Raw genomic sequence first — 144,179 nt, 5'->3', positions numbered from 1 at the left:
TGTGGACCAGGGAATCCCTCAAACTCCTTCCCTTTTTAAAAGAGAAAAGAGGTTTTTCCCATGTTTTGTTATTGCTGGTGATGATATTCCAGTTTTTGTTCACTGATTTTTTCATTGCATCTGATAGACTGCTATATGTGGTTACTCACATGAGTGGTGTGTCTTTTGGTTCTCTCATGTTGTCTTCAAGTAATGCTTCTTGTGGCTGGTTCCTTGCACGTTTGTTACCTTTGTCTAGGATGTGAGTTGAATATCCTCTTGCTTTGAGTCTCTGTGTGTGGTCAGTGGCTTGTGCCCTGTAGTCCTTGATGTCACTACAGTTTCTCCGGATCCTTAGATACTGGCCGTAGGGGAGATTCTCTCTGAGGGGTCTCGGGTGGAAGCTTGAAAATTCCAATAGATTGTTTTTCGCTGTTGGTTTGTAGTGGGTTCTAGTGATTAACCCTGAATTTTTTACTGTTATGACCACATCGAGGAATATCACTTCCTCCTTGCTGCTGCAGTACGTAAATTTCAGGTAGGGGTCTAAGGTGTTAATCCAGTTTAGGAAGTGTTCCAGGAGGGTCTCATCGCCCTTCCAGATGAGTAAAATATCATCTAAATATCTCCTCCATAGTCCTATGGATATGCTTATATTCAAAATCATGGACATGCAATCCCGCTACACTGGGAGCGAATGTACTGCCCATGGAAGTTACAGTGCTTTGAAGGTATAGTTTACCTTTGTGCTTGAAGTAATTTTCTTTTAACGCTCTAGTAGCGCTTTGGAGAATTAAATCTTTAGGTGTTGAGTAATCCCAAATGATGGAGTCTAGGGCTGTTCCCAGCACTCTGAGGGTATCATCCTGTGGGATGCTTGTATATAGACTTTCTATGTCTAGTGTGACAAGGATGATGGAGCCTTCCTCAAAGGTGACATTCTCTATCAATTGTAGTACATTTTTAGTGTCTTTCAAATAGGTTGAGGTGTTCTGTATAACACTGAGAGAGGTTCTAAGAGAGAACCAATACCAGACACGATTGGTCTGCCCGGGGGTGGAGTTACATTTTTATGTATTTACGGCAGTGTAGAAATATGGTACTATATTCTCACCTGCCGTTTAAAATGCTGCCTGATGCTTAGAGATGTGATCATTCTCTTCTGCTTCCCTGACAAGGTCATGAATGCGTGATTTTAGTTCTGATGTCGGATCTATTGTAAGAGGGATGTAGTTTGTCCTGTTGTTTAGAAGAGTTTGACATACTTTGTCATAATCAGATGTATTTTGAATGACAATGCCACCCCCCTTATCAGCCGGTTTAATAGTGATTTTTTTATTGTTCTGTAAATCTTGAAGGGCCTGGTATTCCTGGGCAGTAAAGTTCTTAAAAGGCGTCGGTGTCTTTAGAGATTCGATGTCATTGAAAACCGCCTGTTCAAAAGCTGTTATTTCAGCTGGGATTGTATGAGGAGGTGGTGTAAAGGTGGACTTCAGTCTTAAGTTAGTATCACCTCTGGAGGAATATGGTGTGGTTTTGTCTTTGGACTCAAAAAAAGATTTAAGTTTCAGCTTTCTAAAAAATTCAGAAAGCTCACAGTGGAGTTTGAATTTATCAGGTCTTTCTGTAGGGACAAAACCAAGGCCCTTCTTGTTGAAAATGGCAATGTATATGTACATAAGCGGCGTTCATTGTGTTCACTGTACCCCTTGTTGTGAGCAGAACGGATATCGCTAAACACTGACTGTGTAGACCCATGCACACACGTACACGACAGCCATTTTAGACCCCATGGCCTCTCTGCCCATTTGTTCCCGGCACCCCTCCCCGCGCGCACTGCTCATGCATCGGCCATAAAACCCTCACCCTCTGCGTGACCCTGCTCTAGAAGTAACCCTCCTGCTCAAACCACACACCCCCATTTCCTCCCAAGAACACCCTTCCCCTCAGCTGACGAGCCCCCCCCCCCAGCTGCACTTGGCCTTTCGACCCGGTCCCAAGTCTTAAGACCAAGCCTCGTGGATGTACACCCCCCCCCTTTTCCTGCCCAGCATAACAAAACCGTGATACACCAGCCGAAGTGCCCGATCTTATCGCCTGCCTAACCTTTGATCTGATCATCCCCTCCTGCCCTCGTGTCCTGTAGGAATGTCCGGCTGAGAGATCACAATCTCTTGTTACATTCAGGAGGGGAGGATGACATCTGAGCGACTGGTATGGGAATAGGCCTGAAGCTGGGATTCCAAGCATGCTTTTTCCTACTTCAAAGCGTCTTTATTGCAATAAGGAATGTTTGTGCATCATAAACATGTGTATAAAAGACGAAGCCTCAGAGAACCTTGTTAGAGCACCTCCTGAAGACACCATGCGAGTGTCCGAAATGACAGGCTCTCCTCATGAGAAATAAAACTCTGTTCTTGTTTTCCTGCTTCCAGCGCCCGTCTCTTTATTTGGTAATTGTTCAAGATGGGAACTAAGAGGCGTCCTGCGCCAGCAGCCTGGGCATCAGGTGCGTTATGTGCTGACTTTTCTACATTCTCGAGAACCCTGGTTTCTACAGGATTTAGTACTTTGCTTGATAGGTTGGTTATTAAACTCCCTGGGCACTTGTGCCTGCTGTTTGTGTTTTGCTGCGGGTGTGGTTCCCCACTGGGTCCTCCGTTTCCCATGTCACTTGGTTGTTGCCTTGTAGCAGGGATTCCGTTCTCCTACAGAACTGTGCATAGAGATTTGGAACCTCAGTGAATTAGGGTGACCCAAAACTCACCTCAGTACCCAAAATCCCCTTACCGAGCTAGCTACAGTGTCTCATTGGTCATAACAAACTCCCAATGTTTAGACAAACCAGAACATGAACTTAGAATACCTCAGGCATCGTGGAACACATGAGCACTCTTTCGTTATACAATCATTTCAAACCAGAACGTGGAGTAAATGAGGACATGTGCACATTTGAAATATTTATTTACTAATGCTGTTTTCTCAAACGCAGTATCTTAGATAATACAAGGAAACATATTATCAGAAGCAAAGTTATCAGCATAGTTACTAGTCCATAAAAGGCAAACGGTGACAACATACTAAAATGCTGAAATGAATAGGGTTAACAACACTTAATTCTCACCCTCCCTAACTCGCATATTATATTATTATCTAAGAAGGTCTCTTTGGGTTTTAGCAGGGCGGCCCCATACCTCAAGATCTCAGTGTCAGAGGATCACATCATCTTCCACCAGCTCTCTGCATGTGAACTGTATCAAGTGTGTCTCGTGTGCTCTAAGCAAAGCAATATAAAACGCGCCTAAAGCCAGATTTTGGCAGAAGCTGCACTTATGTTATGTCTAGGAAGGTGCGAAGATCAGACCTCACAACAATACTGTGTCGAGTTATCCTTGAGGCTTCAGCACTCACTGTACAGACATAGTTTACCAAGCAAGGCTGATATCAGAGCATTAACATATTATTCTCATGTAAATCACAACGCTCTTCTAGGCTGAAAGCTAAAACAACAATTATGTGTCGTGTGCAGAAGCAGCAAAAGGTAAAATGGCGTTTAAACATTTAATAAGCTCATGCTAACTTAACACGGTATATAGGTAAGCAGTAACTATATGACAGCCTCTTCTCCTCCCTCTTCTCCTCCCTCTTCCCCTCCTGCTGCCTCTCTCTAAAAAAGGCGTCTGGAATTGGTTCTGGTGAAAAGGGGGTGGTTGTGTGTATGGATTCCAACCCATCAGCGGGAAAGGTGGTTGTTGTTGAAAGAAGTGTGGGGGTGGGCCGTTACCCGGTGTTCCATACATTGGCTACTCTACTGATGACTCCAATGATTTTTCTACCTGTAAAATATCTTAAACTTTGTGTGTCAAGAAGGGGTGATGAATGAGCTGACTATTCCCAAAAGTAATAACTTTGGGTGAACTTATAGTTGAGGCCCTGCTTTGTTGTTCTATTTCAGTGGTGTGGACGTGCGCTTTGACTGTCTGTATGGCGGGTGTTTTTATAGGTTTGTCTATCTGAGGTACAAGTAAAGTTGGTTGAGATGCTCTGGGCGTTGCCATGCCTTGGTTCTCTAGGGATTTAAATAAAATCCATAATTTTAAGGATCCTGAATCTTATTTTTTTATAGGTTGAACGAGCAAGGCTCGTATGGCTGAATCTGATGTGCAAGAGTAGTCTCCATGGGATACTGTGCTGGCTGCTTGGATTTGCGCTTGGAATTCCTTTTCTTTACTGCTTTGACGGTTTCTCGGATCCTGCCCGAGCGTTGAGCGGGGCATGAGGTTGCTTGCCCCTGCTATACTTATATGTGGGGTTGGCTTGGGGGCAATGGGGAGATAAAGCAGTTGCGTCTAACTCCCTTTTCCACTTTGTGGAGTTCGCTGTTGTGAGCTTACTGTTGGGGAATGGCACAGAGGAGCGAAAATTCTGTAAGATTTTTTGATGAGTTGTAAGTTGGCTCTCCCTCTCTTTCTGTTGTTGATACGGCTCACTTCTTCTGGGGGCCTTGTCAGAATACTTAAAGGCTGCCTTAGTGACACTGGGATTGGCTTGAGCCCATCAGAAGATGGGAAAGGGCAGAGGGACAGGAGGGAATAGGAGCTGCCACTGATGTTTATCACCTCCACCCTCCTGTAACTTTCGCCGCTGAGCTGCCAGTAACCCAGGCGCAAAGAAGGCACCCGATTGTTGTGCTGTTGAAGGTTTTGGCCTGGAGCTTTCCCCTTGATAAAGCCCCTTAAATCAAGTGTTCACGCCACGGCGTTATCAATACGCCAGGTGTAGAGGAGGCACCTGTTTATTGCGCTGTTGTTGAGCTCTGTTAGACACAGTTTTTGGGCCACTGCAGTGAAAGGGGGGGCCTGGTCTCTGAGATGGGGCTAAGGATCAATGGGGTGAATCTCAACAGGGCTGCATCTGGGATTGCCGTCTTAATCCACAAACCTAAGGTTTCATCTACATCCCCCAGACTTGCCTCCATCGCACCTGATCAGGCCTCCAGTGTGGTGACTGCTGTCTTCAGTTGTGTGAGCTCTTTCCTCATTTCTGTGACCCGCGTCTCCATTTCTATTGATCGTTCAGCCACTTTGCAGAGGTCAGTGTGGAGCAAATCCACGTCAAACGCCATGGCCTCAATTTTTTCCTGTACTGCAATACCTAAAGCTTCAATGGCTGCCAGGATATGAGCTCCGAAAAGTTCCACAGCACCCCAGGCTGTTCAATCCTCCCAGAATGGTGGAGCTCTGCCCGTACTCTTAGCAGTAAACTGATCCATTTTGTTTGTTGCATGTCCCACACCTGTCTATCCTTGCCTGTCATGCACCAGGGAGTGGGCCCACTACAACACTGAAGGTACAAACCTCGCCCCACCACCACACACCTCCAGAGGAGACCCCCAAGCAGACCCAAAGGTACAGAAAATCTGCATAAGAGGCAATTATGAACCAGCAGCAGGTGAGTATGCACATTCTGAGATCTGAATTTTAATTGTCAATGTCCCAGGGGAGGCGAAGCAATGCAGACCAACCTTGTCAGGCTCCCGACCATTACTTATATCAAGGATATCCCCAACCTGCCTCTACTCCAATAGATTATGATCCAATAGCAGCCAAAAGTGCAATGATATAGCAGAGGGACCCAAAGTGTATAAGCCAGTTATCCTGTGGTGCAGATCTGCCCTCAACTGGGGGTGCAGGAGAATGTGTGGTCCTCTCTATGGGCCTGCAGCTATTTCTTTCAACCCCTATTTGGCACCTGCAATCCTCCCAATCAAAATGACAGTAGCCCTACAACTCTAGTGTGATCTGAGGCAATCCCGGTTCCCTGCCCACTCTATTTTTTATTGCAACCACAGCGGGGGGCAGTACCCTCTACGCTGCTCTCAGATACGCCACCAACGCTCTTCTCCCGGTCACCACTCTTAGTTTAGGGCCACTGTGCGACTAGGCCTCCAGCAGATGGGAGCAGGCGGCCCTCTTTGCGACAGAGCGTCTGCAATCTACCAACGATCATGCTGAAAGTCCCAAGGTACCCTACAGTCCCCCGCCTGCACCGCGCTAAGGCCACACTTTGTTTTTGGTGTTTTGGAGACTCTGGGGTGGCAGGATACTTCAGGATCACTTTTTGATATCATTCAACAAGCTTTCACATTTGGTTCCTTTGGGGGATACCAAATATAATGGCCCATACGGGCTATAATATTTAGTATGCCCTATGTTTCTCTGGTTAGATTTTAACAAGATTCAGTTTGATATGGTCTTATCTTGGCTGGGTGAACACAGTATTTTTCTGCCAATTGGCACCCTTCCTTCTGTTTGCCAATACCTTTTACTATGTGAATACCACATATTACGGCTGATGCATAGCTGTAATATCTTGTATCTCCTACTATTCAATGGTTACCTTTTAGCATTTGACCAATTGGAGTTGTCTTTTGGTTTGATACCAGATTGCAGTCTCTTTTTACATTTTTGATTTAATTCCACAATTTTTCCCATCCTTCCTTTCAGGGATACCAAATATAATGGCCCATACGGACTATAATATTTGGTATCCCCTAGGTTTCTAGGGTTATAACTTACCAGGATTAAATTGAACATGGGGTATGTTGCCTTGATGAGCACAGTATTTTTCTGCCAACTAGCACCCTTCTTTGAGTCTTCTAACATCTCTTACTTCGGGTGTGGTAAATAAATAAATAATACCTCTATTTTTGACTGGATATAACAATAACAGATAGCTCAATAAATAAGAGTCAAGATTCGAGGTAGTAGGAGTTTTGCAGGTTTAATAAAGCATAAGGGACAGGAACAGGACCACCTGCACGGGAATAGGATGGCAGCTGCCGGGGGCAGGGTCTGGAAAAAAGGATCGCTTTAATAACAGTGCACAACATATATATACTAAAACAATTACATTGCATTCAATACAGTAGGCGTAGCAGTAGGCGGAGTTTGTAGCAGTCGCGAAAGATAAGGCATAAAGTGGGTGTAACAAGAGGTGTGTACAGGGCGTATACATAGACACGTGATGCAAACGTAACAGAATATGTCATAAACGGGGCGGAAACATGGAGGGGGCTACCTGAGCAGCTGGGACCTCTAACCTAGTGGTGCGCGCAAGCTGGCAATGACGTGTTACTAAGGAGAAGCTGGGGGCTATGACTTCTGCGCTAGAAGGAGAGACTGAAGTCTGGAGAGTCAGAGTGACATGTACCTAAACACTATCTAGTATCTGATGTTTAGAGAACATGTTGATAGAATCCAAAAGTTATCAGGGCAAAGGCTAACAGATTCTAAGACTGGTGCATGAATTATTCTACATGTAGTGTGTGTTGAGGAATATTAAATGACCATTAATACAGTATTTCTCTTACATGGAGACGTAAAGGCTAGACTGTGACGGAAACTATTGATGCGATTCAGTAGCTTAGGAATGCAGAGAAGGAGGGTTGGACTGATAACTAGAATCATAACATACTCTTGGCAGACTGGTAGGCAGAGCCAGGCCGAGCCGGGCACTGTGAGGCAGGAAGTAAGTGAAGGGTCAGGGATACAGGTGGGGGCTGTATCGCTCCTCGGAGAGGGTTCAGGAGACAGGAGCTGAATCTGAGTCCGGGCCCTTTTGAGGCCTAGAAACGGGGACTTTACAACGAAATAACGTGCACACTGTGAGACGTGGCAACGTAGCTTTACATAGGCCTAATACTCGTAGCTTTCACGAGAGCTGGAAACTGGCATACTAGAGTTTGGACACAACTGTAATTGCGTCTTTAATCGATCATGGGGAATACATATGCATATTAATCATGCACACATAACATAAGATGGGGGACACGTAGGGACACAGAACATGGCAAAATTTACTTTTCCACACGGGGATAACAAATATTACAGCTTGTGCGTCTGCTGTAATATATTATTTCCCCTACTTTTCATTGGTTACCCTTTAGCCATTGCCCAATTAAATTTGCCTTTTATTTGATAGCATGTTATAGTATTTTGTTGTATTTTTTATAACATTCCACAAACTTTAACGTTCGATTTATTTGAGGGGGCCTGGCGGACACCACGCACGGCTCCAGCATTAAACCGTGGAAACCTGCAGCCCGAATCGGGCAGAGAGCCGGGAGCAATGATACACTGTCTAGAAGCTGCTGGAGCATCCATTTGGGGTTGATACCAATGTGGGCATGATGGTGAAGCCTAATTCTACTAAGAACATCACCCCAGGCACTGGGGATGCACCAGGCCCTTCCGCCCCTCCTGATAATAGAGTTGGCACTCTGGACCACTCCACAGTCACTATGTACAGTTTTAAAACATATTGTAGGAAGCCGGATCTGTATAGACTATACCAAAATGAGGTATAGTGTGCACATAGTCCAGTGGATCCCCAAAGGTAGCCAGAGGTAAAAGAAGATAATACCTTACTCCCTATTTGTGGTGGTTTGGGCGAGCAGTAAGGCTTTATCCTAGGGTAGTGTTAGGCATTTATTGTATAGATTCAAGCAAGAAATGATGTCACACGCTCAAAGACTGAACTCAGACCAATTTTGTTTGCACAAAAATATTATTTAGTTATTTTATTTCTAGAACCAAGCCAAGCCTGGTGCAAGTAAGTGAAATAACACTTTCACAGTATAAAAACTTGCAATAATAGTTGAACGTTGATTCAAATAAAGTTGGTTGAGTTACAGGTGAGTCAACAGTTTGAAATCACTTTTCAGTTACTTTACAGATTACTGTGCACGTTACTATTTAAATTACTTTTTAAGTTACTTTTGCTGACCACTGTGATATGCGGCACACTGGGGCATCTTGTAGACAAAAGGTAAGTAATACAGTTTTTGCATATTTGCAGTTTTTCAAGTTTTTATACAAACCAACTCCTCACTTAGAAGATTTTTCACAAGAAAGCAGTCAATGTAGTCCTATGGGAGAAAACAATGTTATCAACTTAACTGTACGTACTTTGGTATGGGAGTTGGTTTTCTGGGTTTAGCATCAGGGTTCCCTCAGGGTCAAGGATGCACTCTTCAAGGACCCTCAGCGGCAATAGGGCGGCTGGGTGCAGAGTATTGAAGCCCAATGCTATCCAAAGGGGGATAGGGGCCTCTGGTTGGTAGCTGCTCACGAGCAGGCCACAATGTTGTGGGAGCAAAGCTCCTGGTGTCAGGCTCAGGGCAAAGGTGGATCTGTGAGCACCCAAAGTGCACCCAAAGCCGCACAGGGGCAGCTGGGTACAGGGTGCTGTTTTGGTGTTGGGTACCCATTAATTTCAATAGAGATTCTTCGGTTGCAGCAAACACTGCAGGTGCGAGGACGAAGATCTTCAGGAGGCGACCACTGGTTGGAAAGGTAAGTTGACATGCTGGGACACCATCAGTAGGGCCACCCAAGGCTGTTGGACGTCGAGTGCAGGGGAGTCTTTAGGAGTCTGGGTTTTCTTACCAGCTCCAGTCGCGGTCGGGGGGTTCCTCCAGAAAGGAGCTGCAGGCATCGATTGGAGATTCGAGGCAGGTCAGAGATCACCAGATCTCAAGTCAGGATCGCTGGGGAGACCTGCTCGAGGTGTTGGGCCACTCAAACTCGGGCCATGGGCATCTGATGCAGAGTGATGCAGACTCACGGATTTGGCCTGAGAAAGAGTCTATGTTTAATTCCATGTGCTCACTGGAGACAACGTCTTGGTTTGGGAAGGCAGGGCAGGTCCTCCGGGTTTTTGGTGGCTGCTGGCTGCAGCACACACCGGGACTTCGCTGGAGCAGGTTTGAAGTGGGGCCAAGTCAGTGGGCGTCCTCCTCTTCTTAGTTGAGCATGGCTTCTTCTGTCCTTCTTCTTCTCTTGTTCTGGTCGGTTCTTTGAGGAGGCAAGGTTCAGGGTTGCCTCTAAAAACTAGATTTAGAGGCGTTACAGGTAGGTAAAGGTCAGGACCAATGGGTCTTTTCCTTTGGGTGGTACACCCCCTATTAAGCCACCCGGGGGCACATGCCTCTCTCTGGTTGGCTGGGTCACCCCATCTGCAAGATGGTGGGGACTGCGAGCTGTGCTTTACCTTGCCTCCCCACCTGAGGGGTGGGTTTAGCAAAGGTGGGCACACCTCTCTTCCTCACTTGGTTACCTGCCGATTCTCCCACTCAAAGTGGTGGTCGAACCGGTGGGGACCAGTTGCTGGAAGCTTCAAATGCGTGGAGTAGCTCACGAAGGCCACAAGCCTTTGAAGCGTCTCCTTCGTGAACCCTGCCCATCCTGGGGGAGGGAGGCTTGGCACCTTGTCCCAGGATGTGCATTGTTTTAGACCACCGAAGCAGCATGCTCTCGACCCAGGGGTCCAGAAACATGTCTGGTGGTGGTAGCTGGTGAGCAGCCACTCAGCCAGGAGGACACTAGAGTTAGGTCGTTTTTCAGGGGGCATCTCTAAGATGCCCTCTGAGTGCATTTTTCCTTAAATCCCACATTGGCATCAGTGTTGGTTTAATGTGCTGGGAACTTTGATACCAAACATCCCAGTTTTCAGTAAAGCCATTATGGTGCTGTGGAGTAATGACCAACTCGCTGCACCTAATACTCTTAATGGCATTACTGCACTTACAATGTCTAAGAATTGGTTTAGACACTGTAGCTGTACGTAGCTCATGCACATGTACACTCACCACTGAGAGAGTGCACCCAGCTAAAGGGATGGCTTACCTATGCCAGGGCAGTGGGGTGTAAGCATGGCACACAGGGAGGTGTGCCATGTCGACTCTTCACTTTGTTCTGCACCAAAACACGCAGCCTACAATAGCAGTCTCTGTTTTTATAGAGGTACAGGGCCTCTAAGGTTGGCACAATAAGTGCTGCAGTCCTTAGAGGCCTTTAATGGCCATAGTGCCCTTGGTACCTATGGTACCATTTACAAGGGACTTACAAGTGGCCAAAGATTGTCAATTGGATTTTGTATCAATGCAGTTTAGGGAAAGAACATAGGCTCTGGGCACCTGGTTGGCAGGAACCCAGGGCACACTCAGTCAAAGCACATCAACAGTTTGGCAAAAAGTGGGGGCAACCGTTCTAAAAGAGGGCACTTTCTTACAGATATTGCATGCAATTCTGGACATAAAAGCCACACTTTTGTCCAAGATTGATGCAGTCACCTTGGATTGAACCTGTTCTGGTCACATGAAACAGGTGGAAGGTGTGGAAGATGCTGAATCCACTTTAACCATGGTGTGACCAACATTGCAGGAACTCCAAACCCAACTGAAGGAAATGAGGGCAGATGTGACCTCGCTACATCGGAGGATGCGGAGGGCCGCTTAAGAAGTAATAATGTCCTCTTCTCTGGCTTTCTGGAGTGCTCATTAGGCCTGAGTATGGAACTCTTCCTCAAACAATGGTTGATGACCACAATGCTAGCAGGCAATGTACCCACATTCTTCTCTGTGGAGAGAGCACATTGTCTACCTTGGAGGCCACAGCCACTAGGGGCCCAGCCGAGTACTGTAATTGTGAAACTACTTAATTATAGTGACAGATATTTGATTCTGCAGTTGTTTTGGATGAAAGGTCCCTGTCACTGTGAGGACAGCAGCATCACAGCTTTCCCCGATTTTTACCGAGGTGCAGCATCTTCGCAACTTACATATGGTGGTCAAGCAATGCCTCCAGGAGCTAAGCCTGAAGTATGCTCTTTTCTAGAATGCTCAACTTAAGGTGATGGATGATCAGTGAACCCATTCTATCTTGACTCCTGCAGATGCATAAACCTGGTTACATGCCAAGGGAATTGCAAAGCCCATATCAGATGATCGGAATGGTAGTAAATGGCTGACATCATAACTGAGTGGTAGGAGGAGTGGGGGACCCATAGCTACCCCTTCACGGCACAGATCGACAGGGAGCGAGCACAGGTAGGGGAAGTGATGCTGCAATATGGCCAGAATCCTTTTGAAGCATTGTGCTCAGACCGGGTCTCTGACATAGCTGGATATTAATGGCTCCTAGGCCTCTGCTGGGGAGGACTCCCGGGAACCGAGGTTGACGCCATGGCTGGCAGATGATCTACTATGTAGGGTGGTTTTTTTCTTTGCTGTGTGATAAGTGGTGTAGACTGCTCACCCATGACTGTTGTAGACACCTTGGGGACTCATGAGCGAGGGTGGGACGCCTAGATCATTGGAGTGGGCCTGTGTATCCGTGAGCCCTGACCTCCCCAAACAGGACATGCATTTTATTACACATTTCACTTTGGTGGTTGTTCATTCATTAAATGGTATGGCTGGGTACTCAGAGGAGTCTTGGTCAGGGAAGGCGGGTTACAAACCATGTGTTTTCTTTTGATACACAGATGGAGACTCCTATATTTCCCTGTACCACACCAGTCTCTTGATCGTCAATGGTGCGTTTCAGGAGACACGCACACTGAAGTTGTTGGCAATGGGACTCGTGGAACGCAATGCTTCACTACTTACCACTAACACCCAATTGGCACACCTATGGGCCACACTACCCCACACTATAACTTGCTGACGTAGAAAGTGAGGGGCATGGGCACTTTCACAAAGAGGTACTGGGTTCATACATATTTTAAGTGCAGCTGCGTAAACATAGATTTTTTGCAAGAGATGCGTTTGACACAGGCAGAGTTACAAACATTACATGCAAAATGGAGGGGACAGGTTTAACTGCTAATGACCTTATGGACCAGGCACACACACCACCAACCGTGAGCGCACGCTTCCACCAGGCACACACACCACCAGCCGTCAGTGCATGCTTTCACCAGGCACACACACCACCAGCCATCAGTGCACGCTTCCACCAGGCACACACACCACCAGCCATCAGTACACGCTTTCACCAGGCACACACACCACCAGCCGTCAGTCCACGCTTTCACCAGGCACACACACCACCAGCCGTCACACACTACCAGCCGTCGGTGAAAGCTTCCACAAGGCAGACACCATCAGCCGTCAGTTCACGCTTTCACCAGGCACACGCACACCACCAGCCATCAGTGCACGCTTTCACCAGGCGCACACAACACCAGCCGTCAGTGCATGCTTTCACCAGGCACACACCCCACCAGCCCTCAGTAAACGCTTCCACCAGGAACAAACACCACCAGCTGTCAGTGCACGCTTTCACCGGACACGCACACCACCAGCCGTCAGTGCATGCTTCCATCAGGCAAACAAACCACAAGCCATCAGTGCACGCTTTCACCAGACACACACACCACCAGCCATCAGTGCACGCTTTCACCGGGCACACACACCACCAGCCGTCAGTGCATGCTTCCACCAGGCACACACCACCAGCCGTCAGTGCACGCTTCCACCAGGCATACACACAACCAGCCGTCAGTGCACGCTTCCACCAGGCACACACACCACCAGCCATCAGTACACGCTTTCACCAGGCACACACACCACCAGCCGTCAGTCCACGCTTCCACCAGGCACACACACCACCAGCCGTCAGTACATGCTTTCACCGGGCACACACACCACCAGCTGTCAGTGCACGCTTTCACCAGGCACACACACCACCAGCAATCTGTGCACACTTCCACCAGGCACACACACCACCAGCCATCAGTGAACGCTTCCACCAGGCACACACTCACTATGGGAGTGAAGCGATCCTCATGGACACATGCGCCCTAAGTAACCGCTTTCAGCCGTAAGATCGGACAACACGCATGTGCTGAGTGAGCTCTACAGATACCACTCTATCTAACATGCTCACATCGATGCGTGTCACTACGGGAATGTGGCGATCATTCTGATAGGCGCAAGGGCGGACTCTCCATATATGGACTTTGCCTCACATCCGATAATTAACGTATTAGAAAGCGATCAATCAGCGTTTCTAGGCCTATATATGACAGGGCCCCACACGCTAGCCATTATCAGCGGAGCAGCGCTGGGTGGTAGAAGGAGGCAATCTCTGGCGGATTTTGTGAGTATTGAGTAGATAGAACTGTCAGAGATCAACCAAGCACGACCATAACAGTGAGTAAAGGATACTGAAACCATCTCTTTACCCACATAGATTACGAATCCATCATCCCACCCTGACGTTCTGGAAATGCTCATGAAGCAGGATAAATCATTAACAATGAGTATGTTTCACAGAACCATCATTAACTAATGTGTGTCATTTGTGTAGTGTGTTATGTCTGTCCTTTTCCCTTACAGGTTCATTTAACCATTTGGGGCTCCAGGTGACTGCACCTGTTTGAGCCAGCCCTTTGTGGGGACCAAATTCACTTACTTTTTCTTTTTCTTTTTTAGGTCATGCAACTGCATGAACCGATAACGCTGTAGGCACACTATAGCCTTTTCCTTCACTGTAAATATTTTCACTTTTCTATAAAATTCCTAGACAAAAAGTCTTTTTTGTAAAAAAACGTGAGTAGGGTTGGGAAGTTGTGCCCACGTCCTGAAGAAGGAACACCAGTTCCGAAACATGTCGACGCACACCAGAGGTAACGTCCATAATAAAGACAACTAACCTCATTTTGCACATCTTTTAGCAGTACCAGCTTGAGGTCTTGAATAAAGTTTTTTAGAACCTACTAGCCAGGTATTTTTTAACTCTCACCACACCCTTCACTCACATCCTCCAATACCCCATCACTTACACCTTACACACACCACACATAGTCAACTTTGACAGTGCTTCCGCGTAGTCGCTGGTCGCAGCACGCCGCATCCCTCTAGTGGGATGCAAAGACCCCAATGATGAAGCATGACACCAAGGGGCCTGTTGGTGTGTGAGGGGTATTTTTCACAACACTGAGTGTCCCCCATCCCTGGGGTATGCACTCGGAGTAGGATTCTTTTTGTTTAATTATCAGTGCCCGTGGAGTGAGAATCCTATCTCTATACTCTACCTCCCCCCATTGTTACTATTAAACACACCACAAGCCATCAGTGCACGCTTTCACCAGACACACACACCACCAGCCATCAGTGCACGCTTTCACCGGGCACACACACCACCAGCCGTCAGTGCATGCTTCCACCAGGCACACACCACCAGCCGTCAGTGCACGCTTCCACCAGGCATACACACAACCAGCCGTCAGTGCACGCTTCCACCAGGCACACACACCACCAGCCATCAGTACACGCTTTCACCAGGCACAAACACCACCAGCTGTCAGTCCACGCTTCCACCAGGCACACACACCACCAGCCGTCAGTGCATGCTTTCACCGGGCACACACACCACCAGCTGTCAGTGCACGCTTTCACCAGGCACACACACCATCAGCAATCTGTGCACGCTTCCACCAGGCACACACACCACCAGCCATCAGTGAACGCTTCCACCAGGCACACACACCACCAGCCGTCAGTTCACACTTTCACCAGGCACACACACTACCAGCCATCACACACCACCAGCCGTCAGTGCACGCTTCCACCAGACAGACACCACAAGCCATCAGTTCATGCTTCCACCAGGCACACACACCACCAGCCGTCAGTGCACGCTTTCACCAGGCACACACACCACCAGCCGTCAGTCCACGCTTCCACCAGGCACACACAACACCAGCCGTCACACACTACCAGCCGTCGGTGCATGCTTTCACCAGGCACACACACCACCAGCCATCAGTGCACGCTTCCACCAGGCACACACACCACCAGCCATCAGTACACGCTTTCACCAGGCACACACACCACCAGCCGTCAGTCCACGCTTTCACCAGGCACACACACCACCAGCCGTCACACACTACCAGCCGTCGGTGAAAGCTTCCACAAGGCAGACACCATCAGCCGTCAGTTCACGCTTTCACCAGGCACACGCACACCACCAGCCATCAGTGCACGCTTTCACCAGGCGCACACAACACCAGCCGTCAGTGCATGCTTTCACCAGGCACACACCCCACCAGCCCTCAGTAAACGCTTCCACCAGGAACAAACACCACCAGCTGTCAGTGCACGCTTTCACCGGACACGCACACCACCAGCCGTCAGTGCATGCTTCCATCAGGCAAACAAACCACAAGCCATCAGTGCACGCTTTCACCAGACACACACACCCCAGCCATCAGTGCACGCTTTCACCGGGCACACACACCACCAGCCGTCAGTGCATGCTTCCACCAGGCACACACCACCAGCCGTCAGTGCACGCTTCCACCAGGCATACACACAACCAGCCGTCAGTGCACGCTTCCACCAGGCACACACACCACCAGCCATCAGTACACGCTTTCACCAGGCACACACACCACCAGCCGTCAGTCCACGCTTCCACCAGGCACACACACCACCAGCCGTCAGTACATGCTTTCACCAGGCACACACACCACCAGCTGTCAGTGCACGCTTTCACCAGGCACACACACCACCAGCAATCTGTGCACGCTTCCACCAGGCACACACACCACCAGCCATCAGTGAACGCTTCCACCAGGCACACACTCACTATGGGAGTGAAGCGATCCTCATGGACACATGCGCCCTAAGTAACCGCTTTCAGCCGTAAGATCGGACAACACGCATGTGCTGAGTGAGCTCTACAGATACCACTCTATCTAACATGCTCACATCGATGCGTGTCACTACGGGAATGTGGCGATCATTCTGATAGGCGCAAGGGCGGACTCTCCATATATGGACTTTGCCTCACATCCGATAATTAACGTATTAGAAAGCGATCAATCAGCGTTTCTAGGCCTATATATGACAGGGCCCCACACGCTAGCCATTATCAGCGGAGCAGCGCTGGGTGGTAGAAGGAGGCAATCTCTGGCGGATTTTGTGAGTATTGAGTAGATAGAACTGTCAAAGATCAACCAAGCACGACCATAACAGTGAGTAAAGGATACTGAAACCATCTCTTTACCCACATAGATTACGAATCCATCATCCCACCCTGACGTTCTGGAAATGCTCATGAAGCAGGATAAATCATTAACAATGAGTATGTTTCACAGAACCATCATTAACTAATGTGTGTCATTTGTGTAGTGTGTTATGTCTGTCCTTTTCCCTTACAGGTTCATTTAACTATTTGGGTCTCCAGGTGACTGCACCTGTTTGAGCCAGCCCTTTGTGGGGACCAAATTCACTTACTTTTTCTTTTTCTTTTTTAGGTCATGCAACTGCATGAACCGATACCGCTGTAGGCACACTATAGCCTTTTCCTTCACTGTAAATATTTTCACTTTTCTATAAAATTCCTAGACAAAAAGTCTTTTTTGTAAAAAAACGTGAGTAGGGTTGGGAAGTTGTGCCCACGTCCTGAAGAAGGAACACCAGTTCCGAAACATGTCGACGCACACCAGAGGTAACGTCCATAATAAAGACAACTAACCTCATTTTGCACATCTTTTAGCAGTACCAGCTTGAGGTCTTGAATAAAGTTTTTTAGAACCTACTAGCCAGGTATTTTTTAACTCTCACCACACCCTTCACTCACATCCTCCAATACCCCATCACTTACACCTTACACACACCACACATAGTCAACTTTGACAGTGCTTCCGCGTAGTCGCTGGTCGCAGCACGCCGCATCCCTCTAGTGGGATGCAAAGACCCCAATGATGAAGCATGACACCAAGGGGCCTGTTGGTGTGTGAGGGGTATTTTTCACAACACTGAGTGTCCCCTATCCCTGGGGTATGCACTCGGAGTAGGATTCTTTTTGTTTAATTATCAGTGCCCGTGGAGTGAGAATCCTATCTCTATACTCTACCTCCCCCCATTGTTACTATTAAAGACACCACAAGCCATCAGTGCACGCTTTCACCAGACACACACACCACCAGCCATCAGTGCACGCTTTCACCGGGCACACACACCACCAGCCGTCAGTGCATGCTTCCACCAGGCACACACCACCAGCCGTCAGTGCACGCTTCCACCAGGCATACACACAACCAGCCGTCAGTGCACGCTTCCACCAGGCACACACACCACCAGCCATCAGTACACGCTTTCACCAGGCACAAACACCACCAGCTGTCAGTCCACGCTTCCACCAGGCACACACACCACCAGCCGTCAGTGCATGCTTTCACCGGGCACACACACCACCAGCTGTCAGTGCACGCTTTCACCAGGCACACACACCACCAGCAATCTGTGCACGCTTCCACCAGGCACACACACCACCAGCCATCAGTGAACGCTTCCACCAGGCACACACACCACCAGCCGTCAGTGCACACTTTCACCAGGCACACACACTACCAGCCATCACACACCACCAGCCGTCGGTGCACGCTTCCACCAGACAGACACCACAAGCCATCAGTTCATGCTTCCACCAGGCACACACACCACCAGCCGTCAGTGCACGCTTTCACCAGGCACACACACCACCAGCCGTCAGTCCACGCTTCCACCAGGCACACACAACACCAGCCGTCACACACTACCAGCCGTCGGTGCATGCTTTCACCAGGCACACACACCACCAGCCATCAGTGCACGCTTCCACCAGGCACACACACCACCAGCCATCAGTACACGCTTTCACCAGGCACACACACCACCAGCCGTCAGTCCACGCTTTCACCAGGCACACACACCACCAGCCGTCACACACTACCAGCCGTCGGTGAAAGCTTCCACAAGTCAGACACCATCAGCCGTCAGTTCACGCTTTCACCAGGCACACGCACACCACCAGCCATCAGTGCACGCTTTCACCAGGCGCACACAACACCAGCCGTCAGTGCATGCTTTCACCAGGCACACACCCCACCAGCCCTCAGTAAACGCTTCCACCAGGAACAAACACCACCAGCTGTCAGTGCACGCTTTCACCGGACACACACACCACCAGCCGTCAGTGCATGCTTCCATCAGGCAAACAAACCACAAGCCATCAGTGCACGCTTTCACCAGACACACACACCACCAGCCATCAGTGCACGCTTTCACCGGGCACACACACCACCAGCCGTCAGTGCATGCTTCCACCAGGCACACACCACCAGCCGTCAGTGCACGCTTCCACCAGGCATACACATAACCAGCCGTCAGTGCACGCTTCCACCAGGCACACACACCACCAGCCATCAGTACACGCTTTCACCAGGCACACACACCACCTGCCGTCAGTCCACGCTTCCACCAGGCACACACACCACCAGCCGTCAGTACATGCTTTCACCGGGCACACACACCACCAGCTGTCAGTGCACGCTTTCACCAGGTACACACACCACCAGCAATCTGTGCACGCTTCCACCAGGCACACACACCACCAGCCATCAGTGAACGCTTCCACCAGGCACACACTCACTATGGGAGTGAAGCGATCCTCATGGACACATGCGCCCTAAGTAACCGCTTTCAGCCGTAAGATCGGACAACACGCATGTGCTGAGTGAGCTCTACAGATACCACTCTATCTAACATGCTCACATCGATGCGTGTCACTACGGGAATGTGGCGATCATTCTGATAGGCGCAAGGGCGGACTCTCCATATATGGACTTTGCCTCACATCCGATAATTAACGTATTAGAAAGCGATCAATCAGCGTTTCTAGGCCTATATATGACAGGGCCCCACACGCTAGCCATTATCAGCGGAGCAGCGCTGGGTGGTAGAAGGAGGCAATCTCTGGCCGATTTTGTGAGTATTGAGTAGATAGAACTGTCAGAGATCAACCAAGCACGACCATAACAGTGAGTAAAGGATACTGAAACCATCTCTTTACCCACATAGATTACGAATCCATCATCCCACCCTGACGTTCTGGAAATGCTCATGAAGCAGGATAAATCATTAACAATGAGTATGTTTCACAGAACCATCATTAACTAATGTGTGTCATTTGTGTAGTGTGTTATGTCTGTCCTTTTCCCTTACAGGTTCATTTAACCATTTGGGGCTCCAGGTGACTGCACCTGTTTGAGCCAGCCCTTTGTGGGGACCAAATTCACTTACTTTTTCTTTTTCTTTTTTAGGTCATGCAACTGCATGAACCGATACCGCTGTAGGCACACTATAGCCTTTTCCTTCACTGTAAATATTTTCACTTTTCTATAAAATTCCTAGACAAAAAGTATTTTTTGTAAAAAAATGTGAGTAGGGTTGGGAAGTTGTGCCCACGTCCTGAAGAAGGAACACCAGTTCCGAAACATGTCGACGCACACCAGAGGTAACGTCCATAATAAAGACAACTAACCTCATTTTGCACATCTTTTAGCAGTACCAGCTTGAGGTCTTGAATAAAGTTTTTTAGAACCTACTAGCCAGGTATGTTTTAACTCTCGCCACACCCTTCACTCACATCCTCCAATACCCCATCACTTACACCTTACACACACCACACATAGTCAACTTTGACAGTGCTCCCGCGTAGTCGCTGGTCGCAGCACGCCGCATCCCTCTAGTGGGATGCAAAGACCCCAATGATGAAGCATGACACCAAGGGGCCTGTTGGTGTGTGAGGGGTATTTTTCACAACACTGAGTGTCCCCCATCCCTGGGGTATGCACTCGGAGTAGGATTCTTTTTGTTTAATTATCAGTGCCCGTGGAGTGAGAATCCTATCTCTATACTCTACCTCCCCCCATTGTTACTATTAAACACACCACAAGCCATCAGTGCACGCTTTCACCAGACACACACACCACCAGCCATCAGTGCACGCTTTCACCGGGCACACACACCACCAGCCGTCAGTGCATGCTTCCACCAGGCACACACCACCAGCCGTCAGTGCACGCTTCCACCAGGCATACACACAACCAGCCGTCAGTGCACGCTTCCACCAGGCACACACACCACCAGCCATCAGTACACGCTTTCACCAGGCACAAACACCACCAGCTGTCAGTCCACGCTTCCACCAGGCACACACACCACCAGCCGTCAGTGCATGCTTTCACCGGGCACACACACCACCAGCTGTCAGTGCACGCTTTCACCAGGCACACACACCACCAGCAATCTGTGCACGCTTCCACCAGGCACACACACCACCAGCCATCAGTGAACGCTTCCACCAGGCACACACACCACCAGCCGTCAGTGCACACTTTCACCAGGCACACACACTACCAGCCATCACACACCACCAGCCGTCGGTGCACGCTTCCACCAGACAGACACCACAAGCCATCAGTTCATGCTTCCACCAGGCACACACACCACCAGCCGTCAGTGCACGCTTTCACCAGGCACACACACCACCAGCCGTCAGTCCACGCTTCCACCAGGCACACACAACACCAGCCGTCACACACTACCAGCCGTCGGTGAAAGCTTCCACCAGGCAGACACCATCAGCTGTCAGTTCACGCTTTCACCAGGCACACACACACAACCAGCCATCGGTGCACGCTTTCACTGGACACACGCACCACCAGCCATCAGTGCACGCTTTCACCAGGCACACACACCACCAGCCGTCAGTGCATGCTTTCACCAGGCATACACACCACCAGCCCTCAGTAAACGCTTCCACCAGGCACACACACCACCAACTATCAGTGCACGCTTTCACCGGGCACGCACACCACCAGCCGTCAGTGCATGTTTCCATCAGGCACACACACCACAAGCCGTCAGTGCACGCTTTCACCAGACACACATACTACCAGCCATCAGTGCACGCTTTCACAGGGCACACACACCACCAGCCGTCAGTGCATGCTTCCACCCGGCACACACCACCAGCCTTCAGTGCACGCTTCAACCAGGCATACACACAACCAGCAGTCAGTGCACGCTTCCACCAGGCACACACACCACCAGCCATCAGTGCACCCTTCCACCAGGCACGCACACCACCAGCCATCAGTGCACGCTTTAGCCAGGCACACACCACCAGCCGTCAGTGCACGCTTCCACAGGCACACACACCACCATCTGTCAGTGCACTCTTCCACCAGGCACACACACCACCAGCCATCAGTGCACGCTTCCACCAGGCACACACACAACCAGCTGTCAGTGAACACTTTCACCAGGCACACACACCACCAGCCATCACACACCACCAGCCGTCGGTGCACGCTTCCACCAGGCAGACACCTCAGGCAACAGTTCACGCTTTCACCAGGCAAACACACACACCACCAGCCATCGGTGCATGCTTTCACCGGACACACGCACCACCAGCTGTCAGTGCACGCTTTCACCAGGCACACACACCACCAGCCGTCAGTGCATGCTTTCACCAGGCATACACACCACCAGCCCTCAGTAAACGCTTCCACCAGGCACACACACCACCAACTATCAGTGCATGCTTTCACCGGGCACGCACACCACCAGCCGTCAGTGCATGTTTCCATCAGGCACACACACCACAAGCCATCAGTGCACGCTTTCACCGGGCACACACACCACCAGCCGTCAGTGCATGCTTCCACCCGGCACACACCACCAGCCTTCAGTGCACGCTTCAACCAGGCATACACACAACCAGCCGTCAGTGCACGCTTCCACCAGGCACACACACCACCAGCCATCAGTGCACCCTTCCACCAGGCACGCACACCACCAGCCATCAGTGCACGCTTTAACCAGGCACACACACCACCAGCCGTCAGTGCACGCTTCCACAGGCACACACACCACCATCTGTCAGTGCACTCTTCCACCAGGCACACACACCACCAGCCATCAGTGCACGCTTCCACCAGGCACACACACAACCAGCTGTCAGTGAACACTTTCACCAGGCACACACACCACCAGCCATCACACACCACCAGCCGTCGGTGCACGCTTCCACCAGGCAGACACCTCAAGCCGTCAGTTCACGCTTTCACCAGGCAAACACACACACCACCAGCCATCGGTGCATGCTTTCACCGGACACACGCACCACCAGCTGTCAGTGCACGCTTTCACCAGGCACACACACCACCAGCCGTCAGTGCACGCTTCCACCAGGCACACACACCACCAGCTGTCAGTGCACGCTTCCACCAGTCTAACACACCATCAGCCGTCAGTGAATGCTTCCACCAGGCACACACACCACCAGCCATCAGTGCACACTTTCACCAGGCACACGCACTACCAGCCATCACACACCACCAGCCGTCGGTGCACGCTTCCACCAGGCAGAAAGCACAAGCCGTCAGTTAACACTTCCACCAGGCACACACACCACCAGCTGTCAGTGCACGCTTTCACCAGGCACACACACCACCAGCCGTCAGTCCACGCTTCCACCAGGCACACACAACACGAGCCGTCACACACTACCAGCTGTCGGTGAAAGCTTCCACCAGGCAGACACCATCAGCTGTCAGTTCACGCTTTCACCAGACACACACACACAACCAGCCATCGGTGCACGCTTTCACTGGACACACGCACCACCAGCCATCAGTGCACGCTTTCACCAGGCACACACACCACCAGCCGTCAGTAAACGCTTCCACCAGGCACACACACCACCAACTGTCAGTGCACGCTTTCACCGGGCATGCACACCACCAGCCGTCAGTGCATGTTTCCATCAGGCACACACACCACAAGCCGTCAGTGCACGCTTTCACCAGACACACACACCACCACCCGTCAGTGCATGCTTCCATCTGGCACACACCACCAGCCTTCAGTGCACGCTTCAACCAGGCATACACACAACCAGCCATCAGTGCACGCTTCCACCAGGCACACACACCACCAGCCATCAGCGCACCCTTCTACCAGGCACGCACACCACCAGCCGTCAGTGCACACTTTAACCAGGCACACACATTACCAGCCATCAGTGCATCCTCCCACCAGGTACACACACCATCATTTGTCAGTGCACTCTTCCACCAGGCACACACACCACCAGCCATCAGTGCATGCTTCCACCAGGCACCCATACAACCAGCTGTCAGTGAACGCTTTCACTAGGCACACACACCACCAGCCATCAAACACCACCAGCCGTCGGTGCACGCTTCCACCAGGCAGACACCTCAAGCCGTCAGTTCACGCTTTCACCAGGCACACACACACACCACCAGCCATCGGTGCATGCTTTCACCGGACCCACGCACCACCAGCTGTCAGTGCATGCTTTCACCAGGCACACACACCACCACCCGTCAGTGCACGCTTCCACCAGGCACACACTCCACCAGCTGTCAGTGCACGCTTCCACCAGTCTAACACACCACAAGCCGTCAGTGAATGCTTCCACCAGGCACACACACCACCAGCCGTCAGTGCACACTTTCACCAGGCACACACACTACCAGCCATCACACACCACCAGCCATCGGTGCACGCTTCCACCAGGCAGACACCACAAGCCGTCAGTTAACGCTTTCACCAGGCACACACACACCACCAGCTGTCGGTGCATGCTTTCACCGGACACACAGACCACCAGCTGTCAGTGCACGCTTTCACCAGGCTCACACACCACCAGCCGTCAGTGCACACTTTCACCAGGCACACACCACCAGCCATCAGTGCACGCTTCCACTAGGCATACGCACCACCAGCCGTCAGTGCACGCTCCCACCAAGCATACACACCACCAGCCATCAGTGCACGCTTCCACCATATGCACACCACCAGCCGTCAGTGCACGCTGCCACCAGGCACCCACACCACCAGCCGTCACTGCACGCTTCCACCAGGCACATACACCACCAGCCCTCAGTACACACTTCCACAATGCACACACACCACCAGCCATCAGTGCATGCTTTCACCAGTCACTCACACCACCAGCCGTCAGTGCACACTTCCACCAGGCACACACACCATCAGCCATCAGTGCACACTTCCACCAGGCACACACACCACCAGCCGTCAGTGCACGCTTTCACCGGCCACACACATCACCAGCCGTCAGTGCAGCAGGCAAGCTCTTCTCAGAGTTTCTTGGTAAATATGTGTTCGATGCCTGGGAGGGAGTGGGTCGAGTTTCCTTAAACCATGCTGAGTATGCAGGTGCAGTGCATGAACGCCTGTGTGAGTGAGTCAAGCTGCCTGGGCCTGGCTCACTCCACACTTGTGTAAATTGCGCCTGCACCAGGCTTTTTCTCATTTGCAAAGTTCGGCGCATGCGCACAGCAAGGCAGCCCCCACAACCCCGGGAATGACTGTTTCCTACAACCAGCCGTCGGTGCACGCTTCCACCAGGCAGAAAGCACAAGCCGTCAGTTAACACTTCCACCAGGCACACACACCACCAGCTGTCAGTGCACGCTTTCACCAGGCACACACACCACCAGCCGTCAGTCCACGCTTCCACCAGGCACACACAACACGAGCCGTCACACACTACCAGCCGTCGGTGAAAGCTTCCACCAGGCAGACACCATCAGCTGTCAGTTCACGCTTTCACCAGACACACACACACAACCAGCCATCGGTGCACGCTTTCACTGGACACACGCACCACCAGCCATCAGTGCACGCTTTCACCAGGCACACACACCACCAGCCGTCAGTAAACGCTTCCACCAGGCACACACACCACCAACTGTCAGTGCACGCTTTCACCGGGCATGCACACCACCAGCCGTCAGTGCATGTTTCCATCAGGCACACACACCACAAGCCGTCAGTGCACGCTTTCACCAGACACACACACCACCACCCGTCAGTGCATGCTTCCATCAGGCACACACCACCAGCCTTCAGTGCACGCTTCAACCAGGCATACACACAACCAGCCATCAGTGCACGCTTCCACCAGGCACACACACCACCAGCCATCAGTGCACCCTTCTACCAGGCACGCACACCACCAGCCGTCAGTGCACACTTTAACCAGGCACACACACCACCAGCCATCAGTGCATCCTCCCACCAGGTACACACACCATCATCTGTCAGTGCACTCTTCCACCAGGCACACACACCACCAGCCATCAGTGCATGCTTCCACCAGGCACACATACAACCAGCTGTCAGTGAACGCTTTCACTAGGCACACACACCACCAGCCATCAAACACCACCAGCCGTCGGTGCACGCTTCTACCAGGCAGACACCTCAAGCCGTCAGTTCACGCTTTCACCAGGCACACACACACACCACCAGCCATCGGTGCATGCTTTCACCGGACCCAAGCACCACCAGCTGTCAGTGCATGCTTTCACCAGGCACACACACCACCACCCGTCAGTGCACGCTTCCACCAGGCACACACTCCACCAGCTGTCAGTGCACGCTTCCACCAGTCTAACACACCACAAGCCGTCAGTGAATGCTTCCACCAGGCACACACACCACCAGCCGTCAGTGCACACTTTCACCAGGCACACACACTACCAGCCATCACACACCACCAGCCATCGGTGCACGCTTCCACCAGGCAGACACCACAAGCCATCAGTTAACGCTTTCACCAGGCACACACACACCACCAGCTGTCGGTGCATGCTTTCACCGGACACACAGACCACCAGCTGTCAGTGCACGCTTTCACCAGGCTCACACACCACCAGCCGTCAGTGCACACTTTCACCAGGCACACACCACCAGCCATCAGTGCACGCTTCCACCAGGCATACGCACCACCAGCCGTCAGTGCACGCTCCCACCAAGCATACACACCACCAGCCATCAGTGCACGCTTCCACCATATGCACACCACCAGCCGTCAGTGCACGCTGCCACCAGGCACCCACACCACCAGCCGTCACTGCACGCTTCCACCAGGCACATACACCACCAGCCCTCAGTACACACTTCCACAATGCACACACACCACCAGCCATCAGTGCATGCTTTCACCAGTCACTCACACCACCAGCCGTCAGTGCACACTTCCACCAGGCACACACACCACCAGCCATCAGTGCACACTTCCACCAGGCACACACACCACCAGCCGTCAGTGCACGCTTTCACCGGCCACACACATCGCCAGCCGTCAGTGCAGCAGGCAAGCTCTTCTCAGAGTTTCTTGGTAAATATGTGTTCGATGCCTGGGAGGGAGTGGGTCGAGTTTCCTTAAACCATGCTGAGTATGTAGGTGCAGTGCATGAACGCCTGTGTGAGTGAGTCAAGCTGCCTGGGCCTGGCTCACTCCACACTTGTGTAAATTGCGCCTGCATCAGGCTTTTTCTCATTTGCAAAGTTCGGCGCATGCGCACAGCAAGGCAGCCCCCACAACCCCGGGAATGACTGTTTCCTACAACCAGAATGGAAACAACATTCAGAGCTATGAAAACAAGTTCATTTGATGAAAAGAACAGTTAGCAAAAACCATGTCCAGCTATTGTAGATCTGGTAACTTACACAAAACAGCAACAAAAAACAAACAAGCATTGGCATAGTCAATAGGTCTCGCTTTTTGGACCCTATAAGTATTTAGTTATCCAGCAGAATATCCTTGGTGCAACAACACCAACTGTTGCATGGCTAAACACTTATAAGGTCCCAATTGCGAGACCTATTGGCTATGCCAATGCTAGTTATTACCATGACACAGGTGTGTGATAGGCGCCAAGGGTTGCAAAAGTAGCCAAAAAACAGTGCTGGACAGAAAGAGAAAGTATGTAAAAGGTAAAAAAAAATTCTGAGCAAATAAAGTGAGAGAGTGCGAATGAAGGAAGGAGAATACAGTGCAAATAAGAAGAGAAAGATGGAAAGTAATAAGAGAGCAGAATGGAAAAAGGCTCAAAAGAAGAAAGATGGAAATAAATTAAAAAAAGGACGAAGGAAGACTATGGAAGGAACAAATAAAACGAAAAATGGAAGGAGAAAGAGAAATAAGGAGAGCTGGAAAATAGAATGAAATAATGGAAAGAAGAAATGGGAGACAGAAGTAAGGGCAAAGAAAGGGAAAAATAGGAAGTATTAAATTGAAGCAATTCAAAAAAAGGATAGCAGAAAAAGGGAAGGAAGGATAAGAGGATGAAAAGAAGAACAAAAGGAACAAGAAAATAATGATTTACAAAAAGGATGGAAGAAAGAAAGTAAATGACATTTAATATAAATAAGGTCTGAAAGATAACTACAATTAGAGATGGAAGGAAAGAAGTATGGACAGACAAAAAGAAAGATGAAAGCGGAATGGAAGAAGAATGCAAAAAACATAAATAAATGTTAATAGAAAGCATTAAAGATGGATGGAAAGGAGGACAGGATAAAAGAAAAAAAGAAAGAAAAAAAGAAATACAAGTAAAATGCATTTTTTTTAACCAAATTCCTTTAGGTTGATGTTTATAAAATACAACATTTTACACATTTTCCTTTAGTGAACAACATTCACTGGCTTTTTTTTTTAGCAAAGTTTGAGATCGTTCACTTTGATCCATTTTATTTTCCTGGCTACACCCTTGGCCTCAGAGCACACGCTAAGGTGCCCCTCTGCAGAGCACAAGCTCTAGGTAGGCGCCTCTCCTGTAGTCTCTTTCCTAAATTTATCACGCTTGGCTACTGACAGACTTTAATTCACAAAACTGCCGAATGATTCCTTTACGAGGCATCCTCGTGTTGTGTTGCAATGAAGACACAAAGTAGTAGGTTGATGTAGATTTATTCCAAGGAGCAGGTACACGACTGACCAGGTAATCAGTCAACGTCAACTGAATCAAACTGAACACAAAGGTGGAAATGGAACACAGTATACTCCGTTCTAAGGAGTGTAGAACGTGCAGAGTTAAAGCAACATTACATACTGCACAACATAACACATCCCCCTTTGAAATACAAAAACTAAAAAGGTTATAGCAGGTAACATCCCTTCCCCTTGAACAAAAAAAAGAGAAAAAAAAAACAAAAACAAAAAAAAAACTCATAAAGGAAAACTTTCAGAAATGTAATCAGCCAACCAAACAGGAGGTCTTTTCTCAAGTCTGGAAATTCTGCAAATGTTGGAAGTTTCAAAATCAACACATCCAGGAACAGGAAGACTGCGAACAGACAAGCTAGTCAAAGCATCTTGATCGGCTAAACCCGATACGCTAGGAACAGCCAAACTAGAGCAAGGAGCAACCTCACAGGAGGTATCTACATTAGATGACTCAGTTGGAGTTGAGGACATCAAATCCTCCAAGTCAAACAAATTGGAAGAGTGCAAGGAAACAGAACCAGAACAATTGTCTTTGCCAAAAGAATCAGAAAAATTGTTTTTGTTAGAAGAAACCAGAGGATCACAACATTTAGCAATTCTCTTAAGATTCCATACACGTCCATCTGTAAGACGAACAGCATTATTTAGTACTTCCACAACTTGCATAGGTTCATAAAAACAACTTTCCACCTTCGGAGTTTTGCCAGGTTTTTTGACTCTTACCCACTGACCTACGACAATGTCCACATTTTTAACATTGTGCTTAGAATCATACAAAAGTTTACTCTTTAGGTGTGAAGACTGACTTTTTTCTTTTACAAAATCTTCAGACCAATTAACTACGTTAGATTTGAACAACCACCTAGGAGTGAATTTTGTTCGTGGATTTCTACCACGCATTAGAACAAAAGGAGGAAATCCTGTTGCATCACAAATAGAGGTTCTATAAGACCAAACCATTTTTAATACCTGAGTTTCCCAATCCTTGTTACCAGCAGTCATCTGAATGGTGTTTTTGATAACCCTGTTGAAGCGCTCAACCATGCCATTGCTGTTAGGGTTATACAAGGCAGTGGTTTTGTGCTTGATACCTTATCTATCAAAGTACTCTTTGGCTTTGTTGGACATAAACTGAACACCATTGTCGCTCAATAAGACCGAAGGAATGCCTTCTAAGGTGAAAGAATTATCTAAAAACTGTAAAACAGTATCAGTATCAGCTCTACTAACGATCTTTACAAAAGGCCATCTAGAAAAAAGATCCATTAACACTATGATGTACTTTTGGTCAATCCCAATGGGACCCATGATATCAATAGCTGTGTGCTCCCACGGTGAACTACGTTCCACCATAGTACCCATAGGAGGCTTGCACAAAACCAAAGATTTGTCAGCAGCCTGACATGATTGACAATTCCTCACAAATTTATCAATATCTGCATCCATTCCAGGCCACCAAAATGAAGTTTTCACAGTGCGTTTAGAACGGACAATGCCAAAATGTCCTTCATGGCATAAAGCCATGATAGACGAACGTAATGTTTTGGGAGGAACGACCCTTTCACCAAACCAAATATTACCATCCCTGATACTAAGATCAAATCTGACCTCCCAAAAGGACTTTAAAGGATGTTTACTATCCACCTTTTTTGGCCAGGAACCGGCTAGATGTGATCTGACCGATTTTAATTCATCATCATTAAGATATTCTTCATCCCATTTCTTTTTCACTATACCAGTACCCTCCAGGTCTTGCACATACGCAACTTGAAACGAGTTCCACAATTCATCTTCTCATTCCTCAAGCTGTTTGGGCATTCTAGATAAAAAATCAGCAATACAATTCTCTTTCCCAGGTACAAATTCCATCTTATAACAAAAATCTTGCAACTTGATGGCAAGTCTGGCTACTCTCGCAGAAGTATTTATGGTTCCTTCGGTGGTTAAAACTCTGAGTAACGGCTTATGATCACAACGTAAAATGAATTTTGTCCCCCACACAAAAGCTCTAAAATGGTTTACAGCCCATACACATGCCAGGGTTTCTTTTTCAATAGTTGAATACTTTTCCTCAGTAGGCGATAAAGACCTAGACGCATAAGCCACTATTTGCTCTTTCCCATTCACTCCAACTTGAGACAACACTGAACCCAAACCCTTGATGCTGGCATCCGTAGTAATAATGGTTTGTGCTTCAGGATTAAAACTTTTTAAAGAGGCAATGTTTGTAATGCAACTTTTTATATCTTCAAAATCCTGTTCACATTCCACAGACCATACAAACTTAGTTTTATTCTTTAAGAGTTGTCTGATGTTATACGTTCTGGTTGCAAAATTAGGAATGTACTTGGAGCAGAATTCAGCTAAGCCAATAAAAGATCTAACATCATCTTTCCCTTTAGGAGAAGGAGCGCATTTGATTGCATCGATGAGGTTAGGCTTAGGTTTAATCCCCTCGGAGTCAATAACATGGCCTAGGTAGGTAACATGGTCCCTGGCAAATGTACATTTAGAAAATTCAACAGTTAGACCCTTTTCTTCTAAAATACTTATTACTTTTTCCAGAGTTTTGTCATGCTCCTCCTTGTGTTTCCCACAAATAAGAATATCATCTTGAAAAAATGTTGTGTTTTTTACAGTGGAGAATAACCTGTGCATTAAACGCTGGAAAACAGCAGCAGCTGAAGCTAAGCCGAAAGGCATTCTCTTGAACTGATAACAACCTTGCGGGGTTATAAAAGCAGTGTATTGCTTGCTATCTTTGAATAGAGGAATCTGGTGGTATGCGGCAGATAAATCAATTGTGGTGAACCATTTAGCACCATCAAGTAAAGCTAACATCTCATTTATTTTTGGTAAAGGAAACTGATCCACCACAATATTATCATTCAAATGGCGCAAATCGACACAGAGTCTCAATTTTCCATTTGCACGTTTTACCACAACCAAAGGAGAAATCCAAGCAGATGCCTCAATAGGCTCAATGATACCAGAAGAGACTAATCTATCTAGCTCTGATGCAACATCTTGTCTTAAAGCAATAGGGACGCTTCTAACTTTGTGTATTTTGGAAGCTGCATCATCCTTTAAGATTATCTTATGTTCAAAATCTTTAAGTTTGCCAATTGTTTTCTGAAAGACAGAAGGAAATTTCTTTAGTAGTACATCGCCAGTCTTGGTCCCTTCATCCATTACCAGAACCTTTTCAACAGAATTGGGATCAAGAATTATGTGTAAATCACCCTGATCCTTCCATCCTAAAACCGATGGTCCTTTTTTTGAGATATATAACTTACCATAAGATTTGCGATTCTTGAATTCAAATTTCAACCAACGGAAACCAATGATATCAATCTTTCCCCCATTATAACCTTCAGGGTCAATATCAGGAGAAGATAATTTTGAACCAATTCGGTCAACGAAATTCCTACGCCAAACATCTTCATTTACAATTGTGTAAGGCGAGCCAGAATCCGCATAAACTTTAACATGCACACCTCCAATGTACATCCAACATTCAGGTTTATTGTCGACCAATAAACATCCATCCCGTATATTGAGAAGGAGTTTCTTTTTTAAGACTACTGCACATTCAGAGGCTTGATCATCACTGCTGGAAGAGTTATTATCAGAATCAACGTCCTCTTGAATGCATTTTACTGTCTTGGTCCTCCTTCTACATGCTTTGGTGTAATGACCATACAGACCACAAGCACCACATTTACTCTTCTTAGCCGGACACGACTTAGCAAAAGCTAAATGCTCAGAACTCCCACATCTGTAACATTTGGGATTCTCGCCACTCACTTTAGGTTTTGACCAGGTTTCATTCCATTGTTTGAAATTATTAATTTTTTTGTAATTGGAGTTAACTTTAGCAATTATATCCTTTGTAGTGCTATCAGATTTCAAGGCACTAGCACACCTGCTAGAGGTTTCAGCTTTACGAACTAAGGCTAAGATGTCATCTAGGCAGGCGTCGCCATTCATCCATAAACGTTCCTGAATAGCAGGATTATTTGCATGCATGACCACCTGATCCCGAATTAAATCATCTAGTAACCCACCAAACGCACAATCATTCCCCATCTTTTTTAACTCACCCACATAGTCATCAACACTTTCATTCTTGGATTGCTTCCTCTGAAAAAATTTATATCGAGTAATGCCTATGCAAACCTTGGGGGCAAAATACTTATCTAAATTAGATAGAGCGATATTAAAAACATTAGCGTCCCCAGACCCAACAATAGGTTTGTTCATCTGATTATAGCATTTAAGACCTTGTGGACCTAAAGAGTGCAAAAGGATTAGTTTCTTTTGTTCAGCAGACATTTTGCCATCAGAATCCACAGTCTCCATGTAATTCAGAAAATAGTCTTTCCACTCTAGCCATTTCAGATCTGGTGAAGAACCTTTAGACCAAAAGTCTTGAGGATTACTCAAAGAGAAAGTTTGTTGACTCATTTCAAACAGAAAAATTAACAAGCAATGTAGTGAATTCAGGTGGAATTGTTCAGTGAAATTTGAAGTTAACCAATGTTTACTTGAAAAACAGGAATGGTAAAATAGTTCTGTCCACTGTCCTTTCTTCACCACCAGTGAATTAAAAAAAATTGCAGGAAATGTAGCAGTTCATGAAAGCAAAAAGCAGGAAACAAAATTGCCATAAGCCAAAGGTATAATTTCTTAAATAGTATAAGAAACAATAGTAAATACCTTAAAAACGCTTGAAACAGCCACTTTCTTGTGTGACTGAATGAGTTCAACTCACTCGAGTAAATAGGAAGGTTTCCCGACTACGAATAGGCTAGACCAATCCAAAATGGCCGCCGCGTATGACGCACACGTTCACGTTAACTCTGAACGTCTGCCGTAGGAGTGCAAGGTGCTGGAGGAAGTCAGCGAGCTTGGGAGCGTGATGAAGATTAAGACATCAGAGGTAGCCACGCGCGGAGATTCCACTCGGCATTATTTCAAATGTAAACGGTAAGAGCTTCGAGTGAAATGCGCGTAGGTTTTAAAGGTAATAATATGTCTCAAAATAAAGTTGTCAAAACTTCCCGAAACACGAGAAGCATGCTCACCGCTCAGGAGCTGAAAATCCTTTCTTTTTTTTTTTTTCAAATACGTTGTTCAGCACTCCGTAACGTCGTCTCTGCTCAACCAGAAATAAAGTTTTTTTTAATTGTAGAGTATCCCGATCGTCGCCAGTTGTTGTGTTGCAATGAAGACACAAAGTAGTAGGTTGATGTAGATTTATTCCAAGGAGCAGGTACACGACTGACCAGGTAATCAGTCAACGTCAACTGAATCAAACTGAACACAAAGGTGGAAATGGAACACAGTATACTCCGTTCTAAGGAGTGTAGAACGTGCAGAGTTAAAGCAACATTACATACTGCACAACATAACACCTCGGCTCGGAGCGCTACTGTTTCTGTCTGCCCATGCCGAGCCAGGCCTGATATGCCATTCCAATCTCCTTGAGGGGGCGTGGCTACAGAACAGCAGTCCGAGCTGGCCAATCGGGCAGAGCTCCGAAGGGAGCCGAAGAGCAGGGGATACCGGATCACGAGGGGATACCTGATATTACACAACACCGGCTACGGCCAGTCCGGACCTGCCTGTAACACCAACTTTTCCATTCTCATGATCAGACCATCCTTAACTATCAGCTCAGCAGAGATCTTTACAGAAGACTGCAAAACAACTTCTACATTATTTTCTCACAGAAAACTATGATCAGAAATCCTGAGTAGGAAGCAATGACCACGCAGATGCTGTCATTGTAGGGTGGTTTGTTACTCTGCTGCTTACCAAATTTTTAATGTAGTAAAACACAACAAGAGATGCCAGAAACCTTTGAAAGGTTATTTATTATGTCAAATAGCAGAGACAAACCACCCTGATGCGTGCAGGCTGGGGTTAGCTAGCCACCTTTAGGGGGCCTACTTCCACCTTAATCCAATAGGAGACTTTAGGACCCCCTATTCATATTGAACTGTACTACAGCGCTAAATTAATTTGAAACTATAACATTCCATAGAACTCCAACCCAGCTGAGAAAGCAAGACGTAATCTCTTGTCTGAGCCAGATGCTACAAAGTGACCATAACATAAAAGAGAAAAAAACGCATTAACAACCAGATCCTAGGAAACTTTCTGGTTAAGAATTTCTCTTACATCTTCTATTAACATTATTCCAAGTTTTCTGCTACATAGGAATTTGGGGCCATATGTATCATTGAAATTCCCATTCGCAAAATCCGAAATTCGCAGAATTTCAGCCTTTGCGAATGCGAATTCCCAATATGGTATGTATTAAGCAAATGTGGTTTAAAATAAGGAATCGCACAATTTGCAATTCCCTATTTTGCGATTGCATTTAAGGAATCGCAAAATTTGCAATTCCTTAAATGCAATGTATGATGCAAAAAAATATTGCTAATTGTCCCTAAGGAATCGCAAATTACCACCAACTTCAAGTTGGTGGTAAGTTGCAAATTCCTTTAAAAAAGCATTTTTTTTAAAAACAAAAGGTGCCATGTGACGCTCATACATGCCCTTAGGGCATGTATGTGCGCCATATGCGCACACATGTCATTTTCAGGGGTGCAGCAGGGTGTCCTTTGGACACCCCTGCACCCTTGAAAATATTCTCAATTTGCGATTAGCTAATTGCTAATCGCACATTTCCCCTTCATTCCTACGGGCCTCCTGGCCCATAGAATTGAATGGGAAATTATTCCTTAACCCCTTCGACGCTGATGACGAGCTGGGCTCGTCATGAGGTTGCCTCCTGCTACGCTGATGACGAGCCCAGCTCATCACGTAAAGTGCGCTTTGAAAAATCTCAGCGTACGAGCGGAATTCCGCCCGCACGCATGCGGTTAATTGCGATTAGCAATTTGCTGATCGCAATTAAGGATTATTAAGAAATAGCTAAAAAGAAGCTGATTTCTACATACATACCATTTTGCGATTTCTAAATAGCGATTCCTTAAAAATCGCTATTAAGAAATCGCAAAAGGGTATGTTGATACATATGGCCCTTAATTTCTTCATCAGTTGTATTAAGTTGTCCAGAAAAAAATTAGAACACGATCTGAATTAAACACATTTTATGCTCTTAATATGGCATAATATTTCACGTGTTCGACTAAATACCTGAAATAACATACACTCTACCAGTCCACGAACAATCTTCAAAAAACTATCATTTATATGTGTAATCTTAGTAAAAATGAGAGTCTGAGAATGTAATGATGTTCTTCATTAAAATGAGAAAGTCCTCTGCATCTAACTAGCTTACTGTTCTCCTGCAGAACAGAACAGACTAAAATAGACAGAAAAGCAAAATTGCTCTTACTCTAATGTCAAATTCGAAAATAATTCATCATCCCTCATTTACTGCAAAGCAAAACATACTAACCGTGATATCACTTCTGTAATAAATAAGCCCCAGAAATATTCATTACTCTAAAATACATTCGCACCCCAAATTCAAAATAAATAATCAGAAAGCCGTTACTGCATCAAAAATGTACAAGCTCAATAAAAAATTGTGAGCGCGCGGGAACAATGTAATTACAATTACAGAGTAAAGAATGTATCATAAGCGAGAATGCAGCAGCGTCTCTAGGGTTCTGCAACAAACATTCTTCGGGCGCCTTAAAAGAAAAATAAGCTGGGGATTGAACAGCTAAAAAGGTGGAGGAAAGTCGAGCAAGGAATCGTTCGCTCAAACTGTTCACTTATTTTAACGACCGCTCATCAGTACCACCTCGGAAATTAATAACTCTTACCATACTGCAGAAGAGAAGCCGGAGGCAGAACCTCTAGACTTCAATGCGCCCAAAGTGGATTGTTTCAAACCTGTAGCTCCAAAGGAGCTTGACTTGAGACAATTGAATAAATGGTATGACAAAAAAACGTTGGTATCAAAAGATGTCATCAATTATGTTGTTAATGATCATCAGTGAAGTAATGTGTGATGGTATCAGTGTTGACATTGAACGCCCCGTAAGGATGTCTTGTATGAGAACGTAAGCAGTGCATGACAGGGGCAGAAGATTTTTATTTGTTTACATAAATCTATAACAATAGATCTACAGTTTGTTTCTAGATTTTGTGACCATAACTTCACTTTACCTGTGTTAGTCTCTGTTAGAAATGTGGGTCTTAGTAGGCAGTGGTATGCAGCCTATCCTTCTTTTCAGGGTAAAGGCGTCACACACCCAAGATTACCCCTGCTCAGCCCCTTTGCAGCTTAGCACAAGCACTCAGGCTTATCTCAGAGGCAATGTGTAAAGTATTTGTACATCAAACAAACACAGTAACACATGAGACAACAATACAAATGGAAACCATGCCTGTTTACACAAATAAACACTCTTAACCCCTTCGCTGCTAGCCACCTCCCACCCCCGTGCTAAGCCTTTTTTTTTGGCTATTTGGGGTAGTTCGCGCTTAGGCCCCTGTAACTTTTTTGACCACATAAGGTATCCACGCCAAATTTGCGTCCTTTACTTCCAACATCCTGGGGATTCTAAAGGTACCCAGGGTTTGTGGATTCCCCTGGAAGGGACCCAGAAATTAGCCAAAATACAGCTACATTTTGGGTTTTTTGGGGGGGAAAATGGGAAAAAAGTGCTCCAAATGAAAGCGTCTGGGGTTTTCACTGCGAATGGTATCAAAAAAGGGTTTGTGGGGCTGAAATCACCATTTTCCCAGCTTTTAGGGAATGGCAGACTTTTGTCTGAAAACCAAAATGTTTTACACAGTTTGGGCATTTTTCTGGGACATAGCCTATTTTTGCAATTTTTTGTGCTTTCAACCTCCTTTCAGTTAATGGTAGAAATGGGAATGAAAGCTTTAATGGAGTCTGCAAAGCTATACATTTTAGAAAAGTAGACAACATTCTGAATTCAGCAAGGGGTCATTTGTGTAGATCCATCAAATTTGCTTTATAGAAACTAACAGTTAAATATAGGAAAAATTGAAAAATAGTTGAAAAAAACAGCCTTTTGTGTCAACGTTTTCACCTGTAACTTCTTCTAATTATGACTAGGCCAGGGTGGTAAATTCCATTCAGCTCGCAAAATTTGCATTCCGCAGAGAACGCGAAATTGCCCAAAATGCTGTTTTCCGCGATTTTGCGAAATTCAGCGTGTTCACAGAATTTTTGTGTGTTCACGGAGATTTTTTACCGTTTCGCAGAGATTTGCGTAATGCGATTTCGCAAATTCCACCCACCCCTAATTATGACAGCTCTTTGAAAGCAATATACCGTTACAACCGCTAGACATTACTGGTTGTGGGGATATAGGAGTTGTAGATTCACCAAGAATCCGATGAACCCAGATCCAGCAAATGGCAATGTTTTTTTATTATGTACCGGGTATATAGCAATTATTCTTGGAAAATGTATACATTGGAAAAATCAGTATGAAAGACATCCATGTATTTCTGAAATGGGAACCAAATATAGAGTTTAGAAACAGTAGATATTTGCATATTTCCAAATTTTGATGTCGCTTCAATTGGTTTTGGGCCCTTGCCTGTCGCTGGTCCTTGTCTCACCCACGCAAGTGAGGTACCATTTTTATCGTGAGACCTGGGGGAATGCTGAGTGGGAGAAAATTTGAGGATCGACGCAGATTTCAGAACTTTCCCACACAGAAATTTGAGAAAAAAAGTGGGGGTTTTCAGCAAAATTTGAGGTTTGCTGGGTATTCTGGATTGGAGAATGACCCACGCAAGCATACCTCGCTGGTCTCCCTGGGTGTCTAGTTTCCAGAAATGTGTGGGTTTGGTAGATTTCCCTAGATGGCTGCCGGGCTAAAGACTCATGAGACCACCCCTTGCAAAACCAGGTTGTTTTGTGATAGGTAATTTTGATGTTGCCTCAATAGGTTTTGGGCCCTTGCCTGTCGCGGGTCCTTGACCCACTCACGCGAGTGAGGTACCATTTCTTTCGGGAGACCTGAGGGAACGCTGAGTGGGAGGAAATTCGTGGATCCACGCAGATTCCAGAACTTTCCCACATAGACATTTCAGAAAAAGTGATTCTTTTGTGAAATTTGAGGTTTGCAGGGGATTCTGGGTAGGAGAATTTTGCGGGACCCACGCAAGCCATACCTCCCTGGACACCCCGGGTATCTAGTTTCCAGAAATGTGTGGGTTTGGTAGGTTTCCCAAGATGCCCGCCTAGCCCCGGGCCAAAAACTCATGGGGCGCCCCTTCTATTGGGATACTTGGAGAAATGCAGGGGGTTTGGAAATTTGTTGTTATGTTCTGCTGCATGAAAATTTGAGCACAATAATGCAAGGAAAATGTCACAGTCACATTTTGAGGTTTGCAGGACCTTGTGGGTAAGATAACTTGTTAGAATCCACAAGAGAAACATCACCATGTACTCCCATGGGTGTTTAGTTTACGACAAAATCTACAGTTGGTAGGTTATTCTTAGATGAAATGTACGCCTTGGCAGAGAGACAAAAAAGACAAAGATTACTACACAGCCATCTATTTCTCAAGCACACACACACATAATGGTTGGATTTGGCATGAGGGCGAGTGATGGTTTAGTATATAAAATTTTATTAACAAGAGATTTCACAAAAATGAAATGCTCTGTCGATAATTGAAAGGACAAAAAACGGAACCAGTGACTCACAGCTCATGAGCTATAAAGCTATAAAGTCACGTCAGGGCACCAACCGCTTTACAGGCCATTCACACACCTTTCATACATGATACACACAAGACCATTCACACCACCTGGCACAAAACCAACACATTACAACATATACAAAAAGGGACAAGGTACACCCTGCTTGACAAAAACAGAAAAGACACATTTTTCTGCATAGAGGCCAGGCAGTTCATGCTAATGGAGCTACTTTAGGGGTGCCGTATATGTAATGCAAGGGAAGGTCTGGGCCTGGCAAATGTGTGCACTTGCCAGGTCGACAGTGCACTTTATAACTGCACCTACAGATTCTGAGGTGGCAGGCCTGGGTCATTTACAAGGCTACTCGTGTGGGTGGCACAATCAGTGCCACCCACAGTAGCATTTGATTGAGCACACGTTCATCAAAGGGTATCTTGGTGCTGAATAACATATTGGTATTGTTACCCAACACAATGGAGCTAAATATTTTGACCTTAGAAGGATGAAAGGTGGTGTGAACCTGCTGGGACCTGAACCTGTGACCTTAAGGTTGAAGGTAGTCTTCTAAAGGGGATGCATTAGTCCACTAAGCCACCAGACCCAGCCTTAGTCAATGGAACCAAAGTTCTCTGATTGACTAGAATTTAAAACCTGTGGCAAGTTGTGCAGGCCCCGTGACAATCACTCATGGCCGATGGCATTTGGCCATGCTTAGCCGAGTTTGACACACAGCGGAGTATGTATGGGACTGAACTGTAGGTTAGCTTCTGTAGATAGCCCCTGTGTGCATTGCCTTTGGCCATGTGCAAGCCATGCAGGTCAGTCCTGGATCCCACAACAATCCCCACTGCTCATTGCCAAAGTAATGCACAGAAGAGATTAGAAGCCTGCCTCACGTTGGCGGCCAAGTGAGGTTGTGTGCATAGCCTGCAGTGGGCCTGGCCCAGAGCTCAAACTCTATGAAGCATAGCCAAAGACATTGTGCATCTGGAACTGGCAGCGCATGCAGGTTTGGCATTGAGCCCTGCCTGTGAAATGATGTGAATTGTAATAATAATATCCCTGAAAGCCATTGGAAAATGTAAGTGTAAACAAAAGTTGCTTACAAGGCCTTAACCTTAACAGAAGTTCACTGAAAACAACATAGAGTGAAGATATTGCTACAAAACAACATCTAAAAAACACAGAAATTTACCTGCTATAAGTTATCCATAATGTACACCTCCATCATGCACTTCTTAAGACACCCACACCTATGACAGCACTCATAACATGGTAGCTGAAATAACATGTTAAGTTAGATTATTGATGGTACCTATCATATCACCCCCAACCTGGGAGCTCCACTGGATCCCCTTGCTGGTCCTCACCATCTCTAAAACGTGGCTTTTACCTTGGAGCATGATGAATGAGATTCATGTATGCATAACAAAATAACATATACAGAGAAACATACATACATAAATAACTGATGCATTGATCAATGGCAATTTAGCCAATATTTGCAGTGTTGGGTGACTAGTTATGATGGGTTAGTTACAGGCCAGCCACTATGGCCAATATCTGCTGCAAACGGCCGATAGGGATTGGTAATTACGTGTGTGAAATTCCCCAACAATACATAGTAAAAAACAGTTTTGCTGTACTCCTGACTCAAGGGTTGAAAACCAATGAATTTCAACAGCAATCGCTTGCAGCGCACACAATAAATACCTTCCATGCACCCCAAAATTCAAAATTAGGCCGGGGCAGAATTTATACTGGGATAATTTGTGTAATTTTGAGAATTTCACATTTTGCTAGTTAAGCGAAATTCTCAAAATTATACAATCACTCCCCTTCACATAATTGTGTGGCAATCACAGTAAATGTTTGCTGCAATGATGCAATTCAGTGTAGAAATTTATAGTGAATACACAGGAACAACTGAAAGCGAGCAGCTGTTGTTAACAGTGCACTTGCTAAAATGCTTTTTGTGCCAAAAATTGCCACAAGTGTGCATTTTGTGCTACAAAATAGTATGCAGTGAGGTGTGTACATTTGATGTAATTACGTGTAATTTTGCTGAAATTTCACATATTACGCCAAATCACACGATGTCACCAAAACAAGAAAAGGGCTATTTAGTAATAATAACTTTACTTTAGCTGCTTTTTGCTGTGCTTTTTGGCATGTCTTGATATATATTATTGGCTTGTGTGCAAAAGTAGGCTTAACTTTACTTCTCTACTAATGTGTAGTAACTAGTTATAGTTAAGGACCTAAATTAAATAGGTTGTGGAGTTTTTATTTCGCTAACAACTTTGGTGCCATTTTTTTGCATTGCTATTATAATCCTATTATATTTCCCCTTTCCTTTTAAGTCACTTGTATACTTATAAATATGGAACATGCCATTCAGTTTGCCTTGATTCCAGATAGAATTAGAATCTACTTCATTCTGTAACTGGATCTGCTCTTAGCAGTACTGTGCCTGAAGCATTCAACCTTTTTACTCTTCTACAATCAGTTTCCTGCATTTTTACATGGGAATCTTACACTGGCAACGAGGGAAAACTGTACCTGCTACTTTCCAAGGCACAGGAGCGGTACAACAACAATTATTATTAATTACTTTTACTTGGACTTTACTTTGCAACTTCATCTGTTTCCAGCTAAAAAGATGTTTCCTGACATTTGGTGATCTACAAGCATCTTTTTCACGTTTTCACATCTCTTTCTGGAGTCTATACGAGAAATGTCAAAGTTTTGTTGGAATTTACCTCCTGCATTTTTCAAGCTACTACCATTGGATTTCGTGATCTGCTGACGTTCCTCACGCGTCATTCACAACCTTCAGCGCATTTAAAGGAACTAGCGGAGAGACCAAAGAATCTGTTGCCTAGCTGCATCTGCTGCATCTTTGCATCCTTTAGAGTCTCCAACATGCCACTGTGTTGCAACAACATCACGCGTAGACGTAACGTCGAGGTTCTACGCATTGCGTCATCTCGTTACGCAAAGTTATGTGACGTACGTGACGCCATTTTGAATTGGGATTTACAACAATTGGAATACAACGACTGCGCATCCCATATCAAGTCATTATTACGTGATTGTATTCACCGTTATTTTTGGCAATATAACAAATTTCAAGGAAATTGTTTTCATCACGCCGATGCACACGGCTCAAAAGGTACTTTTTTGCGCATCATTTTTTCATTCAAACGATACACACAACTAACTGTTTTGATGAATTAGACTATATTTGCATTTTATTGTATCTAGTACATCATATTAGTGGATTGTTTAATGCATTTTAAGTGTGTGGAGTTCATGCAGTTCTGCAAAATCTTTTTATAAGTACTATTGTCATATTATTGTCAGCCATACAATTTGAACCCCCCGCAAAGTTTCTACAAATTAAGGGAGAACCACCCATCCCTTGGTCAAGGTGGAGAGAAGAGCTTTTAACCTATATGAAAGCTATAGATGGTGAGAGAATGGGAAATGAAAGGAAAAATAATATTTTTCTACATTGTTTGGGTTCAGAGGGACAAGCTGTGTTCAGAACTTTGCCAATAGTTCAAGGAGAATTAAGTACTTTTAATGAGGCACTTTTACGTATGGAAACAAGATTTAACCAACCACCAGCTTAGCCCTCAACAGGTATACATTTTATACATGTACACAAAGGGAGTCAGAGTCATTTGACGATTTCTTAACAGCTCTCTGCTCTCTTGTTGTTTCGTGTAATTTTGGTACTACGGCAGATGAAGTGATTATGGACCAGATAATAGTGAATGTTAGAAACAAAAAAACACAAGAACCATTGTGGGTTTTAGGTAATCCAAATTTACATGACAGCATAGCTATTGCAAAAGCATTTGAACAATCTGAAAAGTGGATGAAAACTATTGAGGACGTAAATGCTAACAATGACTAGAGTAATAAATGTAATGATGAAGTGTGTGCCAGGAGCAATTCTACTAAAGTTCCCAGTATAGGCAAAAGTGCTGAGAGGAATGTAGTATGCCATGTACCGGTATTTATAGAGCGCACAGTTTCTTCCCAGAGGCGCTCTCCGTATACCGCTTAGGAACCCTTCCTGGTTTTCCCTGTGAGTGTCCACTCCTGGGCACCCCCAGGCAGAAACCAGGCATCCCAGTGCTTTTGGGGCCTTTGTGGAGATTAAGCAAGCTATTGCCCAGAGTGGGACCCATGATTAGAATAGGCACCGAGGCGAGAATTATCAGGTCTGAGGAAATTGAGCCCAAGACCTGCCGAGGCAGGTATTGAACACTGGTCCTGGGCCAGACCTCTGCATCATGATCTGCCGCTCTAACCATTTGAGCCACACTTCTCCACAAAGTATATAGAAGCTATAGACGTGGTAGTTTCAATCATGTAGCTTCTTTCAAATTTTGTCCAGCCTTAGGTAAAGAATGAATGAATGAAATGGCTTTTATAACGCGCAACTATGCCCAATGGGCGTCAAGGCGCCTAACTCAAACAATGCATTAAGTATCGAAGAATAGGACACTTTGCTAAAGCAGGTAGAGATGATAGGAAGAAAACTTTCATCAAGGGAAAAGTTTCCAGTAAAAATCATGAAGTCTCTTATGTGCGGTGCACTCATTTTTCTGCTATAGAATATTCTGATGAGAAAGGTGTTGTTGTTTCTGTTATAAATCTTTGTGCCCTAGAAGGTGAAACATTGAATTCACCTAAATGTGTTGTTCATTTTATGAACAAAGACTTAGATCTTATGGCGGATTCGGGATCCCCGTTGTCAATAGTCACAGAGATTTATTTTAATGAAAAATTCTGTGATAAGATTTCTATCAAAGATCTGTGTCCTCCTGACATTACAGCCCAAGGTTTTGACGTCTCTACCATAGACTTTATAGGTTATGTTGCTTCTGAAGTTAAATGCAAAGAGAGGTCTGCTTTCATCTAACTATATGTTGCCAAAAAAGGTGTGACTGTATTGGGGTGAAGAGACCAGTGGAGACTGGGTATCATATTGAATCCCCACGACAAGGAACCTGGCATGGTAGTTGAGGACATAGAACAAGTTAGCTTCAAAGAAAATGAGTTTACATATGTATTTTCTGATAGTTTAGGGAAACTTAAAGGTTTTACTCATTTGATAAAGCTCAAACACAGTGCGTCTCCTGTTAAAGAGAAACTTAGGAATGTTCCCATCAATGTGAGGGAGGAATTAGGTAAAGTTTTGCAAGAAATGTTAGATGGAGGAGTGATAGAGGAGGTGGAGTCATCAGAATGGGTTTCTCCGATTGTTTTGGCGCGCAAAGCTGATAAATCTTTGAGGTTATGTATTGACCTTAGAGCTCTTAATGCAAACATATTAGTAAATTGACATCCATTACCTAAAATTAACGAAGTAGTAAGCATGCTAGGAGGTGCTACAATGTTCTCCACTCTTGATTTTCGATCTGCATACCATCAGATTGAGCTTGCCAAAGAATCATGCCACATGACAGCATTTACTACAACCCAGGGTTTGTACCAATTTAAAAGGATGGCTTTTTGATTGGCATCGGCGGCTTCTGTTTTCCAGAGGTCCATGTGTCATCTTTTTAGAGATACGCAAGTGTTTTCAAGATGACATTCTTATATTTTCTTCGGACAAGAAGACATACGCAGAACATCTTAGGAAGGTATGTGGTGTTCTAAAAGAGCATGGACTGACTCTTAAAAAAAATAAGTGCAAATTATTTCAAGATTCTGTGGAGTATCTGGGACATACCTTGTCCAAGGATGGTGTTGTACTAAAAAGTATCTTGTTGACGCAATTTTAAAAGCATCGGCACCTGACTACAAAGACACGCTTCTTTCCTTTTCGGGTTTATGCGAATATTACAGCAAATTTATTATGAACTTTGCTTCTAAGATGGAAACCCTAAGAAAACTGATAAGGAAAAATACTGAATTTGTTTGGGGAGAAAGACAACAAAAAGCTTTTGACAACATCAAAACAGAAATGATAGCTGCTCCCACTTTAAAACCTTTTTGTATGAACAAGACTTGTATTCTCACAGTTGATGCAAACCTTTATGGTTTAGGTTGTGTTTTATCCCAACATGCAGGTAAACAAGAGTGGAATGTAGCATTTGCATCCTGCACGCTTAATGACACAGAAAGACGTTATGCTGTCATTGAAAGAGAGTTGCTAGCATGTGTATGGGGTGTTGAGAAGTTCCGTTATTACATATTAAAGTCCCGGTTACAAGAATATAGTTTTCCAGTAGAATATGTGCCAGGAAAAATCAATGTGACTGCGTATTGTCTTTCTAGAATTTCCTGTGATGTTAGTGAGGAGTGTGAAGTCGAAGAAATTGTTACTAATATTAGTGAAATTCTTTCGGGAAGTTTCAGTTCAATATCAAAAGAGATGTGGAAAAAAGCTATGAATGATGATGTGATATTTTCTAATGTCACTAATTATACTAGGGTAGGATGATCACCTAGGACAGAGATTTCAGCAGAACTATTTCCTTATTGGAATAATTATGATGAGCTTGTCATTGAAGGAGATCTGATTTTCAGACAAGGTAAATGTATTCCTTCAGTGTCTCTATGTGATCATGTTTTATCTGTAAGTCACGAAACCCATTTGGGAATGTCTTCCATGAAAAGATTGATCAGGAATGTATTTTGGTGCCTGGGTTGGACAGGTTTGTAGACAGAATTGTGAGAGAATGTTCTGAATGTGTGAGTAGCGAAAAGATGCTTAGGTGTAACTATTCCCCCCTCATACCTATTCGGTGGCCAGAATTTCCTTGGCAATACTTAGGTTTTAATATTGCTGGTCCATACAATTTTTTACCCCAGGATTGTAGATTTTCCTTGGTTATGGTTGATTTCCACTCCAAACAGCTGGAGGTAAAGTTAGTACCACATGCCAATTCTGAAACTGTCATTTTATTTTCCAAGGAGGTGTTTGGTCGTGAAGGTTATCCTTAGGTTCTCATCACTGACAATGGTGTGCAAATGAAATCATGCAAAATGACAGATTTTACTAAATTTCTCAATATTCAGCACATGACTACTGCTTTGTATGAACCACAAGGGAACAGTCAAGTAGAGAGGTACAATTGAGTTCTTAAACAAGACATCTTGTGGGCGCGTAATTTTGGATCTCATTGGAAAAATAAGTTGAGGGAGAAATTATGGTTGTACCATATAACTCCGCAATCTACTACTGAGGTTTCCCCTTTCCATTTACTTAAATGAAGGGAGCCCGTTTCAAAGCTGTGCCCTTGGTGGTTTAAAAATAGCTGTGAAGAACTAAGGCTCTGTGGTCAACAAAGAAGATATAGAACAAAGAGTAGAAGAGAAACAACAAAAAAAGTAAATTTTGTCATGATCTTTGTATGAAAGTGAAAGAACCTAATTTTGTAGTTGGTGAGTGGGTCAGAATAGGCAAACCCGGTATTTTACTTAAAGGTGAAGCGAATTTTGGCAGACCAGGCAAAATTGTAAGAATTAATCGCAACAGCATTGTTACACAAGATGGTGAAGTGTAGAATGCCAATCGTGTAGCTAAATGTGTTAACGTGTAATATTCTTGTAAATTTGTGATCTTATAGAGTTTGTTCTTTTTTTTATTTTCCTAAGGGAAGGAATGTGTTGCATTGCTATTTCTATTCCTAGTATATTTTCCCTTTCCCTTTAAGTCACTTGTATACTTATGCTTATGATTATGGCACATGCCATTCAGTTTGCCTTGATTCCAGATAGAATTAGAATCTACTTCATTCTGTAACAGGATCTGCTCTTAGCAGTACTGTGCCTGAAGGAGTAAACCTTTTTACTATTCTACAATCTGTTTCCTGCATTATTATATGGGAATCTTGCACATGTGTTTCACCTAAGCATCTTTCTCGAAAGTTTTGGGGTGATCCTTCAGGCGGCTCTAGAAAAGAGGGGGGGTCCCAAAATGCAATTTCCACACGCAATTTACATTGGAATTATTGATCAGTGCTACAGCCCAAATAGCTGCACTGAATTATACCATATTTGGCAGAAAGATAGCTTTTTACCCAGAAGGGGTGCTTTTTGTGATTTGCTGTAAATCTGTTCTGTAGTCCTTGATACACTTGTATGGACCGTAGTGATGAAATAAAAAAATGTAAATCGTCTGATTGACTGAGAGAGCTTTTTATGAACGAACACTCTGATTGGCAGGCTGCAACTTTAAAATTCCAGGACTTGGGGACCTTGTCCACTGTCCTGTGAATATTTTGAAAATGACGTAAGACCTCCCTAGCTCCTGTGGGGGTGTCTAGAGGGACCCCCACAATTCCAACATTTTTATTTTTAAAATTGTGGTGCATCCCAGCAGGAGTCTAATACGTTTGCCTTGTATGTTGATACGGTCACCCCTTGACAAAGCCAATAGTTTTGCTTTTATTTAATGATGTATTGAGCAACGTGACACAGGTTCTCATCATCAGCCGACTGGACTATGGCAACACCCACAAAGTAGGAATCACCGTACAGCTCCGACAGAGACACCAGACCATACAGCCATGCCACAGCCAGACTTATCTTTGGCCTTCCCCGACAAACCCACATCACACTTCACCTCAGGCAACTTGACTTGTTCCTCATACAGAAGAAATTCAAGCTGCTGTCACGCACACAAGGCTCTACACAACCAAGGGCCTGTATATATCAAGTACCGCCTGAACTTTCTCCAACCACCGAGAAGACTATGGTCTGCTCTGCCTCCCTTCCACTTGCTCATACTCCCCATATCTAGCGAAGCAGAAGTGGAGGACGCTCCGTCACCCGTATTGCAAGAAGTACCTGGAACACCCGACCCATGCACATCCGGACCATCAACTCCTTCAAGTATTCCGAATGGCTCTCAACACCTGGCTGTTCGGCTGTGACTTGCAAGCGCCTAGATACCTTATCGGGTAACAAGACATGTTTTGTGAATGCTGACTGATTGATTGATTGATTGGTCGAGCCCTTGAAGCCTATAGGCTTATTTTGACAAAGCCAATAGGGCCTTCTTTTATATATCAAAGTGGTTTCCTCTTGACAAAAAAACAGTTGAGTTGTATTATTTAAAATGACACCCCTTTATATTGTGATGAATGCTCACATTGGCTGTGCACAGAGTGCTTGACCCTCCAAACCCATCCTCCTGTGGGGTTGGGTGCGGGACTTGTCTGCCATAGGCCAATGATGTTATAGTTAGGTATGGTAGTACTTTGCTTGGAAAAACCCTACAAATTAATGGGAAAAAAAGATGAAAGTTACATTATAGTAAGGTACAGCAATAATATGTTACTTTATGTTAAAAAAAAAACCTTATTGTTAGCATGTTAGTTTAATATATCACTAGCAATAATTATATGACAAAAACCTTCATTTTGTTCATTTACTTCAGTATCTTCTGAAGGAAATTCGTTATAGTTTTACAGATTGATTCCACAGTGTTGGTATTCAAGTGTGCCACACATTTCTCATGACTACAGAATGTTAGTGCTGCAATTAATCACTAGGGAGTTAACTGACAGACTGCGGTGTGTGTTGAAAGTCTATATGTAAGCCTGTGTGCACAAAACTTTACTGAATTAGGTAAGAAAGAAATTTAAGAACTCACGGAAAACTTGTTCTCATTTTAGATTTCTATATCATTAATGATTGTTTGTATGAGAGAAAGAAACCCCAGTTTATCTATTTGCTTCAGTATCCTCAGTGGGAAATAATTTCAGTTGTCTGTGTTAGTGCTCTAGTTGTTCATTAGAACGCTGTGTTGAAGATGCCTTAGAACAGTAAAGATGCACTGATGAATCAACTGACAGGCTGCTGGTGGAAGTGCCTTGTTGTACTCAAAATATCAGCCTTGGTTCTCATGTGATTGACAAAGATAGTTTAAACTCAGAAAATATGCTCTTATTTTAGCTTCTGGAGCACGTTTGATAACCTTTATAAACAAAATCATGCAAGAGAACAGTTTTCTTTCAAATATGGTTAATCAAATCCCTCAGAGGGTTGGCATTTTCCGCAGGGTAAAGTAATCTGAGAACTCATCACAATTCCTGAAATGAATATAACACCACCAATAATTGATAAGTACAGTGACTAAAATGTGTTATCCCACTTCATATGTGCTCCTTTTTACGACACTCAAAACCTGGCATTCAGCACAGGACATTATAATATGGGCTAGTCCTGAGTCCTGTTATGGGTACCACAAAATGTTGTCCCAATGGCCAGCCAATCAAAGTGAGTCCCTTTGGGTCCTTCCCTAGTTGCCCCTGGGAGTCGCAGTATCCTTAGCCTTCCCCCTTATAAGTATTGTGTATTCATTTTCAGTATGCAGTGTAATGTTCTTACATCACTCCAAATGTTATGACGTTAGTGATGGAATGTTCAGCTGTGCCAAGATTTGGATTGTATGGCAGTTGTTGTGATGGTTATTACACAAAAGACTGCCCTGGGGAGTTTGACTAATAAACTATATGTGTTATGGACATTTTTTGTTTGTGCATTACTTCTATAACTAAAACAGTGCAGACCTTGTCTTTGAGTTCTATAATGGCTGCCACAACATGTTGTTAATTTCATGGCCAGCCAATCAGGATTAATTTGTTCTTTTAAATAGCCAATTAAAATGTATCTGGACACAAACGATCCAGATATAGCTAACATTTTAACCTCTTTTGGGCGTGCCAGATTTAAATTTATATTATAGAGCGGCGCAAAGTGCTCAAGTTTACTCTTGATGCACGGATTGCCAGACGTTCCATATCTCCACATGGAAACAATTATTGCTTAATTCGCTTCCACTGCCAGCCATGATATTTGAGTTCACAGACCGTATAACAGGGATATTAGATTCCATTCATTCGACCCGACACGCTTAGCACCACTTACTTCAATTACAAGCGAGAGCTTTTCTGTACTCCCCGGCCATGCCCATTGAATGGACTCGTTGCTGCCCCGTGCGGAGACAGAGGGGTGATCAGCGCGTTAAAATCATTGAATATCCAGACTACTGGGGATCTATTTCACAACGATGTAGTTAAAAAATGGGGATGATCTGGAGAACTTGGGTGCCAGTAACACTCTGCTACAGCAGTTCCAGTTTCAGAGAACTCACCACACGCTGTATGACATACTGGGAGAAAACCTCCAAGAAACTCCTGAGTTGATGAAATTGACCCACACCATCAAAGCTAAGAACTCCCGCAAGATAGTCTCTAATATATACAAGATGTCCATATCCAACAGGGCAAACAATTATACCAAAGCCAGGCTAGCCTGGCAGCGGGACTTAAAAAAAGTTATAGACGATCCTATGTGGTCCTATTGCTGCACCAGCACTCAACAAATTTCTACGGCAGCCATAGGCTAATTCATTTCAGATATTCGACTAGGGTGTACTATACCCCAGAAAGGTTACAAAGGTATGGGCTGAGGTATAGCCCGGCCTGTGAAAGGTGTCATGCAGAGTTTGCAGACTTCTTACATCTCGCCTGGTCTTGCCCGGGGGTGTATAAAGTTTGGGAATTGGTCTACAGTGAATTGGGGAAAATAACTGACTCGACATTGCCTCCTGACCCCGCACCGGCCCTTTTGGGCTATTCCAAGCAGACGCACAAGGCCATTCGTAGAGTGGTAGACATGGGACCTCTTGTGGGAAAGCGCAGGGTAGCGATTAGCTGGTCTAGAGGCCCTACACCCACTATGGCACAGTGGTCACATGACATGCTTTACTGTAGCATGCAGATGGAGAACTTTAGCGAACTTCTTCCTCCCTGGAGTCGGCCCAAGAACTTGTGGGGGCTTTACATGAAATAATTGGCCATTAGAGCGACAGACTCGAATGTTATTGGTAACACCACGCAAAATAGCAACAAATCTACTCCTATAAATTAACTCGCCTCTTCCTATTCATCCCCTGCTGCGTAATCTTCTACACCATGCCGCCTATGATCCTTAGTTTCCAACGCAGCACGCCTGTGCAAAGGGGAGGTACTGGGTTTCTTGAATATGTTCAATTTACATTTATTCACAGATGATCAATACTGATTTTGTATTTCTGTAATCACCTGATCGCCTTATGTTTTATATGCTCTTGTTATGATGCTACACCGTGCAACAAGATTGTTTTAAAAAAGAAATAAATAAAAAAACATTTTATCCTCTTCATACCCAAACTGAGACTCTCTTTAAACGTAGATTTTTCAAAAAGCACTGAACAAATTTACCCCAAATCAAAAAAAGTACTCTTTCTAAGTATATTTTTTGCAAAATTTTAAGTAATTTTGTTGAGTGTTTTTTTCGGTGTGACAGCAAAGTGGGAATTACCATGGGAAATTGAACTTTTGGGACCAAATGTTTTTCTTCGTGCCTGTTTGATGGATCAGCGTGAAACTTTTTACGGGAAGTTTTGTGTAGATTTGTGAAAAGGAATCAAAGGTATTAGTGAGATAAAAAACACTCTTCCTATGGAAGCTGTAACCTAACTATCTATCACATAATTCAAGACTGTAAGTTGACCTGTAGCAGTATATGGAGAGATCCGCCTCACGCCATGACTGTGTAGTTATTGTTAGGCCAAAATTTCCATAGGAAACTATATATATAAGTTAAATGTTAAACGTTTATTTCATTCCTTCCCTCCCCTCTCTTCATTTCCAAATATATATGTTTCTACTGTCTTGAAGTCGCTGCAACTTTAAAGACACAGAATCGGTGAGAAACATCTTGCCCGCTAAAGAAGAAAGTATACCATAATTATAATAGGATCCCCTTTTTTACAAGACTGGGACACTTCATAGTAAGTTCCCTACAATTATGGTAGTCCCTGACATGGTTAGCTATTTATAATGTTTCCCCACTTGCCTTTAGAAAGATTAATATCTATTCTCTTTTCAGTGATTTTTATATGTACCATCTAGGTTGACATATTGGTAACCTAGTGACATATTTCAATCATGGAATAGAGCACCTTGGAGATCTTATCAATATAGATGGATCCATTGACCTCACTTCAATTCTCCACATTTTTCTTTAAAAGGTATAGAAGCATGCTTTTTCATCATACATGAACTGATCATTACAACAATATTCTGGACTTTATAATTGATTAGGGCATATGCAATATTATGTTTTAGGCCTGAGTGATCCCTTCGACTGAATATTAAGAAATACTAAAACGCAGATTTCTTAACAACCTAATGACTATAAAAGAAATACGTAATTATGGTATATGTGTAAATGTATAACTTTTTTAAATTAATAAAATAAACCAATATGCACATATTAGCATGTATAAAAACACCCTTTTCACTTAGCTTGCTCTTTTCTTGAACATGTTTTATTTAATTGAAGCAAATTACTCTGGGGCCAAGTCTGATCCTGGAAAAACGCTGTACAAATCGTGGTATGGAGCGTTTTCCCCATTCAACTCGTACTTGTAAGGAGGCCCCTACAACCTAGGAAGTACGATCCGTACAAATAGACGCACTCCATACAAATTGTAAAAAAGACCATACAACTCGTATATACAAGCGATTCCGATTCGGTTTGTTCTGTATGCGCCGTTCCCATGTACTCTCAGCAGCAGTTTACAACCCGGCAAGTACGATTCGTACAAACGGCACTCCACTCTTTTTTTACAAGAGCCAAAAAGTGCCGGAAAAAACCTTGTATGCCCCGAAAACAGTACGAGACAAACTCCCCTCATGTACGTGTCGTACACCCCATGAATACAGGGGTACGGTGCGTATGTACAGTGCGTACGGATGACACGGAAAGTGGGGTACGGTGCGTACATACGCGATGAAGGGCACTGGACGTGCACGCACCATACAAGCACTGTACCCCAAAATCGCATATGTACACACCGTACCCCAAAATCGTGTATGTACGCACCGTACCCCAAAATCACGTATGTACGGTGCATACATGCGCAATGTTGGGGTACGTACCATACACACGCCTCGCATGTGTGGGGACCCCTGTATGCCTTATACCCCTATAAGACCCGTACCCCGGTATGAGTCATACCCCCAGAAGCAGTCATACCAGGGTACGAGGCATAAAGGGGTTCGCTTCGTTGCCCGGTACGAGTCATTCCCCGTATACAGGCCATTTTCCATACAAATCGTATGCTGACAACCTGGTACGAATCGTACTTGACGTGTTGGACAGCCTTTTTACAAATTGTATGGTCTTTTTTACAAGTCCGTGTCGTACAGCTTTTCCCGATCCGATTTGTAAGGATCGGGCCGATCTGTATGTATTTTTCCCGTACGAATCATACTACATGGGTTGGAAGGGACTTTTACAATTTGTATGGAAAAAAATACAAATCCTATTTGTATGGAAAATAAACATCCAGGATCAGAATCGGCCACTCTGTGTATCTATATCTAGATCGAAATAGATACTAGCACTGGGTGGTGTCCAATCTCACAATTTGTCTGACACATTCTCTTCCTTCTATCAGCATATTCTAGCTTTAGATTATGGTTTTAATTGCACTGATTTTTCAGGTTTTATCCTGAGTTGATGCTCTTAAACACACTGCACTCTGCTATTTAAAATGAATTATACTTATATGTTCTTAACCTAACAATGATATTCTTTCAGGACATAAAAAAGTACCATATGTGCCTATAAATGTTAAGACCATCCCATTACTTGTTCAATGCAGAGAAAGTTGAGACGGTTACCTGACGAAGGCAACTGCCGAAACACATGTAGTCTCCATCTACCCCCGACCCTCCGTTGTGTCCATCGACCATCTGGACCTCGTTTTTAGTCATATGACAAGTGGTGTACTGCATATAAGATTGTATTATATTGCATGACCTTTTTCAACAACATGATCATGTTTCAAATTGTTTCAAATTGTTTGATGCATTTAAGTTTTTAATGATATATACATAATTTTGATATCTTTACACAACCAAAACAATGTTCTGTGATTGATTATAAGTTGTCCTGTTAGATAATTGTTTGTGAATATAGTACACTTGCATTTAGCCTTTTTTTCCCCAACCTGTTGTTTTCCCTAGAGCTAGCAAGTTTCATTGTTGTATGTAGGGGTCCCCTCGTTTTCCAATTCAAAATGAGGTTACTGACTGTTAAAAATTGAGTTTTAGGTTGACTACAAAGTGAGCCCTAGTCAACCAGCAACCACAATTCTAGTCAAAGTAAAAGGTAGGCAAACCCTAAATTAGCCAGAGCTCACCCTCTGATAGATTGGCACAGAGCTGTCAGGCTGAACTTAAAGGCAATACGTAAAGTATTTGTGTAACACTTCACACAGTAAAACAGTGAAAAAATAACACAAAAAGATTCCACATCAGGCTTGAAACATATAACTTAATTTGATTAATAAAAACAAAACCAAAATGACAAAAATCCAATCAGCATAACTTTTAAAGAAACAACGGTAAAAAAGCACTTAGAAGCAATTATAACTAACTTGGGAATCTGGTCGCGCCAGACTGGGACAAAGTCAAAAGTTAATGAGACAATGATGGAACGCGGGCTGGATGCAGGGACCCAATGAGGCAAAATGAACAAAAGTAACTTAATCCTTGCGGTGTAAACTTTGAAGATGTGGGGTCGATTCTTGCAGTGGTGGTGATGCGCCTATCCGGGTCCATGCAGCCATGGTGATTTGTTGGCTTTGATGAGCGAAGAGCTGCAATGCAGTGATCATCTTTAAGGATGCCACTGAAGGGGATTCAAAGTCTTTGATCCAAGCAGACTGTTGTGCAGTGATGGATCCAAAGGTGATGCATCGGGCCGATCCACGCTGAAGAGTTGATGCACCGGTTTCAGTCCAGGCAACAGGAGCGACGTGCCGGGCAATGGCAGCGATGCGTCAGTTCAGCAGAGGGTGTGTGGGTTTTGCTGGAGCAGCACCTCATGTCCACTTCCATGGGTCCAGTACTGGGTGGCAACTTGACAGGGCAAATTCACAGTTGGCAGAGTCCAGGTGCTTAAGAGGGATGGTTGGAAGTCCTTTTCACTCACTCAGGGGAACAGTAGGCAGCAGCAAAGCATAGCAAGCAAGGAGTCCATTAAAGCAGCTGTCCAACAGCGTGGCAGTTCTTCAGCCACAGAGCAGTATCTCTTCCAGACAGTCTTCACAGGTCAAGAAGTGTACTGTAGTCGGGGTGTCATGGCTTCAGTACCTATACCCGTTTGGGCCTCTAATGTGAAGAAGCTTCAAAGACAGGTCTTTGAAGTGCACAGAGATCCTACCCTACTGCCCAACCTCAAGTCTCACTACAGCGAGGTATGCAGTCCTTTGGGTGGGACAGGACGCAGTCTTTTCAGATGTAAGTAAGGCTGGGTCAAGTTCCTCCCTTTCATCCTCCGAGAATGACCTATCAAGTCACACCTAAGCTCCCATTGTATGTGGCTGTCTAGCGGGAATACACACAACCCAGCTATCACCCACACCAAACATGTGATCAGAGACAGGCAATAGCCACCAAATGGCTAAAGTGAGAAAATGCCACTTTCTAAAAGTGGCATTTTCAGAATTGCAATTTAAAATCCGACTTCATTATAAGAAGGGCTCCTGGTTTTATGGTATTTTTTTTTTACATTTCCATCAGTATTGATCCATATTTTTTTATGTCAAATTAATCTGTATGTATCCATATTTATTATGGGTTTTGTGAAAAACAAATAAAGCTGAAACTGGAATATTTCCACATTTATTCGCCCAATACATATGTAGTCATGCTTGAATGCCTGTCAGGTTTCAATTATATGAACCCCTGCAGAAGATACATTAATGCACTTAAATACAAATATACACATTTCAGTAGCAGCCTTGTGCATATCTACTGCTGCTTAAGCCTCTTTACCAAAATTCCTTTTTTAACCCCCTTACCTATTAATCTACAGGTATTTGGCTGTCAGTATGGCATTTAGAATCACTCAAAAAGCACACAATTTTGGTTTTTATCCACATTTAAAAATAAATGCAGACAGGAAAACAATTTTTTTCTGTCTGTATTTATCTGTAAAAATGGAAAACAAGGAGCCTCAATTATAAGTTAGGATATTAAATTAATATTCCAGAGACAGCAGACTTGGGAGTCTTATCAATTCCCAATCGAAAATTACCCTTGTGAAATGTAATGTGGCATAATGTCAGCCATCCCCTTAATTTTAAAACAAATATTAGTTGCCACAACAAACAACACACACAAAAAGCAGGCATTACACAACACACAACACACAAATCCTCATATGCCTTACAATAGGCATTGTCCAAGATATTATTTCGCCATAGTATACAAATGTTTTTAGGTCCTTAGGCCACGAGTCATAATTATTTTTAAAAATGCAATAGTAATTAAAATGTACCCATTTGTGTTTTGAAAACTGCGAGTCCCAGAATCCCCTTGGAAAACAGCATTTCAATAGCTCCACTGATGCATTGACCTTATAATTAGTGCAGCCATTACTCACATAAATTGAATGGTGACAAAAACTACCGCAAAAACATGCATGATACTACACACAAATCCTCACATACCAACAATAGACATTGTCCAAGCTATCCATTCAGCATAGAATACAACATTTATAAGGCCCTCAGTTCAGTAGTCATAATTATGCAACTGCATTTTTCTCAACAATGCACTTGCAATAGAAATCTATCCATTTGTGTTTTGAAAACTACAAGTCTCAGAATTCCCTTAGAAAACAGCATTTCAATAGCTCCACTTATGCATAGACCTTATAATTATTGCAGCCCTTATTCATACAAAGTGAAAGGCGACAAACAACACATGATGGTAGATCTCTCTCATCACTCATCATACTTCAGGAAAAGTAATGTAGTTCATGCGCTTACCAGCTCTCTGCTGCTCAAAAACCTCCAGTTGAGGCTGGAGGGTCGGGCAGGCTGTCTTCAGGTCCCTCTTGTACAGTGGGGTCATGCATGGCCATTGTGAATGGGGCTGAGAAAACATGCCCATGATGTCCTGGACCTTAATGTGGGCCTAGTGCCTCTGGTCCTGCCAGAACTTGCGACATGTCTTGCCCCACCACTAGTACACACCCAATGCACTGCAGGACACAGCGATATCACAGTAGATTTACATATGCTCTGCATTGCTCAACTGGCTATCAGGGCCCCTCTTAATGCTGAGGGTACTTATCAAACACCCTTCAGTAAGTACATTCAATTCTGACATAGTAAAGGAGGTGCTTTGTCATCAAGTCCCTCAGCCATGTTGGGGGCAGGCTAGGTGTACAGAGCAGCAGGATGGTAGACGATGTTACTCTGAGGTGAGGATGGCCCAAAATAATACAAAAGGGCTGCCTTCGGCTTTCTGTATGAAATGTCCTATATGTCACATCCTGTGTCTTTTCATCGGTTTTTGGCCCAATAGTGGAGTCTGCACCCCAAGTGTAGACCTACACCCGTATGTGGAGAAAAATCTCCGCACACGGTGAGGAGACTCTCCAATCGGGCCAGAAGGCATTGAAAAAAGACACAAAGTGACATACAGGACATTATGTACAGGATGTGTTAGTTTACCTTTTATATCTCAATCAATGCCATTCGCTCCTTGCGTATTATCTATCTTTCATGCTACCTGTAAGTATCTATGAGATGGTTTTATATAATACTTCATTAGTACATGTGATACTTTCAGCATCACACAAACGAAACAAAACGATCTTCTATTTTTTAGTTGGGTGCATGAAGGATTCCCTTTCTGAACAAAGACAATACAGGTCATTACCCAGGTACACTAGCACCATGGTGTATGTATGACAGACAAATAGCTGCACTGCCACATGAGTAGCGTACGCATAAATAAAATATATATTTCCCTACCTGTACATTTATGTGTTTAATGTTTCGAATCCTAAACACAACTCCACATATATACTTATCATTATGCAGACAGTATTGTCTGAGTCCATCACATATGCAACATGGAGATAGAAAGAGTGTGTAGCATGTCACCAAAGCGGCATGCCAGCCATCATGATACAATGTGGATAAACCGTATATCATGGCCACTATATTTTTAACATTCCCAGCGTCACTATGTTAGCAACGCAACTACTGTTTCTCCAACACTGACATTAAGTTCCTATTAGAATTAGCAGTATATCATTATTTACATTTTGATTATTAGTTGGCCCTAAATTATACAGTGAGAGTACCAACAGGTTTACATCACTGCCCAAAGTACAGTGTGCCACACATCAAACGACATATAAATCATGGTGGAGGCATGAATGTTTGTAGAATGGGTTAACCAAAATTCTGAATACAACATCTATTTATAATCTAAACTGTTTCACAAATACCTCTAGGTTTCCATCTTGAACACAATAGTAATCCTCATTCACCCGTATGCATAGATATGATGCATTGTTGGTGCAGACACATTTTTAGATGTCAACTGTCTCACACATGCAGTGGCATTTACCCCCCAATGGCCATGCAGTGCTTTGAGATATTGTCTATACTAAATACTAACATATGCAAGAAAAGTGTTACATGGCCTATCTTTTGACTGTTGAGAACAGCTGTTGTTTACAAACATTTCGTATGGCTTACAGAGAAGCCTCAGGATGGACTGTATGGGCAGAGTTAAATGTCCACCAATCATCACTGACAAACACTGTAAAACACGTAAAGACCATAGCACAACTAGTGGATCCAGAGAAAAAAGTGTCAACCAGCTGGCCAAACACCTGCATACAGGCTCCTATTATCTTGCACACAACTTCAGAGGAGTACATCAGCAGACCCTTTACTGTTAAGTCGTCTGAATCTTGGCTTTAGGAGACCAAAAGAGTGCTCTATGATGGCTCATGTAAGTATGTGTGCCATACTGTACCTACGCTGAGGAACAGCGGTTACACATCTGTATGGTGTGAGGAGTTGAAGGCAGAGTGTATATGCAGCATCAGCTGAGAAGGAAAATGAGGAAATATTTGTGCATGTTCCTCTTGCGTCGGTAGAGTTCATAATGTATGAAATGGTGCATGCAATGTCAGTTGGGTTCAAGCATGTATCTTGAGAATTAGTAATGTGTAATCATTGTGTATATTAAAACAACATTTATACACATCAGACATGTGAGGAACTTGAGTACTTACCCAGAAGTCAAATGCTGCCAAAATCTCCTGCTACCAGCTGCTGGGTAAGAGGTGCTCTGTGGAACGTGTAGTTGTGATGTGTAGTGACAGGGAACACTATATACACATCGTTAAAGGAGCCACTGGCATCACACAATCAATCAATCAATTAATCAAGGATTTATAAAGTGTGGCATCTCACCTGTGAGGGTCGCAAGGCAATGGACCGGTTAAATAAGGAGGGGGTAATGAAAACAAGGGGAATACAAGGAGAAGGCACTCAAAAAAGGGGGAAAAGGAAGGAGAAAGCAGTGAAATTTGTGAAAAGCAAGTAGTGTAGCAGGGATTCTGCTCCTACACAGAACTGTGCATAGAGACTTGGAACCTCAGTGAATTAGGGTGTACCAAAACTCACGTTAATATCCAAAATCCCCTACCAGACTAGCAATCAGTGTCTCATTGGTTCTTCTATACCCCAATGATTAGACAACCCAGAACATGGAACTTAGAATACCTCAGGCAATGTGCAACACATGAACACTCTTTCGGTATACTCTCATACCAGTCCAAAACGGGGAGTAAATGAAGACACGTACAAGTTTGAAATATTTATTTCTAATGCCGTGTTCTCAGGCGCAGTATCTTAGCTAATACAAGCAGACATATTATAAGCAACAAGATTATCAACATAGTTACTATTCCATAAAATACAAAGGGTGAAAGCATGGTAAAATGCTAAATGAAAAAGCTTAGATTACACCTAGATCTCACCCTCCCTTGCTAGTAGGTTATTTTATATCTACAGAAGGTCTCTTGAGTTTACAAGGGCGGCCCCATACCTCTGGTCCTAACAGAAATGGATCACATCACTTTCTGAACCAGCTCTCTGCCTGTGAATGTTCTCCAAGTGTGTTTGAGCATGCTTGTGCAGTGCATTATTAAACGCGCCAAAATCAGAGGTGGCCACAGCTGCATATATGATATGTCTAGAACGTGCGCTAATCAGTCCGAACAACAACCACTGTGTTGAAATAATCTTGAAGGCCTCGGCACTCACTGTTCAGACAAAGCTTACCAAGCAAGGCTGCTACTATAGGAAAACATATTATTCTCGTGTGAAGTAAAACAGTCTGGTAGACTCTAAACATTTATAATAATGTGTGTCGTGTGCAAAGGCAGCAGAAAGGAAAAATGGCTTTTAAAATTCTAATAAGCTCATGCTAACTTAACACAGTGTAAAGGCAAGGCCCATCTCCATTACAGTAGAAGGCAAAAGGGAAAGAGGGAAAAGCATGGAGAGGCACTCAAAAAGCAATGAACAAGAGTTATATATCAGCACTGGGAGAGCTGGGCTTGGACCTGTTTAATGGGGTACCGGTGCAGCCTCCATTAGTACGCCCAGGGAGGAGAGAGAGGCAGTGGGCAGGGCTAGGCAGAGGCGTGAATAAGGTGGCAGGCAGGAGCAGCAATGAGGGAAAAACAAGGAAAACATAGTGAAAACGAGGGTAAAGCAAGGAGAAGGCACTCAAAAAATGTGGTAAAAGCAAGGCGAAAGCTGAGAAACTGAATCGAAAGCAAGGAGAAAGCACTCAAAAACCAGGGTACAAAACATGTAAAAAGCAGTAAAAATGAGGGGAAAACAAGGATAAGGCACTAAAAAACAGGGGAAAAAGACAGGAAAGAGGAGCAGGAGCGATGCAGTAGCAAGGGGGGCTGGGCCTGGGGCACTCTGCAAGTTGATGGAGTGCCAGCTTTGTCTTTTTCGGAAGTTGTGTGCATTGTGGTGAAGTGATTGAAGTGCTATATGAGTGAGATCAATTCCACTTACCACACGTGGAAAGTGGGAAAAGAGGTAGTAATCCCTAGCAACCCTTTGCCTTCCTGCCAGTGTTCGTGACAAACCAGTAGGAAATTACTCATACCTAAACCTCAGTAAGGAATAAGTCAAAACATAACACAGTAGTTAAAACCTGATAATCATAAAATCACATATAGAAGCATAAATCAGGGTGCGTAAATCATACTACATACATTACATATCCTAGCACCCTATAATCACATAAGGGCCTGGCGCCCAACAAACCTAATAGTCCCCATGGCAAACTGGTCACCTCTAAGGGGCTCAAATGCCCTCTGTCCAATAGTCAGGGTGCACCGCCAATGCAGCAGGAGTCAAGGGGTGCGCAACTGTGCAAACCTAAACATTGCAGGTGGCACAAAGTGCTGTACAGCTGTGAAAGGATGGGGGCGAAGGAGTGTGTCCCACTCCTAACTTCAACATGTCCCCTTAAAGAAAAGAAAGACCTAAACGGTGCAGCTGCTCACTACTTGCTGGGCAGCTGAGAAAGTTAAAATGAGGCATGGGCTCTCAATGGCCCTTAAAACAAATGTGCCCCCTTCGTTGGAGCCACACGGGGCTCTGAAATCAAATAATGCCACAACTGGAGCAACCACGGGCCCCTCTGGCTCTTGAAACAAATATGCCCCCTTTGTTGGAGCCACCAAGGCTCTAAGAATAATGAGGCCAAGCGGTGGAGCCACACGGGGCTCTGTAAATAAATTAAACAACTATGACCTCCAAAACGTGGAGCGCACTGGTGCTTGCAATAAACATGCCCACGATGGAGCCACGCACAGGCTCTTACAATGACACATGCCTGCCTCATTGGAGCGGCCCGCTACAGTGGGTCAGCTCGGGAAATAATACGGGGTAGAACTGGGCCTCGAGTAGGCATACCCAGGGAAGCACTACGGAGCCCTACTCTCCGGCTCCCACTTTGTGCTGCTCCGGTCTCCTCCCTCAACTGCGGCGGGGGCAGGCACCGACAATGTGCCTCGCCCCCCTCAGCGGAAATCATGCTGCCGGGAAATTAGGGCTCTATCCATTGATGGGATCCCAGTGTCACCAGGTGCAAAGCTTCACACGGTCCCCTGTCTCGGGACCAGGAATTTAGTATGGAGCCAGCGAGGCTCCAGGCCGCCTCCTTCTCGTGGCTTCCTGTTTGATGGCAGGACCCACCCCTGTCCTGACAGGGTTTGCTGACTTCCGGTTGAGTCGATCGGGCAGCAGCGGTTATTTCTTTACTCCAGGCACAATGAGGGGTAGGCTCCCTCTGCACTAATAATAGAAAGCAGGGTGGGCACCTGCTCAATCAATAAAGGCAAAGTTGCGAGAATGAAAGCGAAGATGCCGAGTGGGCACCTCCTCAATTAAATTAAAATAAGCGGGGTGGGCACCCGTGCAGCTGGCGTCACAGGGGAATCCCCATGGTAGAGATTCCCCCCAAAGGGGGCAGCTGCTCAGCACTGTGCAGCCCCCAGGCTCTCCCTCTCCTGGGGAAAAGAAAAGAAATATAGCACCGTGCTCCGAGGGCGCAAAAGTGCTGCCAAAGTCTTGAAGATCCTGGGGGACAATAGGGAAGCAAAAGGGTCACAAGAAGGTCTTCTAGGTCCAGGGTCAAGGCAGGGCCCAGGGAGGAAAGCCCTCATGGTAAACCCCCCTCCCATGGGCCCCAGCAGCAGCATGCCTCGTGCAGGAAAAGCACACCAAGAACTGAACATTTTCGTGCGGTCACATTCCCTATATTTATTCTACATTTCCCTTTGTCTAAAAGGGTAGGGCATGGGAAAACCAGATCCAACTGGTTCAGGGGAGCATTGGAGCACTTTGTTTTGCTCAGCTCCTCTCTCCTTCGTCAGGTGGAGGCTCAGGTATCAGACGCACCACAGGGGTCGGAGCTGGCATTGTGGAGGGAAGGCACAGTCCTATTCATGTCCCAGGTGCAACTCCTCCCTCCCATCTACATGCAGATCTCCCTATTCACCACTGAGCAGACTCATCCTGGCTCCTGGAGCCATCCACATCATCCAGCACCTGTCATTCACAAGCCAGACATGCAATTCACATCATGTTCGACACACACTCAGCAACAGAAATGCCAACTTCTAAAAGTGACATTTCTAAAATAACCACAATAAATCTGCGCACACTATTGTGCAGCATTTATTCTCACGAGTTCGCACATACTAAACTCAACCCTGCACTCCCATAATACCAGGAATTACCATGGACACACATATCCCCCATGCATTCCTATGGGAGGGCAGGCCAATCTCATCACACACTCTCAGAGAGCGCACGCAATTTACACTGGGCCACAATGCTAAAGTGCACAGAGGCCTAAAATCACTACCACCACATCAGAGCTTAAGGCAACAAATTCAGGGGTGAACCTGCCAAAAACGGCCAAGTCCAACACAGCCAGGTTGTTGAGCTAACACCACTAAAAGCTTGTCTCAATGCAGCGGCTAGACTCATCACCGGATCAAAGAAATTTGATCACATATCTCCTCACCTGAAAGCACTAAACTGGCTACCTTACGAGGACAGAATTCAAATGAAGATGGCATGTATTACCCATAAAGCGGTTCACTTCAACACGCCAAGATACCTAGCCAAGAAAATTAAGCTATCGGGAGGTAACAGACCAACCAGAAGCGCCAAGGAGCTGCTATTGCGACCAGCCTTTTTCCGAAAGAAAAAGACCTATGACCGAGCGTTCTCTGGAGCCGCCCCCAGAGTCTGGAACTCACTCCCTCCAAGCATTAGGAAGATTCAAAATACTGTAACATTCAAACGGGAACTGAAGAGCCACATGATGAGTAAATACCCTGCATAGGGAAACCTATGGATCGCTGGTATGAACATTTACGCCAGAAGAATGATGGTCCTCGTCATGAATATTTTAAAGAACAATAACTGAGAAATGAGTGACTCCATGTACAAGCCTCGGCTGTACTCTTATAACTACCTCATGTCTATGTGATCTTATAACTGTATCTCACAGCCAAAACTATATAACCACTACCTCACCTTTGTTTGTCTGTATGGTCCATGATATAAGCTAAGCCTTATTCACCTCGTAATGCTAATTGCACATGCGTTAGGAATATATATATCTAATCACCCCCTAACAGCCATATCTCCCTCTACCTCATATCTGTTTGTTTTTATAATTGCTATTATATTGTCAATCTGTAAGATACCCTTGATGTTAAGCGCTCTGATACCCACGGGTCTTGTTCGCGCTATACAAAACACTATAAATAAATAAATAAATAAATAAATAAATAAATACATAAACATTCTGCTGGAGCTGGGTGAAGTTATGGCAAGCACTGACAAAGGTGTGTGTAGTGTTTGGGAGGAACTTGGATTTCGTAGGTTTGATTACAGCTTTTAACTTCCCCTTTGAACTGATTGTGGAAGACATTATATGACACATAACAAATTGTGTTGAATGTGCAACTGTATAAGAGATGTAACAAATATACTTGTGATGCTATTGTTGCCACTTGAAGGGTCATATAATAGGTTTATGGTATTCTTTCTTAATTAATATATCTACAATGTTGTAGAAGTGTGTGTTTACAACATCATAGCACTCCAATGCACTCAGGCCCATATTTAGGAGGCCCTTGCACCACTGTTGTGTCACTGTGTGTGACGCAATGGTAGCGGAAACCACTAAATCTATTTATGAAGCCATGCAAAGCCACTTTGCATGGCTTTGAATGGCCTCATAAATATGGAGTAAGGCAAGTCTGCGCAAATTGTTGTGTTGCTATACTCTGCGCTAAGAAGGCATGTCATGGGCATTACGATGGGTGTTCCCAGCCAACACCCATGGATTTTGACCCATCTTGAGATTTACAAGTTTGATATCCAAATCTGTTTTCTTGAAAAATTAGCCCAGTACATATCCACAATAGAATCATAATTTGAGTGTCTCAACGCAACTATAAGTAACTTAATCACAAGTGCTCAAAAACATCTAACTAGCCCACGCTCAACAAAAATTAATGCATATGTGCTATCCTCATGGAAACACTGTTCACTCTACCATAAAGAGTGAGTGACTCCCAGGAAGTAAAAATGGTTGGCAAGGCACAGTCCTCAAGTACTAACCCCCCCAGCTCAAGGTCACCACTGGCCCAGTCAGACAGATCTGCACAACAGCCCCAACCCTAGCCTTAACAGAGTCTGACAAAACCTTGAAAAACCCTTAGTATCTCAGAGCCCTCTATGAGAAAGGAAGCTTGACCTCTTCTTAAACGGAAGGAACTTTGCCAAATGAACTTCCCCTACTCCAGGTTGTAGCAACCTTAAACCCCTTATCTCTTGCAGTCCTTTGAACCCACGTGCAACAGAAATAACCTGGTAGGACAGGTTACATGTACTACAATTTGGCAATATTTTCAATGGTTCCAAGCCCAATGCATTAGGACAAAGGGTCCCACGTACGACCATTTAATTTTGCGGCTCGCAAATTGCAATTTTTTGCCATTCGCAATTAGCGCAAAATAAAATGTACAGCAGTGCTCAGACAATGTTTGCAATTCTCAAATGGGTCACAAGGGACTTGCCTCATTAATATTCATGAGGCAGGCTGTACTTTGTGAACCATGGGCACTCACGTGGGGTAAACAACTCAACCATTACAACGCAAACTTTTACAACGCATTGCTCTGGGGGGCGCTCTAGGATAGGGAATAGGTTAATTTACTATCCAATAACCTTCCCTAGTGTCCACGGGGACTGGAGTTGGAATAGTAAATTAAACTATTCACTATCCAGCACCCCAAAGCACTATGTGTTGTAATGGACTGCATTGTAATACTTGCGTTGTAAAGGCATGAGATGTAAAAGCATGCGTTGTAATGTCATACATCCCTCACGTGGATGGTGGCCTGCTGGGGTAAGCAGAACACCATTTCTGTGACTGCTTTTTCAATCAGAAAATATTTGGGGGGAAATGCAGTCCGTTTTCCTTAAAAAAGAAAAATGAAACGTTTCTGTTTCATTTTTTTAAGAATAGACAGTGGTCCGTGGCACCACTGAGGATCTTGAAATCTTTTTCACTGCTGTTCACAAAGGGGAAGGGGTACCTTTTGGACCCCTTCCTGTTTGAGACTTTGCTCACCACTTATTTGAAGTAGGTGGTAAACTGTAACTGTTTTCCAACCACATTTCGGGCGCAAAACAATAGTACCTCCCCTGCAACCTGCTATTAGGAAGGGATACCCTTGGCATGTCTTTCCTAATAGTGTCTAGCAAACCCTATTTTGAGAGTCAGTAATAGGTTACCAACTCTAGAAGAAATAGCTGGATACAGACCTCTAGCGTATTGGAGATGGCTCTGGTCACCCCAGAATTGTCACACTATGCAAATGCTCTATTAGATGTAAGAGGGGTGGATTCATCATGCAAAATCCCCCTGTTACAAAAAAAAAGTGTAGACTGGTTAACATGGGGAAGAGACATTTATTGGAAGATCCGATAGGCAGTCTGTTTCCCTACAAGAAAATCTTTAAGGAGACATACTGGAATATGGTTAAAATTAATTGTCTGAAATCCATCAGCGACATCTTCCTGTGAGGCATTTTTTGGGACACAAGCAAGATACGCTGTATGAGAAGTACAGGGTTTTAATAACTAAACCTTGTGACAGAAAGCTATTCCATCAATTCAGGGTGGGTTCACTTCCCGTTAAATCGTTTACTCATAAATGGAATAGCTCATTGAACAACAAATGTGTTTTTGTCCTGAGCAGGTTGAGTCAATCCCTCACATCTTATTTGTGTGTCCAGCATATAACCTACCGAGGGAGAAATGGTTAAAACCAATATGTTCCAATCTGGGTACCAGATCTAGTGTCACAGCCCTTCGTATTTTAAAGACCAACACGCAGGAGCCCATTGTGATAGACATGGCCACATGTTTGAGCTGGATGTTGAGTATAGGAGCCAGTGAGATATTGCCCAGAGTCACATAATGCTGAGCTGAGCTGCCACCAGTGCCAGGGATAGAACTGTGAGTCCATCGCTCCTGAGTCAGCCTCTCTGGCCACTGCACCATGGTGTGTCAGTAATGAAGGGAGAAATTGGTACAGGTGTTGCCAATGGTAAAATAAAGCGCACAGTGATAAATACATTTCATAATATTCTATCAGCTGTGAATATTATATAGTTATACTTAGAACACAGGCTTCACCCAGGATCTCCCATTAATTCTAAATGCGTACATAAATGTGATTGGACAGAACCAACTCAACACAAATGTGTGTTTAATACCAATGATTAAATAATATTCACATGTCTGTGCAATTCTTTATTCTACATTGTTAGAAATGTGATTATTGGTTGAGATGGTGAAAACCCCACTCAATCAAGAGCCACAATCCTTGTCAGGGTGGACCACAAAGGTAACTTAATTAACCAGTGCTTAACCCTGTCGTAGCTTGCCATAAACGTAGTTAGGTTTAACATAGAGGCAATGTGTAAAGAATGTATGCAGCCAACCAGTAATGAAGTGAAAACCCACACAAGGAAAATCCCAAAACAATTTAGAAAATTTCAATAAATAAAATGATACCAGAACAAAAAATATACAATCGGTGGAACAGGAGATATGTCATTTAAACATTTTAGGTAAGTATAGAGCATAAAAGCACAAAGTGTCACTCAATGACATCTGGCCATGCTAGACCAGGGGTAAAATTGTAAGTTTAAGCTAACCACGATGGAGCACAGGCTGAATACAGCTGAAAAATGAACCTTCTCAAAGTGCGGTATGAAGAGTCTAGTTAGTGGTGAAGGAGGCCACAAGTCACAGGGAGAGGATGGCAGATAGTCATCCCTGTAGTACCAAGAGGAGACCTGGCATTGTGGACAGTCGCTGTTGTAGCATGAAGATCTGGTCTGGCATAGCAAGCGGTCATTGTTGGAGCTTCCCGTTGGTGGTAACGGCAGGCTGTCATTGCTGTAACAAGAAGTGTAGATCTTCGGTTGCCAGTGTCAACTGACTACCAAAGATCACTCTAGATGAATAATTGATTTCACTAAATCAGCAGAGTATCAGCACGAAAAGGCCATTTTCACTCCAGAAAATCCCAAACCTACAGGATTTCACTCTTGTCTACATAGTAGTACACTCTGATGACAGCCAAGGGCCAAGGACCTGGGGACGTGTATCTTAAGAGTCAGGAACTCTCTAGCAGAGGCTAGCGGGGGTAAGGCAGGTGTAGTTGTAGGTCTGATAAACTGAGCAGATGTAGGATGACGGTCTGGAGCTTTTTATGTGTCTGTAACTCACACAGGAGTCCAGCCTGCCAGTCGCTAGAGTCACTCTGGTGGTCTTGGGTTCAGGGAGCAGGTCCAGACTTCCTTCCTTAGGGCAATCTTTCCAACAGAAGGCCAAAAGACAGTCCTTGCAGCAGCAGGGCAGCAGACAGTCTTTCGTCTGAGTCTTCCACAGGTCCAGAAGTGATCTGATGAGGTGCTCTGATGGTCCACTGTTTACACCTAGTGCTACCCTTTGAAGTGGGGGTTCCCTAAGCTAAAAGCACATCTGGTTCTGGAAAGTTATCCCCTCCCCATGTCAAAGATCCAACTAGTCTGGGGTTACAAATGACTGGTATCAGGTCCCTTTGTGTGTCTACTGCAGCCAGCCCTTTGAAATGTAAGTGGCGCAGGTAACAGATCCACCCAACTATCCTGTCAGGATGGCCCATCCTGCCAACAGCTGGTGTCCCTTTGTCTCACTATCTGGGGGAATACTCAAAGTCCAACTGCCAAGCTATTTACAGTTAGGCAGTAGGCTCTGAATGGTTAGTACAAGAAAATATCAACCTTCTAAAAGTCACAGAACATCACAAGTGCCAATACTGATATCATTCCAAACGCTCATTCAAATCCATGATAACACAACTCAATTATAATGATCACCATTTATTTACTCATTTTTATCAAATACCACCTTTTTGGTATGACATTTTCATATTTAGAAAAACATAGGCGTTTGAATATTTTTCAATACACAGAGCAAACTTAATCCACTCATGCACAATCGGTTTTTAAGGGGGGTGAACATTTTCCTATGGACACTTATAACACAATATTTATAAAAAAGAGGGTGAAATGTTCGCGCTTTACAAATATGGATTGTTTTTACTTTGCCTTGTTCAGTCACCTTTATGTGCCCCATTTCCTCTGGGATGCTTACCCACTCTTCCCAGTATCCTTTATCCAGGGTTAGGCCCTCTGCTTGGGCCTTGTGTCCCAGTTTCATGCATTTGTCATATCCTTGGTGTTATTCTGAGATCTTGCTTGAAATCTAGCGAGCTTTTGAGTGGATTATGTGACTGGTATCCATTTTGGAAGCAGCGGGTATAAATACCATGCCTCGTCCTCAAGGTCATTGCTTGACTTACTGTGATGACAAAGTAAGATTCTCTTTTCCCATTTACCTTACTTACCTGTCGGTGTTTAGTGTCCAGCACATCAACCGTGTGATCCTAAAACCTCGAAAATCAGCAGCACTCCGAGCCAGCAACTCTCATCAGAACCGGTTGAAAAAACAAGGACAACAGTAGTATAAGGCCCAGGTTAGTGCACTACCTTTTGAGCCTTGCTGCAGGCATCATTGTTATTTTGATACCAACAAAGACTTGAGTTATTTGTAGGAGTGCTTTGTGCAATACGACTTGTGTTGCAATTCAGAGGAGCACTCATAAGACAAAGACTTGAATAATTACTAAGGAGCACTTATAAAATAAAGACTTACTAACCCGTTGAAAAAAGTACCTATTCTACTTGGATACCTTTCAGGTATTTCTCAAGATAAAGACTTACATTTATCCAGAGAAGCTATGTTGTGAATTGAGCCGCACTTGGTTGGCATTTGACTTTGCTTGCCTTAAGAGACTTAAATTTTGAGTTTAACAATTCCTAAACTAAGACAATAGGACTTAAAGGACTCAGCTACCTCTTCCTGCTACGTACTGCCCTACGCACACAGTTCCGGGTGGGGCAGGGCGCTGTTTCCCACTGCATACACCTATTTAGGTGAGATGCCTAAGAGGATGCGCAGCGGACACTCGCAGCGGGCGTGCTGCTAGCACACAGAAGGCAAGCCCTTCTGTACCCGTCCGCACTCGTGCGGGGCTCAGAGCTATAACCTCTGTTCGTTTGCTAAGGTGTGGTGCCTCCGGTCGCCCATACTCCAGGCATTGCTGTCGCTCAATAGGGAAGGTAATAGGGCACATATTAAGGCTAAGTGTGCGCTGCTTGACTTGCAGAGTGAACCTATACACCGTAAACAGTGCAAGCTTACCTTCAGCTTTGACAAAATAAAAAAATTGGCGGCTAAAAGAGGGGAGAAACAGCCTCAATCAAGAGACACAAAGCTGATTTCGGCCATGCTCATTAATGCAAGGTCCCTGGTCAAACATAATTTGGAATTCACAGAGATGGTAGGGTCCCACAAACTGGATCTAGCATTTGTTACCAAAATGTGGGTGGACAAATCCACAAATGTGGACATTAGGCAGGCCATCCCGGCGGGATACGTTATTCTTAAAGCCGACAGGGCCGAAAAAAGAGATGGGGGCCTAGTAATTATATACAGAGAGCATTTTGAGGTCTCAGGCTCTGTAGTAGGAAGCACAATAGATTGTAAAGATCTAACCTTTCAGATCACACTCAGCCCAGCCTATACATTCAAGGGCTTACTGTCTTATAGACCACCGGGGGGTAGAGCTACTTTTATAGATGTTATCAGTCCATTCATTCAATCAAGCTATGCTGCAGCGGATTTCTCCGTGCTGGGAGATTTTAATTATCATTTAGAAAAACAGGAGGAAAGGGATACAGCCCTCCTGGTGGATGCCCTGGCTGGCTTTTCTCTCAGACATATTGTTGAACAAGCCATACACAAGGAAGGACACACATTAGATGGTATATTTACAAATACCCACATTTTAAAGGTGTCAGAAATACTACCTGTCCCATGGTCAAATCGTAAGGTCATAATGGTCTCGATAAGTAACAATCATCACACCTCAATATCATGCAGCTCAGGGGCTGCTACCAAAGGGCATGACTGGAATAGTATTGACACCTCCTCTGTACATGATTCCCTAGTTAGATCCCAACCAGACCTGGCCACAGACGTGAATATGGCAGTGCACACATTTTCCACCTGGATTAAAAATGCTGTGAATCCGTTGGCCCCGTCAAGATCTTCTCCAACAGGTGGAACAAGACGTCTGAACCTTGGTTCTCAGAGAAATTAAGAAATCAAAAACAGATCTGTAGAAGGAAGGAAAGGAGGTGGAGACTGAAGTATGACTCAGCTGACAAAACACTTTATAAGCAATCATTGATGAAGTATAAAAAATTTGTACGGGCTGAGAAAAGCAAATATTTTACTTCAAAAATACAGCAGGCAAATAACTCAATTAAGGAATTGTTTCAATCAGTGAAAATCCTAAACAAACTCCCAGAGCCTCCGAAGATGGCTGGCAGTAAGGAATTCAACAATATATTGGCTGAATTTTTTTAGGGACGAAGTGGAGGCAGTGTATAAAGAGCTTAGTGGATATGGTAATACATTGATTGACATGCGCCCAGTTGGCTTGCCAGCCTCCCCTGCCCATCTTCTGCCCTATTTCTCTCCACATCCCATAGAGCAGATTATCCAAGTGGTTAAGACATCTAAATCTCGGGATCTGCAAGATTCCTGTCCCCCGAAAATATTGCATTTGGTCCCAGAAGTGGTTAGTGAGCAACTTTGGATTCTGTTTAAAAGGATGATTGGGTCAGGTATTTTTCCTGCTGCATGGAAAAATGCTTCAGAAAAGGGGGTGGTGATGAACAGAGTGTCTGAATTAAGCAGACCACTCTTACCCAGTCCAAAGATCAGGGCTTGATCCATCACCGTTTTTTAGCTCACTGCACCATCCCAGCTCGGAACCTGGCTATATGCAAATTAGTCTGTTCCTGTACCAGTGCATGATGGGAACAGGGCAAACCAATTTTCCAAGCCAATTCTTATACTGGGAAGGAAACAAGCTTCCGGGGACCGGTTTCTGGCATTTCAGCCGTCGTCGGCCCGGCTTGCTTGAATCCTGATGGTGCAATGAGCAAGGGACTCACATCTGAGTATACCCTTCCACGCTTATGGTGGACAAAATGATTCAGAAAAAGGGGGTGGTGATGAACAGAGTGTCTGAATTAAGCAGACCACTCTTACCCAGTCCAAAGATCAGGGCTTGATCCATCACCGTTTTTTAGCTCACTGCACCATCCCAGCTCGGAACCTGGCTATATGCAAATTAGTCTGTTCCTGTCCCAGTGCATGATGGGAACAGGGCAAACCAAACTACCAAGCCAATTCTTATACTGGGAAGGAAACAAGCTTCCGGGGACCGGTTTCTGGCATTTCAGCCGTCGTCGGCCCGGCTTGCTTGAATCCTGATGGTGCAATGAGCAAGGGACTCACATCTGAGTGTACCCTTCCACGCTTATGGTGGACAAAATGATTCAGAAAAAATGCATCAATTTTACAACTTCTGAAGAAATCTGAGCTGGACCCAATGGTGCCGAGCAACTGTAGACCCATTTTAAGACTACCCTTCCCTGCAAAAACATTTGAGAAAATACTTAATTTGCAACTCTCATCCTTTATCTCCAAAGAGAACCTCTTGAATCCATCGCAATATGGATTCTGGGAGGGGTATAGTACAGAAACAGCCTTAATTATGACCGAAGAGGAACTGAGATCTATGTTGGATGATGGGGGAGGGCTGCATTGATATTATTAGATCTATCAGTGGCCTTCGATACCGTGAACCAAACTAATATAATCAACAGACTCTCATAACTGGGTATTAGAGGACCAGCCCTTAAATTGTTGACCTCCTTCCTCTATGATAGAGTCCAATCAGTTGGAGCGGGGTCTTTGCTTAAGAACAGTTCTCGCTCCCGTGAGGGGTGCCACAGGGCTCTGTCCTCAGCCCCACGTTGTTCAATTTGTATTGCACTTCCGGGAGACAGCCGCTGATCGTGTAGGTACACGGAGGGGAGCCGCGTGCGTTAAAAGAAACGCCGCGTGAGGACATCCCACGCTGTCTTTTCTGTAGGGGCGTAATCATGTCCCTTTTGAAGTCTTTCAATACATCCCTACCAAGTGTGTAGTGTGGTGCTGTCACTGTATATATTTTTCACATTTAGAGCCTCTCGGGAGGGTGCGCCTTAGCACGCGCATACCACCGGAGGACTTTTTTGTATAGGTCCTGAAGAAAGCTAAGCGATACGCCAAAAACAGCTGAAACATGTCGACCAATTTATGCCTTTGATCTAGGATTCCGGTTCCTTTACTAAGAACCTGGGGAGTCCGCTCACTCTGTTTTTAATCAATGCGGGCTGGCCATTGTTAAAAAAAATTCTAAAGGCACAACCCTTGCATTTTTTAACTTTTTGACACATTTGCACAATCACAGTTAGTCACCTCTTAATTTGGGCACTGTTGCACTCACCACATCCTGCTCCACTGTAACCAGGCGTCGTAGCACGCTGGGGAGACATTCGGTCACCCCAGCGGGGACCCGATGATGAAGCAGGTCACCAACTATTGGTGAGTGAGGGTCCTTCAAAGAAGTAGGGTTCTTTCCCCCCACCCATGATTGGGTAACCAGCAAGCCCCTAGACCTTCCTCGATTTGAGGATAATCTTCTGGGCTTAATCAGGGACTTAAAGACTACCCCGCTGTGTACACTGCACGCGTGTGAGCATTGATCACGCGTGCGGCGCACAGCAGAGTTTATCTCTCACTAATCTTTTAACTACCACATTTATTTCTTTGTATCACAGTCACTCCTTTGTTGTTTACTATACATTGAATCGGGGTACAGGAGTGTCTATGCCCTACCTCTCTTGTTGATATTAAACAATGTGTATGTCTCCCCTCTGGCCAAGATCATCAGTGTGCGTTCTCAGTGCTCTTGGACGCTGATGACACCCAATTGGTGGTGTCAGTTTGCAGCAATATGGAAGAGACAGCAGATCGTTTCAAACTTTCTATGTCTCGAGTACATCAATGGATAAGTTTGAACTGCCTGAAACTTAATGGCGGGAAGACAGAGGCCCTCTTATTGGGCTCTGACATGTCATTCTCGACACCCAGATGGTGGCCAATGTGCCTAGATGACATCCACACCAGTAAATAAGGCCAAAAATGTAGGCATTGTCATTGATGACAAACAGACCTTCAAATATCAGATCACCGCCCTGTCTTCCTCTATTTTTTTCATCCTGAATTCAGTAGAAAATTCTGGTGACAGCACTGGCATTGTCCAAATTGGACGATGGATATGTGCTTAATGTATGGATGCAAAAGCAGCATCTTCAAAAGCTACAACGGCTCCAGAATGCAGCAACCGGATTGCTTCTGGATATTCCAAAATTCCAGCCGGTCTCACAGAAGTTAAAAAGCCTACATTGGCTCCCGGTGGAGAAGAGAGTTATATTTAAAGCACAATGTCGAACTTTTAAGGCACTCCATGGGGCAGGCCCTGACTTCTTCAAAAAGCAATTGAAATGGTACACACTAACCAGAAATTTGAGGTCGCTCATTGCAAATTCCTTCAAATGCCCAGAATTAAAAGAGCTTTTTGGGGCGGAAGAAGTTTTATTTTAGGAACCGTTAAAACCTGGAACGTGCTTCCCAGTGAGACAAAGAATTGGACAACTATCCTGGCCTTCAGAAAAGCTTTAAAAACATGGCTGTTTGTAAATTAAGTTTGTTAGACCTGGCATCTTTGGCGTGGTTCCCCCTATCTTTTTGCCTCTACCTCCTGTATTTATGATGCTGTGCTGGATTTAGTTTTTGCTGGTTTAGATGCTTTGGGCACTTTGCCACTGCTGTTCAGTGTCAAAGTGCAAGTACTCCCTGTGTACATTGTTATTAGGATTGGTTATCCATGATTGGCATATTTGTGTCACCAAGAAGTCCCTGATAAAGTGCACTAAGTGTGCCAGGGCAGGCGATGACAAATGCTACTAGTGGGCCTGCAGCACTGATTGTGCCACCCACATGAGTAGCCCTAAAATGGTGTCTCAGGCCTGCCACCGCAGTGTCTGTATGCAGTCTGTGGACTGCCAAGTCCATTGGTCAGTGTCCCCACTGGCCAGGCCTAACCCTTCCCTTTCTGTACACAAAGGTTACCCCTATGGAAGGCCCAAGGTACCCCCTTGGGCAGGGTGCAATGTATGTGAAAAGTAGGGCATGTACCTGTGCAGGTGACATGCTCTGGTAGTGAATTACAGCCATTTTTGTTTTTCACTATTGTAAGACTATCTTGCCCCATAGGCTATGATGGGGGATGCAGGCTACAGTGCTAACAGCATATCTTCCCATAGGAGCAAGATAGGACATAAAAGTCTGGTGTCCCAGAACTCAGAATTTAATAACACATCTTTTAGTAAAGGTTGTTTTTAAATCCTGTGTTTGAGAACAGCACATTTACAAAGCTGCTGTTCTCTTGTTTGACCTTTCTGTGTGCCTTGGCCTGTTTGTGAAACGACTGTCTGGTTTGTGAGTGGCAGGGGCTGGGTGTCTCCCAGAGTCTGAGTGGGCCATCCCTGGGCTGAATAGCTCCATCTGCATCTAGAGTGGTGGGAGGGCACCTGGGCCTGAATACGGCTGTGCCTGCCTTCCACAATGCTGGCTCCACCTCCTGCTAGGCGGCTGACGACCCTGCCCCTCTCCCTGAAAGGAAAGGAGAGGCCAGGAAAACAAAGTGCTCAAGGAACACCCAGAACTGGTTCAGACCGGGCTCAGAGCCCTTCTGCACAAAGGGAAGAAAGACTTTTAAGGGTATAAGTACAGGACCCCTAACTACAGAAAATTAGATCATCCTGGAATCAAGAAGGAACCTCTGCCAAGGAGAAAGCTGAAACTGAAGAAGAAAGACTGTCCTGCTGTTGCTCTCCTGGACTTACCTGCTGTTGCTTTGATGCCAAGGAGAGGGGAAGGACTTTGCTTTGTGCTGTGTCCCCTTGCTTGAAGGAATCTCCAAGGGCCTGAGAAGTGCTGTCTCCCTGTTTTTGAAGTCCCAAGAACAAAATGACTTCACCCCCAGCTTCCCTAAACTCTGTTGAGAGAGGCCTGTCCTTCCTAGAGTGCTTGGGCCAGTTGTGGTGCCTCTTGAAGTGGTACCAGTGTTGGGAAGCTGGAAACTAAGCTTTTAAAGACTTTCTGAAAGTTTGTCGCATCGGTCGCTTGCGGAGCGCATCCCTGACAGTCCGAGGAAAGTCCCGCAGCTATGAAGGCCGAGATCGTCGCAGCGCCTGTTGCCGCTGCCAAGTCGTCGCATCCTTTATTTGTGGGACGCACCAGACCGGTGCGGGACGATTACCATTGCTGCGAGTGTCGTCGCAGAGCCTGTCGTCGCTGTGTGAGATTGTCGCACCGCTTGCTTGCTGACCCCCTCACGTCGCTGCGAGTGTCGTCGCAGAGCCATCGCATCGAGGAGCTACGAGAGGAAGATCACCGCTGGTCTGCCCATCATCGCCCCGGAGATCAACTCAGCACCTACAGATCATTGCATCGTGCCTTTGCGAGAGAAAACTTCCTACGGAACCTACGCACCGGAATCCATACAAGTCATCGACTTCCTCCCATACAGACTGGATTCGTCGTCACACACCTGCTGCTGCAGCGGGGTTGTCGCATCGCCTCCCCAGGGTCTCAGGAGCAATGCATCGCTTGTTTTCCACCGCACCAGCTTCTGCTTTGGAGCTTTGTCGCATTTAAAAGGTACTGTTGGCAAAACGTTACGCAACTGTGAACTTTTCACGCAACTGTGGATTATTTTATCGCAACCTTAAGAACTCTTTTGCAACCATATTCTCAAACTGTGTATGTTTGATCTTTGTCGTTTTGGTCTTGTGTAGTTTAGATTAAATACCTTTATTTTCCTAAACTGTTGTGGAGTCAGTTTGTGGTGTTTTCACTGTGTTACTGCGAGTGTTGGTACAAGTACTTTACACACTGTCTTTGGTAAGCCTGACTGATTGTGCCAAGCTACCAAAGGGGTGAGCAGAGGTTATCTAAAGAGTGTTTCCTCCTTACCCTGACTAGAAGCAAGGGTCCCTATTTGGACAGTGGTACCTACCTCTGCCAACTAGAGACCCCCAGTTCTAACATTGGTGGCAGTGGTGGGATTTCAACTTGTATTTGTACTAGACCCACAGTGATTGGTGTACATCACTAGGGAGTGCAGACCACTACGCCACCGCATACTACATTTTTGATTTTTGGTTCTATTTTTGAGTAACTCCCCTAGGCATCATTTCTATGAATGGGAAGGCAGCCAGTGTGGAAGCAGAATTGGAATTAGAATTTGTCATTGAGGATTTGTATTCATACAAAGGTGAGCATCTTAAGAAATTCTGCTGCGAGTGCCCATAAAGTGCAAAGGCCAGGAAAGATGAGTTGCAGAGTATCTTGAAGACCCGTTGGGAGGAACAGAAGGGAAATGATGCAAGTACAGGGAATGGTTTTCAAATCACAGATCTGCCTGTGAGCAGAGTAGGCTGAAGGGCTGGCAGAAACCATTCCAGTAGGGGTTTCACTCAAGAAGAGTTAGAGGAGAACCAAAGAGTGAGAGAATATAACTTGGAAGTCCTGAAGTTAAAAATTAAGCAATTGGAAATGGAAAAGGAGAGAGAAAAGGCGGCGGAGGAGAGCAAATGTGCCCGTGCCTTGGAGGAGGAGAAATTGCTTCTGGCTCATGAGTTAAACATGAGAGAACTGGATCTTAAAGCCAAGGAGGTGGATGCCAGTTCAAATAGTGACAGTGCACAGCCAGTGCAGGGGGGTAAAGTATATATTCCCAAGGATCTGGTACAGAATTACCATAGGAGTGAGGATATTTATGCCTGGTTTACTTCTTATGAGATTGCATTGAGAATGAATGGTGTGCCTGAACAGCATTGGGGGGCGGGCCTGTGGAAACATTTTGAGGGTTCTGGGAGAAGTGCTCTAGAGCCCTTAGAAATAGCAGGTGTCATGACCTACCCCAATATGAAGGAGGCCTTATGCTTCAGGTATGGACTTACTTCAGACCAGTACAGACTGCAGTTTAGGAACTCTAAGAAGAGACTTGGATGGAGTGTGTGAATTTGTACTCACGTACACTGGAAGGTTGGATGAAGGACAGCAAAGTAACTGATTACAAGGGGTTGTTGCATTTAATTAGTTGGGAGCACTTGAGTAGTCTTTGTGTTCAAGAGCTGCAACAGCATCTTTTAGACAGCAAGCTGACAGACCCCATTGAGCTTGCTAAGGAGGCGGACCGCTGGACCAGTACAAGTGTCCACAGAGGAATTGTGGCTACCACAGCCAAAGGTGGGCAGGGTCCCCAGCAGAAGAGTGGGGGGGGACAAGGGTAACCAAAAGGAATTCTCGCAAGGGCCCCAAAATAGTTCCCAGGGAAAGGAATCCCAACCCCCAGACCTAGACAGCCATGGCCCTCTAGGGGCAAGCGGGACAATAGAGATAACAGAGACAACAGGGCTCCGCCTGCCTGTGATCCAGCGGGCTATAGAAAATATATCATAAACTACGCTACCCAATTTCATAACCTATAAACAAAATTCTAAACTATACATGGACCCATTTATGAACCTGATATATTTTTGGGCCTACTGAATCAGGTGGTCAAATAAATCTATATACACATTATTTACAAACTATAAACATTTTATACATTTGCAGAAAGAATATTGTCATTAGAATAAAACCCAATCATTTAAATGACCACTATAGGCGACGTGATCTAGCTAAAGGTAACCTATACTTCTAAATAACCAAGACCAGCTTGTTTGTCAAAAGTAAGATTTTATTTTCTAGATTATGGTATATATGTTGTAAGTTTTATAAATGAAATTTATTAGCAATAAAGCAAGCATGATAGTAAGAAATATGAGAAAATTACAATTTAAGCAATTGAATCAAATTTAAAGAAATAATATAAAGTTTAGCATTTCTAAAACCTATTTCCCTAACTGAGCTAAATAGACAGAAATTAAAGTAAAGTTCTTTGAGGATTCTTACGTGCTCCACGCAAAGTCCAGCAGCACATCACCCTCATCGGAAAGTCAGAAAGCAGCAGCCAGCCCAACCCTAAGGGCATGACTTTTTATACCTTTCTACGCTAACTAAACTAGCAAAGGAAAGTTTTCAGAAATACTCGACGTCCCATTGGCTGAGAGTGACAAGTGACATGTCACCCGATTCTTAAAAAGTTCCACAAAATCATGTCTTACAAAGACCATTGTCTCTTCCACGTGAAGCCAGAGGCTTCCTGCGATTGCAACTTTGTTTTAAGTCATCCTCGCAGCTTCCATAGTCTTATAGTGCAACTTCCGCGGATGCCAAGTTAAGGACTGACAAAAAGTTCACTTTCGACCTTGGCCATGTCCGACAGAATGATGTCAGCTCATCAGTTTTTGCTTTGTGAATGCAGCTTCAATAAACGTTTTAATTCAGAATGGGCGTCTCGTGACTTTCTGCAGAAATATGGATTAGCTCTTTTTGTGCGGCTCAAATAGTTAGGCCTCAAAAGCAGGCAACTTATGATTTCTAGTATAAAACAAACACAAGAAAAGTATTAATGTAAGAAATAAAGTATATTCTGTATCCACCCCATGGTTTACTAAATAATTAACCCACCCGATTAATCAAAATGTTACCTAGCCATTGCAAACAAATAAAGCAGCGTTTATATTTACCAGTCTCCGTTTTTCTATGAGACCCATATGCACCTAGAATAGTAGAAATGACATTACGCAGACTAGGAAAAGCAAAACAAGCACATGCTTATTTAAGTTTGCAGCAGTTAGTAATGACAAAAACGAAAACAATAAATTATTTTATTATTTTGCACGAACAAAAAGATGCAACATTTATGCACGTTTATGAGCACACATGTTAGTCCCCCCACGTGTAAAGTTTAATCTAGGTTGTATTAGCACGACATATCACAAATCATTAATAATTTTATTCATGTTATGGAAATGTGACTTTGCGAGTTTAAACAAAATTTTGTTTTCTATCTCGCTCCATCAACTCCCTCATCTGGTGATTAACAAATCACCACACCAGCACTCAAAATTTTGGTAAATTTATTTATAAGAAATCGATTCAAATTCATTGTATTAGTAAACCTAAAAGTCTGTTTCAGCATAATCTTTACAATTAACATGACGCTCTCTATGTAACTCCTGCAACTCAATCTCCCTTTCCTCTTCTTTTCTGAGTTTATAAATTCTCTTCTTTTCTCTTAAATGCTTCTTTCTTTTATGCAACAGACAACCTACTTTAGTCAAAATAAAAATGAATATAATTATAATCAAAGGTGCCAGAATCTTGCCAAGAATTGAACTTCCGATATTATGAAACCAGTTTTTAATTGCTCGAAACCTATTTGAAAGTTTCCCAGTAAAATCTTCTTCTTCTAAAGGAATTATTTCAGAATGCATTTGTGTAATATTCTTAATATACATTTCAATATTTTTACTTTCATCCGGTATATATGTACAGCAATGTTGGACATGTAAAATGCCACAGACTCCTCCCTCTTTTGCTAAGAGTATGTCTAAAGCAAGACGGTCTTGAATTACCATGGATCTAATTGCAATAACTTCAACATTCACTAATTGAAATCCATCAGCAGTTTCAGTTGATAATCTATCAACTATAGTGGACAATTTTCTGATTCTCCCTGCATTTAGGGTTATACCAACAAAAGGTATTACAGCTTGAAAAATATCTCCCAGAACTTCAGTAAAAGTTTCTCTTTTAGCTCTATTTACATAATTATGGATTTTAAATAATCCTTCTGAATCTCTGTCAACATGAAACACTTTAGGAAAAACAATTCCCACATAACAAGTTCCATACCAATGGTCTGGAAGGTTGTAGTAGGCTTTGTCACCACAAACAAAATAAATTCCAGGAAAGATAGGATCTTTTCCACCTTTAAATCCCCAACCTCCCATAATTTGATAAGTATCTTCACAGTTGCTTGCACCTACAAAATAATTATCAAAAAGTGTGTTATCTCTTCTAATGCAAAGCTTTCCACTAACAGGTTTGTCTATGTGAATTGCAATATTTTCAATCATTTTGCCATTTAGTTTCTCATCCTCTTTTTGCCAGAATGATGACTTAGTCTGCTTGACTAATTCATTTCTCTTATAAATTGCTCTTCTCTCCTCAACCATATTCAGAAATTTCTTCCCTTCAGCACTTAATTTACATGTTAGATTATTCTTATAAGCATACTCATAAGTGAGTTCGTTAGTAACAAGGAAATATTCTCTTAATTGTTTAGCTTTCTTATGCTTATTTAAAGCATTATCAATCTTGACATTAGCAAAAATCTCATCATAATTTGAATAGTAATATTCTAAACGACCAGTTTGATAAAATAAACTAGTTAATACACTACATGTAACAGCATAAGTGAGAGGAAGCATATTATATGTTACTCCCTCAGAAACAGAAGCGGGTAACTTAACGCACACATAACAATCCTTTGCATCCATTACCTTTACATATTCACTCAAAAGCTTTGTGAATGTATTGCTTGAAAAATCACCTATTGATTTATCTTGATGAATGTTAGGTTGATGATCAATTACTTTAGCAGATGCACTATGTTTAGTTTGGCTAACTAGAGCTTTGCTTGTTAAGTTAACTTTGTGTAATTCTCTATTCATTTCTAAAGGTATAATCACAGCTAGTACCAACCAGAGCAGAACTAAAATGAGCAGACACACCAGAGTCATTTTACAGCATCTTTTAAAAACAGAGCATTTTGAAGTGCTCTCCTTAATGTAAGGCATTTTTAGGTTAGTTTTAGCCTCAAAAATAAAATAAAAAAAATAAATTTTAAAATTTATATACACCCCCCTTTTAAAATATTTTTCTTTTTTATAACCCTAAACAAGATTTCTTCGACCTTATGTCATACATAAGTTTTTCTTCTACTAGACAGTTTTTCTTCGACCTTGTGTCAACTAACAGGATTTCTTCAGCCTTATGCCAATTTAATAAATTTGTACTTCAGTCATTGTCACTAATTTCTTGGATTTCGTTTTCTTCTTCACTACTATCATATATGTCTATAACAGGTGGAATTACTAAGTAAGTCCACTCAGGAGACTTGTATTTCTGGTTTGGTCTAATTATTCTCTTCCCTTTTCTCGATATCACCTCTATTTTTCTTCCAACTCCAATTTCTTTTCCTGGACTCTTTTGACTACTGATTTCTTCAACTTGTTCTATTGGCTTTTTAATCAATCTGACTCTCAATCTTCCACCAGGCCAGTAGTCTGCTTTTCTCACGTACTTTTTCTTTGGTTCAGAATTATTCGATTCAGATTTCCAAGTCCTTTTCTTTCTGCTTTCACTTCCACCTTCCACGTCACTTTCCTCAGTTTCGTAGTCTGAAATTTCAATTGATTCAGGAACTTCTCTATTCGGCAATTTCACTCCTTCAGGAACTTCACTTTGTCTTCCATCACTGGTACTCGGTAATTCGTTCTCCTCCTCTTCCTCAATTACCTCTAGCTTCCCAGATTTCGGATTTTTGTTCCTTACTTCAGAGCTTGTTCTCTGCCTTTCGATACTCTCCTGGTCTGAAACTTCCTTTGGTTCAGCTTCTCTGTCTTCAATATAGACAACCGAATCCTCAGTTATCTTTCCTTTTAACAGATTCTCTTCACCTTCAGAATCTATTTCAATTATTTCTAAGTCTTTTCTTGTCAGATTTCCATTCACTGGCACAGTTTCCAGATGTCGACTTTCTTGTCGATCTTCAGAATCTGGAATTACTTCACCTTCTGTTCTGTCTTCTGCTTCAGAATCAGAGTCATCTGTGGTATCACTTTCAACATCAGAACTCTCAGGAGTTGGTATTGGAATAGTATGACTTGGATGAATCCAGCGCTTCAATCCTCTGCACTTTACAGCATTAGTAGTGATCAAGATTACCTGCCTAGGTTTCTGCCATCTAGGAGATAGACAATTCCTCCTCCGATGTACTTTCGTTCTGACCCAGTCTCCAGGTCTCAGATCATGTGTCAAAACTTTGTCATTTGATTGTGCTTCAGTTCCCACCTGATTAGACACAGAAGTTACCATATCAGATAACCTTTTACAGTAATCCAAAATTGCACTGTCATTTATGCTCAACAGTTTACCTACAGGTACAAAAGCTTGCCTCATAACTCTTCCCATCAAAATTTCATGAGGACTCAAACCTGTCTTTTTATCTGGTGTACTTCTTATTGACATCAAAACAAGTGGAAGAGCATCAGTCCACTTAACTCCTGTCTCTAGACACATTTTTCCAATTCTGTTTTTGATAGTTCCATTTATTTGTTCAACTACACCTGATGCCTCTGGTCTGTATGCACAGTGTATTTTCTGCTCAATACTCATAGCTTCGCAAATTAATTTCAACAGTTTGTTATCAAAATGACTTCCTCCATCACTCTCAATAGTGACTGGAAAACCGTACCTTGGGATGATTTCTCTGAGCATTAGTTTTGCTACTGTAATTGAATCACAATGTCTTGTAGGAAAAGCCTCTACCCACCTTGAGAATAAGCATACAATTACAAGTACATATTTCAAACAGTTGTGTAAGGGCATTTCAATGAAATCTATTTGCAACCTGGTAAAGGGACCACCTTCTCGACCAATTATTCCTGTCCCCACCACTGATTTTCTGTTTGGATTCATTTGTTGGCATGACAAACACCTTTGACAAAAAGATTCTGCAATGGTTCTAAATTTGGTATTGAACCATGTTTCTTTAAAAAGTCTGACCATTGAATCTCTTCCTAAATGTGCAGGACCATGATATAATCTGGCCATGTCAGAAATCATGCAATTTGGTAAAACTACTCTCCCATCTTTGTAAACCCACACTCCATCTTCATCACGTTGTCTACAATCTGATCTTAACCACTGGTCTTTTTCTTCATCATCTGCTTCGTTTTGTAAATCTCTAATCTCATTCCATGTTTCTACAATAGTTGTTAGCATTAATGAATTTGAATCAGTTTCTGTACTTCTATTCCGATTGTAAGAATAATTTTTCCTTGCGCAGTACTTTGCTGTTTCATCTGCGAAGGCATTTCCTTTGGAAATATAATCAGTCCCTCTAGTGTGTGCTGCACACTTGACTATGGCAATTTCTTTTGGCAATTGTATTGCTTCAATTAATCTTCTAATGAAAACTGCATTTTTAATTGGTGACCCTGTTGATGTCATGTATCCTCTCTGTGACCAGAGTTGTCCATAATCATGCACAACTCCGTACCCATATTGACTATCAGTAATGATGGTAACTCTTATATCTTTTGATATTTCACATGCACGAATTAAAGCAATCAATTCAGCTACTTGAGCTGAACGAACTCCTTCAAGACATGATGCTTCTTTAATATTTTCGACTGTACAAACTGAGTATGAAGCTTTCAAGACACCACCTTCGGATCTTAAGCATGAGCCATCTACAAAGTAGACAAAATCCGATTCAGGCAAAGGTCTGTCTTTGATGTCTTTTCTTGGTTTTGTGCAGAATTCCATGACATCTAAACATTCATGTTCTGTCTCAATGTCATCAACAATTTCAGAATCAGGCAGTAATGTAGAAGGATTCAGATTCAAACATCTTGAAATCGAAACATTATCTGCTCCTAGTATGATTTTCTCATACTTTGTCAATCTGCTACTTGTTAAATGTTGAGTCTTACCTCTTGTCAGTAATATTTCAACTGAATGAGGCACAAAAACTTTCACAGGAAATCCCATAATGATTCCTTCACTTTGTTCAAGACTGATACTAGTAGCTGCAACTGCTTTCAAACAACCTGGTAATGCTTTTGCAATTGGATCAAGAACTGCAGAGAAATATGCAATAGGTTTCTTTAGGTTTCCATGTCTCTGAATTAACACAGATAATGCACATCCTTCTCTCTCACTGCAATACAGTTCAAAATCTTTCTCATAATTTGGCATACCCAAAGCAGGAGCTTGGCATAAGCTCTTTTTCAAGTTTTCAAAAGATTCCATCTCAACATCACTGAGAATAATTGGATCTTTTACATCTGATTTGGTCAGTCTTTGTAGTGGTTTCGCAATTACTGAAAATCCACTTATCCATTGTCGACAGTAACCTACCATTCCCAGGAACATTCTGACCTGTCTTTGTGTTCTTGGCGGTAACATTGCTTGAATCATTTTTATTCTCTCTATTGTTACTTGTCTTTTTCCCTTTGCAATTCTGTGACCAAGATATTTCACTTCCTGTTTGCAAAACTGTAGTTTTGCTGGGGACACTTTATGTCCTTCTTCTGCAAGGCGATTTAACAGAATTATTGTGTCTGTTACACAATTTTCTCTTGTCTTAGCAGCTATTAACAAATCATCAATATACTGCACCAACGTTGACCTACCTGGTAAGTCTAAATCTTCTAATGATCTTTTTAACAGTTCGTTAAAGATTGAAGGACTTTCTGTATAGCCCTGAGGGATTCTTGTCCATCCAAGGGTCTTACCTTGGAATCTGAAAGCAAAAATTTCATAACTGTCTGGGTGTAGAGGAACAGTAAAGAATGCATTGCAAAGGTCAATGACTGTGTACCATTCAGCATCATATGGAATCTGAAATAGAATTACTGCTGGATTTGGAACCACAGGACAACATGGAATAACAATTTGATTAACCTTTCTCAGATCTTGTACGATCCTAAATGTTCCGTTAGCCTTTTTAACTCCCATAATTGGTGAATTACAAGAGCTACTCTTCATTTCTTTCAATACACCTTGCTTGATTAATTTTTCAATTACAGGTGTAATACCTTCAATTGTCTCAGTTTTCATTTTATATTGTGGAGTGTTTGGAAATTCTATTCCCTGCTTCAATGCAATTTTAACAGGATCTACGTTTTTCATCAGACCCATCTCATTCCCAGTAAAATCCCATATTTCAGATTTCACTGTCTCTTTTAGCTCTTCAGGTAAATCTTTTTCTTCAAATGCAGGAAACAATTTTGTTTCTTCTGCTTCCATCATCATCATTGTCATTCTGTACAAACCATCTTCCTCCATTGTTTGTAATTCAACTCCTTCAGGAGAACAATATATTCTGCAATTCATTTTACATAGTATGTCTCTACCTAATAGATTTACTGGACTACTATTACAAACCACAAATCTGTGTTTGTCTCTGTAATTTCCAATTTCAACTGGTACTGGATCAGTTAAGTCTGTTTTAATTTGCTGATTACTTACTCCGACAACTTGGATGGTATCCCCAGAGAGAGGTAGGTTTTCAATTTCCACTGATCTAACAGTAGAACGAGTAGCACCAGTGTCCACTAGAAAAGTGATGTCTACATCATTAACTTTCCCGTTTACATAAGGACCAGACTGGTCAACCTCAAGAGTGGCTCCAACAACACACTCTTCCTCCTCTCTCGGGCACCGTCAGCAATAATCATCAGAATCACTGTCTTGGCTTTCTGTTAATAAAAATTGTTGTGAAGCATTTTGCATTTGAACCCTTTGCTGCTTTTGCTGTTTTTGTGGTTTTATTACCTGTTCACATCCCTGAAATCCCACGTTTGGATTATATTTTTGAACTCCCCCACAATTCGGAAAAGGTGGTTGTGGCAACTGGTCCTGACGATTATTCACCTGTTGTTGTTGCTGTTGTTGTAATTGTCGCTGAATATTAAATTCATTTAACCCCTGTTGCATCTGTAGCTGTTGCTGCACGTTAACACCATTCTGCATCTGTGGATTTAATAAGGGATTCTTTAAGTTTCTAGGAGGATGAGGACACTCGTCCCTCCAATGTCCAATTTCGCCACAATTAAAACAAGGTAATCTTTGTTTCAGCTCTTCTATCTTTGGGCTAAATTTCTTTTGGAAATTATTACCTTTAAACTTTCCTTGTATCTGGTTCGTATTTCCAGTTTGAACAAAATTAGTGTTCTTATTTCCCATGCTGGCAATCTGTTGCTCAGCCACTTTTACCTGTGCCCACATGGCTTTCTCCTTCAGCTTCTTCTGTTTTACTTCTAATTCATCGCTACAATATTTTGCTTTTCTCAGAATATCATCAATAGATAGTGCTTGCCATCCGACAATACTAGTTCTGATCATTTCTCCAATTTCAGGTTTTAGTCCATAAACAAATCTATAGATAAAATGACTCATGTCTTTCTCATCTAATTTTTCATAACCACTGTATTGTTTAAAGATTAACAGTAGCCTTTCATAAAAAGAATGAACTGATTCTTTTGTTTCCTGCTCTGTTCTTTCTATTTTAACCCAATCAACTTCTTTGGGTGGAATTTTGTTTTTCATCCAAACAATTACTTTCTCATAAAAATCCATTACAAGTGGATTTGGGGCACCTGTTTCTTTAATTCGCTCAGGTTCTGTTTTTGGCCAACTAATAGAAATTTTACATTCTGTCCAAAGATCAGATGGAACAACAATGTCAAAAAATCCATCCAAATCAATCCACAGAACTTTTGACACTTTGATAAATCTATCGACTTGCCTGTACCACTCAACAGGTTTCTCTCTTAATTTTGGAAAGTCATTTGTGAATAACAGAATGTCCTGTCTTGACCATGGGACATGAACATATCCTCCACCTGCAACTTCTCTCATTGGAAATTGTTTTGACATTCTTTCTAATCTTTCATCTTCCTTCCTTTTGGTCCATTTCACTCTCCATTTGTTCAGTTCTCCTAGCTTTTTGATATAGACAATCAAATCTTTAATGTGAACTATTCTTCCCATTGAGTTCAAACTCTCAATGTCGCTTTCTGAGAAATCTAATCTGTAATGTTTTGCAAAATTCTTTTGTTTACTCACATCGATTTCAAGTTCTGCAGCTAGATCCTCTAATTGATCATATTTATTTTTCGTTTTCCACTGAATACTTTTGCAAATGAATAGTAGTTCATCATCCCGATAGTAATTTAAACTATCTGGGCCAATTGTTCCAATTATTAATTCTTCTATATTTGCTTTTAATTTGGCCACATCAAGCTTTGGTGTGGTTACCCTGACTTCAGGACTTCCTACATCTGACATAGCACCCATTGGTGTTTTTGGAGATAAATCCTCATTAAAGGTTAAATCAGGCATTCTCGATCTAGAAGTGTTTAATTCAGTCAAGTCTGAATAAAATTTTTCAGCAGGCTTTTGAATTTCTGTATTTAAAGGAATAGTTAATCCAGTTTTGTTTGTATTTCTTTGATCAAATACAGGTTGAACAGGACCTATTGTTACTGGAACTGTAACAGCTTCCATGCCTTTTGTCATTCTTTTAATTAATTCTTCTTTAGACCTTAAGTATTCATTATAATCATCATCCTCAACATTTCTTGTCTCTCTTGTATATTCTTTTGGAGGTTCCCTTGCTCTTGGAGTCATTGAAAAATGTCTACCCTCATTTCGAGCATTCTCAAATTCTGGTCTTCTAGGAGTTTCAGTGATTTCACAATTATTTGGATAAAGTTTAGGAGCTTCATTAATTGGAGGTGCACTCGGTGAAGTTTCAGTAGAAACCACCGGAGTAGACCATGATCTAGGAGGTCTCAAAGGCTGATTAGGCTGTTTATTTTTAGCAGTTGTATATATTTCTTCCATAATTGCATCCTCAGATTCACTTTCCATAGATTTTCCTGTAGGAGAACCCATTACCATTTCATGAATTAAATACAATCCTTCACTCATGTTTCCCTGTCTCCACATTCGTAATCTATCTTCATGAGTTTCTCTTTTCCATGATGGATTTTTAGAAGGTCTTTTAATTCCACTAGCTTCTCTTTGTAACTGATACATCTCATCTTCCCACTCAACTAAAGCTTCAAATTGAGTTGGTCTCGGTTTTGGAACAAGAGCATTCATTTTTTCTCGTAAGTTTCTTAAAACTCTTACATTAAATGAACCATCATCAGGCCAAGCCAAAACACCATCGTTTTTAGTATAACGTTTCCAACTGTCGAACCATAAGACAGTATGATATCCGTATTCACCTTCCATGTACGCTGCAGGTGTTTTATACTTATGAAGTAGTTTACCACCTCGCGTTTCGATTTTCTTGTCAGGTGAAAATAAATTCTTAAATTTCTGAAATAATGTCGTCTTTTTCTCAACATGTTTAAAATGATAACTCATTTTTAAAAGTTAAATTCAATTCACAAAATCGTTCGTAAAATATTTCCGGGATGTTCCGCAAAACAACCAATCCGTGCGCGAAACACACCAACAAGCCAATGGCAGTTGAGCTACGTCAGTTTCCTGCTCAACCAATAATTTTGGAGATTTTCCTAAGGACCAATCAGCTCACAGGCCGTCAGAGACTCAGGAGCCAATCAGAATACAGCTTGTGACGTAGGTCACCCAATCCCAGCGCGGCTCTGTGACGTACACAGCAGCTGCGGTTTCTCGTTTCTCACTCCTGGCGCTTACCCCTCCTTCACAAAATCTTTTCACAGCGCCATTTTAAGAACACTTTTCGGTGTAAATTAATTCTTAACAATGACTTATAAAGACAACATCTGTTCGTTTCACTAATTAAGATAGTTTACACACATTCAAGTATCCACACTTCGGAATAGACGGCGCTATTCACACTAAGGATAATATTCAATTGTCAGTAGAGTAACCTTACCCCACCCTTCTAACACGTATAATTATGAACTCGCTTTGCTCTGAACCCACCGCGAAGTGAAAGTTCTAAGAGTTCCACTTGAACATAAAATACAACTCAAACTCGCACTTTTACACGGAAAATTCCCTAAATTCAAACACACACGAAATCCGTACAGGACTCTCACCTGTTTATAGAAATCATGCACCGTTAGCAAAATAACGACGTTATCCGTACAGGGCTCTCACCTGTTTATAGATATGAAACATGTACCCGTACAGGACTCTAACCTGTTTATAGATAATCATGCACCGACGTTAAATTTTACCCTTCACTCAAGCTTGGATATAACTATTACTCTCATCACAGTGAGTTTTATGGAAGGCGCTTTGTCCCTATTCTCATGCTGCTTTGATTTCTTAGAAAATCCTCACTATACAAGAATCAGACCTAGCCCTAAAACTGTGCTGCTCGGCGACAACACTATGGTACACGGCGATACCTCTTGTGATACTCGGCGATATCACTACAAACGAACAGATGGCTTGCGTGACTAATTTCTCGCCACACAATCTATACCGGTATAGCTTACAGATAGGCACGAAAAACGAACTTAACAAGTGTTAAAACATTAATCCTATTTGCATACCATGACGCAATCCTTAGCAACCAACATGTTACCTTGGTTACTCCTTAGCAACCATCAATTTCTGCTACCAGATAATTGATCCAGCGGGCTATAGAAAATATATCATAAACTACGCTACCCAATTTCATAACCTATAAACAAAATTCTAAACTATACATGGACCCATTTATGAACCTGATATATTTTTGGGCCTACTGAATCAGGTGGTCAAATAAATCTATATACACATTATTTACAAACTATAAACATTTTATACATTTGCAGAAAGAATATTGTCATTAGAATAAAACCCAATCATTTAAATGACCACTATAGGCGACGTGATCTAGCTAAAGGTAACCTATACTTCTAAATAACCAAGACCAGCTTGTTTGTCAAAAGTAAGATTTTATTTTCTAGATTATGGTATATATGTTGTAAGTTTTATAAATGAAATTTATTAGCAATAAAGCAAGCATGATAGTAAGAAATATGAGAAAATTACAATTTAAGCAATTGAATCAAATTTAAAGAAATAATATAAAGTTTAGCATTTCTAAAACCTATTTCCCTAACTGAGCTAAATAGACAGAAATTAAAGTAAAGTTCTTTGAGGATTCTTACGTGCTCCACGCAAAGTCCAGCAGCACATCACCCTCATCGGAAAGTCAGAAAGCAGCAGCCAGCCCAACCCTAAGGGCATGACTTTTTATACCTTTCTACGCTAACTAAACTAGCAAAGGAAAGTTTTCAGAAATACTCGACGTCCCATTGGCTGAGAGTGACAAGTGACATGTCACCCGATTCTTAAAAAGTTCCACAAAATCATGTCTTACAAAGACCATTGTCTCTTCCACGTGAAGCCAGAGGCTTCCTGCGATTGCAACTTTGTTTTAAGTCATCCTCGCAGCTTCCATAGTCTTATAGTGCAACTTCCGCGGATGCCAAGTTAAGGACTGACAAAAAGTTCACTTTCGACCTTGGCCATGTCCGACAGAATGATGTCAGCTCATCAGTTTTTGCTTTGTGAATGCAGCTTCAATAAACGTTTTAATTCAGAATGGGCGTCTCGTGACTTTCTGCAGAAATATGGATTAGCTCTTTTTGTGCGGCTCAAATAGTTAGGCCTCAAAAGCAGGCAACTTATGATTTCTAGTATAAAACAAACACAAGAAAAGTATTAATGTAAGAAATAAAGTATATTCTGTATCCACCCCATGGTTTACTAAATAATTAACCCACCCGATTAATCAAAATGTTACCTAGCCATTGCAAACAAATAAAGCAGCGTTTATATTTACCAGTCTCCGTTTTTCTATGAGACCCATATGCACCTAGAATAGTAGAAATGACATTACGCAGACTAGGAAAAGCAAAACAAGCACATGCTTATTTAAGTTTGCAGCAGTTAGTAATGACAAAAACGAAAACAATAAATTATTTTATTATTTTGCACGAACAAAAAGATGCAACATTTATGCACGTTTATGAGCACACATGTTAGTCCCCCCACGTGTAAAGTTTAATCTAGGTTGTATTAGCACGACATATCACAAATCATTAATAATTTTATTCATGTTATGGAAATGTGACTTTGCGAGTTTAAACAAAATTTTGTTTTCTATCTCGCTCCATCACCTGCTATCACTGCAATGAGGTGGCCACATGGCTCCTAAATGTCCCAAGAAGAATCCAGCACCCACTGGTGCTCCAGCCCCAGGGTTAGCAAGTGTAGCTTTGGGCGGGGATTTGATTTCCAGTGGGGAGGAGGGACTAGCAGTTAGGACCCTTGTCTCTTAAGGAGACCAAGAGATGGTCCAGAAAACCTTACTGCCCCCTAACACTAAGAAATATGGGCAGAAGGTGAATATCAATGGGAGGGAGATAGAGGCTCTGAGAGACACAGGAGCCAACGTGACATCTGTGAGGTGTCAGTGGGTGTCTGAAGAGCAGGTCATTCCTGATGTACTCCGCCCTATAGTGGCAGCTAACAACTCAGTGCGCCTCTGCAAGTTGGTGCGTGTTCCTTTTGAGTAGGGAGGGGTCTCTGGTCTCTTGAAAGTTGTTGTCAGTAATGCCTTGCCTGTAGACTGTCTGCTAGGAAATGACCTGGAGAGTTCTCCATGGAAGGATGTAGAACACTGAACTCATTTGGAGATGTTGGGTTTGCCTGAGTGGATCTGTGTGACCACGCGTGCTACGGCAGCCAATAGGGGTGATTCAGCAGAACTGGAGCCTGAAGCAGTGGCTCAGAGACCTGCCAGGAGAGGAAAGGGTAGGGGGCGCGGGAAACCAGCCCCAGCCATTCCCACGGTACAGGAGGCAGCAGAACCTCAAGGGGATGCCCTGGAACCTACAGGGGAACAGGTGGCCGACTGGGTGACCTGCCTGAGCGGACCCATTGGCAGCAAGAAGGTGGGCCCTCCAGGGAGGAATTCTGTAAGGAACAGAAAGAGTGCCCTTCTCTCACTGGTGTGTGGCAACAGGCTGCAGACTAGGCAGCAGGTGGAGCGTCCAGAGTTCACTACATCTACTGGGAAGATAATTTGTTATATAGCGAGCCTAAGTTTGCTGAGCTCGGTGCAGCCCTTGTGCTGATGGTACCCGCGCGCTTCAGGAACTTCCTAATCGGTCTGGCTCATGATGTGCCTCTCGCAGGACATCTGGGGCAAGACAAGACCCACCACGGGCTTGTCACCCCTTTTTACTGGCCCCAGATGAAGAAGCATGTTGGTGCCTTTTGCAGATCTTGGCACCCCTCCAACCCTTTCCTGTGGTGAGCACCTCTTTCGAGCGGGTGGGCATCGACATCGTTGGGCCCCTGGACCCCACGATAGCCTTAGGCAACAGGTTCATCCTGGTCTTGGTGGATCATGCCACCCGGTACCCGGAAGCAGTCCCTCTCAGGACAATCACAGCACACGTGGTGGGCCGTGCATTGATGGGAATCTTTTCCCGAGTGGGGTTCCCAAGAGAGGTGGTCTCTGACCGGGGTACCAACTTCATCTCTAGGTACATGAAGTATTTGTGGGAGGAGTGTGGGGTAACTTATAAGTTCACCACTCCTTACCACCCTCACGGAAATGGGTTGGTTGAAAGGTTCAACCGCACCCTGAAAGGCATGATTATGGGCCTAGCAGAGGCCATGAGATGGAAGTGGGACGTCTTGTTACCATGCCTGTTGTTTGCCTACAGGGAGGTGCCTCAGAAGTCCTTAGGGTTCAGTTCCTTTGAACTCCTGCATGGCCACCCTGTTAGAGGACCTCTCACACTGGTGAAGGAGGGGTGGGAGACATCCCGTGGGAAAACCCCCCAGGATGTGTTCAGCTATGTGCTGGCCATCCACAGCCAGACAAAACTCTTCAGGAAGCTCGCTCAGGAGAGATGGAAGCAAGCGATGAAGAAATTAAAAGATGGTACGACCAGGATACCACTCTGGTCGAATTTCAACCTGGGCAGAAGGTGTGGGTAATGGCGCCAGTGGACCCTTGTGCACTCCAAGACAAGTGGACTGGGCCATATGAGGTGGTGGAGCGCAAGAGCGAAGTAACCTACCTGGTTAACTTGAGAACTCCCAGGCAGCCCCTGAGAGTCTTGCATGTGAAACGCCTCAAACCCCACTTTGAGAGGTCTGAAGTGACAATGCTCATGGCTACAGATGCTGGAGGGGAAGAGGATAGTGATCCTCTCCCTGACCTCCTGGCAGCTAAGGAGCAAGACGGGTCAGTGGATGGTGTGGTCCTCTCGCCCACCCTGACCCCAGAGTAGCAGAGGTACTGTCGCCAGATGTTGGGTCAGTTTTCCTCCCTGTTCTCCCTGACCCCAGGTGTCACCAATTGGTGCGTCCATGATGTGGACACTGGAGACAGTCTGCCTGTGAAACAGCAATTTTATAGGGTAGCTGACAAGGTCAGGGCCAGCATCAAGGGGAGGTTTCCAAGATGTTGGCGCTAGGGGTAATTGAGCCCTTTAGCAGCTCCTGGGCTAGCCCAGTGGTCTTAGTCCCAAAGGATGTTGCGTCTGGTGCCACTCCAGACCTCCGGTTTTGTGTGGACTACCGTGGGCTCAATGCGGTCACCAAGACTGACTTACACCCCATCCCCAGAGCTGATGAGCTCCTGGATCGGTTGGGAGCTGCCCGGTACCTCAGTACAATTGAGTACTGGCAGATTGCCTTAACTGATGAGGTCAAAGGGAGGTTTGCATTCTCAACACCAGGGGGGCACTTCCAGTTCCGAGTCATGCCCTTTGGGTTGAAGAATGCCCCTGCCACCTTCCAGAGACTGGTTAACCAGGTATTGACCGGACTGGAGCAATTCAGCGCCGCTAACCTGGATAACATTGCTTGGTTCAGCTCTACGTGGGAGGAACATTTGCAACACCTCTGCAAAGTGTTGAAGGCTCTGCAAAGGGCAGGCCTCACTATCAAGGCCAGCAATTGCCAGATAAGGCAGGGATCTGTGGCGTACTTAGGACACCAGGTAGGGAGCGGCCAGGTGGCGCCCCTACTGGCAAAGATTGATACCATTCTGGCTTGGGAACCCCCCAAGACCCAGAAAGAGATGAGAGCCTTCTTAGGACTCACTGGTTATTACAGACGGTTTGTCAAGGGATATGGCACCATCGTTGCCCCTTGAAAGAGCTGACTTCTAGAAATTAGCCCAGAAAAGTGAATTGGACCGAAGCCTACCAAACTGCTTTTGATGCCCTGAAGACTGCCATGTGCACAGCCCCAGTGCTCAAAGCACCTGACTTCTCCAGTGAGTTCATAGTGCAGACAGACGCTTCAGAGCATGGTGTGGGAGCAGTCATCTCACAGATGACTGACGAGGGCTGGCACCAACCTGTAGCTTTCATTAGCTCGAGGCTACTCCCCGGGGAACAGAGGTGGGGTGCAAATGAAAGGGAAGATTTTGCTGTGGTCTGGGCTCTGAAGAAGCTGAGGCCCTACCTGTTTGGGACTCACTTTAGTGTTCAGACAGACCACAAGCAACTCAGATGGTTGATGCAGATGAGGGGTAGGAACCCAAAACTGTTGAGGTGGTCCATCTCCCTACAGGGAATGGACTTCACCGGGGCACACCACCCTGGCACAGAACACGCCAATGTTGAGGGTCTAGCCAGGTTTTTCCGCCCTTAGTGAAGAGAACTCCCAAGAGTGGGTAGTTCTCTCCACTTTTAGCTGGAGGGGACTTGTGTTAGACCTGGCATCTTTGACGTGGTTCTCCCCTATCTTTTTGCCTCTACCTCCTGTATTTTTGATGCTGTGCTGGATTTCGTTTTTGCTGGTTTAGATGCTTTGGGCACTTTGCCACTGCTGTTCAGTGTCAAGGTGCAAGTGCTCCCTGTGTAAATTGTTATTATGATTGGTTATCCATGATTGGCATATTGGTGTCACCAAGAAGTCCCTAGTAAAGTGCACTAAGTGTGCCAGGGCTGGCGATGACAAATGCTACTAGTGGGCGTGTGACACTGATTGTGCCACCCACATGAGTAGCCCTAAAATGGTGTCTCAGGCCTGCCACCTAAGTGCCTGTATGCAGTCTGTGGACTGCCATGTCCTCCTGGTCAGTGTCCCCACTGGCCAGGCCTAACCCTTCCCTGTCTGTACACATTGGGCACCCCTATGGAAGGCCCAAGGTACCAGACCGGTGCAGGAAGATTACCATCGCTGAGAGTGTCGTCGCAGAGCCTGTCGTCGCTGGGTAAGATCGTCGCATCGCTTGCTTGTGGACCGCATCATGTCGCTGCGTGTGTTGTCGCAGAGCCATCACATCGAGAAGCTGTGAGAGGAAGATCACCGCTGGTCCGCGCATCGTCGCCCCGGAGATTGTTGCAGCACCTACAGATCATCGCATTGTACCTTTGCAAGAGAAAACTTCCTACGGATCCTACGCACTGCAATTCATACAAGTCATCACAGTCCTTCCCATAACAGATCGCAGCATGCCCTCTGCTGCAGCGGTGTTGTCGCTTCGCCTCCCCAGGGTCTCAGGAGCAACGCAACACATCGATTGTTTTCCACCGCACCAGCTTCTGCTTTGGCACTTTGTCGCATTTAAAAGGCACTGTTGGCAAAACGTGACGCAACTGTGAACTGTTCACGCAACTGTGGATTATTTTATCGCAACCTTAAGAACTCTTTTGCAACCATATTCTTAAACTGTGTATGTTGGATTTTTGTCGTTTTGGTCCTGAGTAGTTTAGATTAAATACCTTTATTTTTCTAAACTGTTGTGGAGTCAGTTTGTGGTGTTTTCACTGTGTTACTGTGAGTGTTGTTACAAATACTTACACATTGCCTTTGATAAGCCTGACTGCTTGTGCCAAGCTACCAAGGGGGTGAGCAGAGGCTATCTAAAGAGTGGTGTCTCCTTACCCTGACTAGAAACAAGGGTCCCTATTTGAACAGTGGTACCTACCTCTGCCAACTAGAGACACCCAGTTCTAACAAAGTTCATTTCTGGATTGAGTGGCAACCTTCTTTTTCCATCTGGCTCAAGCGTCGTTTGGCATTTGTAATTATAAGTGTTTAAATCAAATCAAATCAAATGTTAACGCTCGAGTCCGAAAACCAAATGACCATAGAAACATGGATCACCTTCCTGGCAAAGCTACTCTGCCCAGGAATATCCAACAAAAAAACAAATAATGGAGATAACAACAGCCATCTCAGTCGGTTATCCCGAAGCTTAAGAAGGCTCCTGAGTAAGGCACTCAGGAAGGCACATAATCAAAGCCCACAGTTGAAAGTATGGAAGGAAGTACGTTTCTTAAAGAAACAAAACAAGAAACAAATTTGGATTGACAAAAAAATCGAGGTAAAAAACTTTTGGACGAAAATAGTTCATAATGCAAAAAAATCTGATCCCAGAGCATTCTGGGCGCAAGTGAACTTAATGAACAGAACCACAAACATCATAAGTAAGACCTGCGATCAGGAGAACGCATGGGTACAGCATTTAATCATCACATTTTCCATAAACAATTCCAAACAGCTGCCATTACCCCTCGCCCATGAAAGGAAAAATGAACATCGGCAGCACCCAAATGCCTCACATTCTTCAAGCAGCTTGGAACAGCTACCATCAGTTGAAACTACCCCGCATTCAAAGAAATATGAAGATTATCCTGAACCTACCCTCACCCACTCCGAAGTAGACATTTTGCAAATTATAAGGAAAAGTCGGCTTGATAGTGCACCAGGACCGAATGGCGTCCCTCAGGCAATTTACAAACAAGATCCACACTAGTGAGCACGCAAGCTAAGTAGTATATTGCAGACGATCCACATCACCAGTCGCAACCCGGAAAGCTGGAGAGGTTTGATTATCAATCCGATATATAAGGGAGGGGATCATACAGATCCAGCAAACTATCGCCTGATCGCGCTGATAGATGCGGAGGCCAAATTTTACGTGTCGTTGATTTTAACCGACCTAATAAATTGGTCCGATGCAAATAAGAAAATCCCCAAAAACCCGTCAGGATTTCGGCGCGGCACAGGAACAATTGCAAATGTCTTAGCAATAGGCTTAATTGCAGAGAAAAGTCTACGACATCGACAGGCTCACCATCTATGTTTTGTGGACTTTAAGGCGGTCTTTGATCGTGTCAGCCGACACACACTATGGGGTATATTAAAACTACAGGGCTTACTGGACAAAATTTTAAATCCAATCATGGACGTTTATACTAATACCTGGATGCAGGTCAAGATCGATAATGGCAAACGGCTCACAAGGAAGATCCCAACCAACGAAGGACTAAAGAAAGGCTGTGTCCTGGCCACGCACCTGTTTAATCTATTTATGGCTAATTTGACACCAAGGCTAGACGGGGTCAATGCTATTCCGCCATGGCTAGGCACATTGCCTTTAACAAACCTATCTTATGCAGATGATATGGTTCTTCTCAGTCAGACAAGAATAGGACTGCAACGTCTCATCAATGAGCTAGCTGACTTCTCCAAGGTGAGCCTTATGAAAATAAATATTTAAAAAACAAAGGTCATGATTATAACACATTGTCGCCCCAAACAGCCGAAATTTACAATTGACGACATTAAGTTGGAAGTAGTTGTATAACTACAAATATCTGGGGATACAGCTGGATCAAAGGTTTTCATTCACCAGGCACTTGGAAACACTTGAAAAGAAGGGAGCGGCTTTACTGCATGCATTTCTCAGTATATCAAAACATTTGAAAGGCCCTCTGTTTACCCATCTTCTGGCAGTTATCAAAGCCAAATTAATTCCAACGATAGCCTATGGAAGTGTGGTCCATCATGGAAGAAGTGCTCCAATACTAGACAAAATTCAAACGCGAGTGTACAAGCGAGTATTTTGTCTACCGCGTGATGCCTCTCCAGCTCAGGTACATCTCGAGTTTGGATTACAGCATCAAATTCGCCACAAAAGGTATGAGGCAATCAAATTCTGGTGCAACATATGGCTCAACCGTGATTTAGAAATTAATTTGGCACTCTGGTCAGCCATGCAAAACGACCCTAATTCACACTATGCAAAGTATCTAAATTCCTCCCTGAAAATTACAAAGCTGATAGATATTTGGCAAAAGAAACTACCAATAGCATCATTCAAGCAGATCGTGAAAAAAGCGGCCAACTCGCACTCAATGATTGATGATAAAACAACATTAAGAAGACGCGCACACGCTTGGATGGTTTTGCAATACTACACAAGGCTGAAGCCAGCAGTTTACTTAGGCCTTGCTTTCCCCCCCATTTAAAATCAAAGTACATGAAGCTAAGTATGGGGCAATTGCCAACAAATACCGATCAACCTGACTGGAGGACCCTGGGCCCAAAAAATTGTAACTTATGTGGTTCAGCAGTTCAAGACTTTATGCACTTGATATGCATCTGCCCGGTGCTAGAGTGCGAACGCCGGAACTTACTGAGGCTGAAATTCAATGAAAATGGCATTCGCACCTGTCGCTCAGCAATACTAAAAAGTATGGACACAGCTGACCCACAATTCATTTGTCAAATAATCAAATTTGTAACCTATTTTGAGAACTCATTGAAACAATAATATAGGCCACATTCATATTTCAGCAAACTCTGCTTGGTTTTAAAAAATGTTTTTTTTGTTAATACTAATCGTTTACACCTAACTGATTATTGTATGCAAAGGCAATGTATTTTATGTTTCAGAATATTGTAATGGTTTTAATTAACTATACAATAAATAATTTTTCGCTTTCAAATCAAATCAATAATCCCATGACGAAGTATTACATGTTCTAATAGGTAAGCTACATCAGAAAAGTCAAATAGTTGTTGCCTTACAACTTGTATGCAATCTGATTATTCCTAAGGTAATTGGGATTTTTGTGCACAGGACAATTACCCAATTAAAAGACTAGAGGTGGCCTGAGGCCACCTCCCTCCTCTGCGTACAGGAATCTGAAGCCTGACTCAGGCCTGGAGTAGTCTTATTCTCACCTTTTCCCCCACCACCCTTTCACTTTGTGAACATTTACCAATGCTCAGAAACACTACTAAGTACTGAGAGGTGTTCAGAAGAAAGTGGTGGACTATCATCACACCTGCAGGACTCTGGTGGCTTACAGGTGAGTGGCAAGCATAACAATGTAGGTATTGATAGGGCATATTTAGCATTAGTGGTGCCAGTACAGCACTCTTTGTTAGTGCCCCCTAGATCTCCTTCTCCATGTACTCCCTCACTAGAACCCTCTAATGGCGCCTGCGTTACACCATATGGCCTTTCTCACATTTATTTTATAGCACAACTGATCATATTGTAGGGTGCCAGAGCACTTTACATCACACATCTACAAAGATAATGACTCATACAAGTCTGCACCTCAATGTATTGAAAATGTTGCATAGGACCAGGATGGCTGCATGGTATGAAGTCAGATATCATCTGTAACAGTAGGCGTTATATGAGGCTTCTTTAATGAGTAGCCTGTGAGCTACTGTTGCTCACAAGCTGTCTGTAAGTAGCAGCCCTGTGTGCTGCTCAGCTAAATGAATTCAAAGCATTTTGCTTGGTTGAATTAATAAATGGGTGCCAAAAGTGAGAGTGTGTATTCAAAACAAAAAAAGCATACCTTTTCTGAACTCATAAGTCGATGTTTGGAGAAAAATGGCAGCATTTCCAAAATATATTTTCAGGAGATATTAGAATGTTAAACCATGTGGCATTACTTATATAATTACCTTAGTGCTAAAGCATTGAAAATATGGCCTTCATGTATTGCCTATGTAGAGGCATTCAAAATTGACAAAGTCTTTTGCACATTGCTGTTGGTAACCCTGCCAGATGCACTGAGATGATCGCTGCTAGTAATCATGCATATGGTTGCCACTAATTTAGGGGCATATTATCAACCGTGCTTAGCGATAATTGTGTTATCGCAGGCTATCTCTGGAATTTATTGCCCTGGTAGAGCGTTATTAACAACGCTTTTCTCCAGGGCTATAAAAATTCCAGAGATAGCGAGGTTATTGCAGTTTTGCAGGGAACATCACTGGTTTTCCAGCGATGTTCCCTGCAAAACGGCGATAACCTTGCTGATACGACCCACAGGGTCGTGAAAGAGAGCGGGTTCACCTGCCCAGAATTTTCCATTACTCACCTGGGCCCATAAACACATGCACACTTTGAACAGGCAAACCTACGCTAAACCAGTGATTTAATTTAACCTTTTAGGACTCATACCTTGACTTACCAATTCTAGTCACCGATATCTAGAGTCCTAAGGGATCAAGGGAGTTAGCAAGAAAATAGGTAGTAAATAAACATTTGCAATCATAAAATAACCACAGACTCGGGAAAGATTTAAATGCTTTATCTAAATAATTTCTTTAAATGGCAGTGTCCATACTAAATTAATCAGAGCTTGATCAAATAGGAATAAAATCAAAGCAAGATGCTGTTAAAGTTTCATGAAACGTTCTTTAAGCATTGAATTATAGTAAGGGTAAGAGAGGGAAACAGCACAATGACATACCCACGCAACTTTTATATTTACCTAGAATGGTGTGAAGACCAACCCTGGCTACAGGCTGGGATAAAGGACAAGACCCCAGGTGCAGACCAGAATCAGGATAAGTACGGACCCAATTGGATCAGGACAAGACCACCGCAGGTCAGTTCCGGGGCTCGCAGGACATCTGGGGCAAGACAAGACCCACCACAGGCTTGTCACCCCTTTTTACTGGCCCCAGATGAAAAAGCATGTTGGTGCCTTTTGCAGATCTTGCCAAACATGTCAGGCCAGTGGCAAGACTGGAGTGAAGTGCAAGGCACCCCTCCAACCCTTTCCTGTGGTGAGCACCCCTTTCGAGCGGGTGGGCATCGACATCGTTGGGCCCCTGGACCCCACGACAGCCTTAGGCAACAGGTTCATCCTGGTCTTGGTGGATCATGCCACCCGGTACCCGGAAGCAGTCCCTCTCAGGACAATCACAGCACCCGTGGTGGGCCGTGCATTGATGGGGATCTTTTCCCGAGTGGGGTTCCCCAGAGAGGTGGTCTCCGACCGGGGGATCAAATTCATCTCTAGGTACATGAAGTATTTGTGGGAGGAATGCGGGGTAACTTATAAGTTCACCACTCCTTACCACCCTCAAGGAAATGGGTTGGTTGAAAGGTTCAACCGCACTCTGAAAGGCATGATTATGGGCCTAGCGGAGCCCATGAGATGGAAGTGGGACGTCTTGTTACCATGCCTGTTGTTTGCCTACAGGGAGGTGCCTCAGAAGTCCGCAGGGTTCAGTCCCTTTGAACTCCTGTATGGCCACCCTGTTAGAGGACCTCTCACACTGGTGAAGGAGGGGTGGGAGACATCCCGTGGGAGAACCCCCCAGGATGTGTTCAGCTATGTGCTGGCCATCCACAGCCACACAAAACGCTTCAGAAAGCTCGCTCAGGAGAACCTGAAAGCAAGCAAGGAAGAAATGAGAAGATGGTACGACCAGGATACCACTCTGGTCGAATTTTAACCTGGGCAGAAGGTGTGAGTAATGGCACCAGTGGACCCTTGTGCACTCCAAGACAAGTGGACTGGGCCTTATGAGGTGGTGGAGTGCAAGAGCGAAGTAACCTACCTGGTTAACTTGAAGACTCCCAGGCAGCCCCTGAGAGTCTTGCATGTGAACCGCCTCAAACCCCACTTTGAGAGGTCTGAAGTGACAATGCTCATGGCTACAGATGCTGGAGGGGAAGAGGATAGTGATCCTCACCCTGACCTCCTGGCAGCTAAGGAGCAAGACGGGTCAGTGCATGGTATGGTCCTCTCGCCCACCCTAACCCCAGAGCAGCAGAGGGACTGTCGCCAGATGTTGGGTCAGTTTTCCTACCTTTTCTCCCTGACCCCAGGTGTCACCAATTGGTGCGTCCATGATGTGGACACTGGAGACAGTCTGTCTGTGAAACAGAAATTTTACAGGGTAGCTGACAAGGTCACGGCCAGCATCAAGGGAGAGTTTTCCAAGATGTTGGCGCTAGTGGTAATTGAGCCCTCCAGCAGCCCCTGGGCTAGTCCAGTGGTCTTAGTTCCAAAAGCTGCTGCGCCCGGTGCCACTCAAGAACTCCTGTTTTGTGTGGACTACCGTGGGCTCAATGCGGTCACCAAGACTGACTCACACCCCAACCCAGAGCTGATGAGCTCCTGGATCGGTTGGGAGCTGCCTGGTACCTCTGTACGTTTGGGTACTGGCAGATTGCCTTAACTGATGGGGTCAAAGGGAGGTTTGCATTCTCAACACCAGAGGGGCACTTCCAGTTCCGAGTCATGCCCTTTGGGTTGAAGAATGCCCCTGCCACCTTCCAGAGACTGGTTAACCAGGTATTGACCGGACTGGAGCAATTCAGCGCCACATACCTGGATAACATTGCTTGGTTCAGCTCTACGTGGGAGGAACATTTGCAACACCTCTGCAAAGTGTTGAAGGCTCTGCAAAGGGCAGGCCTCACTATCAAGGCCAGCAATTGCCAGAAAGGGCAGGGATCTGTGGCCTACTTGGGACACCAGGTAGGGAGCGGCCAGGTGGCGCCCCTACTGGCAAAGATTGATACCATTCTGGCTTGGGAACCCCCCAAGACCCAGAAAGAGATGAGAGCCTTCTTAGGACTCACTGGGTATTACAGATGGTTTGTCAAGGGATATGGCACCATTGTTGCCCCCTTGAAAGAGCTGACTTCTAGAAATCAGCCCAGAAAAGTGAATTGGACCGAAGCCTGCCAAACTGCTTTTGATGCCCTGAAGACTACCATGTGCACAGCCCCGGTGCCCAAGGTACTGACTTCTCCAGTGAGTTCATAGTGCAGACAGACACTTCAGAGCATGGTGTGGGAGCAGTACTCTCACAGATGACTGATGAGGGCTGGGACCAACCTGTAGCTTTCATTAGCTCGAGGCTACTCCCCGGGGAACAGAGGTGGAGTGCAAATGAAAGGGAAGCTTTTGCTGTGGTTTCGGCTCTGAAGAAGATGAGGCCCTACCTGTTTGGGACTCACTTTAGTTTTCAGACAGACCACAAGCCCCTCAGATGGTTGATACAGATGAGGGGTAGGAACCCAAAACTGTTGAGGTGGTCCATCTCCCTACAGGGAATGGACTTCGCGGTGGCACACCGCCCTGGCACAGAACACGCCAATGTTGATGGTCTATCCACGTTTTTCCACCCTTAGTGAAGAGAACTCCCAAGGGAGTGGGTAGTTCTCTCCACTTTTAGCTGGAGGGGACTTGTGTTAGACCTGGCATCTTTGGTGTGGTTCCCCCCTATCTTTTTGCCTCTACCTCCTGTATTTTTGATGCTGGCATGGATTTCATTTTTGCTGGTTTTGATGCTTTGGGCACTTTGCCGCTGCTGTTCAGTGTCAAAGTGCAAGTGCTCCCTGTGTAAATTGTTATTATGATTGGTTATCCATGATTGGCATATTTGTGTCACCAAGAAGTCCCTAGTAAAGTGCACTAAGTGTGCCAGGGCTGGCAATGACAAATGCTACTAGTGGGCCTGTGGCACTGATTGTGCCACCCACATGAGTAGCCCTAAAATGGTGTCTCAGGTCTGCCACCGCAGTGCCTGTATGCAGCCTGTGGACTGCCATGTCCTCCTGGTCAGTGTCCCCACTGGCCAGGCCTAACCCTTCCATTTCTGTACACATTGGGCACCCCTATGGAAGGCCCAAGGTACCAGACCGGTGCAGGAAGATTACCATCGCTGAGAGTGTCGTCGCAGAGCCTGTCGTCGCTGGGTGGGATCGTCGCATCGCTTGCTTGTGGACCCTATCATGTCGCTGCGAGTGTCGTTGCAGAGCCATCACATCGAGGAAGTGTGAGAGGAAGATCACCGCTTGTCCGCGCATCGTCCCCCCGGAGATTGTTGCAGCTCCTACAGATCATCGCATTGTCCCTTTGCAAGAGAAAACTTCCTACGGATCCTACGCACTGGAATTCATACAAGTCATCGCCTTCCTTCCCATAACAGACCGGATTTGTCGCAACACGCCCTCTGCTGCAGCGGGGTTGTCGCATCGCCTCCCCAGGGTCTCAGGAGCAACGCAATGCATCGCTTGTTATCCACCGCACCAGCTTCTGCTTTGGTGCTTTTTCGCATTTAAAAGGCACTGTTGGCAAAACGTGACGCAACTGTGAACTTTTCACGCAACTGTGGATTGTTTTATCGCAACCTTAAGAACTCTTTTGCAACCATATTCTTAAACTGTGTATGTTGGATTTTTGTTGTTTTGGTCCTGAGTAGTTTAGATTAAATACCTTTATTTTTCTAAACTGTTGTGGAGTCAGTTTGTGGTGTTTTCACTGTGTTACTGTGAGTGTTGGTACAAATACTTACACATTGCCTTTGATAAGCCTGACTGCTTGTGCCAAGCTACCAAGGGTGTGAGCAGAGGCTATCTAAAGAGTGTTGTCTCCTTACCCTGACTAGAAGCAAGGGTCCCTATTTGAACAGTGGTACCTACCTCTGCCAACTAGAGACCCCCAGTTCTAACAAAGTTCAGTTCTGGATTGAGTGGCAACCTTCTTTTTCCATCTGGCTCAAGCGTCGTTTGGCATTTGTAATTATAAGTGTTTAAATCAAATCAAATCAAATGTTAACGCTCGAGTCCGAAAACCAACTGACCATAGAAACATGGACCACCTTCCTGGCAAAGCTACCCAGCGCAGGAATATCCAACAAAAAAACAAATAATGGAGATAACAACAGCCATCTCAGTCGGTTATCCCGAAGCTTAAGAAGGTGCCTGAGAAAGGCACTCAGGAAGGCACATAATCAAAGCCCACAGTTGAAAGTATGGGAGGAAGTACGTTTCTTAAAGAAACAAAACAAGAAACAGATTTGGATTGACAAAAAAATCGTGGTAAACAACTTTTGGACCAAAAAAGTTCATAATGCCAAAAAATCTGATCCCAGAGCATTCTGGGCGCAAGTGAACTTAATGAACAGAACCACAAACTTCATAAGTACGACCTGCGATCAGGAGAACGCATGGGTACAGCATTTAATCATCACATTTTCCATAAACAATTCCGAACAGCTGCCATTACCACTCGCCCATGAAAGGAAAAATGAACATCGGCAGCACCCAAATGCTTCACATTCTTCAAGCAGCTCGGAACAGCTACCATCAGTTGCAACTACCCCGTATTCAAAGAAATATGAAGATTATCCTGAACCTACCCTCACCCACTCCGAAGTAGACATTTTGCTAATTATAAGGAAAAGTCGGCTTGATAGTGCACCAGGACCGAATGGCGTCCCTCAGGCAATTTACAAACAAGATCCACACTACTGGGCACGCAAGCTAAGTAGTATATTTCAGACGATCCGCATCACCAGTCGCAACCCGGAAAGCTGGAGAGGTTTGATTATCAATCCGATATATAAGGGAGGGGATCGTACAGATCCAGCAAACTATCGCCTGATCGCGCTAATAGCTGCGGAGGCCAAATTTTACGCATCGTTGATTTTAACCGACCTAGTAAATTGGTCCGATGCAAATAAGAAAATCCCCACAAACCCGTCAGGATTTCGTTGCAGCACAGGAACAATTGCAAATGTCTTAGCAATAGGCTTAATTGCAGAGAAAAGTCTACGACATCGACAGGCTCTCCATCTATGTTTCGTGGACTATAAGGCGGTCTTCGATCGTGTCAGCCGACACACACTATGGGGTAAATTAAAACTACAGGGCTTACCGGACAAAATTTTAAATCCAATCATGGACCTTTATACTAATACCTGGATGCAGGTCAAGATCGATTATGGCCAAAGGCTCACAAGGAAGATCCCAACCAACGAAGGACTAAAGCAAGGCTGTGTCCAGGCCCCGCACCTCTTTAATCTATTTATGGCTGATTTGACACCAAGGCAAGACGGGGTCAACGCTCTTCTGCCACGGCTAGGCACATTGCCTTTAACACACCTATCTTATGCAGATGATATGGTTCTTCTCAGTCAGACAAGAATAGGACTGCAACGTCTAATCAATGAGCTAGCTGACTTCTCCAAGGTGAGCCTTATGAAAATAAATATTAAAAAAAACAAAGGTCATGATTATAACACATTGTCGCCCCAAACAGCCGAAATTTACAATAGACGACATTAAGTTGGAAGTAGTTGATAACTACAAATATCTGGGGATACAGCTGGATCAAAGGTTTTCATTCACTAGGCACTTGGAAACACTTGAAAAGAAGGGAGCGGTTTTACTGCATGCATTTCGCAGTATATCAAAACATTTGAAAGGCCCTCTGTTTACCCATCTTCTGGCAGTTATCAAAGCCAACTTACTTCCAACGATAGCCTATGGAAGTGTGGTCCATCAATGAAGAAGTGCTCCAATACTAGACAAAATTCAAACGCGAGTGTACAAGCGAGTATTTTATCTACCACGTGATGCCTCTCCAGCTCAGGTACGTCTTGAGTTTGGATTACAGCATTGAATTTGCCACAAAAGGTATGAGTCAATCAAATTCTGGGGCAACATATGGCTCAACCGTGATTTAGAAATTAATTCGGCACTCTGGTCAGCCATGCAAAACGACCCTAATTCACACTATGCAAAGTATCTAAATTCCTCCCTGAAAATTACAAAGCTGATAGATATTTGGCAAAAGAAACTACCAATAGCATCATTCAAGCAGATCGTGAAAAAAGCGGCCAACTCGCACTCAATGATTGATGATAAAACAACCTTAAGAAGACGCGCACACGCTTGGATGGTTTTGCAATACTACACAAGGCTGAAGCCAGCAGTTTACGTAGGCCTTGGTTTCCCCCATTTAAATTCAAAGTACATGAAGCTTCGTATGGGGCAATTGCCAACAAATACCAATCAACTGACTGGGGGACCCTGGGCCCAAAAAATTGTAACTTATGTGGTTCAGCAGTTCAAGACTTTATGCACTTGATATGCATCTGCCCGGTGCTAGAGTGCGAACGCCGGAACTTACTGTGGTGGAAATTCAATGAAAATGGCATTCGTACCTGTCGCTCAGCAATACTAAAACCTATGGACACAGCTGACCCACAATTTATTTGTCAAATAATCAAATGTGTAACCTATTTTGAGAACTCATTGAAACAATAATATAGACCACATTCATATTTCAGCAAACTCTGCTTGGTTTTAAAAAATGTTTTTTTTTTATACTAATCGTTTACACCTAACTGATTATTTCATGCAAAGGCAATGTATTTTATGTTTCCGAATATTTTAATGGTTTTAATTAACTATACAATAAATCATTTTTCACTTTCAAATCAAATCAATAATCCCATGATGAAGTATTACATGTTCTAATAGGTAAGCTTCATCAGAAAAGTCAAATAGTTGTTGCCTTACAACATGTATGCAATCTGATTATTCCTAAGGTAATTGTGATTTTTGTGCACAGGACAATTACCCAATTAAAAGACTAGAGGTGGCCTGAGGCCACCTCCCTCCTCTGCGTACAGGAATCTGAAGCCTGACTCAGGCCTGGAGTAGTCTTATTCTCTCCTTTTTCCCCAACACCCTTTCACTTTGTGAACATTCACCAATGCTCAGAAACACTACTAAGTACTGAGAGGTGTTCAAAAGAAAGTGGTGGACTATCATCACACCTGCAGGACTCTGGTGGCTTACAGGTGAGTGGCAAGCATAACAATTTAGGTATTGATAGGGCCTATTTAGCATTAGTGGTGCCAGTACAGCACTCTTTGTTAGTGCCCCCTAGATCTCCTTCTCCATGTACTCCCTCACTACAACCCTCCAATGGCGCCTACGTTACTCCATATGGCCTTTCTCACATTTATTTTATAGCACAACTGATCATATTGTAGGGTGCCAGAGCACTTTACATCACACATCTACAAAGATAATGACTCATACAAGTCTGCACCTCAATGTATTAAAATTGTTGCATAGGACCAGGATGGCTGCATGGTATGGAAGTCAGATATCATCTGTAACTGTATGCATTATATGAGGCTTCTTTAATGAGTAGCCTGTGAGCTACTGTTGCTCACAAGCTGTCTGTAAGTAGCAGCCCTGTGTGCTGCTCAGCTAAATGAATTCAAAGCATTTTGCTTGGTTGAATTAATAAATGGGTGCCAAAAGTGAGAGTGTGTATTCAAAACAATAAAAGCATACCTTTTCTGAACTCATAAGTCGATGTTTGGAGAAAAATGGCAGCATTTCCAAAATATATTTTCAGGAGATATTAGAATGTTAAACCATGTGGCATTACTTATATAATTACCTTAGTGATAAAGCATTGAAAATATGGCCTTCATGTATTGCCCATGTAGAGGCATTCAAAATTGACAAAGCCTTTTGTACATTGCTGTTGGTAACCCTGCCTGATGCACTGAGATGATCGCTGCTAGTAATCATGCATATGGTGGCCACTAATTTAGGGGAATATTATCAACCGTGCTTAGCGATAATTGTGTTATCGCCGGCTATCTCTGGAATTTATTGCCCTGGTAGAGCGTTATTAACAACGCGTTTCTCCAGGGCGATAAAAATTTTAGAGATAGCGAGGTTATTGCAGTTTTGCAGGGAACATCGCTGGTTTTCCAGCGATGTTCCCTGCAAAACGGCGATAACCTTGCTGATACGACCCACAGGGTCGTGAAAGAGAGCGCGTTCACCTGCCCAGAATTTTCCATTACTCACCTGGGCCCATAAACACATGCACACTTTGAAAAGGCAAACCTACGCTAAACCAGTGATTTAATTTAACCTTTTAGGACTTATACCTTGACTTACCAATTCTAGTCACCGATATCTAGAGTCCTAAGGGATCAAGGGAGTTAGCAAGAAAATAGATAGTAAATAAACATTTGCAATCATAAAATAACCACAGACTCTGGAAAGATTGAAATGCTTTATCTAAATAATTTCTTTAAATGTCAGTGTCCATACTAAATTAATCAGAGCTTGATCAAATAAGAATAAAATCAAAGCAAGATGATGTGAAAGTTTCATGAAACGTTCTTTAAGCATTGAATTATAGGAAGGGTAAGAGAGGGAAACAGCACAATGACATACCCACGCATTTTTTATATTTACCTAGAATGGTGTGAAGACCAACCCTGGCTACAGGCTGGGATAAAGTACAAGACCCCAGGTGCAGACCAGAATCAGGATAAGTACGGACCCAATTGGATCAGAACAAGACCACCGCAGGTCAAGACCGGCACCCACAGCTAAAGTGCAATGCCAGCGTCACACCCCTCTCTGCAGCTAACATTCGGACCCCGATTGGGTTAGCGAATCTTCTCCCTCGGGAATCCCAATAGGGTCATCGATCTCCTTCACAGAACCCCGATTGGATTATCGAATCTTCGGACAGAGTGCTCCGCCAGCACCTCTGCTTTCGATCACTTATTGAGTGCGTTGGGTCAGTTACAGGTCAGCTATTCGGACAAGTCAGACAATCTAACTAGCTAAACCTACCTTACTTATACCATTTTCCAGGGCAGTGTACCACCCCCCAATGTTGCAAATGTGTATATTCCCTCAATTTGATTGGTCAAAAGACGAGGAGAGGTCATCACTTTTAATCCACCCAGCTGTGAAAGTATCAATCAGAATTACAATGTAATATAACGATTTGTTCAGCTTCCTTCCAAAGGGTCAGAAGGTAATTTTCCCATGAGCATCTTCTAGCACGTCAGGAGTTGGCAGAAATACAATGCCATGGCTTATAGACTCGGGTGAATTTGGCGCATGCTCAGTTTCAGGACCCAAGATGGAGCAACATTGTCCCAACATGAGCTAATAGCTAATAGCAAAGTCAAAGAAAAACAGTTTTAGAACAAAGAATAAATGAATGCACTGTATACAACTTATCTCTACTCTATTCCCATTACTTTATTTTAACTACAGCATTAGGGATTATGCAGAACAAACAACATAGTAAAAGCTGCAATGCAAGCATTAGCGCATGAGAACATAAAGCAGCCATATTTAGTCTCACTGCACAGAAGCAAAGTTTTTCCACCAGAGCAGTAAGTATGTCTTGTCACCTGAGTGTGACAGACGTATGTGCAGAAAAGTTCCCGCGTTGCAGCGGCCACTTTGGGTTAATCGAGTTACGGTTAGTAAAAGCACATATGCAAGCTTCCCCAGCTTACTAGAAATGTCGTGTTTTGCATTGTTAATAAGACAAAACATGTTAGTTAGTACATTACTTATTTATTTTGAGAGGGTTGAGTCCAAGCAAGTCGCTTTGCTTGCGAAACCTTGCTCCATCAATCCCCTCTTTGATGATATTTTATATCATCACAAATTACAGAAACAGATGCCAACTTTTCAACATTTACTCATTTCTATTCCTTCAAACACTCTTTTAGGTTTTTCACCATTATTCATGTGGAATTTTGTCATTCTTTTATACAAGTCCCCATTTAATTCGTCATGCTTGATTTCACTGACGTTTCTTTTCTTCCCTTTCTGATTTACTTTATATGTCTTTTTATGTTTGCGACATTTGCAACAAATTATTATCCCTACAATCAGTAGTGCTATTCCCACCATTGGAATCAGTATTTTACCTACAAAACTCTTTCCTACGTTAGTGAACCAATTACCTGTTGAGGAGAGACCACTACTTAGTCTTTTCTGAGCACTTGCAACCTCCAGTGCATTCAATTATTCTCTCAAATTAGTAATATTTTTCGCGTACCTTTTAATTTCTATGCTTTTGTCTGGAATGTAAGTGCAACAATGTTGCGTCTTTAACATTCTACAGACTCTGCCCTCTTTTGCCAATAATATGTCAAGAGCAAGTCGATTTTGTAAAACCATTGATCTTACCTCAACTAATTCGGTATTGATCATCAAAAATCCACTAGCAGTGTCAGTCGATAAGTGATCCACCACTGTTGACAATTTACAGATTCTTTGAGTGTTCAGAACCACTCCCACTGAAGGTATTATTGCACTAAATATGTCACCTACAATTTCAGCAAATGATGCTCTTTTACTACAAGTTAATCCATTAGTTTCTTCATTGCTTTCAGTGATTTTCTCCACATGGTACACCTTTGGGAATACTATTCCAAAATAGCAACTCCCGTACCATTGATCAGGTAATTTAAAATAGGCCTTGTTCCTACAAATGTAATACATTATTCCAGGATAAACTGGTTTGGTTCCATCTTTGAAACCCCAACCCCCAATAACTTTGAAATTGTGTTCACATTCACTGGAACCAATTAATATATTGTTATAATAATCTGTTTTCTCCCTATGGAGACAGAGTTTCCCTTTCTTTTCGAAATCCAGCAACATAGCAGCTTGAGTCTTGCTATTAGAGGTAAACTCTTCATTCTCAGCTCACTTAGGAAACTTTCGCTTATGATCAGTGGCTTTTCTATGGAAATCCTGTCTCCTTTTCTCAACTAAATCTAAAAACATCTTTTCTTTCTCTTGTAATTAGCATGTTAGATTTTCTTTGTGAGCTTTGGCTATATCTGTTGATCCTACGATCTCCCATATAGTGTGTAGAGTCTCTAGTACTAGTAATACGATTTAAATTTCTACGTAAAGGAACTTCAGAAAAGATTACATCAAAATTAGAATAATAATATTGTATTTTTCCAGTTCAATAAAACAGACTAGCTAAAATGCTACATGAAATACCGTAGGTCAGTGGGAAGTGATGGTAAGTGACCCCTTCAGCTACTGATGTGGGCAACTTCATGCACACGGAGCAGTCACTGATTTCCATAGCTTCTACATAATATACTAACAAATTAGCAAATACATTTAAATGAGTTATATTATTAGCTCTTCTATGATGTAAGTCTCCCTCATCTGGTGCTTCTAAATCTACTCCAGGTTGCTTAAGACTAACTGCTGTCTCTTGTGCATGTATATCTATTGTCTTAGGTGAACCTACTTGCTCTGGTATATTAGTGTTATTCTGCATTTCTTTGGTCATTAGGTAAGGTATAGCTAATGTCAATCCAAATCACACTATAACTACTATTACTATACTACATGTGCATATTCTACAACAAGTCTTTAAACAATTTCTTTTCGATCTTCCATTAACATTATAATCAGCCATTTCTTGACTAAGCAGATTTTATCCCCTCTTTGTAACGTTTTCACTGACTTTAACCTGTGATTCTTTTCTCAAGTTGGTATCACTTCTTCGTCAGTCTGATCAACAATCAGTTCGTCATTACTCAATTCTAGATTTTCGAAATCTTTAAGTTTGACGTACGTCCACTCAGGTCCTTTAAATGTGCTATTCAGTCTTATTAAACATGGACTTCTCCTTCTGGGTTGCCCTATGGATGCTCCAGCTTGGCTTGATATTTTCATTTACTTGCTCTGGTTCTTCATTTATTGTTTTAAGGCAAAATTTCAGTCTTTTGACAAAACCAGGCCACTTATTTCCGTTTCTGAGTCTTTTGGCTGGCACTGTACTTTGACTTTCTTCAGATGCTCTTTTATTTTCGTTCAGTTGTGGCACTACTTGTTCTCTGTCAACTTCTGAATTCATCTCTATCTGACTTGGTCCAGGTCTTATTGTTATTTCCTCTACCTGGATACTAATCTGGCCTTGTTCAGGAGTTTGCTGTCCTTGACTTTGACTTCTTCCTGAACACGTTTTTCTACCCCTATCTGGTCCTGCTCAGGTCTTTGGATTTCTTGATTGTCTTCTGCTTGTGCTTTTGCCCTAATACCTATCGTTCCCTCCTCAGACTCTGGAGTACTGGCTGGAGTTTCAAATGTCTGAGTACATCGATCTTACCTTATCTGGTCCTCGGCAGCATTACTTTTGACTTGGATTTCTGTAATCTGAGTACATTCTTCTATTCCTGACTCATCCTCACTATCACACTGTCTATCTACATTGGTTTGACTTCTGGTTCTCACAAAGTCTGCAGGTATGTCGACTACTGGAATCCATTCATCCTGACGGGTGCTCGGTTGTTCCTCATCAATTACTTCGGGATCAACTTCTTGAGACCCCTCAGCTGCCCAACCTTCAGCATCTATTTTATCAGGTTCGGTCACCCTCTTGGTGTGACTCGTGTGGATCCAGTTCGGAATTCCCCTGCACTTTACAGCTGTGGTAGTAACCAATATCACTTGATGTGGCTCTCCCCACCTTGGTGCTAGGCGAGATTCTCGAGTATGTTATTTTATCACTACCCCGTCACCTGGATTCAGGTCATGTGCTGGAGTTGATTGTCTGGCGACAGCGTCTTCCCCAACCTGGTGAGAGATAGAACGCACTTGGTCAGCCAGTTCTTTGCAGTACTCGAGCACTAACTTACACATCAGCTGGAACTACGAGTTGTTGGGTACTTAAAGCATCTGATAATCATCAGATAAATTAAATAATTCAACCTTTGCTAAACTTCATCAGGTCAAACCTACGCATTTACAGTATCATTCAGATTTTGATGCGTTAATCACCAAAATCTGCATGTTAGTCCCCAAGAACTCATAATAGGTGTTATTTATTGCACTCGATAAATAACGTTTCCCATGGTGTTGTTATTCATCATGTACGATAAATGCCACAAATACGCGTTATGCGAGCCTTTATCTCATTAGACACTCCCCAGCATCCTCAAGCAAGCCCTGTCATTAATGGCTCCTGACCCTGATTACCTCATGGAAGCAGGCTAGGTTGCTGGTACTAGGCATGCCTGACTAGCATTTATTTCCCCCATCCTCTGAGTGATTAGCATGGGGTGTCAAAGCCTGCAAATCCGTTGACACTGACTCTAGAGAGAGTGGGACTGGGCAGGGGGAGGGGTTCAGGGGTTCCTCTCAGTGCGAGTGCTGCTTTATCTTAATCCAATCCCACGTTTACTCTTTTTTTAGGCCAATATTTGTGGTTCCTAAGAGGAAAGTATCTCCTTTACGTCAATTGCGTCAAAGGGATTACTTTTAGTGAAAACAGCTAGATGAAGGTGAAATCAGCTTGTTTAAAATCAAAACTGTGTCCTGTAAATTACAGAAACATTTCGGCTGCAGCCACACAACGATCAGTTATACAAATTAAGCGACCAAAGATGCCAATAATCAGAAACTCAGCAGCTAAAATAAGCTGTCAACGCTTTTAAAAAGATACAATTAATAAATCAAATGTATGAGTTTTATAACCCTGGAGTGAAGTTTTCTATTCAAATATTTACCTTCTATAGACATATACATTCAATAAATAAGGAAAAGATTTGCATTCACATGGATACATGCACGCATATTTAAACATGTCTCCTACATACATTCCCTATGCGTCTGTGATTATATACCTTAGTTTCCTACTGACACGATGCAATACAATTACATATGGAGAATGTGTCCAGCTAATAATGCATATGGTGCATGCACGCTCGTGTTCCACCAGAGGCAGTGGGGATCGATACTTCCAGACACATAAAACACTCAGCAGTGTGCATAAAACAGCTACAATTTACAAACCTAACCAACGTGCCTCTCTGTGATCCAAGTTCCTGCCTCTGACTCGATCCTCTCTTCCCAACCTTAACCGGCCTCCTGCTGTGTACGTACACAATTCTTCCCCCTAGCAGTAAATTATGTTATTTTATGTGTACGGGTGGCGGATATACGACTCCAGTGACCTATCTCTAATAGATGCTCCCTTTTCGGGGTCAATCAGTATTCAGGCGGTCACATTAGGCATTGTCTTCAGAGCATACATTTGGCACACCGAGCTGATTAGCTATTGAGTGACCATAAGGGTGCACGAGTTATCTCTTTTTAGCCATACGGGAAGCGATAATGACCAGCAGAGGAGCAGCAATAAAGCATGCATTGGCTGCTTGATGAAGACACGTTAATAAAGAGAAGAATGATTCCTAAAGCTATTCAGAGCACACTCTGCAACAGAATTGTGAAATGCAACAAGAGGGAGCAAAATATGTAAGCTTAGCTCTTCTAACAGATGATATGACGTCATGGCCAGGGCTGCCGTATTTGGATCTGGGGAACCAGGGTCTAGTCTTGGCGACTGATCAACATCCTGTGATTCTAGGCAAGTCGCTGAATCCGCCTGTGTCTAAAAAATTATTGTGAGCATGTGCAACTTTACGGGTGCTTACGTGAAGCGCTCCAATCCCTTCCCGTCGATTTCCCGTATAAAGTTGCACCAAAATTGTTTATCATTACTCTTAACTTAATCAAGGTATACACGATGAATGGTTAAATATATAAAATTCATCAAGGTGCATTTTACAAGACATATTTTCGAAGACAATGCTCCTTTCATTAAGACTCTTTTAAAAAGAAATTTTGGAGCAATGTATATGCCAGGGATGTGGAAAAACACGTGGCTCAATGCACCTGCAATTTTACTGGGACATGTGCATTCACAGGGTTATTATTACAGAGCAAAGGTTCCAATTCTGCATTGTTACCAGAGTACAGCTTTCCATCTCGTGTGTCAGAGCCCCTCCCACATAATTTCTGTCATATGACACTCCGCACAACTGTAGCTATGTGTGCTTTACAATCGGAATGTGCCACACGGTGAGAACACGAGTGGTAATTGATGTCACTGTGTGGAACGGGAAAGGTAGCAAGCGGTTGCTTCTGGGGAAATGGCAAACATTTAGGGGCAGATTTACTAGCCCCTGGCGCCACTTTTGCATCACTTTTACCATGGGAAATGTGACGCAAAAGTGGCTTGTAAATCTGCCCCTCAGATCTCAATGTGATGGGAATAAAAGTGTATCTGTAAAGAAATAGAAGTGTAGTGCCTGGTTCAAAATCGGGGGGTAATGGAAAATCCTCCAGATTTCTAGAAAAAGTGGTAAACTAAGATGTGCACCAGCATGTGATGGGCCCTCTGTGACACACGCAGGTGGCGGCAGGTGAGCAGTGAGGCCTGGATGCACAGGGACGGAAAAGACTGGTTCGAGGACCAGCGGCACGGGCTGTGGCAGGTGCACAGGTACGCAGGCACCGCCGCTCACAGCGTCGGCCTCATGGCAGGGTGAGAGGCTCCACCCTGGCAGACACCTTGGCCTTTCCGGAAGACAATTACCCCCCAGAGCTATGTGCTTTTTATTAACTCCCCTACACTGGCCTGGGGTTCGCCAGACCAGTCGACTCAGCATACTCTTACAGAGGGGACACAACAAGCTACATTTCTGCAATCTTCCCCACTGGCTGGGGTTACATGGTTGTGTCCACTGTCCACTACACTACCACCAGCAGCAGTATATGTTGACATGGCTATATCTGTGGTCTGCATACTGCAGTCTGTCCAGCGCATCCAGGCCACACTTGGCATTGTGTACATTCTCATTTAGGGGTCACTTGCATCCTTTGCACATGCCTGGTTCCCACCTCTCCCCACATTCTGCTAATGTGTTGCAGAGGTGACATGCCGCTGAGGGCTCATGTGCATGGCTGGCCCAGGTTACCGCAGTATGTTGTGCTGTCGTGTATGGTGGGTGGACATGTTGTTTGGCATGTTGTATGAGAGTTTGTAACATGTGCATTCCCATAGTTGTGAGTTGCATGATTGTGCAGTTGAGGTGTGTGGTGTGTTCATTTGATACTTATTTATTTATTCTTATTTATATGCTTATAAAGCGCCAGAATCGAACCCAATGGGTTATCTCCGCGCTATGGCCCCAAGCACAGGTGACGAGTAACCACTATACAGGTAAACTAAGGATGCAAAATGAGGAGATGTTGAAGCTTATATTTCAGTGAACAAATTGGTTTTTAGTGTTTTCCTAAAAGTAAGGTGGTTGGGGATCTGTCTGAGGCTAAGGGGCAAGTTGTTCCACAGAGTTGGCCCTACTGAAGAGAGGGCACGGCCACCTTGTCTGGTCTTTTTGATAAGAGGAGAATTAAGCAGGAGTTGGTTGCTTGACTGTAGATCACGTTCCGGTCTGTAAGGCTGAAATAGTTGGGCTAAGTAACTGGGGCCGTTTCCAAATAGACATTTGTGGACAGTGCAACAGATCTTGAATTTGACCCATTGGCGTACTGGGAGCCAGTGAAGTTCTCTCAACAGGGGTCCAGAGGGTGTTCTAGGAGGGGCATTCAGAATCAATCTGGCCGCCGTGTTCTGGACCACCTGTAGTCTATTGATGGCATTTTCATTGGCTAGTATCAGGAGCCCATTGCAGTAGTCAAGGTGACTTATTACAAGGGTCTGTACCAATGTCTTCCTGTAGATGTCAGGTAAGAGGGGGAAGATACGTCTAAGTAAGCCAATGGTATGGAAGCAGGCTCCAGCAATCACGTTCGCGTGATCCTTTAGAGTTAGGGTTTGGTCCAGTTTCACTCCTAGGTTTTTTATAGTGGATTTTGGGGAAGGTACTGGTCCCAGGTCTTGGGGCCACCAGTCGGGAGACCAGAGCATGCTAGCTTTACCAAAGAGCATCACTTCTGTCTTCCCGACATTACACTGGAGGTAGTTGGAAGCCATCCAGTTGGAGATGGCCCTCATACCTTCCGCAAAATTTTCCCTAACATTAGCGTTAAGGGCATGGAAAGGGTAGAGGAGTTGGGTGTCGTCGGCATACGACACTGGTGTGAATCCGAACTTCCTCACAATCTCAGCAAGGGGGGCCACATACACATTGAACAGTGTGGGGCTTAGGCATGAGCCCTGTGGCACCCCTTTAGTGAGCTCCCTGGTGATGGAATGATAGGGTCCCAAGCTGACAGAGCAGTGCATTTCCGTAGGTGCCATCTTGGAAGCGCTGGTTGATGATGGACTGTCGGAAGATGTAGGAATCATACACACTGCTGGGTAGTTGGCGGCGACATTGGTGACGAGTCCCCGGTGGTCCACTATTGCCTGCACACTGATGGAATGCATGTGATTCTGTTGCATTAATTGTAGGCAGTGTCGGCAGGAAGCACAAGTAGGACATGAGTGCAGTCAATTGCCCCCAACACGTGTGGGAAGCCAGCTATGGTATAGAAGCTTTGCTTGGTCTCCAGCTGTTCCAGCGCAGTGTGGGGGAAGTATAGGTATTGGGGTACCAAGCTGATGATGGCATCCAGGACAGGTTTGAAGAACTTGGTTAGGGCTGGCTGAGAGACTCCTCCGACTCTGGCGGTTGTTGGTTGGAAGGTACCAGAGGCCAACAGGTGCAGCACAGCCAGCAGCTTTGTCTGAGGTGGGATGTTGGTCGTCCACTGTGTTAGTACTGCCAGCCTGTGGGCAATGATGGTCAGGATCTGGAGGATGGTTGTCCTTTTGAGTCTGTAGTGGGCAATGACATTCTCTGCTGTGAGGCTGATGCGTTTCCTGAAGGTCTGCTGTCTTTGTCTGCACAACCTCTGTGGTGGTTCGGGAGGTTGTGGGGGTCATCTGTGGCGATGTTTTTGGCGACTGCTATCGCAGGTAAAATGGCGGTATTGGCTGTTTGCACCAGCTTGTGAATGGGGCGATAAATTCATTGCCACTTTGCCTGCGATAAAGTGATGAGAACTCTGCGATAAATACTTGAGAATATGCCCATAAGATGTTTAATAGCCACCCTAACATAAATTGATCAGAAGAGACATTTTTAGGACTTGCTATGTTCCAGAAGCTGTTAGCTCTTTGTGACAATGTTTGAAAATACGGTAATTTTTAACCTCTGTGAACAACATATAAATACTCTAAATACAGTAATGTAGACACAACTAACTATTTCATGAAGAAAGATTATTAGCATTGCTGCTGAAAATGAGTAAAAACATCTCTTTAGGTAGAGGCAGGCAGAGTTGCATTGTCAGATGATTTACAACTTCAAATGTACGAATGTAAACGATCGATGTATAAATATTTACACACTTGAGTACTTTTGAAGAGCAGTGAAATGGCTTCTTAAGCATACACATGTAATTCTTAGTGAATTTTAAGTACGTGTTTGACTTTCTTTACAAATCAGGCCCTCAAATTAGCGCACACAGTTACTATTCACAACTGAAGGTAGAAATCACCCTCGAATATCTGACACCCACTTTCTCACAATTCAAGCAGTAAAGAAGATTCTGGCGCTGTATGTTTCATCAATAAAATATGATGTCATTCTGATGTATAACCTTACACTGCTGGAGTGTATGCACACCTGTGTGTTTTTCAAAAAAATTTATTAGATTGTTCAAGCACACGTATCTCTGCCAGGAAACCATCAGACTGCAGACTAAGACGTGTAAAAAACAATGCAGAAGTCCTTTTCCAACTATGCACCAAGATCTGGAATAATAGACCCCTATCCATCAGGATCGCCAAATGCTGCTCCTATTTAGGTAATAATAGAAGATGCACTTCTTTAAAAAAACACTTCATCACAATGCAGTAACTTTCCACAAACTAGCTTTCTCTCATATCATGTGAAAAATGTATGCTTTTGACCTTTGCAGCTCTAGACAACATTTGGCTAGGTTCACACTGTAGAAATAAGGACTACATATATACATACACACCCTTCATCAATACCTTAGTGTATCCTGACAATGAAAATGGAGATTATATATATATATATATATATATATATATATATATATATATATATATATATATCATAACACGAACTGTCCTGTCGCAGAGGGAGCACCCCAGAGTTGGTGCAAGGAACGAGACCAGGACAGGGTCTCGTAAAAATTCCACACAAAAGAAAATATTCCGGCACTCCGCTTAGTAAGTTCAGTTCAGTTTATTACATACACTGTAATGGTCTACGCGTTTCGAACATAAAGTTCCTTCTCACGGCAGTGTCATACAATTGTCCCTTTTCAATTTCTGCATTGATACAGGTTTTTACAAATGCATGCTGGGATAAGTAGTTTTCACAATCATGTGTGAAACTTTATTGGTATCAAGTTGCGCTTAAGCTGTACCTGTTCATTTATTGGCATAGTTATACTGTGTTCGCGCGCTCACTACTGATACATTTAATCACAATTTGATTATGCGATACTGAATATTTGCGGGCTTGGTGCCCCATGTTTTATCACACGCATGCGCACATTATCATTTTATGTGTGATCCCAGTAAGCATTTTGATTTGATCTTTTCATGTATCAAATCTGCGGCTGAGCAGTGGATTGCTGTGCACGTCTGGTTGTACTTTAAACCTAACAATTTCAGTTGATATACATTTCAACAAAATTATACTCGTGAACAGATTGTTCGTTACTAGGGCTGAGTGCCCTTGCCACTGCTATGACATAGCCGCATAGTATCCCAATGATGTCATTGTTCTACAAAGTCCATATATATATATTCCCCCGTTATAGATAGTTCAGCTAACTGTAACTCGCAAGCCCGCAATGCACTGCTGATGGCGTCACATATTACATCACTCATCACATGCTCAGTGACATCACTGATGACATCATCCACTGAATGTGTGCCTTTCTGAAAAAAAATATTTTTATATATGTATATCTAAAGGTCGATGGAAGAATAAATGGGTAAATAAGTGTCTAAATGGATGTTTTTTTTTGTAAATTTCATTGTATAACTGACTTATTAAGTGTATTTTAGTGAATACATGTATTAGCGAGTAATGTTTAAATATGTAAATATCTGTATCAGTGTCTCACTTTGTGTATAAGTGGCTGCATGGGTTGGTGAGTGCTACACGAGTGTCTCTATGGGTTATAAGTTGGTTTTTTGAGTATCAGAATGAGAGTGTGTATGGTTTGGTGGCGGGTATTACTTAGGGCACAGATGCATGAATGACTGACTCACTGTTTGTATGTGTTTTGAAGACAGCATGTGTGCAGGACTGTATGGGTGGATGAATGTGTGTATGAGTGTGCTAGTGAGTGAATGCCTGCCTCAATAGTGTCTTTATGAGTAGGTACATATGATTTAAACTAGTATATGTGAGTATTGATGTATATTAGTAAGGATATATGACAGTGACAGATTGAACAAGTTCCTGTCTAAATAAGTATGTGTTTCTATAACTGATTGTTTAAGAGAGTAAGTATGTGTAAGTTTCTGTAAAAGTAAGTGTCGTGGTGTGTGTATAACTGTATATGCAAACAAATGGATGTTTGATAGTTTATTTGCATGTGTGACTATGTGTGTGAGTAACTGTATGGATGAGTATCGGTGTGTAACATGATGTATAGGTGTATGAGTACATATGATGTGTGAGTACATGTTTAAGTGACTATATAGAACTGTTGGTGGATGAGTGGATGTGTATGTAGATGTTGGAATTACTGAATAGGTTGGTGTAACTGGTATTGGTGTCTCATTTAAAAAAAAATGTTAGTATCTATTTTTGAATGTGTGTATCAAAGGTTATATTAGGGTGAGAGGAGGTCTGACACTCTTTCACAAGGATGATGTTATCAGTGATGTCATCAGTTATGTCATTTGAGATGTCATCAGTGATGTCATCAGTGAAGTCATTTGAGATGTCATCAGTGATGTCATCAGTGATATCACTGACCATGTGATGAGTGATGTAATATGTGACGTGATCAGCAGTGCATTGCGGGCGCGCGCGTTAGAGTTAGGTGAACTAACTATAATGGGGGATATTCAATGGTTTTGTATGAGAAAAATGTCCAGCTAACTATAACATGGATGAAACCTATAGTTTTTTCAGTGAATTTCTAAGGTTTTAAAAAATGCTAATTTCTAACTATAACGTGTCTGAAACCTATGGTTTTTTCAGTGAATTTCTAAGGTTTTTTAAATGCTAATTCCTAACTATAACGTGCCTGAAACCTATGGTTCTTTTTTCAGTGAATATATATATGCACTTGAAAACTAAACACCCACTGCCTTTACAAAGAAATGGAAAGTTTGCATCTCTGCAACCTCTCTAATTTTTCACCTTAGTCATCTTCCACTCAATCAATACAACAACCACAAAAATCACACACCTACTTGCTACCATTCTTGCCTGAGCTTATTAATTATTCTTCTTTAATTCAAATTCTAAGTGCAGGCCCTTTATTCAGCCTTCTTGGTAACTACTACCCGTGAATAGCAGTGGGTAATTTGCACACTTCCGTCCTTTCTTGCGTCTTTTCTACCACACACTGCGGCAGGTTTATAAGCCCCTTGCGCCACTTTTGCATCATTTTTCCCACAACCTTGTAAATCTGCCCAACTGTGTGTACTTTATGCACTAGCTTTCTTCCTTATGTGTGGTACTAGTTGCTATTGCTCCCACTGCAGAATCTGTGTAATGACCTGGAAATCCAAAGATCCACTTCACTGACAATGCAGTGGGTAGTTTGTGTCTCTCCAGTCTTTCTTATTTTTCACGTTTTTTATCTTCCACTCAATCTACACATCATCCACACATCTAATTGCTGCATTCCTTAGCTGCGATTATCAACTATTCTTCTATTTTATAGTCATATTCAAAGTGCAAGCCCTTTATCGAGCCTTTTTGTTGTAACTATTGTTCCAGGAATTCTGCTCATACACAGAACTGTACGCCTCAAATATTTCTTCCGTGCATCAGCAACACAACTGAAACGGTCACTCACGGGACTACGAATGCCCTCAACCTTTGTACCCAACTCCGGTGCTATGTCATCTAAAATATTAGCATATGAGGCTGTTGTCTGGAGGGATGTAGAGCAAATATTGGATACCAAATCTTTTACTAAGTACAACATCAGCAAGGTTGAAAGGGCAGCTTTGCAGTCACTCGCCAGTAATACCAAAGTGGTGATCAAGCCAGCAGACAAAGGCGGCGCAATAGTGATTCAGGACACGCATGAGTATGAGTCTGAAATCCTTCGACAACTCAATGATGGGGTAAGCTATCAATTACTTAGATCAGATCCTTCAAAAGCTATTGCCTCCGAGATTCAACAACTGACACAAGCAGGCTTAGATCAGGGCTTTTTGTCTGAAAACGAGCATTCATTTTTGAACCAGAAATACCCACGGCTTGCAACTATATACACCATACCTAAAATACACAAGAGTATGACCAAACCACCTGGACGGCCCATTGTTTCGGGATGTGGTTCAATACTTGAACCCCTTGGAAAGTACGTTGATTTCTTCATCAAACCCCTTGCTGAGTCCTGTCAGTCATACCTACGTGACACTATGCACACGATCTCATTCGTCGAGAATCAACCGTTTGACTCACAGCACCAACTATTGGCCACATGCGATGTAGTATCTCTGTATACCTGCATCCCCCAACAAGAAGCATTGGCAGTAATAACCAGATGTCTTAATCAACGACCAGCCCCGGTACAGGTTCCAACTGAATTCATTGTAGCTTTACTCACGATAGCTATGACCAAAAACTTTTTCATTTTCAAAAACCAATTCTACCTCCAGATCTCCGGAGTAGCGATGGGGGCTCCCTTCGCACCGGACGTGGCGATTCTGTACATGGCGGCATTTGAAAACGACACAGTGCTGAACAACTTCAATCCATTCAAAGACCAACTAAGTCTTTGGATGAGATACATAGACGATATCCTCCTTATCTGGACTGGTAATGCGGACGAACTATCAGCGTTCTTTATGTGGCTGAACGAACAATCACCCCATTTAAAGTTTACTAGTCAATCAGACCGTAAGAGGATCAACTTTTTAGACATCACCATCTATGAAGGTTCGGGAGTCCTACTGACCACCCTGTATCGCAAACCTGCGGAGAGAAACTCCCTACTACAATACAGCAGCCATCATCCCCGCGCCCTTCGCGACAACCTACCTTTCGGACAGTTTCTCCGCATCCGCAGGAACTGCTCCAACAAGGAACACTACCTCCAGGAATCAGAAGATCTTGCCAACCGTCTCCAAGAACGAGGATATCCCAAAAGACTGGTCAAGAAATCGAGAAAGCGTGCCTGGTTCTACCCTCGGGAAGAGCTCCTCATTCCAAAAGACAAGGAAGCTGATAACACAGAAAGATTAGTATGTGTGACTACCTATTCCACCAAGAGTAATCAAATTAAACGTATCATTAACAAACATTGGCAATTGGTATCTGATGATATCAATCAAACGGTGACCCCCCTACATGCATTCAAGAAAGCCAAGAGTGTGAAAGACCATGTGGTGCGGTCCTTTCTATCCGGCCCTGAAGACCCCACGATTATCTCAGTATGGAATCTTCCACCTGTTGTTGGCCACTTCAGGTGTGGCAACTGTAAGGCGTGTGACACAACTATTCAAACTAAAGAATTCATATATCTTCAACACAAAATCTCACTCAAATCTCACAGCAATTGCAATACGTCCAACGTCATTTATGCGATTGTATGCCCATGCGGATTAATCTACATCGGACAAACTCAACAAAAGGTGAAGGTACGAATTCTCCAACATATGAGCAGGATAAGATGTGACGTACAAGGGGCTCCCCTTGTTGACCACTTCAAACTTGTTACTCATCCCCCTGAGAGCCTCAGATGGGTAATATTAGAAAAGGCAGAGTTGGGACCGCGAGGTGGGAATATTTCCAATATTCTAAATATCCGCGAAATAAAATGGATGCTCCGTTTTGATTCTATTCAGAATGGGCTTAACGAACATGACAGTTCCTTCTCTCAGTTAGCAATATCATCTTAATTTCGCATCTTTTGAACTCTGTGCCTGTTACTACATGCTTCAATTGCTTTACACCCTCGTACGATATGTATGCTTCAATAATTATCTGCATGTTAAGTCCACTGTACCTAATCCCTGTATTTTGTGTCAATTTCACGGGCCTTTACCCTCATGCGAGAGGTACGCCCAAATAGGATGTACATGATCTACATCATGGCGTGTTACATAATATGATCGATCTTATTCATTGACAGATCGACCTACTCTTGCACGTGGGTTCCTGAAAATCTGATTTTGTGCCAAGCGTGTTGTTACAGTATTAATCTTTTATCCATTACCAATGTCATTCATGCTGTCCCACAATTGGGTGATTTATTAGTGTAGACTGCGGCTTAGGAGACGTCTCTCTATCACGCTAGTCTTTCCTCAATCTCTATGAGATAGTCACCATGGTTACTTCATAAACAACCACATTAATGTTGTATTTCGACATTAATTAATATGCGTTTCCACGACAAACGCGAAGTCACACTATCCAGGAGTCTTTTAACTTGGTTTTCACCCCCACCGTGGGTGTTTTTCCATTTCAACACGGGTCTGTCGTTGATGTCGACTTCCCTCAAGCTGACCACACCCCGTCTCCTTGGTTACTTACCTAACAAGGAGTAACTTCGCCACTTTAGACGCGAGTGCATTTCATCTTGAGAACCGATCCAGTCGGTCTACGGTAAGCTGCGCTCTCCCCTTTGGGGCGACCTTTCCTTGACAATCACCCCAGTAGCTTTTATATTTGATTACTAAATAGTCCTTTGTGTATTGCCGCTTTCTAGGTCAACAGACATACCGCTGTTGCTATCCCTCCCACCTCCGAACCAACGCCGATCCAGTTGGACGACGCTGGTAAGTGCGCTCTCCCTCCTCAAGTCCTTAATGGTTAACGTGTTTAACCTTTCCCAATGTTGATAATTTCTTTGCTAAAGTCAGATCATTGTCACTTTTCAGAACTCGACTGGTCCGCCGCCCCAGGGCTGGCTCCCTTCCTCCTTCCGCTCTACCTCACCCACTCCACAGTAAGTGTAGCAAATAACAAATTGGCCACTGGTCAGATTAATTTTGGTATCAGTGTAATGATCAATGTCTCTCTCTAATCCCGCTCAAAAATCTTTAAATAATTGATTTCTTTTATCTGCTCCACCCCTCCAGCTATCCATTTATTCATGTTGCTGGAAGCTGTGTAAGGATAGAGCCACAAGCATAACGGTATGCTCCTTGCTTTGTGCTATACTAGTCTGATTAAGTGTTGTCTCATTCTGTGGACATCATATTGTGAAATTGATTAAATAACCCCTCTATATATACATTCATTAAGTTGCCTGCCCAGTCCCTTGTCCTGATGAAGACCCCACTGCGAGGGCCCAAGTAACCCTGCGATCTTTTGAGGGTCGAAACGTCGACAACTTTTCCCTTCATGTCAACTCCATATACATAATTGACATTGGTTGCTTTATTGGAGGATGACAGCCGTGTATTGCTTTATTGAACCACCAGTCTTTTGTTTCTTCTTTGGATTATAAATCGAAATACGAATGTATTCTGTGATACCGTATTGATTTTATTGTCACTATCCTATACCACACATTCCTCACATCACCACTCCCTTTTCCCCCCTTCTGGGCACTGTACAACCATTTATATGTTCTAACGGTGTGCTGGTATATTTGCTATACTATACCCCATTGTGAATTAAAACAATGTGGTCTCATTTCATGTTCATTGAATTCTTTTTGGAAATAACCAAGTGAAATTATTGTGCTCACACTGAGTCCCCCTCTTTCAGTACCATACACAGAACTGTGCATAAAGACTTAGGGGCAGATTTATGAAGGCCTTGCGCCGCCGGTGCGTCACTTTTAACATGGGAAAAAGTGACGCACCGGCGGCGCAGGGCCTTCATAAATCTGCCCCTTAGGACCTCAGTGAATTACGGTGTACCAAAACCCACCTTACTACACAAACCCCCTACCAGACTAGCAATTAGTGACTCATTGGTTCTTTGCCCTAGAGCAAAAACACCAATGACTAGTCAACCCAGAACATGCGACTTAGATTACATGAAGTGGATAACAAGAACACTCTTTCAATATAGTCTTACACCAGCCCAAAACAAGATGTAAATAAAGACACGTGCAACTTTGAAATGTTTATTTCTAATGCCATAATCTCATGCACAGTACCTTAGAAAATACAACCAAACATACTATCAGAAACAAGGTTGTCAGCATTGTTACTATTCTATGAAATACAAACGGAAAAAGCATCCTATAATGCGAAAGGTAAACAAATTTAAAAATATACCTACATTTCACCCTCTCTACCTAGCAGATTAGTTTATAACTACAGAAAGTCTCACAGGATTACATGGGCAGACCCATACCTCTGGTACTCAGCAGTAGTGGATCACATTCAGTGCTCCACAAACTGTCAAGATACGAATGTTCTCCAACTGTGTGTAACTTTGCCTCCACAATGCATTAGAAAAACGCGCAAGTATCAGAGGTGGCCACGGCTGCATATGTATTATGGCTCGAACGTGCGAGGATCATTCTGAATAACAGACACAGTATTCAAGATAATCTTGATGTTCCATGCTCTAACTATACACACAAAACTAGCGAGGCAGTTTACAAATCTAGCATACCAAATTATTCTCATATAAAGCAAAATACTCAGCCTTCTCGAAACAATATCACAAGTACGTGTTGTGTGCAAAGCAGAGCAGGAAAGCAAAAATAGTGGGTATGCTTCTAATAAACCCATGCTAACTTAACAGGGTGTGAGTGCAACGGCACCCTTTCTTGATCAAAGCACGTGATATAAACGTGGGTGAATTAGGAACGCAGAGTCCAAGCCTAAAAAGCAGAGTCAAGTTCACATTTCCAAAAAAAAGTTATTCGCTCTTTGATAGAAAGCAGTAGCTAAATAATAAAGAATACGTAGAAAGATCGAAGAGTCTTAATACAACAGCGTGTAAGCACAATATGTAGCAACAACCTCCAACAGGAAGTCATTGTTCTCATCTGAAAACATTTCAGCCATCCAATTCAATAGTGGAAATGAACATACATGTTCCTCAACGACCAGAGACTCTATCACCATCGGAGCCAAGAACTCAAGCGCCGCAGCAAAAACATTCCAACGTCTCATTATTCCATGTGTCGCTGCTAATGTCATAATCCCGCCGCCAGAACAGAGCACGTCATGAACCACTAAGGGGCTCATCAGCTGGTCATAATCCATGTTGGGAGACACCGTACTGCAGAGACACAAATCCAGGGCCCAGTCGAAATCGCAGCTCAGGCATTGGAACATAGGTTGAACGCATGTGAAAAAGGAAATTCTAAAAGATAATCCATAAGCTGCACTCAATGTAGCCAAAGGCAGCGCTCCGTAATAACTAATCATTCGGTTGCGAACCATCAACAGCCGTGACATATTGTCGTCTGGTGCAGGATGTGCATCCATATTTATGTAAACAAATTAATAAAAGCACACCGGCAACTAATACGAGTATTTAGCGCAATCCACCAAAGATGCTGGAAAAAATCGAATGAAAAAATCCCAAAACGACACCAAATATACTTTCTACAGAAGTCACAAGGCCACTGCTTCTAACTTTAAAAAAGTAAGGTAACCCCGTAGTCAAGGACACATTAAAGCTACTCTAAATTAACTCCCCAAAAATCAAGAGCACGTCTGTATTTAATAAATCATGCACTTCTGTGCGGGTGTTTGCTACATGAAGGACAAATGTTTATGTACCAGATATAAGAGCGACCTCTTTTTGAGACAATAGCACTCTTATGCGACTCGTTTGGTTGACTCAGCTTTCAAGGTGGAAATCGACAGCCAGATGGAAACATCCAGCTTCCCATGCAGAGGAGTTAACACAACTTTTTTTTAATCAAACCACACGCTCAGTTACCGTAATCATGTAAGCGATGACTGCTAACATTGCACAACAATCTCCATTATTTCAAAGTAAATAACTCCAGTTTCCAGTAAACTGAACATTGTTATGATAGCAGTTGTAGGACAACCTTTTAAAACTCTGTCCAAATTAGGCGCATCTTGTATACAAGAGCCATGCAATTGTATGTGTCTACAAAATAAGGAGTGATCTGGTACTATTGTGCAATCATCGCCATTCACATAGACTTCTTTTCCCTCCCTCAGACACCGATATGTAAATGGTAATAACCAAGCTTCATGCACAATGGCACTCCCTAAAATCCATATCGGCCTATACCATAGTATTTCATGCAAACCTCAAACTTAACCAGGTTAAAAAATAACGTTATGATACTGTGGATAAGCCACACACCTAAATTGGATCTCCAACGAGTGACCACTTCTAACCATTCTCATAGCGCACCCTGTGCTCTGATTTGTCAATGAGAGAGTGATTGCACCATAGTTTGTACTGCTAATCATTCTCAGCATACGCTATGAATACCCTTTGAAGTTACCCGTCGCATCAAAGCTTCCGTGTGACGTCATGTATGGTGCCCCGTACAAAAAAGACGCAAATGTTTTTAAATGTTTAAAAACATATATTCATGTATTTAATGAACATACTAACAGAAGACTTAATCTAGGACAATTATGGAATCATGTTTTTTAAGTTTTAAAAATCCTTTATTACTTCTATATTGTAAAAGTGCAGCTGCGTGCCCCTCCGCCTGGTACCCTAGACTCCACCACGCCCAGACCCAGTTCATAAGCATATGTGATCATCACCACAAAACCATTAGCACGCATATTGCTTTTCCACACATGCTTTACAACTAGTATGCATTTACCACACATGATAAACGCATAATCTTAATAATGTTTTTTTGTTGACCAACTCGTGTTGTAATGGCTGTGCCTTACGTCTTCAAATTAGTTTCTAGATATACGTGTGACCAAGTCTGATAAGATCGGAGGCCAAGGAGAAACACCGTGGTATCTGTGGCACGAAATCTCATCGATCACAGAGAAAATATGCGCAGGGTATAATGAAAGTAACAGGTATACTAAAAATAACGGAGGAAAACTACTAAAACGGCGGTTGGACGGAGTATGTAATCAACGTTTGGCGCCTCGACACTACATTTCAAATAAATAAACATACAATATGTTTATTAATATATTACAAAAGTATACCACCGGATGACACACATGACCCGGGAAAAGAAAGCGGCAAATGTAATACCTAAAATCAGGAGTGGTTTGCGTGGTGAACTTGAAGAGAAAGAAAAAAAGTGCACTTGTAAACAAGGATGCACATGCGTAGAGAGTACAACTGATGCAGGAAAAAAAATGGAAAGTTTTACATACTGTCATGGAAGTATAGCTCTAAAAATTGCCCCCGGAATTTGCTCCCCGAAACCTAATGAATAAAACAGACTTCTAGTTTCTTTTCCCTTTTCTACCGCGTACGAGTACCATACGCGTACACCGTCATTTTTTATTTAAAAAAACATAAAAATTGACCCTAAAAATCTATGTACGACCCCCTGAGCAAGCCTAGAGAGTCAGGATATTTCTACCCTGCCCCTTTCCTTATTTCTCAACTTTGTTTTACACTTTTCTTGTGACTCGCTTCTAGCGACGAACAAAATGGCTGCCAAAACTTCCTGGTTTGCTGTGTTCGATCAGCATGCAGCTCGTGCTCGTAATATACAATATGTTTATTAATATATTACAAAAGTATAGCACTGGGTGACACACACCACCCGGGAAAAGAAAGCGGCAAATTTAATACCTAAAATCAGGAGAGGTTTGCTTGGCAAACTTGAAGAAAAAGAAAAAAAGTGCACTTGTAAACAAGGCTGCGCATGAGTAGAGAGTACAACTGATGCAGGAAAAAAAACAGAAAGTTTTACATACTGTCATAGAAATATAGCTTTAAAAATTGCCCCCATAATTTGCCCCCCGGGACCTAATGAATAAAATGGACTTCTAGTTTTTTTTTCACCTTTTCCACCGGGTACAAGTACTGCACGAGTACCCCGCCATTTTTTATTTAAAAAAAAATTGAGCCTAAAGATCCATGTACCAACCCCCTGACCAAGACTATAGGGTCAGAATGTTTCTACCCTGCCCCTTTTCCTTATTTCTCAACTTTGTTTTAATGTTTTCTTGTGACTTGACTCTCATGACAAACAAGGTGGCTGCCAACATTTCCTGTTTTGGAGTATTGACAACCAATCAGCATGCAGCTCCTGCTGGTAATTGTACGTATTTCCGTACGCGTACGCCAAGATTATTCTTTTTTTTTAAAATAATAAAAAAAGAGCCTAAACATCCATGTATGACCCCCTGAGCAAGCGTAAAGGGTCAAAATGTTTATAGCCTGCCCCCTTCCCTTATTTCTCAACTTTGTTTTACTGTTTTCTTGTGACTCGGTTCTACCGAGGTACAACATAGCCGCCAACACTTCCTGGTTTCGAGTGTTGACAGACAGTTCACAGCCAATCAGCATGCACCTCGCGCTCGTAATTGAACGGATCTCCTTCCGCGTGTAGAACTCTGTCTCTAGATATCGCTATGATTTTACTTGTAATTTTCTCAAAAACTACTGAACGGATTTACACCATTTAACAAACAGCACAATCTGGGAACGGAACTGGATCTCTCTGCCAATTTGGTGTAATTCCGTTCAACCGTTCGGGCTGTAGCCCTGGCTAAAGGTCCCTATGGAAAATTGCACGGGGAAAACACGTTTTCGGACCCCCTTTTTTCTCGTCCCCCACTTGACGAATAAACTCCAAACTTTCAGGGAGGGAGTGGAACCGAGCAGGCCATTTATTTGGAGAAATTCACGAAGATTCGTCCACCGACGCCAAAGTTATTTCAAATAAAATGTTGTGGATTTCCTACAGAAAGTAGGTCCTAACTATAACTATCTACTGGCGACCGCCAGTAGGTAATATATATATATATTTTTTTCCAAATCTCCCAATATTTTATTGCATTTCTAAAATGGACTAAAATAAATCACAAAATGCTAAAAAAGAAAATGATAGCCTGGATTTCTAGAATCTGGCAAAACAAATGGTGGGCGACCCCAGCGGACGGAAAGAACGTCTGCCTGTTTTCCGCTCGGTTGACTCATCGACCGGGCGGAAGAGGTTTTTATATGATGGCGGTGTCTGTTGGACACCGCCATCCATATCATGATACATGCTGGGATTTGCCTTTCCGTGGCTGTGTTGCCGCTATGGAAAGGCAAGCAGTCCTTACCATTGGGGGCCCGTTGAGGGCCCCCAGGAATTTTGGGGGATGGGGGTGCACATGTGGGGTACCTATGGTACCACCCTGCAGTTGCATGCACAACATGCATTTTTGGCATTGTCGCGGGTGGTGCTGAAAGCACTGGCTGCCGCAATGTTGAAAATGCAGGATGCGCCACCAGTGTGGTGGGCACATTCTAATCACTACCACGGGACCGATGCACTTATGGCAGGCGGTCCCTTTTTACGTCGGGATGGCAGGCGGACAAAATAATAAATAATAATAATAATAAACAAACTTATAAAGCGCATGGCTACACTAACTAGTGTGTCCCCGCGCTGCGGCAAAAGAACCAGTTCCAGGCAATAAGGTAAGAGCAGAAGGGATCAAACAGAAGAATTAACAGAGTGAAAAAGCCAAGTCTTCAGCTTTCTCCGGAAAATAATCTCCGAAGATTCCAGCCAGATCCTATCGGGAGTTCATTCCAATGTGTGGCAGCTAAAAAGCGGAAGGAGCGACCTCCCATCCTAGCTCTTCTGAAGGTCGAGTGCTAACCTGCCCCATCCCACTTGATCTCAAATGGCGGGTGGGAACATACGGGGTAAGAAGGTCATGCAGATAGGAGGGCCTCTTCCTCTACAGGATGCGGTGGCTGACACACATCGCTTTAAAAAGAATTAGTTCCCTCACCGGGTGCCAATGAAGGAAAGCCAGGGCCTTGTTTGATGTGGGCCTCCTCGGGAGCTTTAAAACAAGATGAGCTGCAGCATTCTGAATGCATTGGAGTCTTTGTACACATTTAATATTTGTTCCTAGGTAGAGAACATTCCCGTAGTCCAGACGTGATGTCACTAGAGTGTGGACCATCGTTTTCCTCGCTGAGACAGGGAGTACATCTAAGGTCTTCCGGAGTCTTCACAGGACTCCGAAACAATTTCCCGCCACACGCCGGTTGTGCGCTTCAAAGGATAGTTTGGTATCCAACCACATCCCCAGGTTTTTTACCTGATCCGTAAGGGGAAGGGATTGGTCCTAACTCCTGAGGCCACCATGCAGAGGACCAGATCGAGGGTGCCTTACCTATCACTAGCCCCTCTGTTTTATTGCCATTGAGTTTAAGGCAATTATACACCATCCATGATGCCAGTTCTTGTAGGCACGTTGAGAACTTGATGGCTGCCTTATCAGAGTCTTGAGTTAATGTCACCACCAGTTGTGTGTCATCAGCATATGACACAACACTGAGACCAAACTTCCCTATAATCTCTGCCAGGGGGGTAATGTAGAGATTAAAGAGGGTCGGCCCTGATGGACCCCTTGGTCCAGCTTGACACTTTTGGAGTAGAAGGGTTCCTGCGACACCTGGAAACTGCGGCCATGTAAGAAAGACCTTAACCATTCCATCGCCGTGCCAGCCATACCTCCTTCCCTGAGGCGCTGAAGTAGCGTATGATGGGCAACAGTGTCAAATGCTGCACTGAGGTCTTATAGGACTAGAGCAACAGTCTGTCCCTCATCTACGTGTCTACGAATAATTTCAGTAGATAAAAGCATTGCCGATTCGGTAGAGTATGTGGCACGGAAACCTGATTGAGTAGGGTGAAGTAGGTTATGTTTATTAATGTGAGCTGTCATTTGGGTGTTTACCATCTTCTCTGCTAATTTAGCAAAGTAAGGCAGCAGTGATATTGGGGCAAAGCTTATCCAGCTGGCTCAGGCTAACGTTCAGTTTCCTTTTTTAGGGGTATGACGATCGCCTCTTTCCATCTTATAGGGACAGTTCCAAAGGTAAACGAGAGCTCAAGTAGGTGTCTGATATAAGGCTCTAATACATCTAGACTCCTTCTTACGATCTTAGGAGTGGCCGGATCTCTAGGTGAACCTGACTTAATGCTTAGGGCTACATGTTTAGTAAGCGTGGGCGTAAAATCCGTTCCGCTCGCGGAATTTGCGGATTTTCGACAAATTCGCAATCCGCGAACTCTCGCAAATTTGCCGAAAATCCGCAAATTCGCACGCAGCGGATTTATTTGCTTGGTGATACAATTTAGCGGCGCGCGGCATTCACTTACCGTCATTCAGCGTTTGCAGAGTTGTTTTTTTCCATATTTTGCGTGTGCTGCGCCATTTTGGATCTTGCTGCGGGATCCCGCGGGAGTTTGGCGACTGCGATTACGTCATTGCAGCTTGCCACCTTGCACAGCACGCATCGTGAGAGTTCGCAATTGCGAACACGTAGATGCAGCGAGCAGCAACAATCTCGCACTCGCGAAATTTCAAAATTTGCAATTTTGCACAAGAATCCACCAGCAAGCAGCATAAACCTTCTAAAAATGTTGATTTTTATTAGAATAACTCCTAAGGTTGACATTTGCCTGCACTTTTTTTGCAAGGAGTCCATTTTGGGGGGGGTAGGAAGGAAGTGCCCCACAGTCTCCAACTTCCTCTTCCTGTCCAGCAGGCTCCTCCCAGTGCTTTCTTCATGTGCTGGTCACTTTCATTTGGATCTTGACCTGGAAGGATTACTTTTTTTGGATGCTGCTGGATATTTGGATTTGAGGCCTTTTTGACTTTCTTTGGATCACTTTTGGATTAGAAATCAACTTTCACAAGTAAGTTTTTTTGGGGTATTACAGTTGCTGCACCTACAATTTTGGAACTTTTTCAGAACCTTAAATAAAAGATATTGCGGGTAGCCACAGTATCCAGTAGGACCAGGGTTAGTTATGGGTGCATGATACAACTGTTTTGTTGAATTTAAACATCATTGAGGGCATGGATGGTATGGGATTGTGCTGATTTTTGTGTGTTTTTCGATTTTTTGGCTGTTGTTGGGGCCTTTTGCCCAGGGGTACTCAGTGGTGCATGGTCCTAGTCTTTCTGTGGGGTCTCTTTAATGCAAACATCATGGAGGGCATGGATGGCATGGGCTTGTGCTGATTTCTGTTTGTTTTTTTCGATTTTTTGGCTGTTGTTGGGGCCTTTTGCCCAGGGGTAGTGAGTGGTGCATGGGCCTAGTCTTTCTGTGGGGTGTCTTGAATTTAAACATCATTGAGGGCATGGATGGCATGGGATTGTGCTGATTTTTGTGTGTTTTTCGATTTTTTGGCTGTTGTTGGGGCCTTTTGCCCAGGGGTAGTGAGTGGTGCATGGACTGAGTCTGTCTGTGGGGTCTCCTTAATGTAAGCATCATGGAGGGCATGGATGGCATTGGATTGTGGTGATTTTTGTGTGTTTTTCGTTTTTTTGGGGTGTACTGTTGATGGGGACTGGCCATGTGGGTGGGGGCCATTTTGAGTGCTGGTACAGGCAGGCTCTGGCCATGTGCTTGGGGTGCAAGGGGCCATTTTGAATGCAGGCTGTGTTGTCAGGCCTGCACCCATTTTGCCTAGCTTCCATCCATTATGCCCAGGGGTAGTGAGTGGTGCATGGGCCTAGTCTTTCTGTGGGGTGTCTTCTTGAATTTAAACATCATTGAGGGCATGGATGGCATGGGATTGTGCTGATGTTTGTGTGTTTTTCGATTTTTGGGGCTGCTGTTGAGGCCTTTTGCCCAGGGGTAGTGAGTGGTGCATGGACTGAGTCTGTCTGTGGGGTCTCTTTAATGTAAGCATCATGGAGGGCATGGATGGCATTGGATTGTGGTGATTTTTGTGTGTTTTTCGTTTTTTTGGGGTGTACTGTTGATAGGGACTGGCCATGTGGGTGGGGGCCATTTTGAGTGCTGGTACAGGCAGGCCCTGGCCATGTGCTTGGGGTGCAAGGGGCCATTTTGAATGCAGCCAGTGTTGTCAGGCCTGCACCCATTTTGCCTAGCTTCCATCCATTATGGCCAGGGGTAGTGAGTGGTGCATGGGCCTAGTCTTTCTGTGGGGTGTCTTCTTGAATTTAAACATCATTGATGTCATGGGATTGTGCTGATTTTTGTGTGTTTTTCGATTTTTGGGGCTGCTGTTGAGGCCTTTTGCCCAGGGGTGGTGAGTGGTGCATGGACTGAGTCTGTCTGTGGGGTCTCTTTAATGTAAGCATCATGGAGGGCATGGATGCCATTGGATTGTGGTGATTTTTGTGTGTTTTTCGTTTTTTTTGGGTGTACTGTTGATGGGGACTGGCCATGTGGGTGGGGGCCATTTTGAGTGCTGGTACAGGCAGGCTCTGGCCATGTGCTTGGGGTGCAAGGGGCCATTTTGAATGCAGGCTGTGTTGTCAGGCCTGCACCCATTTTGCCTAGCTTCCATCCATTATGCCCAAGGGTAGTGAGTGGTGCATGGGCCTAGTCTTTCTGTGGGGTGTCTTCTTGAATTTAAACATCATTGAGGGCATGGATGGCATGGGATTGTGCTTATTTTTGTGTGTTTTTCGATTTTTGGGGCTGCTGTTGAGGCCTTTTGCCCAGGGGTAGTGAGTGGTGCATGGACTGAGTCTGTCTGTGGGGTCTCTTTAATGTAAGCATCATGGAGGGCATGGATGGCATTGGATTGTGGTGATTTTTGTGTGTTTTTCGTTTTTTTGGGGTGTACTGTTGATAGGGACTGGCCATGTGGGTGGGGGCCATTTTGAGTGCTGGTACAGGCAGGCCCTGGCCATGTGCTTGGGGTGCAAGGGGCCATTTTGAATGCAGCCAGTGTTGTCAGGCCTGCACCCACTTTGCCTAGCTTCCATCCATTATGCCCAGGGGTAGTGAGTGGTGCATGGGCCTAGTCTTTCTGTGGGGTGTCTTCTAGAATTTAAACATCATTGATGGCATGGGATTGTGCTGATTTTGTGAGTTTTTTTGATTTTTGGGGCTGCTGTTGAGGCCTTTTGCCCAGGGGTAGTGAGTGGTGCATGGACTGAGTCTGGCTGTGGGTTCTCTTTAATGTAAGCATCATGGAGGGCATGGATGCCATTGGATTGTGGTGATTTTTTTGAGTTTTTCATTTTTTTGGGGTGTACTGTTGATGGGGACTGGCCATGTGGGTGGAGGCCATTTTGAGTGCTGGTACAGGCAGGCCTTGGCCATGTGCTTGGGGTGCACGGGGCCATTTTGAATGCAGCCAATGTTGTCAGGCCTGCACCCATTTTGCCTAGCTTCCATCCATTATGCCCAGGGGTAGTGAGTGGTGCATGGGCCTAGTCTTTCTGTGGGGTGTCTTCTTGAATTTAAACATCATTGAGGGCATGGATGGCATGGGATTGTGCTGATTTTTGTGTGTTTTTTTACTTTTTGGGGTGTATAACTGATGTTCCTCTGTCTTCCATTGCTTTTAGGTGCACAAGAGAACCACCAGTGCCAGGAAGAAGTCCTGTAGCGGTGTGTGGGCAGCATAACGTCACGCGACGACATGTGTGGCCGCAGACAAGACAACTCTGCAACTCATGCAACTGCGACCTGCTGTTCTGACCTCTGAAGAAGATGGCCCCAAAAAAAGTTACCCGTAGCTCCTCTAGCAAGAAAGTTGCCAGTAAGGAGCAGAAGAAGCAAGTGGCGCCACTTACCAAGGAGACTGGTGTGACGACCACCACATTTTTTGGGAAAAAAATAAGTACGCCTGCAGCAGCAGCGGGGTCTGCTGGGGAGCAAGCTGCCGGGAGCAGCACCCCCCCTCCATTGGGCTCAGTGCCACCACTACCACGCCAACTTAGGTCCAAGCCCTTGAGTGCTTTAGAGGCCGCCAGTATAGTTGTTCAATCACCATCGACCAGTGATGTTGGCTCATCGCAAGAAAGTAGCAGCAATGTCCCACAATCAACACAGGTTGTTTTGTAACTCATCTGACGAGTGTTCAACAAACACAGCCGCAACAACAACCACCTGTGCAAGTAGTACAAGCCCAAGTACATGTGGAAGGAGAGGCAGGGCAAGCAGATGCGCAAGCAGAGGTGCATGGAGCGGCACAAGTGCCCACAATAGTTGTTCCTCCCGAAGTAGGGGCACATCAGGAAATCGACATTCAAGCCGAGGTATCATTTGAGGAAGCCACTCCTCCTGATCATTCATTGTCTTCCACATCCCTAGCAAAGAAAAGATCAAGGATGGTGTCTACATCTTCTTCAAGCCTTCTGATGATATGGATCCAAATTGGGAACCACCACTGCCGTCTGAGAGTGAGGCACACCATGATCTGACAAAGGTAGCTAAGCGTAAAAGGAAGGTCCCCGAAAGTCTCAGAGTTATGGAGTGTGATGATGACGCTGAAGAAGAAGTGGCGTATACTCCTGCTGATGAAGACTCTCCTGACGACGACGCAGTCATTATAGGCGTCACTCCAGCCTCAGCAGGCATGCAGCAAACAGACATTTTTACCCTATCCCGAAATGCTGCTGAGCGTGATGATGGCGACGTGACAACGGGACCACCACAAATGCAGTTAACTAGTACACCACCAACTACCGCTTCCATATTTTCTCGCCAGAAGGGACCTCCATCCACCTCCACCTCAATTAGTGGTGATGCAAGTGCACAACGTAGTAAAGTTCAGCAACACACATCCTCCACTTCATCTGCCATTAGCAGCATGACCAGCAGTGTCGCCTCCTCTGCCCCCCACAGACATTTGAAGTCCGCAGTTTGGGACTTCTTTAGTGTTTGCCCAAAAAGGGAAACCATAGCCATTTGTAGCATTAGTACGCTTGCAGTAAGTCTTGGTAAGCTTGGTACCAACTATGGTACCGGAGGCCAGAGAGGTCATCTTAAGGGACAGCACACTGTCCAATGGCTTGCGCACCTAAAGGAGATCAAGGAAGCCTGAATTGGAAGTCAACAAACTGTATCTGTTGATGTTTCAACTGATGATGATGATGAGGAAGAAGCATCAAACATTTCTTCACCTACATCCAGTACCCCTGTCAGCAGCATACCCCCTGTGCGCCACACTAAGAGTGTGGGAGAGAGTGAGACAGCAATGTGAAAAATTTCATCATCACGAGCGTAACTGGGTCGAAGAAGTCATCATCTTCCCGTAAAAAAATGGTCCAGCCCACCATTAGAAGCATGATGTTTTCGGATGCGCAATTTGAACGCAACCACCCAATGGTGCGTCTGTATAACACTAAGCTGGCTAAAATGCTAGCGCTGGACCTTCTCCCTTTTTCTTTTGTGGGAGGGGTTGGTTTTCTTGAATTAGTGGCAACCCTCTGCCCTAAATGGAAGGTTCCTAGCCGGTTCTATTTTGCCAGAGTTGCGGTTCCAGCACTACATGCAGACGTGCTGGAGGCGATTGGGGCAGCTTTGAAGAAGAGTGCTGTTCACACTATACATCTGAAAACAGACATGTGGACCAGTGGCACAGGCACTTATTACATGTGCATCACTGGCCACTGGGTCTCTTTTTCAGGAGTTACAGCAAAGCTAAGGGCAGGTGTTGACACGGACAACGTTTTTAAAGCTGCTCGGAAACATGCAACACTAGCCATGTTTGGCATGGAGTCAAGTCATACAGCAGAAAACATTTTGCAGGAGTTTAACACAAAGGTCTTTCAATGGCTGTCCCCCAAAAACGCATGATTAGGTATGTTTCCACGGATAATGGCGCCAATGTAGTTAAGGCCATGGATAAGGGTAACTATTTCAGAGTGCCGTGTTTGGCGCACTGTATAAACCTGGTTGTTAACAAATTCTTGAGTGAAGAAAGTCCAGCGTGCGAGTTACTGACCACCTGCCGAAGAATGTGCACACATTTCAGCCATTCTTTTAAGGCCCGGAAGCATCTGAGGGGCCTGCTACATGAACGTCGACTGCCAGTGAAAGCACTCATCCAGAAGGTGGCAACACGTTGGAACTCAACCTTCTACATGCTTGAGCGTCTGTATGAGCAGTTTACGGTACTCGATCAGTATTTCCTTACACTGGGTACAGCTGTGAAGGACCTGAGGTTACATGCGGAGCAATGGGAGCTAGTTAAAAGCCTGACAGACATGCTTCGTCCTTATGAGGTCTTCACGCGTGCAGTCAGCAGGGAGGACTGTAGTTTGGGAAAAGCTATCCCATTGTTGCGCATGCTAGAGCACCAACTGAAGGCGGTGTCTTCTAAGTTTCAAAAAGATGAAGAAAAGCAAGAAGCTTTTGATTTGGCGGAGAAATTATTACAGCGCCTACTTTGCTATGAACGTCTTCAAAAGATCCACAAAGAACAGCATTACATTTGTGCTACTATTCTGTATCCACGCTACAAAAAGGCACTGGCAGGCAGAGCATTGTTTGCTTTTGGTGACGCAGAAGTTTCAAAGTACAAACGTTGGCTAGCTCTGTCAGCCATGAGGTTTGAAAGAGAACGGAAGGAAATTGAATGAAAAGGCAGTACATCAGCATCAGCAGGCCATCCGGAGTCCTAAGAATTCACTTCTGCACCTGTGGCTGTGGCAGGAGTGACCTCTAAGCCGTTAAAGACACCAGCAACAGGATCATCTGCACCAGACACAACAGCAACATTGTGTGAAGAAGACAATTGGCTAACTGAGCTTGGGTTTGCTTCTGAAAAGGTCCCAGCAAAAAGTACGCAAAGTGGAGGAACCGTGCAGAACCTTGAGTCGATGGTGCAGGACTATCTGAATGACCCAACAGAGGTCTATATTCATGATGACCCATGGCGTATTGGCATGGGAAAAGAGAATTGTGGCCAGAGATCACCAACCTGGCTATAAATTACTTGTCTTGCCCACTCGCAAGCGTGTCTTCTGAACGTGTTTTCAGTGCTGCTGGTGGCATTGTAACTTGCAAAAGGACCCGCCTTTCGCCAAAAAATGTGGAGAGGTTAACAATGATAAAGATGAATCAGCACCTCATACCACCAGATTACAAAGTACGAGAATACACGCCGGAAGAAGACGAGGAGGACACCAACTTAGATGAGGGAATTTCTTCTCTGTTAGGTGACCTACTCCCGCCTGAGTATGAGGACGAACTCTGCTTCCCTGACACCGAGCCCTGAAAATGAGCCAATGAATCAATAACTTTCTTTTTCGTCCTTATTCACTTTTATTCCTGTGTGTATGTCTTTCTTTGTTTTGCAAAGTCAATATAAATATAAATAAAAAATGTAATCACCCAATCACAAAAACAAGCCCATCAGCAGAACTGTCTTCACTTATTTGCTTATTGATTTGAAGGTGCCGCAGTCTGCATTCCTCAGGTTCACAAGTTCACAAGAACATGCTCCTCTATCCTCCTCCTCCAGACTCCTATTTCCCTCAAAGCAGAGGGCTGGATTACACCCAATGAAGAAAGACTCTGCACTTGTGGGGGTGTTCTACTTCTTTGCGGGTGAGTTGACGGCTCTGGGCCATTGCTGGGAAGGTCTAATACCGGAAAAAAAGTGGTTTGACAAAATCAGAAGCAAATTTTTCTTTGCGTTTTTGCTGACTTGCTTGTCTTTGAGGTGCTGTTTGGGGGGTTCCGGGTGTTTGTGGGTGGGTTTTGTGGTCTGGGAGCCCTGCTGGCACAGTCTAATTTTGAATGCATTTGTTTTTCAGGAAATCCGTGGTGGAAAATGGGAGTTATGACCTAGCTGCACAGCGCGTTTGGACAGAAGACCGAAAAATATTGTAAGTATGAGATTTTCCATTTTTGCTTTTTGCCTGTTTGGCGGTGTTGTGCTTTTTTGCGGGTGGGTTGGCGGGTCTTGGGGCATTGCTGGGAAGCTCTAATACCGGATAAAACCGGTTTGGACCAAATCCATGAGGAAGTAGTTTTTGCTTTTTCTGACATTTTGGTCAATATAGCATTTTCGGGGGCCTGTTTGGAGGGCTTCCTGGTGTTTGTGGGTGGGTTTCGGGGTCTGGGAGCACTGCTGGGTAGGGATAGTTTTGATAGCAAGAGGTTTGAAGAAAATCCATGGTGGCAGAGGGGAGTTAGGGCCTAGCTGCAGAGCGCGCGCGGAGTGATTTTGGAAATTGCCCAGAAAATGACAAAGTGCCCATTTTTGTAAATTTACTTTTTGGCTGTTTGGGGGTCTTCTACTTGTTTTCGCCGGGGTTGACGGCTCTGGGGCCATTGCTGGCAAGCTCTAATACCGGATAAAACTGGTTTGGACCAAATCTATGAGGAAAAAGTTTTTGCTTTTTTTGACATTTTGGTCAATTTAGCGTTTTCGGGGGCCTATTTGGGGGGCTTCTTGGTTTTTGTGGGTGGGTTTCGGGGTCTAGGAGCACTGCTGGGTATGGATAGTTTTGATAGCAAGAGGTTTGAAGAAAATCCATGGTGGCAGAGGGGAGTTAGGGCCTAGCTGCAGAGCGCGCGCGGAGTGATTTTGGAAATTGCCCATTAAATGACAAAGCGCCCATTTTTGTGCGTTTGCTTTTTGGCTGTTTGGGGGTCTTCTACTTGTTTTCGTCTGGGTTGACGGCTCTGGGGCCATTGCTGGGAAGCTCTAATACCGGATAAAACTGATTTGGACCAAATCCATGAGGAAAAAGTTTTTGCTTTTTCTGACATTTTGGTCAATTTAGCGTTTTCGGGGGCCTGTTTGGGGGGCTTCCTGGTGTTTGTGGATGGGTTTCGGGGTCTGGGAGCACTGATGGGTATGGATAGTTTTGATAGCAAGAGGTTTGAAGAAAATCCATGGTGGTAGAGGGGAGTTAGGGCCTAGCTGCAGAGCGCGCGCGGAGTGATTTTGGAAATTGCCCAGAAAATGACAAAGTGCCCATTTTTGTACTTTTGCTTTTTGACTGCTTGGGGGTCTTCTACTTGTTTTCGCCTGGGTTGACGGCACTGGGGCCATTGCTGGGAAGCTCTAATACCGGATAAAACTGGTTTGGACCAAATCCATGAGGAAAAAGTTTTAGCTTTTTCTGACATTTTGGTCAATTTAGCGTTTTCGGGGCCTGTTTGGGGGGCTTCCAGGTGTTTGTGGGTGGGTTTCGGGGTCTGGGAGCACTGCTGGGTATGGATAGTTTTGATAGCAAGAGGATTGAAGAAAATCCATGGTGGCAGAGGGGAGTTAGGGCCTAGCTGTAGAGCGCGCGCGGAGTGATTTTGGAAATTGCCCAGAAAATGACAAAGTGCCCATTTTTGTACTTTTGCTTTTTGGCTGTTTGGGGGTCTTCTACTTGTTTTCGTCTGGGTTGATGGCTCTGGGGCCATTGCTGGGAAGCACTAATACCGGATAAAACTGGTTTGGACCAAATCCATGAAGAAATTTTTTTTGCTTTTTCTGACATTTTGGTCAATTTAGCGTTTTCGGGGGCCTCTTTGGGGGGCTTCCTGGTGTTCGTGGGTGGGTTTCGGGGTCTGGGAGCACTGCTGGGTATGGATAGTTTTGATAGCAAGAGGTTTGAAGAAAATCCATGATGGCAGAGGGGAGTTAGGGCCTAGCTGCAGAGCGCGCGGATTGATTTTGGAAATTGCCCAGAAAATGACAAAGTGCCCATTTTTGTACTTTTGCTTTTTGGCTGTTTGGGGGTCTTCTACTTGTTTTCGC

This window comes from Lissotriton helveticus, chromosome 4_1 (genome assembly GCF_964261635.1).
Source record: "Lissotriton helveticus chromosome 4_1, aLisHel1.1, whole genome shotgun sequence".
NCBI lineage: Eukaryota > Metazoa > Chordata > Amphibia > Caudata > Salamandridae > Lissotriton > Lissotriton helveticus.
This window is presented reverse-complemented; position numbering follows the sequence as displayed.